At 40.9% G+C, this 144,179-nt stretch overlaps 1 protein-coding gene and 1 long non-coding RNA gene across 4 annotated transcripts; one reads left to right on the top strand and one right to left on the bottom strand.

The window, feature by feature from the left end:
- Positions 1 to 18,187: 18,187 nt before the first annotated feature.
- RASEF (RAS and EF-hand domain containing) lies at positions 18,188 to 100,336 on the bottom strand. 3 transcript variants are annotated; one of them, XR_006195992.1, is made up of 19 exons: positions 99,906 to 100,336; positions 66,700 to 66,846; positions 63,430 to 63,520; positions 58,061 to 58,156; positions 54,536 to 54,613; positions 51,851 to 51,966; positions 49,722 to 49,790; positions 47,797 to 47,881; positions 46,311 to 46,399; positions 42,814 to 43,048; positions 42,374 to 42,511; positions 42,121 to 42,268; positions 40,754 to 40,835; positions 38,985 to 39,099; positions 34,073 to 34,192; positions 31,399 to 31,475; positions 24,717 to 24,894; positions 19,727 to 19,799; positions 18,188 to 18,724 (listed from the first exon to the last, which is right to left on the bottom strand). XR_006195992.1 is itself a non-coding variant. In XM_042913558.1 (17 exons), the coding sequence occupies exons 1-17, from the start codon at positions 100,334 to 100,336 to the stop codon at positions 24,789 to 24,791; spliced, it is 2,223 nt and encodes a 740-aa protein (XP_042769492.1). In that variant the 3' UTR covers positions 23,081 to 24,788. The 3 variants fall into 3 exon arrangements, 1 of the variants encoding a protein (XP_042769492.1); XR_006195991.1 differs by having other exon boundaries at positions 18,188 to 18,777; XM_042913558.1 differs by lacking the exons at positions 18,188 to 18,724; positions 19,727 to 19,799 and having other exon boundaries at positions 23,081 to 24,894.
- An 8,348-nt stretch (positions 100,337 to 108,684) lies between these two features.
- Positions 108,685 to 115,141, top strand: LOC122204902. The gene is made up of 3 exons (XR_006195830.1): positions 108,685 to 108,751; positions 110,000 to 110,112; positions 115,101 to 115,141. It is a non-coding gene; the product is annotated as an uncharacterized LOC122204902 (long non-coding RNA).
- The last annotated feature ends 29,038 nt before the right edge of the window (positions 115,142 to 144,179 follow it).

Here is a 144,179-nt window from a genome sequence, read left to right on the forward strand (position 1 = left end):
TATTACTAATGTGGTAGGCAATACTAGCCAAAAGGCATATGAGTACTCTAAATGGTTCTGGCTAACTTCTTTCAGAATCACTTTTTCAGGAACAGACATCAAGTGAGTTTTACAATCTGTCTGAGTTTACCTTTCTGGAGTAATTATCCCACACTGTCCACTATCTTTCAAGTCACAAGCTCTGTCATACTATAGCTATACACTTTCCATTTTGGTTAATGCTCATCCTTCTACTTAGAACCCTTCTCCATCACAGGCCCAGATGACAGGTCTTTGGTAGGTACCCTCCCCATGACCCTGGCACCCAACATAATCCCTGAATATGCTTCCTATGTCTAAATTCCACCTACTCCCCCAAATCTTTCTCAGCTTCTCCAACAGTATGCTATTTCAGCCTTCCTCACAGTGTCAGCTGCCCTTCCTCAAGACACACCAAACTGGCCCCACCTTGCTATTAAAGACTAGCCCATTCCAAGACCTCTATACCCGACTGCCTTTGGCTTCAGCTGGTACCAATGGAGGCTCCTTAAGAGTCAGTATGGAAGGAAGAGGTTCTCCTTGAAAGAAAGGGTGTGATTAACCCCATTCACCTCTTTCTACCAGCATTACTGCTGTCCTTCTGAGGAACCCAGAGGCAAACACAGATGGTCTCTAACATGAGTCATCACCTTTTGGAAGTCACCTGGCCTGGTGTCTCTGAAGACCCTGTTCTCCACCCACACTCAACCTAGAAAGCAACTCAAAGGAGTTGCTTAGGAGCCCAAGCCAAACTTAATCCAACACCCAGATAATTCCCTTGGCCCCATTATTCTGAAAGTACACTTGCTGCTGTCCTGAGTCAGTTTTTATATGACAAAAATTCGTATTAACTCCTGGAGACAATCTAAGATACTGATTGGTGCAAAGTTCACGCCACCTCTCTGATCGCCAAGTCTCCGTCCTGGTAGAGGGGATGGGAACTTCAGTTCATTCCAACGAAGAAAAATTGTGTTAGTGTGTGTGTTTCATAAGAAAGTACATGACTCAAATCACTTGCACTGATAAACAAAGTCTCCCCAAAGACTTAAAGTGGAAAAAAAAAAAAAAAAACCTGTGAATTTTCACAAGTGCACACTTACTTGATGAATTGAGAGCCCCAATAGGTTCAGCAACGGTGTGAGTGTCTCAGGAGAGTCTGGCTAATGTGATTCACCTTATCTGACTCTTTCCCATTGAATTAATGGAGGATTTAATTTAGATTTCGAAAAAACATAATTGAAATATTCTTATGCACAGAATGGTCCAATAAAAACAAATTCCTTGCTATATCACACAGGTCTGAGATAGGCAAATCTAAAACATTTCTATGGGCCCTGTGGACATTTTTATAGAAACAAAGCAGACAAAAAGAGCATTTCTGTATCTTTCTCATGGAATGGAAACAGATGGTTTATACACAGGCATTTGATAAGTACTACATTCTTCACAGATATGCAAATTTAGGCTCAATGGCAAGGGGTTGATTTATCCTGTTAATATCCCTGTTATATATCTATTTTTCTCACTTTTTGTCTCTTTTCCCCTCCTACAAAAATTGAATCTTTGGCATTCCAAAATGCCAAAATCTGTAAGTTGACAATAAGTCTCCTGGATTTTCAGAAGCCATTTTTAATGCAAAAGGATAGAAGGAATCGGAGATAAAACCCTCCAACCCAGGCTTTACTGTTAACAACTTTGCCACTGACCCAGCTTGTGACCCAGGGCACATCACTTACCCTTTTGGTGCCGTGTTTCTTCGTCTGGAAAATGAAGGTACCATAATAAGGGCTTGCTGCTTCACAGGGCTGTGAGGCAAAAGTCATGATTAATTCATTTCCCACACTCAACACCAGAATTGTACAGCACAATAAAATATAAGCAATGAAGACACAGGTGTTTTAGGATTCTTGAGTTAATGAGCTAAAGTATTACTTAGCTTTCAAATGCAATGGCAGACATATTTCAAAACTTGAGAATTATCAACCTTAAAGTGGAAAGAAAATTCTCATTGGAACCTCACATGTATGACCATCTCATCATGCACTGGCTGCCTGAGCTCAGAAAAGACACTAACCTTGCCAATCTTTCATTTTCCCCATCTTCAAAATGATGTGTTGGATTTGCTGTTGCTATGTTTCCTGCCATGCTGGAAGTTCAAGGATTTCTATCATTGTGAAGCATCTAGTCCTTCCGTCTATACACGTCCATAGAAATTGCTTCATTTTACCTTAGAGCTCACTTTTTGGTGGTCAGATTTCCAATGGTACACCAGAATTATCTCTACATATACTAAGCTGGGATCCTTTTTGAAGAATCCATTTACTCTGGGGTTTTTTACTGTAAATTCCACAATAAAATTATATGAAAATAAATTTAAAGAGATAGTACCTTAGTATCTTCTCATGTGAAAGCAATTTGGTGCAGTTTCCTCTACAGTTTTATGTATTATTTATACTATTAATATTTTCATAAGAATGGGTTTATGCTATGTATTCATTACAAAATTGTCTTTGTTTTTAGAAATCCTTCCTGGTCAGCAGGTATAGATCAATCTCATTCTTTCTTAGTAACTGTATTAGATTCCTCTATGAGTCTGGACATCCTTTTGATAATTTTTTTGTCTAATTTTCCCTAATCAAAAACCTCCTGTTCAGCATACCCCTCTACATATTATATCTTTGTATAAGTAAATGACTATTGCAGAATAATTAACCCACAATGGGATTTCAGGATGTGTTTGGTTTACTAATAAACCAATATGTCAATATCCACCCTTTAATCAAATATGGCACAACATACCATCCTATAAGGCCAATGAAGGATATACAGAACGTAAGTTATTATATATGATAAAACTTAATTAGTCATTTGCCTCAAAATGATTATATATTTTTTAAAATGTCTACCTCCTTTGTTTGCTATAAATATTCATTTAGATACATAAAATATACTCAGCAGCATTTTGTCTGCATCCCATCAAGCAAATTCATTGAGGCGTGAGGGCTATGTAAGCAGTGGAGCAGAAGACCATGCTATTACATGGATAAATGCTCCGGAGTTACTGAAGCAAGACAAAAACAATCATGGGAACATGGATTTCAGAATATGCTGAAGCAACCATGTTTGGGGGACTGGGGGAAAGGAAGGGGATTGCTCAGAAATAGGAAAAACACAGATCCCATGATATTCCATAGAACTGAGTGTATTTAGTCTGATTCAGATAAATTGTTACTGTTATGCTATCTGCCCCTCAGATATTTTAAATTCATCAAGAAGCCATGGTCAGTTAACAGATGTATATAATGGAACGTTTTATAGGATGATTTTCTTTTAATCACCCAAAGGTCTAATAGGGTGGTTGGCCTGCTTCCCTAATAAAATTTAAATAGCTTTGCCTCAGGTCAAAGTGAAGTCGGCCATCCTACGAGGAGTTCATCTGTGACATCCATAATAGCTGCCCAGTCTCAAGAGACTATTTGAGATTACTGCTTCTGTCAGAAAATAAATAAATAATCACACACACACACACACACACACACACACACACAGAGAGAGAGAGAGAGAGAGAGAGAGAGAGAGAGAGAGAGAAGCATTGCAAGCAGCAGCTTCCTGACCAAACAAATTTCAGTCTGTAGTCTGGGCCTTTACCTTATTAAGGCCTGAAAGAACAACACGATCCCTTTCTATGTCCTCCTGGCTTGGCATATCTCATGATTCCTTCCTCACCCAGTGCAGACGCCAGACTCTGCCCATGGAAGAGATCACAGCCAGACTTCAGCAGGCTCCATTCTTGTCCCTTGTCTTGTGGCCTTGAATCTCTAGTGTGGTCCTGTCTGTTCCTTTTCCTACCTCTCTGCTTCATCCATGCTTCTGTTGTATTTTATGCTTGGTTTTCAGTGGTGGCTTCAACCTTGAATTCTCATGGATTAAGCCCTCAGGCTCATTCTCCGATGCTGAGCCCAGATCCTGGGGCTAAACAATTGGTAAGTCTTTAATTGGTCAATCACACATGTGTAAGGGCACATACACACACACAATGTACCTAACCATGTATGGGTGAGTCTGCCATGTTACTTTTACAAGTAAAGCTCAGAAGACTTCCCCAGCCTTAGGTTTCTCTCCCTGTCTTAGATCTATTTTCTCTCTGTGGATACCTTACTACGCTCATGGTGATAAATTAAGATGGTCATGATACCTCTAGTCCTTCAAGTTCAAGGCCAGCAGGAAAATGTCTCTGACTCTATCCCTGAGTTCTCAGAAACACATTTAATTCTATTTTACTGGCTGTCAATATGTCTCAAGACACTCCCTGAACCAACTGTTGTGGCCAGAAAATTTTAAATACCGATGCCTCCCAAATTCACAGAGATTGAAGCAGAGACTGATGACTGGAGAAAATCTCCAGGGAAACTCTAGATTTATCGCTGCAAGAGAATAAATATTGAGGTGAATGTACATGAAGATAACCAGATCAATTACTTCATATTTTTGTGCCAATTATGTAAATTAAGAAGTTCTTTCAAGACCTTCTAATGACTTGTAGAATCATATAGTACACAGCCTTAGCACTTAGCAATCATCTAGCTCTTGGCTATTCAAAATGTGCTTCACAGACCAGCAACAACAGCATCCCCAGTAAGCTTGTTAGAATTGCGGAATCTCCGGCCCCCTGGACCTATTGCATCAGGATCTGTACTTGAACAAGATCTCCGGTATGCAGAGTAAAGTTGAAAATTAATAGTTCAAACTTGACTCTCAATTGACAGATACGGGAACTGGGACAAGGCAAATGAAGAGCCTAATCCAAAGTCATACAACCAGTAAGTGTAGAACTGGTGTGGGAAATGGAATCCAGGTCTCTTGTCATGTGTGGGAGGATTTACTCCAAGTTCACACCACTTTGCACGGTGAACTTTTAAATCAATCATAATTATGTTTTTAATTATGTTTTTGTTATTAAAACATACAAAGCAGCATATAAGTCACTACAGCATAATGCTTCAAAAGTACAACTCTGCAATCAAAGAGGCTTTGATTCAAATCTCAGCTCTAGCATTTTCTACCTCATAAATTTGGGGAAGGTTATTTGACTACTATAAAAATGCAGTTTGTTCATGTACCTACCTTATAGAATTGTTATAGGAATTGAAAGAGATGAGGCACCTATGCATATTATATATGCTTAAAACTTAATATAGAACTCAAAAATATTATTTTTATCATTTTTCATAGAATTAACTTTTTTTCTACATTTATTCTTTTTATCTATATCTTTTCAGACATCAGCAATACAAGGATGGATAAAAATGAGTGCCTGCCATCAGGGAGACTATATTCTATCAGAGGAGACAGAATAGCAACAAATTAGACTGTGACAAATGCAAACCCATCAGCATGAACAAAGTGCCATCAAGGCACAGAGTAGAAGCAGTTAATTTTGCCTAGAAAAGAAGAAAAAAGTCCTCAGAAAAAAATTACATAGCCTTTACCTAGATGGGGGCTTGGGAGATCAAGGTATTCAATTAAATTCAGGTTTTGAGGAATTAACATGCACTTGGTATTGATGGTCAAGGGCATTAAAATATAAATAAGATAGATCCCGACAGAATTATAGAATCAGAAAATACACAGTGATGTAATAGGCTGGAGGCTATGATGCTTACCCAATATTTCCCCCACTCCTTGCTGTTGAGCATAGCCACATAACTAGTTGCGAGCAATGAACCAAGGCAGAAGTGATGTGTATCCAGAACAGAGCAGAGAAAGTCTAAGAGCACATATCCAGTGGTGCAGTTACAAGATGGTAGAACTTCTGTGACAGTGTGGAGCAGGGTTCCTGCCAACCAAATTGGACAAGTTGTATGAGTGGGGAACACATTCGGCTGGTGGTAAATCACTCAGACTTGGGGTTGCTTGTTACCATACTATAACCCCAAAACATCCTGACGCACACATTCTGATGATAATGTTCATCAAGAGTGACTCTTCATTTTAACATGGAAGAAACCATGGTGCCAGAAGAAGGTTTGAGGGAAGGGATTGGCCTCAGACAAAGTGGGGGGTGGAGATGTAGCCAAACCTACCCAAATGTTTTACTAAGCTGCACTTTCTAATATTTTCCCTGTTCACACGTCAGTATTTTTCAGAATTTAATCTTGAGATCCTACTAAGGACATGCACCCTCATTTTGGCCAACAAAACTGCAATATGTCATTGGGTCATAGTGCATTTCAAGGTCACAAAAACAGTTATGAATTGCCTTAAGGAAAACAAATCCATCTGTGTGTCTTTGTGTGCTACTTCAAAGCCACTCGACCATCTGAAATCACACTTCTTAGGATTAAATAGGCTACCAGGTTGAGACCTAGAGAATGTCACTTTTCACCTCTAGCCAATTTTCACAGCCAAGTGGCAAACTCCTCCCAAACGACATTTCTAACGGGAGGCCAACAGACCTCTAACCAAAGCAGTTCCAATGTGCCACTGTAATAACCTACTTCTTTTGATTGCATTTATTTTTAATGATTATTTTCCCTGCATGCCAATCCAACCTGTGCTGGCAACCAGGAATGAGGGGGAGGGGAGAAAGCAAACGACCAGGCACGTTGTCTTGGGCTGCAGTGCCACCTAGAGGTACCGTTCAAGAACTGATGCATTGCTTTTAAAGGGGGGCCTTTCAACACTGCACCTGGCTGGCTCAAAGAACTGAAATGATTCCCTCAATTCACTGAAACACAATATATTATGCAAAAAGCATGACCATGGGTGTTTTCAGTGAAAAATTATTGGCCTTAAAGAGGGAGGCCCTTTAAGTTATAGTTGCAACTGGCACTTGGAAAATGCTTTTCTCTGAAGTTATTTTCATCACAATCGTTAGATTTGACCTGTAACTTGAACTGAATTGACAGAAAGTCATTTAGCAGTGGATTGTTACAAAAGTCTGAATATGTCCATATGGTCAGAACTACAATTCAATCGCAAAAATGAAATGTATTCAAAAGTTATTTAGGCTTTACTCGGAAGCCAGGAAGTATATTGTGAGGAGAGAAAGAAGGATGAGGCCAATGATGGTTTGGTGAGAGTTTAAGTTCTACAAATGAGAGGGTTTGATGAGCATATTCTTAATTGTCACTATTTCAAGGGCAAATTCAAAATTCTTTTGTTATGGATGGCAAGGTGTTGTAACTTCTCCTCAGGCAATGCCAACTTGTACACAATGCAAACCATTCTGAATAAACATGAAGGACCCTTGTTTCATGAGGAAGTTATTTTCAAATGGTGACCACAATGAACACATGGGGTCAAGGAAAAGATAATTCAGGCAGGCTTTGGGAAAGAAAATGATTTAGTCAAATTATTAATGATACTTTCAATACAAGAGGAGCAGAAATCTGAGAGCTCAGATTCAAGAGCTCAGGGGTTTTCAGCTGCAACCTCTTGGGGACATTTTAAGCCAATGACGATGGGCTCCTCTTCGAATTTAAGGAGCATATGTACATTCAGTAACACACTCTGGGGACTACAGACCACATGCTACCTTCATTTGCATCATTTGAGATTTAAAAAAAAAAGGATGTGAAAAGCCCAACAAAGACAAGTGACAAAAAGGGGGAAAATGTATTTTGCAGCACAAAAATCTTATTACCCTTACAAAAACAAAATTCAAAACTAGGCAAATTAGTAATTCTACTTGTTGGAAGACATGGTCATTTTCAGAAGGCTACAATTAAAATAACTCTTTCCATTTTTGAATACTTGCTAGGATTCCTTTACTATCTTAGTAATTTACTCAGTTAGTCCTCAGACAACCCTAATGTGCTGGGTACTATCATATCCCCATTTTATAGATGAAGACAGTGAGGTCTAGAGAGGTTAAGCAAACTTACAGGGAGAGCCTGAATCCAAACCCAGGTAATTAGTCTGCCTTCAGATGCTGTACTCTTAAATACCATGCTATTAAACTATCTCATTAAAGAACACTTTCTAGTGGACAGGCAACTCAAGAAACCTGCTTTTTTGCTGTGGGGTTGTTCAAGATGGTGCCTCCTGAGGACCATTCCTGCTGCCACTCTGTAGATGTCCTTTACTGCTTGGATGACCATTCAGGTCAGAACGCCTCGCTGATCACAGGAGCTATAAGCCCTATCAGTATTCTAGAACCTAATGACTTTTTCTCCTGGATCCTTCTCTGGTTGGAGCTGAGCCAGCCCATTCTTCAGTCACCCCACAAAGAATTTCCCTTTCCTGCCCAGTGTTCATGCAAGCCTTCCCCTTCCCAGGCCTTGGGCGAAGGTGACTTTTCTGAAGTCAATCAGTATACCCTGTCTGAGGTAGATGTTCAATAAATATTTGAATAGAATCAATGGAGGTATTTCCGAGGCTTAATCAAGCCAGAGGCATTTTCAATATTGATGGAGTTCCTGGCAGCATTTCTAACCTCACTCAAGATCCCTGGTGGCTGAAGATGGAAAATGGTCAATTGCCTGCAGGCATTCATTGTTCTCCTTAAGATGCCCTCTGGGAGAATTGGAACACTAAAAAGACTCAATAATAAGAATTTTACTGGTTAAAAAAAAAAGAAATAAATAAAAAAAATCAGCCAAGGGAAATAAGGCTCATCTGCAAATGTCATTAAACTAAATGCCTCTTTGTTGTACCTTTTAGATCCTTTCTGGTGAGGGGGAAAGAGAGGTCATTTGATTGTGATTCCCAGAAGCTGCCACTCTGCGTACAACATGTTCAGTTGGTTTAATTATTAAATCTCATGCTATCAGGACATAATAAAATCTAAATTATCCATGGGGTTGGGGAAAAGGAAAGTAGAGGGCTATGAAATCTCCTGGCACACCCCTCATATTATCTACCTGGTTCAGAAGTACTGAATAAACAAAAGAATGAACAAAAGAACACACAAATCAGCCAATGGAGAAAGAAGTTAATGAAGGAACCAAAATATTCTGGGCCAACTAAAGGTGGAATGCCATTAGAGGCAGCCCCACTACTTCCTATATACAATGGACACCCATGTAGGCCATTCTCTTTTTGTACCTAAGCAGTGTCTGCAGCCAGGTGCATGCTGTCTAGTGACCTGGCTAGCCTGGCCAGGAGTTGGCGGGCTCCAGCACATTGAGCTGCAAAGAGCAGGAGAGCATCCATGGCATCATGCCCAAGAGAAGAGCCAGAGATGGAAGCCAGAGGAGCCTGTCTAAAGTGGGTTGTCAGAACAAAGGAGGCTGGTGGTGACTATTGGGAGTCAAGAGAGAGCCAAGGTGAGGATCCAAAAGGCCAGCAAGCCAGAGAAGGTGAGCCAAGCAGATTGGAATAGATGGGCAGAAAGGCCATTTTTGCCAGCATCGAGACCACAAGCATTTTGCTTGGCTGGGTTTTCTTCTGCTTTGTGATTTTGTTTAATGGGTAATACATGTACATGAAGCAAACCTCAAAGTGTTCCAAAGGGTATACTGAGTGGTAACCTCATTCTCATCCTTGTCTCCTACTTCCCCAGTTTTCTTCCCCTGATTATCTCAGATAATCTCAGAGGGGATACTCTCAGAGGTAGCCTGGACCTGATAGATACATAAGCATATACAGATCTACAACCTTTACAACCTTTATGTCACAAGCCATATCATATTATATGTATCAGTCTGTATCTTTCTTTTTCACTTAAGAATATGTTTTAGAAATGATTCCATATCAATATATATACAGCTGGGTCATTCTTCTTGATGGCTACATAATATTCCATTGTACAGAAACACCATAATTTATTTAACCCATGTTTAAATGATATTTAATTCCCACTCCAAACTTCGCTATATCAGATAATGTTGTGATGGTATGCATTTTAGATGTGTGTGAATATATCTATAAAAGGGAAACTTCTGGGTGAAAGGATATGTGTATGTAGGTCTTTGAGAGCTAATGGTCTCTGTACCATATTTTCCCCTCGAATCCTGGATAGAAGCATTTCAGTCAGAACTTTCCTATCTTCTCCTGTTTTATTTATTCAGCTCTATCCGTCTTTGCTAAGGACCCTAAACAATCCAAAACAGAACCCTAAATATTACCATTGTTCTTTTAACAATTTAAAATTTTTGGCTTTCAGTTCTCTGAAGCCAACCTAAATTATTGCCTGGCTCTGAAGACTTATTCACATTTCCTCTCCTTACAGTTTTGCCTATGATCAATCTCCTTCATTGAAAGTATAACACAGAGATGTCACCATAGATGTCACCTATCCTTGACTGCCATTAAAAGTGGATATGCCTGTGGGTGGGATGGGGGAAATCACTAAGGTTTCTAACATAACTGCTAGACTGTGAGTTCCTAGAGGGTAAAAAATTGTATCATAATCACCTGTTAGGTTCTCTCCTCCCCACCTCATCCCCTACTCAATGCTCCTGGCTACAGCAGGAATTCTGAAATGTTTGGTGACTACATTATTTTCCTAGGGCAACTGTAACAAATTACCATGAAGTAGGTGACTTTAAACAACATGGATTTATTCTTTCACAATTCTGGAGTCCTACAAATCAAGGAATTGTAGGGGCATGTTGCCTCTAAAGGCTTAAGAGGGGAATTTGTCCCAGACTTTCTCTTAGCTTCTGATGCTGCTGGCAATCCTTAGAGTTCCTTGGCTTGTAGACACATCTCTCTAATCTCAGACTCCATCATTACATGAAGTTCTTCCTGCGTGTCTGTCTTCTCTTCTTATAAGGACACCAGTCACAATGGATTAAGGACCATCCTAGCCAAGTATGACCTCATCTTAATCTGAGAACATCTGCAAAGACCTATTTCCAAGTAAGGTCACATTCACTGATGTCAATGTTTATGATTTCAACATATACATTAGGGAGATACAACTCAATCCACAATGGTGACTTAATGGGAAAAAATAAGCAATTAACTAAGTGCATACTTCACAGGAAGAAGAAAAGAAGGACGGAAATTAAAAAGGAAGGAAGGAGGGAAGGAAAAAACTGTATTTTTCATAAAACTTGAAGTATCATATCAGGAGAAAAAAGCCATGTCAAGTAGGTTTTCTGAATTGATGTTCTGGTGAGTTACTCTGCAATTTGTATTCTTTCATATAACTGGCTCAGATGAAGTTCTTTCCCCCTAAGACAAGGGGTTTATTTCCTAAGTCTTTGCCTATTCAAGGCTTTTTTTTTTTTTTTAAATTATCTGATGGTAAGTACTTTGCATTAAATACCCAGAGTATAGTAGGTTAGGATCCTGTTTACTTGTTTGCTTGCTTTTGAGGAAAAGAATTTTTTACTTCTATGCCAACAAGGGTGTCACCAGTGACCAGACCACATGCCTCTAGTTGTCATTCTCTCCCACCCCTCGTGCCCTCACCTCCGTACGCAACAGAGGAAGGAAGGAAGGAAGGAAGGAAGGAAGGAAGGAAGGAAGGAAGGAAGGAAGGAATTCTCAGGTTCCATTCCTAAAAAGCAGGAACAAGTGTGGCATCTTGAGCTGTTGGCCTGAAGACGGGAGACCTGGACTCTGGGTCCAGCTCTGAAACCACACAGATAATCACAGGCTGTCCCTGAACACCAGTTACCTCACCAATTAAAAACAAAGTGTCACCAGCTAGACCCCAGGACCCAACCTTTACTGCTCACCTGCTTGTATTCACTGACCTTCTTCCCACATTTTTCCTTAAGCTCTTCTTTCCAGCTTATCTCTTAACTAAGGCAAGTGGAAAATGAAACCATTGCTTGCCATAGCAACTGCCCTGACAAGACCTCCAGCCGGCCCAGACCTGCGCAGGTGGACCATGGAGTGACCTCTAGAAGGACCCTACAACTACCTATAAGTCATTATAATACTGAAATCTCCACCCAAAGAGGAGCACAAGCCTCATTTACATAACATACAATGTGTGTATAGGCTTTGTTTCCCTAAGGCACATGCACCACCTATGCCCGCCTGTACATACAAGGACAAGGCTTCTCTATCTAAATATTCATCATAACTCTAAATAAAAGGAAACCATCCACCCTTGCTTGGGGAATCATGGCTTTGGAAGTCATTCCCCTTTCCCCGTAATCTCCTTACTTGCTGCAAATAAAGTTTTCTTTGTGTGACAGCTCAACTTGGTGCAGTTTCTGACTCACCAAGGAGGGAACTCACATTGGTTTGGTTACAAAAGTGCATAGAATGGATATTCTTTAAACATCTGCTCAGCACTGACATTAATTCTATCCTGGATGTCCACTCACTGGATTAGGTCCACAGAAGGATAGTGTTTATTTTTCTCAGTATCCAGTTGGGAAATCAAGAAACAGTTCTTAGGAGAACTTGAAAGCTTCCAATGCTTGAGACTGAGGGAGAAAAACCCATTACAAACCATCCCCATTCTAAAACAAGAACCCTAAGAGTCCTGGCCTGCCACAGGGAAAAAGCCATTCAATTGGCTTCTTGGATTTGAATTAGAACATTAGCCACAGTACAATGTTATCTAGTCATGGGCACTTCAACTCAGTGAGTCAAGACAATAGAAAGAAAAGATGTTTCCTGTTCTTTCTTTCTTTCTTTCTTTTCTTTCTTTCTTGTGAGATTTTTTTTTCTCCAAGATTTTTTAGACTCAATAAATTTGGGTAACCTTTAAGACTTACACTATCTGAGATAGGGAGCCATACTGGACTCAAACAGACCTGGGTTGGAATCCCAGCTCTGCCACTTAGGCCCTGAACCTATTTCCTCATCTGTTAAAATAGGAGTTACTGCAAGGATAACATGAGAAAACATGAGAAAGCTTGTAGGACACAATAAACACTTAGAAAATATGAGTTTTCCTATTGACAATAAGGAATATACATTCTCTCTGTAACTTGCCCAAATCTGAGCTGACCACGGGTCTGGTTGATGCTCCATTGGTACCCTCAGGTAGATATCTAGCACTCTTTAGGACAGACCATCTGTACAACGTCAGTTATACATGCTATGATGTATGTTTTTAGTAATTCATCTGTGTACTTGTTCACTGTTCCCACTGAAATTCCATCAAGTCTACAATCTCAGGAGTTATAAACTCCTCAAAGGGCCATATCTGTTTACACCCATTTGAACAGCCTCTCAAATGGTAACAGGGACATAGTACACATCAACCCAGTGGCTGGTGGAGAAACCCACAGGAATGCACATTCTGCCTTTCTACACAGCTGGAATTTTTCAATGGTTCCCTTTTCTCTAGTTGGTGATGAAATGGCCTCTTTTGTGATCTTGTCAACTAAATTATATGTTCTTCAGGAAGAGGGACTGTACCTTTGTTTTGTTTTTCTTCTGCCAAGGCTTCCAGAGAGTACTCCCCCTAACAGGTGCTGTATCAATGTTTAATTAGCCAACTCTATGTCAAGTTGTGGCCATTTAGACAAACTTAATGTTCGAAGTGATAAATGCTCATTTCCTGTTTTCAAAGAGCAGTTAGGAATCTTTTTTTAAATTGCCAACACACATCATGTTTTTTAAAAAGTGAAAATTTGGGGTTGTGTACTTATTTAGGTTTTCAAAATTAAAAGGTTAAAGGGCAAACTATTCAAGAGTAAAGCATTCTTTTTAAAAATCTACGTCACGTAATAACTTGCAGACTGTGAAAAGAAAAAGATAATAGGACAAAATTATTGTGGATGTTGCAATAGACAGAATAATAGCCTATCAAAGCACTAATTCACAGAACCTGTAAATATGTCACCTTATTGACAAAAGGGTCTTTGTAGATGTGATAAGCGATCTTGAGATGGAGAGAGTATCCTGGATTATTCAAGTCATCTCAGTGTAATCACAGGGTTCTTATAAGAGAAAGAGCAGGGGAGGACAGTCAGAAACCAGAGAAAAGAAAAAGCTAAAATGATGTCATTGCTGGAGGGGATGGGGGAATGATGTCATTCCATTAGCCAAGGAATGCAAGCAGCCTGTAGGACCTGGAAAAGACAAGGAGTGGATCCTCCCCTACAGCCTCTTGAGGGAATGACATCCCGTGCACACCTTGATTTTTGCCCATAAAACCCAGTTTTGTAATTCTGGCTTCCAGAGCTATAAAATAAGTTAGTATTCTTTTAAGTCATAAAGTTAATGGTAATTTGTCAGGTCAAGTAGAGAAAAACCAGACATAATACATATAACAAACTAACTATGTTGGAGTTTGAAATCAAAATTAAGAGATGTCATATGTAAGCAAACCAGAAAGATCGATGGATTAATTGCATTTTACATTTTTTTTTATTTTTGAACCTTAGCACAAAATGATGTTATCCAAAGGCTATGGGAAACACAGAATTAAGAAGGCACAAGAACCCAGTGTGGGTTATAGATGATAAGCAGAAACCAAGGGAAGCTAGGCCCTGGGAAGTACAGCCATGTCCCAAAGGGTCTGGGGTCCATCACTGTGGTTTCTTAACTGCCTTCAGGTCTGTGTCATTCCTTTACAGCACAGTGATGGGTGGGAAGGCAGGGATAAGGTAAGTCTATATTATATACCTACACCCTAGGTTTTAGGGGATGGTGGGAGGGAATATTTGTTCCTTTCAGCTTCTCTCAGGATCCACAAAGTTTTGCTTCTCACTAACATTCACACGGTATAGGATAAAGAAGGGTGTTCAGATGGCTGGTAGGAAAGAAAATGACAAATGTCTACCACTGGTTCTGATCATCTGAATTATCCAGCACAGCATTTAATCAAGAAATTTAAGATACTGTCATGAAGACCCATTCATCTGTAGTTATAAAAAACATAAATAATTTAATCTCAAGTAAATTAGAGAATGTTTGCAAATTCTGTTCCATGTAAAGTGTTCCACTTTCCTCTTTTTGTCCCTCCTTCCCTCTTACCTTCTCTTCCCTGCTTCTGGGTATATCATTTGAAAATCTGGCACGTTAGTCTCTGGAAACAGTATTTACCCAAAATTGGCAATCTGGGAGGATCTAGTGTGAGCTGGGTACTGGATGTCTGCAGCAATATAGGCAGGGAGAGTGTGCAGCTTTCTTCCTCTCTCTTCCTCTCTCTCCCTCTCTCTCTCCCCCTCTCCCCCCTCCCTTTTCTTTTCTAGTTCCCCATGGCCTCCCACCACCTCCACGGAAAGGTAAAAAACAGAATACTCCTATGGGGTAGAATGAGCAGCTAATCCAAGCAGCAGGGCACGAAGGAGCAAGCAGAAACTTCACCAGCACAGGGCAAGGACAGGAGAGCATAGATGTGGATCAGGGCCAGGCTTACCCTGCCATTCTGTCCTCAGATAAAAAGATGATTCACCACTTTGTGGTGAATGGCACTTTGTGGTGACAGCTCTCTTAAGTCACACTGTTCTAATATGGACCAGTATCCTCTGCAACAGGTAAAGTCTCTCGGCCTGGGCTCTTCCTTCACTGTCTGTTGCCCTGGGATTGGACATTCCTGTGCTGAATGTCTTACTTTCTGTATTCCATGTCACTTACTCCTCCTTTGTTGTAGCAAGTCCTCCTCAAGCTTCTTTAGAAAGGGTATATAGTGTATGAGAGATAAGGTTTTGAGACCCTGACTGTCTTGAAATGTCATTATTATTGACATTTTATCAATGGTTTAGTTAGGTATAGAATTACAGGTTGAAAATAATTTTCCTTTGGAAATTTAAAGGCATTGCTTGTCATTTTGCTTCTGGTATTTCTGTTGAAAGATGCGTAGCCATTCTAATTCCTGTTTCTTAATTTCTTTTTTCCTCTCTGCAAACTTGGAGAATTTTTTCACTGGGCAATGGGCCCAAATGACAATATGCGTTATTTCCATTCATTCTTCTGAATTTGTTAATGCTTATTTATTTTTGAGAGAGAGAGTATGAGCGGGGGGGGGGGGTTGCAAAAGAGAGGGGGACAGAGGATCAGAAGCAGGCTCTGTGCTGACAGCAGAGAGCCCAATGCCAGGCTCAAACCCATGACCTGAGCTGAAGCTGGGTGCTTAACTGACTGAACCACCCAAGCTTCTGGGTTTTAGATAAGCTTTTTCAATCTAGCAACTCATGCCTTTCAGTTCTAGAAATTTGTCTTGATTTATTTGGCTATGTAGTCCTGTTTTCTCTGATGTCTCCTTGTGGAATAGCTATTTTTGGATGTTGGACTTCCTTCTGATTTCTCTTTATGTGTTCCTGAAAGACTCCTTGAATTTGTCTTCCAAACTCTATGTTGTTTACTTTTTTTATACTTCTCCCATGTTTTTAATTTCTAAGAGCTTACTTTTGCTCTTTAAATGCTCCTTATTGACAGTAACTTGTTCTTGTTTCATGGCTGCAATAGTTTTGTCTATCTCTCTAAATATATTCATGATAATTTTTTTTCTTTTCTCTGCATGAGCTCTATCTCCCCCAACTTGATATTTTTGTTTTAGTTGGTCTCCATCTTCCATGCTAGAGACTTTCCACAAATATCCAGTGATCCTTGGGTTATTCAGAGGAGCTAAAATCCTGATGGAAAGTGTGGGGCGTGACTTGCCAACTTTGAACTTTACTGTAGGATGATGGTATGGAGGTTATATTTGTTGGGAAGATGTCTGATGTTAGTGTCTTAAGGTCTTCCATCTTGGCTGGTCATACTCCAGGGAAAAGTCTTTGAATCTCAGAAAGATAAAGGTGTCAGTGTCCTGTAAGCTGAATGAGGAATATTGGCTTTTAGCACCAAGCACCCAGAATGTATATTGTCACTTAATTCCATTTGTTGTTGTTGTTGTTTTTTTTTGAATAGTACCAACACTCAACTATGCCTGGCACCCATCCCCCAATTTAGCAGCCCTCTGTTTTATTCCAGAAAATACATCTCCAGATGTTGGTCTGGGTAGTAGTGGCATAGCATTGAAGAGCAATACTTTAGGATAGAACTGCTTCTCAAACTTTCATCCCACCTTTCATTGAAACACCAGTTACAGAGGTATCTGCTTCCCTAGTTCCTCAGCTTTTTGGGAAATTCACAGTGTAAATCTAGATTATTCTCAGCTTTCTCCCACTACTGGTTTGGGATTCAACTTCCTAGGGTGCCTAGGTGGCTCAGTCAGTTAAGCGTCCAACTCTTGATTTCAGCTCAGGTCATGATTTCATGGTTTGTGGGTTCTAGCCCTGCATCAGGCTCTGAGCTGACAGTGTGGAGCCTGCTTGGGATTCTCTGTCTCCCTCTCTCTCTGCCCTCCCCTGCTCACTCTCTATCCCTATCAAAAATAAATAAACATTAAAAAAAAAAAAAGGATTCAGCTTCCTTAGGTTGTTCATTCAGTTCCCAATTTTCCATCTACTTTGCAGCTTCACAATTTTGTTGTAACTGTCTTCTGTCCTTGTGGGTCTAACTATCTTTAAAAGAAAATCTATATGACTCTAGTTTTAACGGGATTTTAGAGGAGATAATTTATATGCTCTCTCACCCCTGAAAACATTCAGTATTTCTGATTCCTAACCGAGTCTTATCCTCAGTCATGTGCCAACTTGTGGAGGTTTTGCTGTCAATTTGCTTTATTTTTGCTTTTATTTTGAGGGCGTTAGGCCTTCCTTACTTCTTAGCCAGCATTCATGGCTATAAGAGGAATCATGAAAGCAGGCTAGTTTCACAGCTGCAGTTATGAGGCAGAAGGTGGGCTCCAACACACTTCTGCAAGGGGCATATTTTATCCTTCAGTGTCAGCACACTGGATGGTCAGGAACGGCAGGCCACGTGCCTTCTTTTTCTTTCATGAGATCTATCTTGCTAACATGTGAAGCAGTATCCATGTTGTAAGCACCATGCTTCCCTTCCCTGGACCTTACGGGGAGTGATTCTGTAGTGAGTAGTACATCAGGGATGCGGAACAGACAAGGGCGACGGAGCCCCTTCCCATGTCAGGCTTCAGGCTGAAGCAAGCCTGAGCTGGAACAGAGAGAAAACTAACACCACTAAGGCGAACTTGGAGTTCTGATCATGTTAAGGGAATACTCATCTGGATATACCTTCTCATCAAGGGCCTGAGCTTCCTACTTGGAGCAATGGATCCATTGCCTCCACAGATAGAAACCCATCTAACTTGAATGGGACAAAAATTACATGTTTATTTTCACTAAACTCTAACTGAAATTTAGCATGTCAGTTCATATAAAATGCTGGCAATGAAATGCAGTAGTATTACTGGTACCTGTGACCACCCTGTCCACAAAATCAGATATTCATAATTTACTCTAGATTAATGCAGATGTCTCAACACACAGTTTACTTTCATGACTACATCACAAGTATCGGGACTCGGACCCATCACCAGATCTTGCACTAGATCTTGTGCCAATAAAACAGCATAAACACCATATTATCACATTGTTTAAGTATCTTGGGAATAGTCTTTCAATAGCATTGGTTTCCTTTACAATCCTCTGTATTTTGTTTTATTCATTTAAAAACATTATTCCTAGGGGTTCCTGGGCTTCAAAGGAGTCCATGGCATAAGAAAGTTGAGACACTGATCCAGAAGAGCCATGAACCTGCTGAAATGTACATTCAGGGTGGAGGAAGCTTACTTCCACTCAGTCACGTGTAAAGGGCTGCAGGAGGTAGAAATCATCCAGCGTGCCAGGTGCACAAGTCAGCTGATCATGGCAACCAATGACGAAGGGCTGCGATGGGCACTGCAGGGAGACATCACGGAGAGGAGGCTCTGGCTCAGACCTGAGTGTCAGGCATAGCTGCCAGGAGGAACTGAGACGAGCAGTGCGGACAGGAACTGGGTAGGGCAAGTGGACACGAGCACATGGTTCTCCAGGCAGAAAGCAGAGCCTGAGTAAAGGGTGGGGGTGTGAGGGCTGGCATATCTGAGAACAGATGTTTCTGTGCCCAAAGGTAGACTTTGGAGTAGAGAGAGGTGAGGAAGAAGCAGAACGTGGATCTTCTTTATTTGTCTGCACGTTTCATCAAGCCCCACCAGAATGTAATCTGCTTGGGAGTCTATTTTATTCACCCTGTATCTCCAGTGTCTAGAATCGTAGCAAATGTACAGGTAGGAGTCAGATCACAGAGAGCCGCAGAGATCATGTAAAGTTTTTAGATTTTATCGAAGAGGTAAAAACATCTGTTTCTGGAATGACTGATCAAGAAAAGAAGATAGGTGTGGTGAATTAAAAAAACTCCTGAGGCACCTGAGTGGCTCAGACGGTTAAGTGTCCAATTCGTGATACCACACTTGTGGTCATAAGATCAAGCCTTGCATCAGGCTCCATGCTGAGCATGAGCCTGTTTGGGATTCTCTCTCTCCGTCTCTCTCTGCCCCTCCTCCATTCACACAGGCTCTGTAAAAAACAAAAAAACAAAACAAAAAAACAAAAAAAAACAAAACAAAAAAACAGAAAACCCCACAAAACTCCTAAACCCACACTGGAATTATTCATAAGATATGCCCTGAAGGGATCTTTGTCCAGCTCTTGAGTTCTGCCTTGCTGCACAGCAATGGGAAGATATGCCAGAAAACCTGCATGGAAAAATTTCCAGAAAGCCAAAATCCTAAGGACAGTGAGAAACTCCACTAAAGTATATGTCAAATGCTATGAAATGTGGTTTGTGAACTGCCAGCCTGAAAGGCCACAAGTTAAAGGACCTTGCACCTAAATCCCCATTCTACAGAAATTTAAGAAATATAAATTCACAAATAAACCTGATATGCAGATACAGAAAAAAATAAAGGAAACTGGGTAACTATTTCTAGGATTTTTCATTTGAAAATTTGCCTTACCCTGCAATTTTAAGTTGAAGCATTTTTGCCTGTTTTCCATTTTCAGCTATGAAAACGAAGCTAACATCTAGATCTGGAAAGAAAAGATGTTATTTTTACTTTAAAGCTTGTAAAACAATATGCTTTCCTAAGGATTAATTCCCATCTTGTGGACATTTGCATATATCCATCAGAGATCCTTCTCAACAGGCTACCTATCATGGTATAAACATAAAGGTTACTCTCTAATTAGTTTGAGAACATCATTACCCACCACCATTGTCTACTGTCATTTAGATTCACACTCTCAATCACAGCTCTGGTGTTTTCTCCATCCCTTTAACTATTTGATACAATTAGACTTTAATAAATGGAGGTTCCACACCTGTAAGGACTCCATTCACAATTTTCCATTTTAATTTTCAGACCTTCGTTTTTCTCTCCATGATTTCCCCCTCTTTTAATTCATCTACACAATAGCCTATCCCCTGTGATACCCAACTTCATGTCCATCGAAATACCAAGAACATATATTGGAAGTAATCAATAAACTTATGTCAAAGTGAGTCCTCTACAATGCCCTATCCCCCAAGTAATCTGGTAAATTTTTTTAAGGTTTAATTTTGAAAGAGAGTGAGAGAAAGGAGAGAAAACACTAGTGGGGGAGGGGCAGAGAGAGGAGATAGAAAATCTCAAACAGTGCGCAGAGCCTGACACGGGGCTCCACCTCATGAACCTGTGAGATCCTGACCTAAGCCGAAATGGAGAGTCAGACACTTAACCGACTATGCCACCAAGGCGCCCCTCAAAACTTTCAAAGTGAGGGTGATAAAAGTGCCAGGTAGTATTCCAAGCCCTTTAAATACACTAACTCATTTAGTCTTCATAAACTTTCCGTGAGAATAGTACTTTTATCACTATTTTATCAAAGAAACAGCTGGGGTCCACAGAGTTAGTTAAGCCCCTTGTTCACAGTTACCCCACTAGTAGGTATATGAGGCTGGGTTCATCCTCAAGCAGGCTGGCTGCAGAGCTCAGACCTATGGCCACTAACATATGTTGTCTTGGGGCTCCTAGGCGGCTCAGTAGGATGAGCATATGACTCTTGATTTCGGCTCAGGTCATGATGCCAGGGTCGTGGGATGGAGCCCTGCATCCGGCTCCATGCTGAGCATGGAGCCTGCTTAATATTCTCCCTCTCTCCCTCTGCCCCTCTAGCCAGTTCGTGCTCTTTCTCGAAATAAATAAAAAATAAAATATGCTGCCTCTTGATTACACGGTCCATGACTATTGTGTACGTGCATCTGTGTATGTCTGCAGAAACCCTTTGCAAAGCCTGCCTTATTTAAAGTTAATTATTTGCTCCCCTATTTAAGCACTGCATGCAGCAGAAGGGAGGCAGCAGCAAAGGGCTCAGGGCATGTGTCTAGTTAAACAAATATAAGGGCAACAAGGATGCCAATCAGTTCCAACGGATGCTACACAAGTGAGGGCAGGAAGCCTCATCCTATTTTAGGGGGTTGAGAGGGAAGACTCCTGAAGAAAGTGACGTTTCTGCTAAAACCCAAGGACAAGCAGGAGTTGGCTAGGCAGTGTGGGGAACGGAAGGAGCAGAATGAGTGTCGGAGAAAGGCACTAACCCCTGAGGTCATGAGGATGGCCAGAACGTGCCCTGAAATTTTCCTGCAAAGCCTCCCAATTCCTGGCTGTCACATCCCAAGCTGGTTGACGTGCTGCCCCACTGGCCAAGGTGACATGGCTGTACCGTAGCACCAAATAAACCATGTGTTCATTCGTTTCTCTAGCCAGCTGCTGTCCAGGCCAGATAAGGCAAGTGTTTTAGAGGCATGATTTCATGTAGGCACATCCTAGAATTAAAGTTATTTAGGGATGCCTGCAGGAAAGCTGAAGGAAACACCCCAAAGGCCAACAGAAGCATGCTTTACTGAATTTACAATGCAGAAAATATTTGTAGTTCCTTAGACATTTGCATTGCTATAAAAATTACACTTTATGGTATAATTATTAATGGTTTGAAGAGAAATAAACAGTATAAACGAAATATGGCCAATACTATGAAAATGTAAACCATATAAATCAAAATCATGAAACAATTATTCAATACCCAGAGGCCTACTTAATATATACATACGAAATTTCTTACACACATATACAATAAAAGCCCACAAAAGCCTTCATCTGAAGCCGATCACTGTACAAATATGAAAATAAATCTTTATCTTTTAACCTCAACTTTATCTTCAGCAAGAGGGTTGTATGACTTGGGTTTATGCAAATCACACTTGGTATTAAATAATCAAATGTCACATATGTCATATAAAGCAGCAAGTGGAAAAAATAAATTATGAAAATGCATGAGGCTAAAAGTTAACAGTGAAAAATGTCTCCTTATCCAACATTCTTTTCCATGATGAAATTAAAATATTATCCAATGTGTCAGGATGCATAAAAAAAGGAGCATAATAGAATTGTGATTTTAAAAGCTCTCAAAGGAAAAATTGAGTCAAGATGAGTTAGCTGCACAGGACTATGCCAATGTGTCACAATAAGTCTAAGTTAAAAACATTATTTTTTTCTTACCAAAAATACACTGTAACTTTGAGAACACCTTCATGAAATCAAATGTGAGTAATAATTATGATTTTCCACCAATGCAGCTGAAAGAACTTTCAAGTAGCTTTTCTTTAAACAAGATTGCTAACCAAAGCTGTAAGTCTCTAATTTGGATTTTATTGCCAAAATATTTATCTAGGTTCAAATAAAGATGATTGCTTTGTCTATTAAAGGTGCCTTTATAATCTCCGAATCTATGGGTGTACTAACCATACAATCCAGAGGCAAAAGCGAAGATAATACTTCTGTATCAAAGGTATACTCTACGTACAGACTGTCATACAAACACAGAGAGACACTTTGGGGGAAAATAAATAAAGGCAATACAACATGTATATTAACACAGTTTTGTGCAACTGCACCAAACACCTGAACATGTGTCCCCTATGTCAACACAGAAGATCCTTTCTAACCTGGGCTCCAAAAGATGCCACAGAGACAAACAGAAGTGGCCAAATCTGCATCTCACCATAGTCCCAAAATAACCACCTCCCTGCCCTGTTCCATTTGACAAGCAAGGCATTCTTTTCAGTCAAAAATATAAACTTCTTTTTCTGCAACCAAAACCACACAACAGAAATGCATGGTAGAGTTGCTGAGGATAGATCAAACTTTCCAGTGGGGGGAGGGGGGGGGGGCTAGATGTCAATAGAGAAAAGGCAAGCTTTTCAAAGCTAAAGGATGCTGTGGTTACTTATAACCTGTGTGTGTAACATATCTGGTCAGTTTTCATTTAAAAAAAAATGAAGGTAGGGAATTTAAGGTTTGATCATAAAAATCATAAACAGGAGAAAACTGCTACATGGGATTCTTTTAATTCAACAAAAAGGAACGTTATTAGCTCACATAATACCACAAATAACCACTATTCTTTAAGTTTTTTCAGCAGACTGCTTGGAACCTGGACCTATATGAACCAAGGTAAGTTCAAACGTCTGGTTGGAAATAACTTAATTGGTTCAAGACCACTGAAAGCCAAACACCAGAAACCAGGCTTCTCTCTAGGGTCAGGTGTCGACTCTCTCAGCTGCTAGCGACATTTTGGTGGAGAAATCTGGGAGGCACCGCAGGTTCTAGAAGAGCAAGGCCAACCAAGCTGTTGGTGAGCAGGAGTCACTAGTCACATTCAACAAAGGACTTGGACTTCCCATTCCTAAGGACAATTCCTCTTTTGAAGAGTTGGGTTTCCAAAACCACACATTTCTATCACTGTTCATTATTTCAGGAAGCAAATGCTGGCAACTAGGGAGTTGAGGGATTTGCACTGTATTGGAGATTATGTTTGTAAACCATGGGAAGGTAGGAGTCAAGCATGCACATTTTCATTTGGCAAAATGTTAAATTGTTTCTACTGGTAGTGTTTTTTTTTTTAATGAGGTATAATTCACATACCATAAACTTCAGCCATTTTAAAGTATATAATTCAGTGTTATTTTGTATATTCACAGTTGTACAACCATTATCACAATGTAATTCCAGAAAATTCTCATCCCCTAAAGAAACCACATACCCATTAGCAGTCACTCCCAGTTCCTGTGTGTCCCCAATCCATGGTCATGACTTACTGGTATATATTTTTAAGTAAAGAGTGACAACTTTCCTGGGCATTGCATTTTTAGTAGTATGTGGCCTCCTAAGTTTTCATTAGAATTTTTAACATTGACTCTAAACCATGGATTTTGTAAGTATTCTGAGATTACAGTACCATTTTTTTCCAGCTCTTTGTCACAAAAAAATGTTTTTTTCTTTATATATATAAAAAAATAGATTTTTCTGTCTCCACTGGAGCCTAACACATTACCATGTTTTTTCTCAAGTTCTGTTGTTTCAGAAATGAGAAAAGTCAATATCCCCAATATTTAAAAAGTACAACCGACCAGAGTCCTTATTAACTGTGGGCCAGCAGGGGCTCCTTCCCGCTCCATACAGCGCACAAAATCTGAGAGGTCAAGGCCCGCAAGGCCAAGATGCTTGTTTCACAGATGAGGAAACAGATCTAATGTGGGTTGCTGACAGATCTCAGGCCACAGGCTAGTTAGCAGTAAAGCTAGGATGGTAACCCCTTTTTACTAATATTCTACTATCGAATATTTGAAATAAAATTTTGTCATGGATTATCTACGAAGTCAGCTACACATGAATCTAATTATGTCAGTTTCTTCTACAGCTTTGATCTGAGCAGGTGACTTTTTTTTTTTTTTTTATCACTTTTTACACATTATCTTGGAGACTCTGCAAGGACAAGACAAGTATATTTAACCAGGGGGCCCAAATCATTCACTGAAACATAGCAAAAAGCCAGGGCTCCAGAGAGATCTAGAGCACGATTCAGACTCCCACACTGTAACTTCCCACAGGCAGTGTCTGTAGGATGTACCACTCTGCAAGAAGCAAACAGGTCATGGAAACTTAGCACTCTGGGACTTGAGAGGCCAAGGATGTGCGGGATTTAACTACTGCAACAGTTCTTCATCTGGGTTGACTTTTTGGAACTGGTCCCGCTCAGATTGGTAATGGATTTGCTGTCATCCTCATCGGTTCTTTTTTTCACTTCCCTGGGGGAAGGGGGAAAGGGAGGGAGGGAGATAGGAAGAGAGAAAGAAAGAGAGAGAGAATGAATTATCGAGGTACAAAACCGAACCACAAATGGCTTTGTAGAAATAAAAACAACACTGCTAAGCATTTGCTGTGTGCCACCCAGACCTTGTGGTAAATGCTTTATAGGTATTGACTGTCTTAATCCTCACCAGGACCATATGAATTTGTTGTGCCCCATTTGATATATGATGAAACCAAGGCAAAAAAAAAAGGTTAAGAAATTTCCCTTCGGTCAGGCAGCTGGAGGAGACACAGAGCTGTGCTCTGAGCACCAGGCTACACTCACACGTGCACAAGGCAGGCACACACACATGTGCATAGGTACACACACACACACACAGCCTACTCTCGCTCTCTCTGGTGGTTTCATATACTTTATTGTCTCCCACATGCACAGCTCACTCCTTAATACTCTGGAACCTGGCTTCCATCCCTGACTCATGCTCGCTGACCTTCATGAAAACAACGATAACTTTATAACCATTCTTTAATTATACATGATCATGGATGTCGTGATGAATGTTTAAGTTAAAATCCAGAAAAAGAAAAATCTTCCTAAATTTCTCTTAGAATTAACAGCTAGAGGCAACAATGACAAAAGATCTGTAAAATCTTGCAAAAGTCTCCTAGGGAAAGATCCTTCCACGTGTATTCCTTGGGATGCTCGTGAAACATGCAGGGACCCTGAAGTCCCACCTGAAACTACTAAGGACTGGCGTATTCCTAGTACAGCAATATATTTCAGTAGAAATAGAATATAATCCACATATGCAATTTTAAATTTATTAGAGACCACATCAAAAAATGTAAAAACAAACATGCAAATTTAATTTTATTAATATATTTGATTTAAATGAGTATAGCAAATATATTGTCATTTCAGCATTTATTATCAATAAAAACAGTAATGAAGTATTTTATAATTTTTATACTGTCTTCAAAATCCAGCATATACTTAATACCTACAGCACACTTAATTTGGGTTAGCCACACTTCTGGAATGTCCGAATTGGTCAGCACAACTCCAGAAGGTGCTCATTTGTGCTAATAACTTTTGAAAACCACTATACTGTGAATTGGAAAGAAGATGCCTCAGCGGAAGAAAAAAAGAGAGAGAAATTAATTCTTGCTGAAGGCCAGCTAATAAATGCTAGGCTTTACGTTTTTACATTTTTCTTATTTAATGCACATTCACATGCACACAACATAAACACACATGCAACCCTGACAGGTTGACAGGTGAGTACTATTATCCTCTCTCCACAGGTAAGGAAACAAAGACTCAGGATAAGAAGGAAGAAACACGAGCCAACCTAGAACAGCCCATGAGACTCATTTCAGACTTCTGACCACCAGAAGCAGAACATGATAAATTTGTACTGCTTAAGGGACTACGTTCGTGGGGGTTCATTACAGCAACAACAGGAAAGTGATACAACTTCCAACTGCATCATCTCAGACATTTGGTCATTCAACAAACTCTGGGACCCTCTCTGTGAGTTTTGAGGGGGAGAAAGTCTAAACAAATCATTACAAGGCCCTGAGAGAGCTGCTAATGCCCATACACAGTGTGATGTGGGAATACAAAGGGTATACCACAGTCGTGCTGGCCTGCAGGAAAGGAAGGCTTTATGGAGACAGCTTCATGGAGACTTTGACAATGGAGGGATCTCTTAAAAGGACAGGGATTGAAGGGTTCCTGGGTGGCTCAGTTGGTTAAGTGTCTGACTTCGGCTCAGGTCACGATCTCAGTTTGTGAGTTTGAGCCCCATGTCGGGCTCTGTACTGACAGCTTGGAGCCTGGAGCCTGCTTCGGATTCTGTGTCTCCTCTCTCTGTGCCTCCCCGACCTGTGCTCTGTCTCTCTCTCAAAAATAAATAAATGTAAAAAAATTTTTTTTTAATTAAAAAAAAAAAAAAGGACAGGGATTGGCCTTCAGTTAATGAGGAAAGGAGAGTCCAGGTGCAGGGAACAGCACGCATAAAGGCAAGGAAACATAAAAGAGCCTGGCCACAACTAGAAATAAAGTTTGACTGTGTCCACAGATTATCACTCCTTTGGGAAGCAAGATAAGAGATGCCACCAGAAAGGTAGGTGAGGCCAGGCTGTGAGGGTTTAGACATGTTGGATACAGTCATGCCTTCAGAATTTCTACTTGTTGATGGGTTGGGGATGTGGTTATGAAATTTTAAAAAGAAGTGGAGGTTAAAAATACAGAAAGTGGAAGTCACCAGCTAGAGACAGTTCTAGAAACACTGGGGACAGAAGGCATTAGGTGGAGAGAGAGTAAAGAAGAGAATGTGGAATGCAATCCTGAGACTGCCAACACTGAAGTGACAAGTCTACGCTTCAGATTCACGTGACAAGTCCCAATGATGCCACTTAGTAGCTGTGTCACTTTGAGCAAGTTGATCAAGCACTCTAGTTCTCCATTTTTTGATCTGTAGAATGGGTATAATAATCATAGCACCTTCACAAGACAACTCATGTCTCTCCTTCTGGGGGTTCCAATGGCCTCTATCAGCTACAATCATCTGGCTGCCTGGTCATATGTTTCTTCTTTTCCTCTCATGTTATTATTTTTTTGTTTTCAGAGAGAGGGAGGGGGAGAGAGAGAGAGAGAGAGAGAGAGACAGTATGAGCAGGGGAGGGACAAAGAGACAGAGAGACACAGAATCTGAAGCAGGCTCTAGGCTCTGAGATGTCAGCACAGAGCCCGATGTAGGGCTTGAACTCATGAACCGCGAGATCATGACCTGAGCTGAAGTCGGACACTCAATCGACTGAGCCACCCAGGCGCCCCTCTTCCTCTCATGTTAAATTGCATGGCCTGTCTCATATTTATTTCCTCGGTATCTTTACTGAATCATGTATGGGGCCTCCATGGGCTGAGTGCTCACATAATGCAGACATTATAGAACCTGAAAACAAATATTAAGGAGGAAAAACATGTACCCACATTTTTCATCTGGCCTTCGGGTTTCTTTAATCCATCATAAATGCAGGCATGTCCCACTTTAAGGAAATCAACAGGGTTAAGGCTGGGAAAACTAGACTATCTCTCCAAAAACTACCACATGCTTAACAGCTGCATTTTAGGTGAGTCAGTCTCATGGATGGATTTACACCCACAGGCTCAGCTCCTGGGCTGAACTGATAATATCAACCTAAGCATTTTTTGTGGTTTTTTTTTTTTTTCAATTTTCAGGCCATTGATCAATTAAATGCCCCTGGAACTTGAATCTAGTGCAAAATGCTTAAAGCTTGTGGTCCTGGTATGGCAAATTCACCTGCCAAGGGATGATGATTGTGACAGATGTCCCGTCAACATTACAAGGAAATTGCATTTCTAGGAGAAACTTTTCCTGGGATTGAGAGGTTTCCAGAAAAAGCAGTATTAGTAGTTGCAGGTGTTAACCAGACATTTATGGCCTCCTTTCAAAACAGAATTCTGTTTCAGACAGTGCAAATTCATAAACTCTTATAGTACACATTTTAAGATGTAACACAGTGTGAAAGGGGCCACGACAGGAATTATCTTGTGAGATCCAAATCGAGAATGTGACATGCTTTGGATGATACATAGCTTTCTGAAGGATGAAAAACTTTTAAAAATGGTAATTTCACCTGTGGTGACTCTGCCATTTCAAGACATAGGTACTTTGACAAGCAAATCTGAAGGCAGGATAGAAAGCAAATTCAAGCATTTACATGTTTGCCCTACTTGTAATTTTCACATTTAACACATCGCTAACATAACTAAACCAGAGGCCTTGCACCAGGCTACAATGCAATAACAACAATAAAAGAACTCCTTGATAAGTGATTCACGAGAAGTGACCTCGTTATCAAAATGCCTCTGCACACAGGTGTTCTAAGGAAAGAAGCACATGGCTGTGTGGAAGCTGCATGGTAAACAGGCGCCGGGCGGGAGCAGATGGGGAAAAGGCACAGGAGGCTCACAGCCTCTCCCATCTTTACAATACAATAAAGGGAATCGATTCTGTGCTCTGGGTGTGACTGTGGCAATTTGGAGTCATTTAACTTTAATATGACCCTGTGAAGACAATTCAGCATTAAACAGTGATTATGGGATTCAGTGGACTACTGGCTATTATACACAGAACCATGGACTGTCAGAACGGGAAGGAACTTGGGGGTCGTTTCCTCCAGGCTTCTTCCTCGTTTCACAGATTAGAGAGGCTGAGAGGAGACTCCATGGCTGTGCGAGAGCAGATTTAAGATTGGACTTTGAGCCTCCTGACACTACAGTCTTCCAATAAGCTAGGCAGCAAACGACAGGCTCACAGGGGGCCTGACATACAGCATCCTTTTCTCCCCACTGCCAAAGCTAAGGCTCCCTCCACCTCCCCTGGGGTTCCAGGTCAGCCTCGGGCCCTGCAATGTTCTGCAGACCTGCAGGCAGGCCCTTCCCACACCCATCGAGCCCAGCAAGCGCATCACCTCCACCCTGGAATCCCCGGGTATGCTGCAGTGAAACACCATATGACCACCTGGAAAAGTGTAAACACCTAATAGTTCAGCAATGAATCCATCTTTAGTGCATTTCGCTGAATCTCTCACCACCTCTACTGAGTGAGCCTTCCTTGGTCAAAATGGCTGGAGGCCCCTATGCACACAGAGGTGCACGAAGTCACTTATTTCACCCAACTTACAAAGGTTTTACTTGGGTTCTTGTTTGACAAATATAATACTAGCCCATGATTCTCCCTGCGAATCACAGGCAGAAAACCAAGTAATTCCCCTGAATCTACAAATGTTTAATGTTTACCTTTTTTCTCCCTGTTCTAGGTCACACTCAAAGTTAGCACTGCTTTTGCTTTAAACAAAGATGATTTCCAGTGTGGTGGGGAAAGGTGGTTCTCTATCTTGGACTGATAGCAAAGGAGATAATTTTTAAAGACAGGCCATTTAAAGTCCTGGGCTAATTTCCTGGGGCAGCTGAGTGGCTCAGTCAGTTAAGCATCTGACCCTTGATTTTTGGTTCAGGTCATGATCTCATGGTTCATGAGATCGAGCTCCACCAGGCTCTATGCTAACAGTGTGGCACCTGTTTGGAATTCTCTCTCTCTCTCTGTCTCTCTGTCTCTCTCTGTCTCTCTCTCCTTTCTCTGCCTCTCCCCACCCCCAACCTCACCCCATGTGTGTGCCTGCGCACTCTCTCTCAAAATAAATAAATAGTCTTTAAAAAAAAGTCCTGGGGCCCATTTCCGGATTCTCTCAAGTGAGGGCAAGGATCTTGCCCAAGGCCCCAGTCGAAGAAGCTAATAAGCACTAGAAACACCAAGTCATCAATATAAAAGCAGCACTTAAAACACTGCAAGGTATTTTACTTGTCAATGTATATTAGCAAGCCAACTATCCTTCTAAAATTAAGATTCTTGTAGGGGTGCCTGGGTGGCTCAACTGGTTGGGCATCCGACTTCAGCTCAGGTTATGATTTCACAGTCCGTAGGTTTGAGCCCCACGTCAGGCTCTGAGCTGACAGCTCAGAGCCTGAAGCCTCCTTCAGATTTTGTGTCTCCCTCTCTCTTTGCCCCTCCCCGGCTTGTGCTCTGTCTCTGTCTCTCAAAATTAATAAATAAAAACATTTAAAAAATTTTAAAAAAAGATTCTTGTAAAACCTCACAAATGACCAGGAAAAAAAACCTACACAAATTACACTAAAATTATGGCTTTGTCAGTAATTAAAGATCACTGGCCTGAATCTTGTTAATGTATACTTTCTTTTCTTTTTTTCTTTCCTTTCCTTCCTATTTTCTTTTGGATATTTAATTCCTTTAGGCCAGTAAAGAATCAACTTTTCATTTGTGGCAGAAAACTAGGCAAAAAAGAGAGATCTAACAGATAATATTGTTATTTCCTAAAAATTAAATTTACTCCAAGGATTAAAACACTCACATTTATATTCAAGTTCCTCAATGATATAATTTTCATTCTAATCTATATCCCAAAGTGTTATTTATTATTAACACCATTACCTTAGCTTAGTAATTATCTGACTAATAATTTTAACAAGGTGCTTCCAACTGGCATGATATACAATTTGCTTTGTTGAGGTTTTTTTTTCCCCTTTACCCAGGAAAATGTCATAATAGATAATTTCATAATAGTCTCTTGTGTTTAAAATCTGGTTCCTGGAAATGATTCATACAAGTCAACCATTAGCTTTGCAGTGACATTTTGCAGAAATGTCAACGACACCTCAGATGCACCTGTTTTGTTTGGCAGTAAAGGTACTTTGCCAACATTCACAGTGCAGAGGCAGCATTACCAGTTTTTATAAAATCTGTGCTCAATTGTTTCGCTCACCACTACTAAATACAAGACTGTGTTTTCGAATGTATATTCATGTTATGGTCAAGAAATTTGATATATGCACCAACTACACGAAAATTCAATCCTACTTCCAGTTTTCCAAATATGAGGCCACACTTTACCGAGCGAGATGGAGAACAGCTTCCACTACATTCGAGCCATCTTTGGCGCTGGTTTCACAGAATAATGCCCCATAGGTCTGTAGAAAAGAAATACACACAATTAAATGAAGAATTCTCTCTCTCTCTCTCTCTCTCAGGTCTCTTTCTTAGGTCTCCTGGAATTTTAGCTTTTAAAACCATCAAATAAAATAAAAATACTCTTCTGTTGAGGATGCTAATAGCCAAGAAACTGGATTCAGAGTTTCAATGCTTTAAGAAAGAGTGAATCTGAATCTAGTTATGCCAGAAACAGTTTCTAGTCAGAGGAATTTTATTTTGCCTTAAAAGTAAGCACTGTACACAATTTCATGTTTTAAGGTTCTTCCCACAGTCCTATCGCAGTTGCTACAAACGTTCTCTAAAAGATCATCTGAGAGAAGTAAAAATGATAGCTTAAGGTAACCACTCACGAATTAAACGTCCATCAAAAGTATGTGTCCTTTGGGCCAGCAGCTAACACACATCCCTTCACACTATCATCTTTTCCTATCAAGGTTCAGCAACCTCCATGTTGCTAAAACCAATGGACATCTTCTAGGCCTCTATTATTCAACCTCCCAGCAGTTATGTATATGATCACTGATCATATTCTCCTGCTTCAAACCTTTCAATGCTTCTCATTCCTCCTCAAGTAACGCTCAAGTGCTTCACCACGGCTGACAATGCAGTCCCAGCCCACCCCCCAGCTTTACCTGCCATCATCTCCCCTCACTCACAATGCTCCAATTACCCTGACCTTCCCTCCGTTTCTCCAATGTTCTAAATTCCCTCCTACCTCGGGACCTGTGCACCTGCTGTTTCCCTTACCTGGGTTATGCCCTTCCCCCATCAAACCCCTTCTGCAGGCTGACTCCTACCACCCTTTGGGGTTTTCAGGTAATCCTCCCCGGAGGTTAAGATTCAGTGTTCTCTCACCCTGACAAGTTGCTGCACAGCCCTCTGTGGTTTTCCTGCATTGCACTTGCCACAAGTGTAATGGATGAAGTTACTTTTGTGTCTTTGCCTGGAGACAATTTCCCTCAGGAAAGGCCTGGGTGTGGGCAACACTGTCCATGTGGGACAAGGGGAGGATGTAATGGCTGCTCTGGAGCATGGAGAGAGAGAACGACACAATGGGGAAAGATTCCACTCCACAGTGGGACCTTCACCCATGAGCCCCTGTGGATTCCACAGAAAATGCATAAAAATCACAAAATTCTAGTGGAAATGGGTAGCGCTGCTGCTGAGTTCTAGAGCTAGGATGTCAGGGGGTGAAACAGAGATTGCCTCCACAGATGCACAGGGGTAGGGGTCACAAGACACACAGGTAAACAAACCTTGGGAACTCAGAAATCCTGAGATGGGAATAAACCTGGCATATGGCCAGGAATGATGTGCTCTCAAGGGGGTGTGTGGGACAATGTGGCATGCGGATTATGTAAGTTTTACATAGATCTCCCCAGAAATAAACTACATGAAGACAAGGACTGTCTGCTTTGTGCTCTAGTCTCTGCTCAGCACACAATGAAGTGGATACAATGAAGCGTGTGTTGAATGAATCCCCTCTGTATTTCACTGCCTGGTTCTGATGTTTAGCATGTTAGGCTCACAATTCCAAGATTTAAATCAAGAAAGATTTTCCAACTGAAAATAGTGACACTGTAACTCATTGTTCAAGCCTGCATGTCCATGCTACAGGGCAGCCCTTCCATGGTGCTGATGACAGACAACAATGACCACAGTATCAGATCAGACTGTTAGGGCATGAATTTATCCGACCCAAGTACCTCTGATTCCTTGTTGGGGAAGGACAGGTCGTGAGAGGGCCCTGGAGCATTCTCACACACTGGTAATAATGGCAGAATAAACACTTCCCATGGTAACAGGCTGGATAGACATGGGCTTCATCCTCTATTCAAGTGCATAACCAAATTTAGACTATTCAACTAAGCACAAATCTTAGAGAGAGAGAGAAAAAAAAACCAACAAGTTTCCCAATGCTCTTCTACCCAAGTGACACACTGCCCTTTGGCACAGTAAACTTCTGGAACTCAACCATGTTTTCTAAACAGGAAACCCTTCTTTTTCCTTGACATTGATTCCAGAACTACAGGAGTCCAGGAACTGGTAGAGAGTGGGGAGGAAGGCAGGATAATTCTGGCTACTCTTTGTCAATGTTCTCCACTGGAGGATGACCAAGTGGTCATTTTACTTCCATGAGAGGTTTAAATCCTTGGTACAACTACATCCATTAAAGGGAGGTGAGCGGAGTTCTGCCTGGACAAGGACAGGAGACCCATCAAAAAGGATGGAGGTTGGGGGTGCCTGGGGGGCTCAGTTGGTTAAGCATCTGACTTTGGCTCAGGTCATGATCTCACCATTCATGGGTTCGAGCTCCACATCGGGCTCCGTGCTGACAGCTCAGAGCCTGGAGCCTGCTTCAGAGTCTGTGTTTCCCTCTCTCTACCCGTCCCCCAGTCCCACTCTGTATCTCTCTCTCTCAAAAATAAATAAACGTTTAAAAAAAAGTTTTAAAAAAGGATGGAGGTTTGCCAAAATACCTCTTAAAGTGAATGTAGACAAAAGTGAAGGGCCATAAACTACAAAGCTCATGAACTGCTAAGGTCTATCCCAATAGACCCACTTTTACCCTTACCATGGCTAGCTTTTCTCCAAAGTATCCTGGGACACACTTTTGTCCCTCTGCTGCAGCAGCATCACGAAGATCAGCCTTGTTTCCCACCAACATGATAGGAATGCTCTCCTGGGTTGCATCCTGCCATAAAGAATAAAATTGTGTGTTCATCAAACACCGAACAAGTTCCACTGACAAGAGCAGCAATACCAACCGCAGCTTCCATTCTCCAAATGCCTCTCGGGTGCCAAGTGACATAGAGGGACGATCTTTAAGCCTCAAAATATCTCTAAAAAGAGTCAGACTTGTTCCTATTGCCAAGTGAGAACACTGAAATTCAGAGAGGCCAAATAAGAACTTGTAAAGGCCCAGGCCACGGTCCAAATGCACTCCATCCCCCCTGCCACCGTACAAACCAATATAAACTCAAGAGGCATGACCACAGAATTATATTTGGCTGTGGCGCCCACAGCATTTTCTGCAGCTTTCACTCCAAAGAGCGGTGATGACCAGTCAACTTCGTTATCTCAGGTACAAAACACACAGGAAATCCCTCAGCCATAATGGGATAAAAACAGAGCCTGAGGGCTCCACATGCACTGCTGTCTGGTTTACAACAAAAGCAAAATATGAAGGTTCTAAAAGGTTCATTTTTCTTACAAGAGTTAATTACCAATCATTCAAAGGAATCAATTGTAAGGATAATGCTCCTAAATCAACTTACACAAACTGTACCACCATCTGGGACCACACGAGCTGGCAGAGCGTGAAATGAGAGAAGCACAGCTGAGTTTGAGGCCCCCCGCTCCCACCACCGGGCTGCCGGTGTGGGTGTGTGAAATCAGGCAAATCTCTTCATGTTTCTGCCTCAGTTTCCCCACTTATAAAATGAAGGAGTTAGTAAGAGCACAAGTGACCTCAAAAGGTGCTGATGAGAACAGAGGAAGATGACCTGACCAGCACAGAAAAACAGGGTTCTGGTTCCTAAGCACAAGAAGCAGGAGCCCCGACTAAGGCACATGGGACGTGCCCTTTGCGGTGTCTAAGATACAAGTTGTTCTTTCAGTTTGGTGCCCTACCTGTCACGAGATCAAGAAATAAGCATTAAAAATGATGACATTATACCTGACTTCCTTTCTCTTCAGACCATTTTCCTTGAACCAGAGTGCGATAACAGCAAAGGGGGAAAGGAAATAAAAGGCCCTCCCAGAAACTAGGCACCCCATCCACTAACGTGTTAATTAATTGTGCTTCTTGGGCAAACTGCTCAGGTTCCAAGGGGGCACCATTTGGGAGCCATTAAACAAATATTCACTTAAGTAAGCCAAGAACCCAAGCATCCAAATGACTTCCCAAAGTCATTCCAGTAAAGACTGGCAGTTCCTTTAGGTCTTGACTCAAACTTCACCTTCCAGGGAGGCCATGCTGACCACACCACCTGCGGTCCAGTGCCTCATCATCAGGCCCCTTCCCCTGCCCTCTTCTTGTTGCTACAAGATTTGTTATTTTCTATCATTCTATTTATTTTACATATTTATTGCTGGTTATGTTTCCCCTACTAGAGTGCAAGCTCCGTAAGGATAGGGCTTTCCGTTTATTAATGGATACGCTGCAGGCTCTAGAATAGTATGTGCACAAAGGAGGCACTCCCAAAATGCTCTTGAACGTGTAAAAGTCAGGAAGAGATCCCACATCTCAAGTGTCTCCTCCCTTCAACTTTCACCCAATTATTCAATCAATACATTATTCATGACAGGTAAGTAAATGGCCAAAATTTAACTTTATCCCTAATTTTGTTGCACGATTTTGTAACCCAGTGGTTTTTATCAAAGTATATTCATTAATAATTCAGAGGGTCTGTTCACTGCTGAAGTTCTACAACCCTCTGGCTTACCCCAACAATCATAATCTGAGTTTCTACCCATATTTATAGTGGCCATATAAACTGTCCCTACAGGGGATGCCTGGGTGGCTCAGTCAGTTAAGTGGCCAACTTCAGCTTAGGTCATGATCTCATGGTTCCTGAGTTCGAGCCCCACATCAGACACTCTGCTATCAGTGCAGAGGCTGCTTCCTATCCACTTTGGATCCTCTGTCTCTCTCTGCCCCTCCCCGCTCTTGCTTGCTCTCTCTCTCTCCCTCTCAAAAATAAACATTTAAATAAATAAATAAATAAATTGTCCCTGTAGAATTTCCTCAAATTAGAGTGAGCCATGGCAAAGGTTTATCATGCTTTGTTTTTTTCTGAAGGTGAAAGTCTAATGCCAACTGGTATCTAATTTTTCCCGATTGCAAATTCAATCATTCATCTTCAATACAGTTTTCATCCTTTTCAGACCCTGTGAAAGGTGATCCAAAGAGCGAAAAAGGTCACTTATCATGTGTTGGTGATTAGCAAATCATGGCAAATTATGAGGTCCTGGTACATGCTGTGGCTGGTCACTAAGGGCCGTTTCAACATGGGCTGACCTTGCCTTTAGGCCTCCTTTCCTTGAGCATAAATCCAAAGACTTAAAACAAAGACTAAGTCTAAAAACAACAACAACAATTAAAAAACCAAACAAACAAAAAACAAAGACTAAGTCTGATAGTTTTAACAACAAAAAGTTTTGCTATAGATTTTGAATTTCTGTGGGGTATGAGTTTGCTGGGATTATGTCATTCTGGACTCATCGCTCTGTCCCAGGGAGGTCTGTCTGTTCCCTTGAGCAGCTGCTTTTCCTCTGTTGACTGATGGTACCTTGGAATTCCTTTCTGGACCTCAAAAGCTTTTCTCAACCCACTGCTTACTCTGGCACTTTATCCCAGTAGCAACCAGGGTTGAATCAGGAGAGCCAATTCCCCATTCAACCCCTAACCTCTAAATAACCACAAGCCATTGTCCTATTCTTTCTCTACCTCAAGTTTCACATAAAAAAGTGAGAAAAACATTACACTTTTTACTTCTTTTCTCAGATACATTACAGAGATGAATATAACATGTGGAAAGTTTTGTGAAATAAAAATCCTACATAAATGTCAACACACTTTCATCGTTATTTATAACAAATTTAAGTCATGATATTTCAGTAGAACAAAATGCACATTTCTTTGTCATTTCTCACATCACTTCTTTAGTTAGAAAGAGATCATTAATTCTATTTTTGATAGGGTATTAAATAGGCCCAACTGAAGAATCTAGAGGCTAACCTGGTATCATACAGCAATCAGTTCTGTGTTTAGTCACCACTGTACTATTTCATGCCTGTTAAAAATTATAGATAATGGATTTAATTGAAAAATTATATCAGCCACTATTTTTTTTAATTTTATTTTTTCTAAAAGAGTATATTGAGTGGTGCCTGGGTGGCTCAGTTGATTGGGCGACTGACTTCGGCTCAGGTCATGATCTCTCGGTTTGTGAGTTCGAGCCCCGTGTCGGGCTCTGTGCTGACAGCTCAGAGCTTGGAGCCTACTTATGATTCTGTGTTTCCCCCTCTCTCTGCCCCTCCCCTGCTCACGCTCTGTGTCTGTCTCTCAATAATAAATAAATGTTAAAAAAAAATTAAAAGAGTATATTGAACCATAGCTTGTAGTTTTATGTTGATTAATAACTGCTGGGGGCTCCTGGGTGGCTCAGTCAGTTAAGCGACTGACTTTGGCTCAGGTCATGATCTCATGGTTCATGAGTTTGAGCCCCACGCTGGGCTCTGTGCTGACAGCTCAGAGCCTGGAGCCTGCTTTGGATTCTGTGTCTCCCTCTCCCTCTCTGCCCTTTCCCCATTCATGCTCTGTCTCTCAAAAATAATAAATAAACATTAAGAAAAATTAAAAAAAAAAATAAACGCTGACAGCAAGACACCTGGGTGGCTCAGTGGGTTAAGCATTTGACTTTTGATTTTGTTTCAGGTCATGATCTCGTCATGGTTCTGGGATCGAGCCCCACATCAAGCTCTGTACTGACAGCACGGAGCCTGCTTAGGATTCTCTCTCTCTCAAAATAAATAAACACTTAAAAAAATAAATAAAACTTAAAAAAATAACCTCTGGCAGCACACTAACTATGGTCAAAATCATTTCCTACTTTCAGAAATTATTCACCATGAAACCAAAGAAAGGTCCTCAGAGGAAAGACATCATCTCATTTAACCAAAAAAAAAAAAAAAAAGAGCACAGATGTTACCACGTATGTTTAAAATACCAACTGGAGGGGCACCCAGGTGGCTCAGTCAGTTGAGCGTCCGACTTCGGCTCAGGTCATGATCTCACAGCTCGTGAGTTCGAGCCCCATATCAGGCTCTGTGCTGACAGCTCGGAGCCCTGGAGCCTGCTTCAGATTCTGTGCCTCCCTCTCTCTTTGCCCCAACCCACTTGCATTCTGTCTCTATCTCTCTCAAAAATAAATAAACATTAAAAAAATGTTTTTAAATCAACAAATAAATAAATAAAATACCAACTGGTATTTCAGTGATACCCAAATTACTGCCACCACAAGGCTGAGAACGCAGGTGCCACAGAACTGGGCCGTGCACATGCTCACATCCATGATGCGGCACCCACACATCCGGCATGCATGGAAGGCCCTGTGCAACACCCAGTCATTCTACACACTACCCCATGTGTAAAAGCAGCTTCTTCTCAGGCTGCCTACATGTGCATTTACTTCCAAAAGGGTTCTGATTTCATCTGTAAGAACACCCCCAAGTTTCATTCCCAGAAGCTCCCTTCAGTGGTATCCGTGGTTCTGTGGAAACCTACCCAGCTACTGAGGAAGAGACCAATACTGCCAAGTGTCACTGGAAACTCCCTCTAACACCCAGTCCTTCCTGTGACAGCCTGGACCAATGGTCTCTACCGGTGTGCACTTCAACCAAGAAAAGAAATCGCACGTTCCAAGACGGCCTATGACTCTCTTGTGTAATTTTTGGTTTGCTTTTCTGTGTTGAGGTCTTACCTCAATCATATCTACCCACTCTCGTACATTAAGAAAGGATTTCTCGCACGTCACATCATACAGCAGCAGAACGCCATCTGCTCTCCTGAAGTAAGACTTGGCAATACTTCTGAATCTGGCAAAGAGAAAAGCATGTTAAGTAACGGTTCTAATCCGTCCATTGGGCAGGAGCTGCCCCTTCATCTCTTTTATGCTTTTTTTCTCATCTTCTAGAATAAGCCTCCCCCGAGAAGACTCTAACGGCAGCCGTCACTGTGAAACAGCCACCTCCAAGGACTGGGATGTCTCAGCGGAAGATAACTGGACAACAATCTGGGGTGCTAATCTACAAGAGCCAATCAATTTCTCCATCAAACTACCCCAAGAATGTCTGCAAACCGCAAAACATAACCAGGACAAGGTTGAAGCATAATTTCTTAAAAATTTCAGCCTTGGCAACAAGCTCCTGAACCTACACGTGGGACACAGAAGAGGGAGGGAGATGCACAAGAGAGAAAATCTCTGTTTTGGTGGGGGGGGGGGGTCACACGAAAGAAGAACAATGGCTGCAACAGGCCAGAAACTGTACACACAAGGTGAGGGGCAGCTCGTGAGGGGAAGAGCATATACCTCAACGTGTATGTCCCAACTCTAAGCCAACTGCCCTATTTTATATTATCTTCAGTAAGGCCACATCAACCGTGAATGTTTTTTATTCCTTTTTTTAAAAAATATTTTTTAAATGTTTTTTAACATTTAGAGGGCAGGGGCAGAGAGATGGGGACAGAGGATCTGAAGCAGGCTCCATGCCGACAGCAGAGAGCCCGATGCGGGGCTTGAACTCACAAACTGTGAGATCATGACCTGAGTTGAAGTCGGTCGCCCAACCAACTGAGCCACCCAGGCATCCCAACCACAAATATTTTTTTGTTTTTTTAATTAATTTTTTAATGTTTATTTATATTTGAGAGAGAGAAAGAGAGAGAGAGAGAAAGAGAGAGAGAGAGTGCGTGAGTAGGAGGGATACAGAGAGACAAAAACAGAGAAACTGAAGCAGGCTCCAGGTTCTGAGCTGCCAGCACAGAGCCTGACGTGGGGTTCGAACCCACGAACTGCGAGATCATGACCTGAGCCAAAGTCGGGTGCTTAACTGACTGAGCCACCCAGGCGCCCCATGAATGTTTTTTCAACGTTGAAACTCAGCCTGCTCCAGAATATGAGCTCCGGGTGAACAGCTTTTACATATCTGTGTCTGTTCCCTGCTGAATCTTAGCAGCCTGAGTAGTGCCTGGTACACAGGCAGGCAGCACCCAAACTTAGTTGAACAACTGGAGAGATTCTATTTCCAAAGAGTTAGACAAGATTAAAACCTGTGCTTAATACTTATGGTCATTGGCAATGAATGCAAGATAAGGCAATGCCACCCAACATGAGTCTTCCATTTAGTTTGTGCCTCTGCCCTTGAACTGAAGGAAGCGGACAGATTCTCTTTTCCATCACTTACTGTACCCGACTAAGTACCTGCCCCCACTGACACTGCATTTGGACTGCTGGGTCACCTAAATTCCCTTCTTCTCTTTTTCCCAAGTCAACACAGGCTCAGAGGAAGCCTAAAGATCGCCAAGGACAACTGACAGGTAAGTGAAGGAGGGAAGAATGTAGCAAAAAGTGTGCATTCCTGAAATTGTAATATAATTACATGATCACGAGCAGAAAAAAACACCAAGCACCTTAGGAGGCTTGTCTAGGCAAACCTAAGCAGAGCCCGAAGCACCAAACAAAGCACTTGCCTCTCCTGACCGGCTGTATCCCAGAGCTGCAGGACCGTTCGCTCTCCATCCACAATGAGAGTTTTCATTTGAAAATCAACTCCTAAGAAGGAATTATAAGAGAACATGAGGGAACATGATGTAAATAATTCTATTGTTCTTTTACTCTCAAGCACTACTGGGATAAGACAAAAGCCAATAAGCCCAAGCTCAGTGAGGTAAACAGGAATGAATGTGGCCTTCAAGGAGACTGACCTTCAGATACTAATTACAAGTCAGACCACACGTGTGCACACACGTGCAGATGTACCATCTGCAGGTTGGCTGACTTGGGGAAGGATTTAATCTATGGACAAAAGGAAAATCTATGTTCTATTTGCTTGGGTAATCAGACGAACTCAGTTATGTCTCTGTGTTTGTGTGTGTACATGTGTATGTGCTTGTGTGCACATAAACATGTGCATATGTGTATGTATGTGCATGTGTATGAGTGTGTATACGGGTAAGACACACATACGTGCCATGCTCTTTAGCAACTGAACAAAACACTGCAGTCTTTTTATGAATCAAATTACAGTGAACTTTCAGCTTTGTTATCTTGAAGGGTATGTAACAAAGGACCATAAATTTACAAAGACACCCACTGTGAAGAGGGTAATCAATCTGTTCTAATATTTCCAGTTATCAAAATAAGAACTCTTAGATGAAGAACAAAAGTGAATGATAATTTGCGTATCTTCAACCCTATTTACTGATTATTATGCAAATCTGGGAAATCAGGACACTTCTTTTCTTGTTCTCAGAAGTATTTACTCATGTATTCCATTGTAAAGGAGGGGAGGGATCATACACCTGCCTATGATTTTGACCATGACAAACTGGCCATTAATAATGTCACTTTATCAACAAGTGACATCTTATCAGAAAAGCTTTCCCTGGCCACCCTGTGTGAGATTTCGCCTCTCTCCAAACCTCATATTTTTTTATTTGTTTTTCACCGACTCCCGTCCTTTGGGATGTAGCTTCCTTCGAGGCTAGGTTTTAGTTGACTGTTCATTGTGTGCCCTCAGCACCTACAACTGCATTTGGCTCATAGCAGAACCCAGGAAATGTTTGCTGAACAAATGAATCTCTAGCTCTGAACTTGGTTCAGTTTTTCTGACCGGCTAAGTAGATTATCTTTGTCCTTTGCCAGTCTTCTTTTCCTAAAGTTGGGCCTTCACTAAAACAGAAGAGGACCATTCTACAGACAAGGAGACACACACACACACACACGCATGTACGTATACAGAGAGAGATCTGTATATCTGTGTATCTAATCTCTAAAGAAAATAAACTCAAGCTAAACAAGGTCATCTCCCCATTATCAACTGAAGAAGGAACCATACCCAAAGTGGCACTTGTATTTCCTCGAAATTCATTCTTGCAAAGTCTCATGAGGAAACTAGACTTCCCCACTGCAGCATCTCCAGCAAGCACAATCTTGTAAGCCTTCTGTGAGCTGGAAGATTTATGGTTACCATCCACCATGTCTGTCTAGGGGACAAAAGCCACAGTGGGTGATAAAGGTCATGCCAGTTTTCTTCCTGAAAAGTTATATGACACAGTGTTCATGAATAAAATACCTCAGCAACTACCTACCGGTGGTGACAGTGCCGAGATGGGCTTTCTCGAAGAACTGACAATGCTGCCTTCACTAGAGGGCCCCTGGGGCTTCCAGTCCAAGATGGAAGCCACGCCTTCTGCACCAAACGTCTCTTCATCTCTTATATCAGGAACCTAATTTTTTTTTTAAGGCAGCGATTAAAAAACAAAGTCTCTCATTACACATATACATCATGGATTAGAGAGAAGAAAAATAAGTAGCTGAATCTATAGTCAGTGCTGTTAGGGAACAGAGTAGCCCCGAATGGCAATCTGTGAGAATATCTTCCCAACTTGGTGGAGGGAAAAACCATTCGGCTGACTATGTTTCATATTTATAACCGTTAAGTTGTATTCCCATGACGGATACAAGTCAAACGGGGTGACAGATTTCTATCAAAGGTAAGGCCCAGGAGACCATGATTTCTGGGGCTTACGTCTGTGTCTGAAGCATCGCCCGCAAAGCTCTCCTGCATGCCGTGTGACCTCTGAAGTCCCCTCTGGTGCTTGTACTCCACCTCTGAGTCGTACTCATTGGAGTCTCTCAGGGTAGACAAGCCGCTGTCGAAGCAGCTCTCAGGCAGGCTGTCAACCTCACAATTCATTCTCTGCATTGGATCACAGAGGGCCAACGAGTCACAGTCCTCATCCACATAGGAAGAGCGGGATGACCTGGTGACAAAGGGGAAGAGAGATTTACCGGAGAGCTCACAAAGCTCAGGACCACACAGCAGTGGACTCCAGAAGATCAACACTCTAGCTTTGGCCAAGAACCACAGTGTATTCCATGATTATGCATCAGGGGAAACAAAATGTTCAAAGCAATATCAGTTCATTCCATGCAACAATCAGTTAACATAAAGATATTCAAATCAAACATTTAACAAAAATGAAGCTGTTTTTAAAATCACTTTATTTCCTGATACAAAAGGAATTACAGTGTCCAGGGCATAAATGCAATCTCGAGTTAAGAAAAATGTATGCAGAACATGTGAACCTTTTTACTCTGATGTGTTCGGAACATATTCCAAACAGCTTGTCCATTTCTGGATAACTCTCTACTTAAAAGAGATGCTGAGAACCTGGACAGCGAAGGCATCTATGGTGACATGAGACTCAGATACAAGAAATAGTTCCGTGAACTCAGCTTAAGTCTCGTGAACTCAGCTTAAGTCTTAACAGTTTCTCTCCTCAAATACTCAAAGAGCTGACACATAATGAAGAAGAATACATTCTCTCAAGTTGCACAAGACAAAATAAGGGCCAACTGATAAACTTTTCCAGGAGTCATACTTCTAAACAACATGGTGAAAAATGACAGGCAATTAGAAAGGTATGGTACTGTAATATGACCTGGGAGCTTTCTGCCAGTAGGTGTTGATACAGAGTCTAGAAAGACTCCTATAGGAAAGGTACTTGGATAAAGGCTAGATCCCCTGACTTCTATGGATGTTTCCATTTATCAAACTCTCTAACATCTTATAAGTGAGGCAGAAATTAACATCAAACAGGAGAATCAAAAGAAACCACATTATTTCCCTAAATACTTTTGCTTTTCCATTTGATTTTCACAAAAACCTAAGTTTATGTTGAAATAAAAGCAAGGGCTATAACTCATTTAGTCACCACTATACTCTGGGGACCATTCTGGCCACTTGGAATAGACCATCTCATCAGAATGGAGAAATGGGCAGGGTATATAAGTGTACAGAGATAAAAATATTAAGAGATTAATATGCTTAGAAAACAGAAGGTGATCTCAAATATAAGTAAATATAAGCCATATAAATCTGAGAACTCAAAAATATTTTGGTGCCATTAGCAAATGTGTCAAATTAATTAAAAAGGTAATAACTTAAACCACCAAACTCTCCCTAAATATGTTGCTCATATCCTGGGGCATGTATTCACACCATATCTGTAGCTAGCTATCTGTGTGTGTGTGTGTGTGTGTGTGTGTGTGTGTGTGTGTGTGTGTACATTTTCTTGTTGTTTTATAATTTATGAAACTCTCCTTCTAAAACTGATTTAGGTAACACTATAAGGAAACTAAGAAAACCATACTCATAATATAGTACAAACTACTTCAGCTCCATGTAATTATTGATCAGAACTTTTTTTAAAAACTTATTCAGATTTTTGATAAGGAATGAAGAAGTGAAATCCTGAATTGAGAAATCACTTCCATGAATATCTAGACTCCAAATTAAAAATATAGGTACAGATCAGACTTTCTCAAAATCAAGTTCCAGACATACTCTTTTAAAAGTAAACTATTCTTATTTCCCCAAAGAATATTTTCATCATAATTAAATATGTACAAATATAGAACAAGTCATATTTTTGTTACAGATCTTAGAGAAAACACAAAACTAAAACAAATAGACAAGTTAAAACCCAGTAAGGCCACAAAAGCAATAAAATTCACAATGTGCTTTTGAGTTTTTATATTAGCATCAAAAAGTAAATTTAAATGTTGATTTCTTACATCAAATTAATGACCCTCCAAAGGGGACATCAGTCCAGACCCTACTGGCCCACTGGTTCCTATTCAGGGTGATGAGCACCTGAGTGCTATGCTCTTATCTCTCTGAGCCACAGGCGTGTGATGACTTTGTCCCTTAGAACCTACTGTTGAGGAGTTCTTAGTCCAGTACTATTCAGTCTTACCCATAGTGTGTAATCTTTTCCAGAAAGAACTATGGTAAAATTTCTGAAATAGTTTTCAGTTATGTATCTTTTCCCTTATGTGCTTAGAATTGATCTTAAATATCAGTCCAGAAAAAGCACATTGCACCCACACATTGTTAAAAAGAAGGAGCCTGGGTGGCTCAGTTGGTTAAGCTGTGCTGGCAGCTCACAGCCTGGAGCCTGCTTCAGATTCTCCCTCTCTCTGCCCCTCCCTTGCTCTCTCTCTCTCTCTCTCTCTCAAAAAATGAACATTTAAAAAAAAATTTAAATAAAGATAAAAAATGTCTACTGCTTAGTAACAGAGCAACCAAGTTGCCTACAAGTCTATAAACCATCCACATTTATTATTTCACAAATCAGTGAGCAACAAAACTTCTGATACCTGGATAGAATTTTCCTAAAAGTGACCACCAATAAGCCTTGGTAACAAACCTTTCTGAAAGGGGACCTGACCATCTTGCTATCTCCGGGATAGTAAGTACATTATTCTTGAGAACAAAAGTTCTCAAATGCAAAGGGAATGAACATGAATTGGAGGGTTGCACTGGAAATGGAGAGCTGGAAACCTAGAGTTTATGTGCTCACTTCTATTCACAAACTTTGATACACTCCAAAGTTAACTTTTTAAGTAAAACAAAGAACATATGTGTTTGTACACACATGTATACATACATGTAACCTTTCAGTCCTTATCACTAGATCTCAAGCTAGGACCAATACTTCACTTCATATGATTCAGAATAGAGGTAAATTCTCACTTCAGCTTCAATACAATAGCTCACCAACACCTACTAGTCATATTTCTATTTGTTTTTAAAGTTTCCCTGCCCTTGAACACAGCTTACATATTATGCTGAGCTATTAAACATTTACAGATCACGCCAAGAGTCTCAAAATCATATACCACACATACATCAACATCTTACACTGTAATTCCATTTATTTCCCTGAAACAGCACTCAGAGTCCATTTCTAAGGAACACGACCTGATGAGGGATGAGGTAATGGGGAGCACATGTAAAATCAAGTCATGATAACATCTTAAGGAAACTACTTTGCCCTCTCTGGGACATTTTTACTTGGAATTTTTACAGGTTTCAGAAATTTAAAATAACATAGCAGAAAATAGAAATTTGTGCCCAAAGTAGATTCTACTATTTTATTAATTCACCTTTAAGGAAACTGACTTTCCTTTTAACTTTGATCCAGAATTCAAACAAAAAGTAAGTAGGTGTTAACATACCTGTCATAGCCCAGAGGTTGAGGGGAATGACCATTAAATTTGGGACTGCTTCTAGAAATTGTATTCCCTGGTGATATATTATTTATGCGCTGCAATACAAAAATATATAAGCAATTTTTTGTTATGCCAGGTACATATAGTACATATACATATACACATATATACAACACACTAGTTACCTTCCACTGTAATTCAAATCTTGGTGTCCTACATGAGTAAGTATTGAGTACGGACGCTGAGATAAAAACTTCCAACAAGGCACCTGCACACAGTACCCTTGCCTCATTGTGTCTTCGGTCCAAGCCTTACTGCATAAGCGATAAAGGGGTATCCCGGTTCCCCACATCTGCCAGGACCCTGCAATACCAACTTCTTTGGATTTCTTTCTTCTCAAACCATAATTTGGCCGAGTGACTGACCTGTCCATATGTAAAGCTACTGCATAGGAACCCCAAACTGGAAGCTGACCTCCAAAAGTGGGAGAGGAGGATTTCTGGCATGTGCCCTCTGGGGAAGTTCCCCAAATTTCCAAGAAGGGCTTAGCTTGTTTCCACAGCAGGGTTTTAAAACTAATACCTCCACTCTGATAATCTTACCACCATAGAAAATACTTACTGTGTCTAAATGCATGCCTCAGTCAGAAGTGCGTTCTCCCTCCTCAGAAATGAGCAGTATTTTCTTTGTACTTCTATAAGATTTCCCACTTTTTCTTATATTATTGCCATCCATGCACATCTTAACTCCCCACTACATTATAAACTCTTCCGGGACCCAGGTCACACTTTATACATCTTTCTCTGGTTTCCCTGAACATCTAACAGAGAGTCAGTTAACATCTAGGTATTTATGTCTACAGAGGGGTGGCATATTTTTTAATTTGGGAAAATGTTGCTTCTTCTCATTAAATGGAATAGTTTCTCATTATTGTAAGTTCCCCTTTAAGAAAATACATGATTTGTGGGGTGCCTGGGCAGCTAAGTCCATTAAGCAAGTCTGACTCTTGGTCTTGGCTCAGGTCATGGCCTCACTGTTCATGAGTCCAAGCCCCACATCGGGTTCTGTCCTGCCAGTGGGGTCCTGCTTGAGATTTTCTCTCTTCCTCTCTCTCTACCCCTCCCTGTTCATGCTTGCTCTCTTTCTCTCAAAACAAATAAACAAACAAAATACTTTAAAAAGAAAATACATTATTTTCATCAAAATATCCCACTACAAGAAGGAACAAAATGTATTCTAAAATTCTACTTGCGGGGCTCCTGGGTGGCTCAGTCAGTTAAGCATCTGACTTCAGCTCTGGTCATGATCTTACGGTTCGTGAGTTCAAGCCCCACATCAGGCTCTGTGCTGACAGCCCCGAGTCTGGGGCCTGCTTCAGATTCTGTGTCTCCCTCTCTCTCTGCCCCTCCCCCACTCACACTCTCTCTCTGTCTCTCAAAGATAAATAAATGTTAAAATTTAAAAAAAATAAAATAAAATTCTACTTGCATACCAAAGATCTGTTGAACTTGCTGTAACTGTTTTCAAGGGCACTCCTCAGGCCGTCATTACTGTCATGCAGTTTCCGGTTAGCTGTTCTACAAAGCAGATAAATTAGATAGATAGATAAGGAAAGTGGGGGTGAAAATCACTGCCTTTGCAGGCTCTCATGTTCATTCTATGGAATTACTTACCACCTCTTGCAACTCTGTACCACTCCCCTTCAAACCTCATCAACTGAGATCATAATTCATTACTACAACTACAACTTGGTGAATCACTTCTTTTAAAGGTTTGGAGGCATTTAAGGAAGGAATTAGCTATGCTGTGGAATCCCCTCCCTCAGGTAGGTTCACAGTGTGATTAGGTTTCCTGCAGGTCTCTGTTCCCTAAGTGCCTGGACCCAGCTGGCCCCCTGCGCGTGTCCCAGCCAGGTGTGGATGCGATGTGTTTTATCACACTTCTTTCTCCTCCTGGCTATTCCCACATCCTACTCATGGCCTGCCACTGCCCAGGTACCAGTTAAGGTTCCAATGTTGACTGTGGATTCAAATCCCAACGCAGGCATGTACTTTCCATATAATTTATGGGAGTCATTTAAGCCGTCAAAGCCTCGGCAATCTCTTCTAAAAAATGAGGACAATAACAGAGCCCCTGCCTGAGAGCAGCCAATCTTTTCCTACTGAAGGCTTATCTACCCTTCAGATCTCAGCTCAACTGCTGCACCTGCCAGAACACTTTCTGGACCTTCCTGGTTAGGAGGAAGCTCTGTCCTGTATGCCCCTAGGGGACACGTCCCTTCCCCCTGTCCCACCTCCTCTCCAGCATTTTATGTTTATTTCTATAATTATTGATCAGTTTCCATTCTCTTTCCCTAGATGAGCCCCATATCTAGAGAGACTTTTTTTTTTCTTTTTTTTTTACTTGTACTCCATCCTCAGCTCCTGGAACACCTGACCCATAAAAGGTAATGAATGTAAATCTGCTGAATGAATGAATAAATGAATGAACAGAGTTACTATGTCAACCCTGTACCTGCTACAGGTGAGAATTAATAAGCATTGTAAATGGTGAAAAAAAACAAAACAAAACAACAGGGGCTCCTGGGTGGCTCAGTGAGTTAGGCATCCGACATCGGCTCAGGTCATGATCTCAACGTTCGTGAGTTTGAGCCCTGCATTGGGCTCTGTGCTGACAGCTCAGAGCCTGGAGCCCGCTTCAGATTCTGTATCTCCCTCTCTTTCTGCCCCTCCCTCACTCACACCCTCTCTCTCACTCTCAAAAATAAACATTAAAAAAATTTAAAAACAAACAAACAACAACAACAACAACAACAACAACAAAACTTGGCAAGCCTGACCTTACTTCCTTTGGGAAGACAAACCAGAAGAAAATACCTGGATAGAAAAGAGAGCAGGGTGGAGGAGGGGAAGGTTTTGTGGAGAAGGCCCTCACAGGCTAGAATTATAGTAACTCAGGAGCGAAGATGACAGGGTGGGTATAATATTTCCAGTAGGGTTAAAAAAAAAAAAAACCTAAGAAAAATAGCTGTGTCATCAAGAACAATACACTGGGAAAGAATGATCCTTTGTACCTGGTGCTGTGGCATGAGCTAACAGGACTCCTGACCACCTCTGCTGGGCTGCAGAGGAAACCTCTGAGGTCACAGCCCTTAGTCTTTACAGAGGTATTATAACATACCACCTGACTTGCGAGGGATTTTAGAAAATTATACTCTAGCCTCTGGATTTGAATAGTTTACTTAGGATTAAAAGCATGAGAAAACCAAGTGGATGTGCTGGAGGCAGCATGGCGAGAAGAAACGAGCATATATCCGCAAACCCAGTATATGGCAACTTGTGTCAGATGTGGCACGGCTCTTATTAACAAAACATTAGGAAAATGTAGATGTAATGAGCATTTTATATGAGAACTTACTGGAGTATTTCAATTTGCCTCTCAAGACTATTTCGATCTTCTGTGTACTCTTGGATTATTTGCAGATCCCTGTAAAATCATATTTTATGTTTGAACAAGAATTAGGTATTCAGTCCTGCCTCACCTGTACCTATCTTCCCAGACCCCCTTTCTCAAAGATGTGTCCCTGGCCCTGGTTTTCTAGCTCCCTGCGCTTCCCGCGCTCCTGCTCGGTTCCTCTGTGTCGTCAGCACATCCCCTCTGCTTCCTGTGCAAGTTTCTGGCTGTGTTCCTCCCAGAACATCATGACCCCTCCCCTTCTGCTAAGTCCACTCTCCCCAGGCACTCATCACCAGTCCCTTCAATCCAGCCTGCTCTCTCACCTCTGACCCTTCCCTGCTTATTCCCTGCCTTACACAATCCCAACCCAGCTACCTTCTCCTGCCTTGTGATTCCTTCTCCTCTCCTTGCCTGGGCCTCCCCTCCTCACCCTGGACCGCAGAGGAGTCCACAGGACCAGGCTTTCTCCATCTGCTATAAACCTATGCTCAGAGATTCCTGTTGCTTTATTACAAAGCCCTGGCTGCCTCCCCATAACGTCCACTGAAAACAGCCACTCACCACCAGCCCATATTCTACCCCCATTCCTAAGTGGACAAATCCCTAAGCTTCCAAAGACTCTGAGGCTCTCAACTTTTGTTCACAATAACCTGTCTGCTCACTCTCTTGATGATAAAGCTCAAAGTTTCCCAATGGACTATAGGAATTTAAGTTCCTTAGTCAACAATTCTGGGCCCTTACATCATAGCCTTAAATTAGCTTTTAAAATTTTTAATTTTGTTTAACTTTTATCTTTCCATTCAAAATATCTTTTTCTGTCCAAACGTCTGAGCACTGTTCCCCAAACAGTCTTATCTGTCCCTATGTTTGTGCCTCTGCCTTGGTTACTGCCTCACCTGGAACATCTCTGAGACTCTCTTTTTCCATCTGTGAAATAGGAATACTAAAAGTCCCTATGTCATAGGATATTCTATGGACTGAAAGAGTTAATACTAGTAAAGTACTAAGTACGGGCCGGCAGACGGTAATGCTACTTTTGTTACTTGCTGATGTTGCCCCTTCAGCCAACACAAACCAACTCCTTTCAACCTCAATGTCTCCTCTTTAATAAAGTTTTCACTTCTTCTGAATAAAAAGTACATTTTGCCTACCATCACATGGCAGTGAAGCCCACCTGTAACACTGCTGCTGGTATTGTTCCTGACACTGCTTAGCTCTCACATTAACTCTGTCATCTTTTGGCTTTGAATCTTTCTCAACAACATTTGATGTTCTCACAGAGCAGAGACCACATCTTTGCTTTTTTATGTATTCTACACTCATAACTCCTTATTTAGTTTAGGAGCCTGTGTACAGTAAGTACTTGCTTCGCTGCTTTTCATTACAGGACTTTAATTCTGATTAAAGTTTACAAGCAAATAAAACAAAAAGCAAGATAGTTTTCCCAAGTGTACGTGTTTTATATATATGAGTGTGCATATGAATGTATGTGTATGTGTATACACATACATACATGTATGTATTCTGTGCATATATCCATATATGCATTCACATGCAAGGGTGTGTATACAAATACATGCATTATACATTTGCACACCTTTACCTATATAAATATACAAATATATATAAATGCATGTGTTTGTGTGTGTGTGTGTGTTAGGTCTTGTGTTAATAACACCACACTAATAAGACTAAAGCATATCAAAAGGAAATGACTTACTAATAAGATGCTACTTTTTCCCCTTTCATATGTTGAAGGGCCAGGATTCCCACCTTCGAAGCACCTTAATTAGCACTGACTCCTGACACTTCATATTCTTCTGGTCTCAATAATTTAAGTATTTATTAAGTCCTGCACTGTCCTAAACACTCAATAACTAAACTAATATGTTTGTTAAAAAAATTAAAACACAAAAATCACCAGGAAACATGACACTGAAAGTGAAAGCTTTAGAAAGAACACATCAGCAAAAGTTAATAAATAACTCTTTATTTATTTCAGTTATTACACAGCTCAGCTTCATTCACATGAATGGTCATCAAAACAAACATTCCACTCAAACTAAAGAATAAAATGGAGAGTTTCATACCTTTCTGAATTCAGACTCTGATCAGCATAATCACTTTTCAAAGCATCTAATTCACTCTGAAGAAAGGCTATGTTTGTCTGTGCTTCTAAAAGATCTTTCTTAACTTTCTGATTTTCCTGGAGAAGAGGAACAGCACGGGCAGTTAGATTCAGAAGTGTCTTCCACCTGAGAGAGTCAAGTGCAGGGGAGCCTCGCGCACCAACCTTACCCCTCCACCGTTCTTCCAATCTTGGTATTCCAACAAACTATCAATTCAAGGTGATTTAAAATTATTATAAAGTATTAAAATCTCAAAGAACTAAATCCTTGAAGCTGTTCTTTTTTTTTTAATGCTTGACATTTGGTGCCAAACAATAGTCAAGACCTGATCATGAGGTCCTTTAACATGTTATTGGCAAATAAACTCCAATCAAATACTTAAACATCTGTTTTATTCAATGAGAGCTACAAAAATGCTGACAAATATTCTGTGAAATTACTAGTACCTGTTACCAAGTAGACTGCCTAGTTTTTATAATAAATCCTATCACCTAATGTTTGTAAGTTTTGCACTTAAAAATAAACTAGTGTGGTTTAAAAAATGTCCATATTTTTCAAAAAAAAAAAAAAAAACCATTGGGGCCTTCTGGTTCAAAATGATGGACTGAGCACTATTCTTTCCCTTTTGAGACCCCATTAACATGAAATACCAAATAACATGAAATAAACCAATACAAGTTAAAAGAACGGAGGAGGGGTCCCTCAACCATTCAGTGAATTAAATACATTTTTGGAAAATGGAAACTGGATGGAAATATGCTAAAGGGAAGAGAACAGGAGCAAAGGAGGTACAGAAGAGGCAGAGTTGAAGGTTCTGCTATAGAACAAAGGAGGAGGCAAAGGAGAAGACAGTTGGAAATGGGGCTAAAAACAGAGATTAAATTTTTATATTAAGGCACACCCCCGCCCCCAAGGCCATCCCCTTTATACTAAGCAAATAATAGCAGATAGTTGATTCCCAAGGCAGTAATACAGGGCACGTCTTTTAAAAAATAACTGGAAGACCCTGATACTGTTAGCTACAGCTTCTTGATTATCCATACCCCACTCATTCCGGTAATCAGGGGTCCCACAGTCTGACAGTCAGCTTCACACACAGAGCTCCTAGGAAGACTCTCTTTCAGGGAAGAGGCCTTGAGGTAAACAGATCTATTTACCTAGCTGCACAGGAATCCTACACCAGCGACCTTTTAAAATGCTCAGAAATTACAGGATGACATAAGGGGAGCAAGTTTGAAAAACAATCATTCCAATAAGAACTAAAACTTTGTGTACTCCAAAATTAATATTTTCAAGGAGAAAAACAAACTCCATGCATTGGGAACAATAAATAAGAATCTGTAAGGCATCAGTGGATGATATCGTGAAGATGCCAGAGTTGGGGTTTTTTTTGTTTGTTTGTTTGTTTTACAAGAAACCAAAAACTCAACCAGAAAATCCAAGAAAAACAAGCAATTCCACAAGAAAGTCATGATCCAAGTACAAAGCCAACTAAGATGTGGCAAAATTTGGAACTGCTGGTGCATTCCACTTTGACCATAAAGCTGGGAGCTTCCCTTCTGAACGGTACGGAGTAATGACTACAGAGAAAGAAAGGCACTTCTGCACAGCCAGCTCACTTCTGGCTCTGCAATGAGAATATTTAGACTCATAATAAAGGAAATGCTCACTACTGGCTTTCAAGAGTCCACCTAAAAACAAAATAAAGACAATTTTAAGGATGGTAACAAAACAGATGCAAATGCTGTCAACTACGGCAACAGAAAGAGCAAAGGTATGGTCAGCAAAAGATGAGAAAGGGACAAAAAGAGGAACGCTGGAGGAAGAGAAGGGCAATAACAGTCATCCTACAAAGCCAGGGACACAGACGGAGCTGAAGTTGTAAGAATACAGGGTTAACAATTTCAAGTTCAAGGGCGATGCCATTACTGCTTTGAATGAAAAAATAAGTAAAAGCATTCACAATAGGGGGCACCTGGGTGGCTCAGTCACTTAAGCGTCTGACTTCCACTCAGGTCATGATCTCACAGGTTCGATTTGTGAGTTCCATTCAGAGTTCGAGCCTGGGGCCATGTGGGGCTCTGCACTGACAGCTCAGAGCCTGCTGCCCCTCCCCCACTCTGGTGCACACGTGTGCACATACTCTCTTTCTCTCTCAAAATTAAATAAAAAATATTTTTTAAAAATCCAGAGGAATGGGGGTGCATGGGGGGCTCAGTCAGTTAAGTGTCTGACTTTGGCTCAGGTCATGATATCATGGTTCATGAGTTTGAGCCCCACATCAGGCTCTGTGCTGACAGCCCAGAGCCTGGAGCCTGCTTCAGATTCTGTATCTCCCTCTCTCTCTGCCCCTCCCCTGCTCGTGCTCTGTCTCTCAAAAATTTTAAATGTTAATAAAATTTTTTTTAAAGTCCAAGGCAATGCTTTATACTTAAAAAAAAAACATTCACAATAGTTGGGGTATCACTGAGGATAAAAGCCTGAGTAACACCCTTGGTCAAAGGTATGTCAAAGACTTTCTCTAACTGCGGTATTAATTTCTCTCTATGCTTCCATCCCTGGAACACTGAAATAACAGCATGATTATGTCTAAGAAACAGTTATCTAAGAGAAAATGTATTTCTGTAAGTGAAAGTTGATTCTTACCATTGATAAATCATAAATTTGCTTTTTTAATGCAGCCACATCTTCCTTTTGACTTATGTGTTTTGACTGTTCTTCTAGCTGAAAAAGCAAATAAAAGTTGTGCATTTTGCAAACTCGCTTTGAATTGCTTCAGTTAAGTTTCTGAATATCCGTAAGTGTAGATACAGGAATTCTGAAAGTCTTCAATTTTCAACTTTATCAGTCATTAAACTACATATAACTCATGAGGATTTGAAAATCTGCTTTAAATAATTTAAATAATTTCAAGTTCCTGAACTTGAAAAAGGGGTTTTATCGTTTAATGAACTTCCTTCGAAACAACTGAAAAGTCCTTTTGGGAAACCTTTCAAATATTCAGCAACCTACCTTCGCTTTTTCAGTTATGCTACATAGGAGTCTGGACCTTTATATTCCCCAAGAACTTTTATCTGTACTTTTTATCTATCCTCTATTATAATTATTTATGAAGGCCTTAATTCTACCAGAGTCTAAGATTTTTAAAAGAGGGTTAGTGTCAGATTCAACTGTTTTCTTCACAGCGATTTCAGTAAATGCTTATTAAAATAACTGAAATCAATAAAATGTAAGTATGACATAAGGCTAATGAATACATACTTGAGCTCTGCTTTCTGGCTGACTTATTAGTATATGAATACATACACAAACTATATGAATACATACACAAGCTTTGCTTTCTTGTTGACTTGTATTACCAGACTAAACTGGCTCAGGAGCATCTCTAACATGGACAACAAAAAATATCTTCCCTACAAACAGCTTACTTACCCGGAACCTTAGGGATTTGTGGGTTTCCATTAATTGAATAGTTAGGTACTGATCTAAAGGAATGCTGTATTTCATCAAGTCTAAGTCAAAGGCTAAGTAATCTGATGCTGGACTTTCTTCATCTTGCCAGACATCATCAACTAAAGATTTTCACACAACTATGCCGTGACTGCCGCATGGCAGACCACACGACTGTAACTAAGAAGAGCTCTTGATTTTATAAGAGGGATGTCAACTTCAGAGAAGAAAAACTGTGTGTGTGTGGTGGGGGGGGGGGGGATCTAGCTCCTCAGCATCAATGGCATAAGGTAATGGCAACTGTAACCAATTTGTAAACGTTTCCATAGTTCTTTAAACCCTTTAATGTTCTTACCCTACGACCCAGCAATGACACTACTAGGTATTTATCCAAGGGATATAGGAGTGCCGTTTTGAAGGGACACATGCACCCCAATGTTTATGGCAGCACTATCGACAACAAAGTATGGAAAGAGCCCAAATGTCCATCAACAGATGAATGGATAAAGAAGACGTGGTATGTATCTGTATGTATGTGTGTGTGTACACACACACACACACACACACACACACACACACACACAATGGAGTATTACTCGGCAATCAAAAAGAATGAAATCTTGCCATTTGCAACTACGTGGATGGAACTAGAGGGTATTATGTTAAGTGAAATTAGTCAGTCAGAGAAAGACAAATATCATATGACTTCACTCATAGGAGAAATTTAAGATACAAAACAGATGAACATAAGGGAAGGGAAGCAAAAATAATATAAGCGAGGAGGGGGACAAAACATAAGACACTCTTAAATATAGACAACAAACTGAGGGTTGTTGGAGAGGTTGTGGATGGGGGGGATGGGCTAAATGGGCAAGGGGCATTAGGAGAACACTTGGGATGAGCACTGGGTGTCATATGTAGGGGATGAATCACTGCAATCTACTCCTGAAATCATCATAGCACTATATGCTTAGATGTAAATTAGAAAATAAAAAAAAATAACAATAAAAATAAATAAATCCTTTAATGTTCCCTCACATAAATCATTGCTTGCTCTCTTGCAGAACAACCCTCAAGCAGGCAAGAAGTCTGGTGTGAGAAAGCACAAACTGTGTACCAAGACCACTCCCTTGCTTATTGGCTCTGTGACTCTGGACAAGTTACTTCACTTCACAAGGAACTCAGCATCCTTACCTGTGAAAGTGGGAGATTTACCTATCCTCAGAGAAAGTTTGAGAATTAGATTTAAAAATTATGAAAAGGAGCTTAGTAAATCATGCAGTCAAAAAAGTATTGGTTATTACGGTTAAGCAAGACGGCCAATGATTAACCCCATTTTACGGATGAGAAACTAAAGATAAGATAAAGAAGCCAACTGTCCCAGGTGTTACAGGCAGAAAGTGGCATAGTCTCGATAAGAACTCAGGTCCCAGGCTTCTGACTCATGCTCTTCGCTGACTATTTGGTCCTCATCATATGCCTTATCATGGTAAGAAATTTTGTGTCTTTCTTGTGTAACTTTCTCTTAACCTAAAGATTTGGGAAGGCATGAGGATAACTGAGGACAGGGGCTAGGAGAATCTGTGATTTTGGCATAAACAAAGGATTGGTCCATTCAAATTCTGTAATGCAAGCATTATGTATGGTCTAACGACCTTTGGAAATCAGAGAAAAAGGCTGACATCAATAATAATTTCCCAAGAAGGCTATTGGGGAAAATTTTTAATAATTCCAGAGGTTTGAACTGCAATAGCCCACAAAATACAGTTAACTGTCCCTTAATCTCATGAATATAAACATTGGAAAGAGCTTGAAAGGTTATCGTATCAACAACCAGAGAAGCAAAGTGATGTGCCAGAATCCACGATACTACTTTCAGGGATGATTATTTTTTAAGTATCCATTTGCCTTTTAGCCAAGATATTTCCACTAGTTATGGAGACAATCCACATGCGAGAAGCGGATCCCGTACCATGCTGCAGACAACCCGTACCCACAGGTGAGAGCCTGTTTTAAGCATCTCTTGCAAACTCTGCACTCAGTGATTTGAAACTATTCATGGTGGGAGTATTCACAGCATAGAAATTGGCAAATGTTGCAGATTCCTCCCTTTCCCCCTTCTGCCTCCAGAACCAGTTGTTAAGTATCTACCAGCACACGACTCGGTGACACTTAACCTACTCATTAGAAACCAAACACAGCAAAGGCCAAAACCAGTCACACCTTTGCTCACATTTCAACAAATTCTCTCCCACCTCCTACTGATCTGAGGCCCCCTAGATCTGGAACTTTCTACGTAGAAGAAAGTATTTACTTCATTTAATGTTCACTGAATACTGACTGTGTACCTTGCAGTAAGCTGGGGATAGGCATACAGGAATACGTGACGAGTAAAGACAGTACCCCTCCTGTCATGAGCACAGTCCACTGAACGTGTGAGAATTGAGGGCACCTGAGGAAGGAAAACTGGGGCTTGATGGACAACTGTTCAAGGGATCAGAAATATTTATTAGATCTGTGTGCAGAAGATAGGTTCCCCTTGGAAACAGAAAAGGAAATCAGGGATCTTCAAAAAAAACATCTTTCCAGAGAGTGCAGTTTGACTCTGAAATCTGATTCCAACTGCTGCTTTAATATGATTCCAAATGTTTTTAGTTGCCAATAATTAAACACACCGATATACTGAGACTATTCCTAGAAGCCTCACTGCCACAAACCTACCTTTCTGAGTTTCTTTATTGTCACCTGTAGATCCCCTACTTCTGTTTCATACTGACGTCTGAGGTCACTGAGGGCTTCCTCAGCTTTACGTTTTTCCTAAAAAAAAAAAAAATTATTGATTAAAAAAATTTTTTTTAACATTTATTCATTTTTCAGAGACAGAGACAAAGTGTGAGCGGGTGAAGAGCAGACAGAGAGGGAGACACAGAATCCGAAGCAGGCTCCAGGCTCTGAGCTGACAGCACAGAGCCCAACGCGGGGCTCAAACTCATGAACCACGAGATTACAACCTGAGTGAAGTCAGATGCTTAACTGACTGAGCCATCCAGGTGCACAAAAATTATTGATTTAAATAGGTTCTTCAACACCTCATAAAGCAGGAAATGTTTTGTGTCAAACTAAGGCTGACCCCAAGTCTCCCACACAGGGAGTATGAGAAGGGATGGAAGAAATAAATAAAATGACTCTTCTGGAACTAGAACCTGCAGGAGTGAAAGAAGAGTGGAATACTAGAGCCTACGTGCACACATCAGCTGAAGAGACACCTCTATGACTATTACCCACATTGTGATGGAAGGCCATAGCACATCAATTAACTAGCTAAATTAATTGTTGCTGTTATTAATTAAAAGATATGGCAACAGCCACGGGTCCAAGTGCTTGCCTGAACCCTAGCATGTCATCAGGGCCTAGGAAGGTTTGGTGGGTTTGTCCTTTTTCCAAGAGCTCACACATTACCTGAATTCAAATCACATCACCTACACATTGCTATGCTAAGTGCTTCCACATGGGCTCATACTTCCCAAATGTGTCCTATCTGCGTCAGAGAATGGCAAGGGGCACCCCAGGAGGTCAGCTCCTCCCAAGAGCCCAGGTATCTTCAGATTTCCTTTTTCTCTTAACAAAGTATGTAACTTTATATCCTATGTTTAGTATTCAAATCAAGTTTTATGTTAATAACCAGTGAAATTGAGTGTACAAATATCCACTGAGAGCCTACTATACACCAACAGTCCTGGGCACAGAGGAACAAAGCAGGAGCAATGCAGACAAACATGCATCCTGGTGGGGGAAGCCAGGAAACAAAGATGACCTCTGGAAGTACTGCTAAGGAGAAGCTAACGATGAGATGTGACAGGAAGTGAGTTAGATGGGGGTAAGGTAGGGCACTCTCTGCATAGGAGACCTGACCCCATGTCTAAACACCTGCCTGAGATCCAGGGTCTTGCTGCCCACTTACTGGCTGTCTAGCTGGGACAACTTACTTGGTGCCTTACTGGATTAAGGGGAGGACTGTATTAATTATCCAAGTAAATTAAATAACCCATATAAATCAAAGAACCCACATAAATTAAATATTCTATGCTTAGGAGAAAATATATAGGAGAAGAGCAACATTTTCACTCATCATAACCTTTGCCTGAGTAAGCCTCCCGACTTTATCCAGCTTTACAGGTGAGGCAGCCAGTGTCGCCACTTCACGGGTGGGATGAAGATGTGCAGACTCCCAGTGAGGCACCACCTTGGACAGCCTTCCTGCCATCAAAATGGACCCAGATGTCACTAGGCAAGTCTCCTCACTAAATCCAGGGCCACGACCCCAAACATAACAAGTTTTACAGTTTAAAAATATTTCATCCAGAGCTCAATACAGGAAATTATCACTGTGTAGCTCTCTCCATTCCCAACCTGTCACAGGTAGATGTCAAGAGATCAGATAGGAGGTCATCGCATCAACCTACGTGAGACGTGGCAGTGGTTTGGACCAACTCATCACAAACTTCCAGGAAACTGAAGGGGAGGGAAGCCTTCCCAACTCATTCTATGAGACCACCATTAGACACATCAAACACATCAAAAGAAACTATAAACCAGTATCTTTTATGAGCATGGATGCAAATATTATAAAGAAAATTTAGCAAAATGAATTCAACAAGATATGAAAACAAAAATACATCATAACTGAGGTTTATCCCCAGAGTGCAAGTGTGTTTTAATACTTGAAAATCAATGTGATTCACCACACTGATATTCTAGAAATGAGAAAAACCATGGTCATTTCAATAGAGACAGAAAAAGCATCTGCCGAAATCCAACCTTCCATTCCTGATTGGCACAACAACTCTTAGCCACCCAGGAACCTGCTCAATTCGGTAAAGGGCATCTATGAACAACATGGACAAGGATGGCTGTCTCACCACTTTTCTTCTTCTAACCACTGCAAGTAAGGAGAGAAAAATCAATAAAGTGATTGTTCACATCAGAAGTAAAGAGAAGTGAAACTGTCTTTATTCATAGATTACATAACCAGCTACCTAGAAATTCTGATGGAATCTACCAAACAAGCTACTGAGTGTGAACAAGGTAAACAAAGGCTCCAGGGTACAAGATCTACATGGAAAACTCAAATGTGCTTCTGTAGATTCACAATCAGAAATGGAATCTTCAACAACACTGTGTAGAGTAGCATTAAAATATCAAATACATAGGAATAAATCTGAGGAAAGATTTATAAGATCTTTATACTGAATACTACAAAACATTGTTAAGAGAAATTAAAGACGACCTAAGTAAATGGATAACGCATCAGGCTTATGGACCAAATTATTCATTATTGTTTAGATTCCATTTCTCCCCAAATTGATCTATGGATGCAATGAAGTCCAACCAAACCCCCAGCAGGTTTTTGTTTTGTTTTTTAGAAATTGACAAGCTGATTCTATGGAAATTAAAGGATCTAAAATAGCCAAGACAAGACAACTTTGAAAAACTAACATTACCTGACTTTGAGACTTATTATAAAGTAATACTGTAATATTGGCCTAAAGCAATCAATGGGGCAAATCAGCAGGCCCAGAAATAAACCCACACAAATACAGTAAACCAATTTTGGACAAAGTGCAAAGGCAATTCAGTGGAAAACAAATAATCTTTTCAACAAATGATACAGGAACAACTGGATATCTACCTGCAAAAAAAACCCATGAACTTTGATCCACACCTTGCAAAATGGATCCTAAATGTAGAACATAAAACATAAAAAAAAAAAAAAGTACAGAAGAAAACATAGCAGAAAATCTTTGTGACCTTGGGGTAGGTGAAGATTTCTTAGATGCTAAAAGCATGATCCATTAAAGAGAAACTGACAAATTGGACTTCATCAAAATGAAAATTTTCGACTCTTCAAAATACACTGTTAGGAGAGTGAAAAGACAAGTCCCAGTGTGGGAGAGAATGTTAAAATCAGAATATATAAGAACTCTCAAAGCTTCATAACAAGGAAACAACCTAATTTTAAAAGTGAGAAAAAGACTTTAACAGCTATTTCACCAAAGAAGATACACAGCAGTGGCCTGGCAAGGAGGGCAGAGGAGGGAGGAAGGGGTGTGAGGAAACCCACAAGATGGATGGATACACCCCATTATCTTGACTGTGGTGATGGTTTCAGAGTATACAGATATACCCACTATTATTGTATTCTATGCTTTAAATACGTGCAGCTTCTTGTATATCAATTATACTGCAAGAAAGCCATTACACTAAAAAAATTTAACTGAAGCAATGAATAACACTATACATACAACAGGAGCTGAGGTCAGGAAGAGTGGAATACAGGCCAGAGGACTGGGAGAGAGCATCAAGAAGAAGAGGAGACTTTCCCTGAACTTTGCCAAGTTCAGGAAAGGGCGAAGGAGTGGGGCAACAGTTACCCAGGCAAAGAAAAGAGCTGGAGCAAAGCCGGACCAGAGCTGTGTGGTGAAGAATCACAGGGAGCTGAGCTGAGCCAGATGTTATAATTAACCAAACCTGATGCTGTAAGGGGTGGGGGCCATGGTAAGGTCTCCAATACCAACAACAAATCTGTCTGTTCCATACTTAGCTGGAAGAAGCAGGGAGACTGGCGGCAGAATAGCTTATGTGCTCAATAAGTGTGCGATGCAGGAGTGAGCACACAGATTAACGGATGGAGGGAAAAAAGGAAAAGAATTTACGATTTTTCTGTTTCTAGACTACAACAAATGAAGTGCTAACAGAAGAATGGGATCCCCACTGCACTGAAGCTGGGCCTGTGGATTCTGAGCCATTCACTCAGTTGACTATGACTTCCCAGTAGTTATTAAATATGTCATTAAGAAATAAGACAACAAAGAGACCTGAAGTCATGCATGTGAGAGAGCAGTTTTAGGCAAAGAATGTGAAAAAAGGCAAAGTACGCAAAGCAACAGGAAAGAGCGGGTAGGCCCCAGGTGCGATGTACCCACCATACCTCAGGCACGGTGCTAGGCACATAGCCAGATCATCAGGCTTAACCTCCACAAAGCAGGTAGGTGACATTACCCCATTCCAAGATGGAACCACAACCGTCAGAGGGCAGGTTATTTTCCCAGGGCTACCTACCCCAGGCAGGAAGCACACTAAGGCCTGTCAAATGCCAATGCTCAGGCCTTCTTACTCCCCACTGCTGCCTCTCAGTGGTAACAGAGCAAACGAGTGGAAAAGAAAATAGAATGTTCAACTGAACGTTAGCCTCAAAGATATATCATACCTATTTTCTGTTTTCAGTAAACATTAATCACCTAACTATATTACATAAGGAAAAAAGACAATTACTGTGTCTCCGGGAATCACTGAAGGTGTAGTAACTTTCAACCACAAGAGTGCCTATGATGAATAAAAAGCACATCCCATTAGGGGTGGCCTGGGTGGCTCAGTCAGTTGAACGTCCGACTCTTGATTTCAGCTCAGGTTATGATCCCAGGGTTGTGGGATCGAGCCCCACGCCGGGCTCCATACTGAGCATGGAGCCTGCTTAAGATTCTCCCTCTTTCCCTCTGCCCCCTCCCCTACTCACACACTCTCTCTCTCGCTCTCTAAGAAAATAAATAAATAATACATAAATAAAATTTTTTAAAAAGTATATTCGATTATAAAACACTGAAGTTTGCAGAGAGAATTTTAATTTCCCCACAACCTAGATTTAAAGTTGGCAGTGGACATGGTCAGTGACAATGGTATAAAAGCTGAGCCACCTTCCTCTACCAAAGAGGGTTCTGCCTTCGTCCTCAGGCCTCAGCTCTCACATCGCCTCTACAAAGAGGCTGCTGGCCTCCCCGCCTCCTTTCCCCATCGCGGTCTACCACACTTGCTTTTCACTGCACTTGTTGTGCTTGAAATTATCTGCCTTATTTGATTACTTATTATCTCTCTCTCTCTCCTTACTCTCCCCACAAAGCCACCACCACCAAAAATTGCCCTCACTGAGAGCCCCCCGGAACCTGGACTTGCTGCACCACCTTGCCTGGCGCCCAGTCTACAAAAGGTGCTCCCTCAAGATTCGTGGAAAGAAGGGGCCGATCCCACACACTCACATCTTTCCGCGTCTTGTGCTCTGCCGCCTGAATCCTCTGGTCCATTTCCTCCTCCAGCTCACTCAACTGCATGGCTGCCTTGTCCTGGGCTCTGAAATTCAAGAGGATGCACGCCTTGTCACCGCAACATGCAGAGAAAACTTCAACCTCCGCTATTCCAACCCCTATTTTTACAGAGGAGGAGAAACCCGCCGTTTGAAGTAATATTCCCTGTTCCTTCCACATAATAAAACGAGATTGGCAATTTGACCATTTGGGTGTAAAATGACATTAAAACTAGACATTAAATAAATGGTATAAATTAGACAGAACAGTATTAAACTAGATTGTGGCAAAGTACAGATAAAGATACCAAATCACTGGGAAGCTGTCAATAAATTCTGAAAATCCTTTTTACTGCCATGACTGAGTGACAACTCTGGACAAAAAAAGAACCCCATGGCAAACAGATGGTTAGATATAATTTTGAGATTTTATTCTATGAAACACACAGTACTACAGTTAGAAGGGGAAAAAAAAGGAATCTCAACAACTATTTCTAATCAGTTCCCAAAGTTCTAGAATACAGATATATGGTCTTTACCTTGTAGAAAAATTCTGTTTCTTTTATTAATGTCATCACTAAATCACCTCTCTCTAGAGGCAGAGCACACGGATTTGCCAAAAAGTCAGAAATGGGAACATTTCATTGAAAAGAGTTCTGGGATAGTTTTCTTGAGCAACTGTCTAGTATGGAGACATCTGCCACTTTACAATGGTTGAGGCTTCAGATTAAGCCCCAGAAAAAGTATCATTTGTTCTCTCTCTGCTGCAGGTCTGATTATCTAAATTTTATCCTGCATGAGCCTTGCCTACTCAACTAGATTACAAGAGACTTGAAAGCAGCCGCGTGAGATTTAGACGCTCAATGACATGCTGTTAATAAAAAGTAGAGACCAGGACCTAAATATAAGACCTCCCATCTTCCAGTTTGAAGGCTTCTGCCATACCGTCCTACCCGCTTTCCACTTACTTACTCCTTGTTAACAGTTTGTTCATGCTATAGTTTAATTTCTATATCAAGTTCCAAATGAACACTGAGGAGTTGGGAGAAGGGCCCAGAATAAAATTTTTTATGATTTCCTACTACTTCCTGCTTGTGTTTTCTTCATCCTTACCTTACAGCTTGTCCAAAGGTATGTTAACCTGGTTTAGAAAGTCAGCTATTTCTGGTTCGTTTATAAATACTTACTGTCTGAAATCTAGGAATTACATATCTCCAGAGCAACTTTGGTTTGATTTGGTCAACTCTGGGAATGTAAACAGCCAAGCCACATATCCCTTCTCCCTCTATGACCATTCTTCCAACTGCCCCTTCTAGATATCCAGATGCTCCTTCTAAACATCTGGGCATCTGAGACTGCTCCTGAATGTGTTCTTTCTGCCTCCTCATTTCTGAGCAACTTTTTTTTTTGGTAAATTGGGGTACTCTATAATGACACAGTGTTTGCCCCCAGCAATTCCTAACTCCTAGTGAAATGTCTAATGAGATGAAGACTGTCCACTCTAACCTAGTCCAGGGCTCCCACCCAGACACTAGGACCATTCTTCAGGTCCAAGTGCAGGGCGAAAAGATGGAGACCCTCCCCCAACCAAAAAGCCCAGGTGAGGACGGATGGCCCTCAGGTAAGAACATAAGATAACTGCACAGTTGTCATGTAAGCCCTTCAGCGACGTCTCAGACAGCTAGGGCGGAGCCTGACTTTGGATTCCACCCAGACAACACAGAAGCAGGAAGGAGAGAAGCACTAACACAGCTCAACACACATGACACACTCACTCCACAGGAGCAGAGCAGCCTGGCTGCTGATGAGAACATTAAGAATCCCATTCTTTTTTCCCCGATGGGTTTACATGGTAACATCCTTAAAGGTCACATGTAAATGTGTGTGTGTGTGTGTGTGTGTGTGTGTGTGTGTGTCTGTGTGTTCCACATGGTTTTGTGTGAGTCTGTGTGTATATATGTGTGTGTGTGTGTACAGGGAAGTTAGTCTGTTTTAAGACGTATTCACTGGACACTCTAAAATCTCAACATGTGTGTCTGTGAATCACCGCCAGCTCCATAATGCTCTACAGAATTTGGAATGCAGAGGACCACCCTCCTATCCTACTGAAAGCCCCTAGCAGGCAAACTTGAGGGAGAAGTTCAGGGTCAGGAACTGAAAATTTTCTAAGAAACCCCCTGTGAATGGTACAACTCTTGCGTGACCCCAGCACTATACAAAGTCCTACTTAGCATCAATGTTTTAAAACATTACTCTTCTATACGTTAATTCCCTTCACTTACTGCAGAGAGTCAACTAGATAGTTTGATCATCATTTTGAAGGAAAGAATAAAGAGACAGAGGAATAGCCCTCTCCTGCCTCCATGCACATGGGGCACATCCTATCAAAGAGGCTGTCACAAGTTCTGGCAGAGACCAGCAGGACGTGCTGCACGCTCGGAGATGTCGGTAAAACAGATGGCAGCAACGAGCATCTGTGGGGCAGAACACCCAGGAATTACGGCAAACAACATGCCTTCTTTCCCACTACTGCCAAAGGACTGTGATCCTTCCGGGGGGCAAAAAGGCTGATGTTTGGATTGTAACATATCTAAGCTCTTTCTCTGCACTGGGCTGCTGGTAAAACCAATAAGATGAATGGCTTACACAAACTGTCTGCATGACAGTACGCGATTAAAGCTTTTTGGCTTTCAGTTCAGGCTGGGTGGGGAGGGCCGGAGAGAGGAAGAGTCCCACCACTAAGCCTGCGCCAGGGGCTCCAGCCATGACATCATCGATTGCATCTCAACATCCTGAGAAGGTGAATATTTATCGTTTCATTCTGCAGATGCAGAAACCTGCCTGTCACACACCTGTCAGTGACGAGGCCAGGCTTCAAATGGGAGTCCTGTCTGCCTCTCTGGATGAAAAGTTTCCCGTACGTTTCAAGTGGCTGGATAGAAGATAACAAATCTCTCTGAACTGGTCTGTATGGAATCATTGGCCTTGAAAAGTTTATATGACAGGGTCACAGCGACCTACTGATGGGCTGCTGGCCGCCCCTACAAAGTACTGCCCGACGCAGCTGCCCTCATAGCTGGCTGAGTTTAGGCAGCTCCAGATTCCTGAGGCTCAGGAAGCCCACCCACAACATGATGCGACAGTGCAGTTCAGTCCACGTGCCACCTGGTCAGAGAGCCAGTTAAAGGACCCCCGCGTGCCACAGAGAAAGGAAAGGTTCTAATACCTCTTCACTGCAATGGCCAGGCTTTCCATTTCTGTGCTCTGCAGTTTGATCTCACGGATGAAGTTCCTTATAACGTGTTCGTATGGCTGAATTAGTCTTGGCTCCACAAGGTTGATGTTTAGATACAAGGTACTGACTTGCTCTTTTCTGCCAAAAGAAAAAAAAAAAAATTTAATTAAAATTAAAAACTAAACTAAACCAAGTAAAAAATAAAAAGGCAAATTTTCACAATACTTTGAGGAATAAGATACGTAAGAACCAAGGAAGAAAAAAGCAACAATAGAAGGACCGGAAGAGAGGGAAGAGATGCCATTGCCTTATTCTCCGTATTATTTTTTAAGTGGAACAGCAAGCTCATTTTTTCCTGGATTTATTGAGGGATGACTGGATAAATAAAAACTGTATATATTTAGTTTTATAAGGTCATGATTTAGTGTTAGAAGATGTAGACCAGTGCATAGGGAGGGAATGATAGGGAGTTACTGCTGTTTTTCTTTTTTTCCCTTTAACAGAAAGGTAAAAAATAGATGTACAGAAAAAAAGTGAGGTAACCATTAAACCGATTAATAACGTGTTCCACCAATCTCTAATAAGACATATTTCAGCATTTATGATCAGAAGAGTGAGTATACCTGTTATTTGATAGTCCATTAAAAATTACTTCATATAAATTCATATATACTTATATGTGACAATTCTATTTGTCATTAACTTTTATTAAAAGACAAATACTCCAGAGTCATTTCAAAAGAAAAACTGATGCGCCATGGCAGCCTGCCTGCCAGAGGATAAAGGAGTGAGTCAGGGGGGCTCGCAGTGCCCCTGACTCAAGTTCAGGACCTGGTGCGCAAAGGAAGGAAGGAAGACCCTGTGAAGACACAGAAAGGTGACCATCTAAAAGCCCAGGAGACAGGCCTCAGAAAGAACTAACCCTGCTAACGCCGTGATCTGGGACTTCTAGCCTCCAAAAATGTGAGAAATCTTGGTTGTTGAAGCCACCCAGTCTGGTATTTGTTACTAGAGATACCTAGGCAACCAGAGCCAACGATAAAAAGTCCCTGAGTGACTGCGTGACAGAGCTGGGATGCCACCCCAGTCTGAGGCTGAAGACCACATGATCCACCATAACACTATTTTGCTTCCCAATTGTGTTAGACATCTGAACCTTGCAGAAGAAACGGGATTCAAAATTAATCCACTGAACTATGAAACAGTGAAAAATCTGAGGTATATATTAACCTAGAAGCTTAGTTAAGCATGGCCTCAAGGGGTGCCCATGTGGCTATAAAATCCCCTAGGTCTTAAATAAACTGTTCAATCTGTGTAGATGCCAATTATGATTCAAAAGAACTGCTCAAGTGAAATGTTATTAATAAACCTGCAGGATTAAGTCACTTTATTTGATATAAGACAGAAAGCAGTCATCACCGTTCCCATCAGAGCGGAGTACAAATGCTAGTTGCAATAGTGAGCTGTACTTACTAGAGCAGGAAACAAAACAAAAAATACTCTTATATTGTCCCATGCAACCTCAGTGCATAACTGGATCATTAACTTCTTTGCCTTTTGTCATTTACGGATCACCAGCAGAATACAAAACATAAAAACTTTCTCCTTAATAGGGACCTGCCTGTCAGAGACGGCCATTAAGATACTGTCACCTAGAGTCCTAGTTTAGTGGCTAACAGCAAAATAAAATGTTCAGAAGCAGAGATCAGATTTCCTGACTTTCTGCAAATTTCAAAAATAAGAAAGACACATAATGATTTCTAAATCTTCTCAAGTCCTTTGCTGGTCTTGACATTATAAAGAAGTTATGGTTTACGGATGGTTTACAGTGAAGTATACAAACAGATCGATTCTAGAAAATATCTGCCATCATCAGAAGATAGGTTCTATAGTTAACCATCATGCTACAGACTACTGGAATGCTCATCTGTCCTGCTTCTTCTTACCCGGCACACAGGGAGAAGCTACTTCCCAGAACCGCAGGCAAGTACACCAGAGCCATGTGACTAGTTCTGATCAATGGAGTGGGAAGAGAAATGGTGTGTTTGCCACTTCATGGCTTATTCCCTAAAATCCTTCATAAAATCCTCAGCTTATACTCATTTTTGTCTGTCTGTCTCTCTCTCTCTCTGTGTCTCTCCTTCCACCCCCTTTCCCTCTCCCTCTCTTCCCACTCCTCTACCTATTTCCATCTCTCTTCCTCATCCTCATAGTTTAAGTGGAGAAGTCTAATATGGCAAAGACACAGGATAGAGTGCGCTGGGATTCTGGAGTCCCCACACTGAGGTCACCTGCCCTGCAGGGCTGACTGACCACTTTAATCTGAATGACACGCGAGAAAGAAATAAGTTTGTATTTTGTAAGTTTGTTCCAAGCCACTATGACTTGGAACTTGTTATAGTCAGTTTGAACTTAAAAAGTTGGCATTATAGTTTCCTATGTTGTTTTTTTAATCATCCTCTTCCAGATTAAATTACTTCCTCATCCTCTTCCGTGCTAGCTTTGTATTTACTACGTAAAAGCTTCTATGACCAGGGTTAAGTCTTTACCACCACCACCCCCTCTCTTTCAAGGAAACAAAAGACTCTTCTGAAGCATTCATATACTGAAGCAGATACTTACTAAGCACCTTCCATATGTAGTCCAGGCAGTGATTTAGCATTTATTATGTACTAGTCACTCAACCCTCCTGGCAACCCTATAAAGAAGTTACCACTAGTATCCTGTTTACCGAAGAGGAAACTGAGACAGAGACAGGTAAGCACTGTCCTGATAGCAAAGCCAGGATTCCATCTCAGCCCCTCTGGCTCGAGTCCAGCTCCCCATGGAGAAACTAGCTCTTCGTGCCAAGAGTAGATGTTGAGCTGGTCTTCAGGGGTCCCAAGGGCATGAAGAAGATTTAACATACCAAGATTTTTAAAAACCTACTTTGCAGGAGGATGTATATTATCGCTGCAGGGATTGTCCACATCACAAAGAGACTCCTTTAAAGAAGGAAGGCATGACTAAGATTAAAATGAGATAATCTCATAAAATTTGGTTTGCCTAAAGCTATTTGGGGAAAGCACGTTAGGAGACAATAAGGCACATTCCGACCTTCCCCTGCCCCCCATATTCCTGTGTGCCTCATTTGGTCTCTATCTGTGAAACCAGAGAACCACCTGGATTATGCTGAGACAGCCACCAGAAAGTACCTGGCAATTCTGACACCTCATGGAAAAAAACAAAGACAAAAAATGTTTTATTGTAACAAGAGATGATACCTGGTCCCTCTATGCAAGCTTTCAATGCTGTGCCCCGCGCACAGGCAGCTAAACACATGTGGGTTCTTCAGCTCAGCAGACTTGGTGCCACTATTTGGTGCCAAGACGATCTTTATTCTGCTAAGAGTGCCGCAGTCACCGGCCTCCCCTGTGTCCTTGCTCCTGCCATCAAAGGTTAAACAAGCAGAGGATGCACAATGCCACACACACAGATCTGGTTTTTTCTAGCCCAACCCAGGGTGGCACAGGTGGGTGCTGAGTGTGGTGCCCGGTGGTGACAAGCCTGAAGCTCTTTTAATTTGTTAAGTCCAGGGACTCATCTCAGGCAATTACGTTTGGATTCACAAGTACCACGTACACCTGTTTATAGGTGTGCTTGACAAATACTCGGTACCAACAGAGGGTCGAATCATATGCTTTAGTTAGCCAAGACAAAACACGCTCTCTGCACTTCAGTGCTGGGAGAGCCCCTAACACTAAAAGTAATCTAATTTATGTCCGAAGGAAAGAGATCAAATGAAAGGCTGAGAAAGACATCAGATCAGAGAACAACACACACTGAATTATCAAACAGCTTTAAATGTTTAAAACTTGAGCCTACTCATCTTCTTGTCTGATAAACTACAAGATCATTTGTTTAAAAAAAAAAAAAAAAAGGACAGCGGTGATGGCTAATTACTGACGAAAAATTTACAACTTAGAATTTTAAAATTGTCCCTGGGAAAATAAAAAATAAAAACCAAAATAAAATTATCTTGGGAAATATGCATTTTAAATCACAAATATTCCCACTGAAGCTGAAAGGGCTATTACATGAACTTGGAAGAAAAACAGGTATGCTTAAGATGTGCAAAAATTTTTAAAGGGTCACATATTTTCACAGGATTAACACTTTACTTAGAAGAGCACGTCTATATCTACCTTTATGTGTATGTAATGTAGCAGAGCTGGTATTTAGAATGCCTGCACACCTCTGGTCTAAGGACACCTCTGGGGGCCACCTGGGCGGCTCAGGTGGTTGCCGGCTCAGGTCACAGTCTCAGTTTGTGAGTTCAAGCCACTTGTGGGGCTCTGTGCTGACAGCTTAGAGCCTGAAGCCTGCTTCAGATTCTGTTTCCCTCTCCCAATCTCTCTCTCTCCCTCTCCCAATCTCTCTCTCTCCCTCTCCCCTGCTTGTGTGCTCACTCACTCTCTCTGTCTCAAAAATAAATAAACATTAAAAAAAATAATAATAAGGGCACCTCTGGGAACAGCCAAGCACAGACAACACCACTCCGCACTAAGGAACACAGTGATCCAATAAGGTTGTTAGGAAAAGACTCCATTAGATTCCAAGTCTTGCTCCCTTAAGCATTAAAATAGGGAGCTAACCTATTCATTCAAACTATAAGTTAAACAGATCTAAAGCCCAAACAGTTTGCTATGAACAAAAGCTAACAGCATTAAGTACCAATGTCTGCATCATTGTACACTAGCGACTGCCATAAGAAAACTGACATTATGACACTAATATATGAGCGTGGGAAATTAAAACATCCATGCCATGCAAGGGGCACCATGCTACATCCTAAAAGTAAAATGCTAAAAAACAGACTGAGTTCCTTCCCTCATTTGAAGGTTAAGTACAAGATGCTCTGGCAGCATAGACAGGTGAACATGACCAGCCTTTAGGGGATTACTTGAGGGATGAGTAGATGTCAATTAGGCAGAAAGTAGGAAAGAAGTGAGGGAATGGTGGCCTGTCCCAGGCACCTGTAACCATAAGCTGAAGAGGTGGGGGCAGGGAGCAGGTAACTGGAAGAAGCTGGTGGGGCTGGACAGCTCAGAGTGGGGGAGGGACAGCAGCAGCATCAGATGTGGATGTGGCCTGAGAAGTTAGCAGGAGCCAGAGGACCTCACAGGGCCTGAAAGCACAGCAGAGACACGGTGGGGGTGCAGGGCAGTTACTGAGAGAGTAGGAATCCAGCGGAAGTGTTAAAATGAAGTGATAACTTAATCAAACATGCATCTTTCCTATTCCCATCTTCACAACGTTTTGGCTGAAGCAGGTAATTAAGCAAAGGACTTTGAAACAAGTTTGTAGAGATAAAGGTAAATCTAAGTCCACTGTCATTGAATCCAGAAATGTACAACTTCAGAAGTTTTCATGAACTTCTACTTTCCTTTGCCATAGAATGTGTAAAATTATAGACAAGTAAAATCTGATCAGATAGACCAACAGATCACAAGAACAGAACAGAGAGCCCATAAAGAGACCCAGATGAATATAGTCAATGGATATTTGACAAAAGAGCAAAGGTAATATACAATGGAGCGAAGACAGTCTTTGCAACAAACGGTGCTAGAACTGGGCTTCCTCTTACAAAAGAACCAACAGAGACACAGAATTTATACCCTTCGCCAAAATGAAGTCAAAATGGATCACAGACCTAAATGTAAAATGCCAAACTATAAAGCTTCTAGAAGATAAGAAAGGAGAAAACCTAGATGACCGTGGGTATGGCGACAAAGTTTTAGATACAACACCAAAGGCATAATCCATTAAAGAAAGAACTGAGAAGCTGGACTCCACTAAAATTAAAAACTGCTTTGTGAAAGTGCCAAGAAAATGAGAAGATAAGCCGCAGACTGGAGAAAATATCTGCAAAAGGTACATCTGATAATGTAGTGTCATCCAAAATATACCCCTCAAAAACCCTTAAAACTCAGTAAGAAAACAAACAACCTGACTTAAAAAACGAGTCAAAGACCTTAACAGACACCTCACCAAGGAAGATATACAGATGATAAATAAACATATGAAGAACTGCTCCACATCATTTGGCATCAGGGAAATGCAAATGAAAACAAAAGATACGACAACACCTATTAGAATGGCCAAAATCCAGAACACTGACAACATCAAATCCTGGTGAGGATGTGGATCAACAGGAACTCTCATTCATTGCTGGCAGGAATGCAAAATGGTATTCACTTGGGAAGACAGTTTGACAGTTACTTAGAAAACTAAATGTACTCTTAACCATACAATCTAGCAATTTACCTAAAGGAGTTGAAAACTTATGTCCACACAAAACCCTGCATATGAATCCATATAGCCACTTCAGTCATAATTACCAAAACTGGGAAGCAACCTAGATAGATGTTCTCGGGTAGGTGAGTGGATAAACTCTGGTGCATCCAGACAACAAAATAGTGCCCAACACTAAAAAACTGACCTGTGAAGCCATGAGAAGAATTGAGGAACTTTAGATGCATATTACTACATGAAACAAACCAATCTGAAGAGATTACATATTAATTCCAATTCTATGACATTCTGGAAAAGGTAAAACCTGGAGACAGTATTTCATTAGGGCAATGAAAATACTCTGTACCATAATAATGGGTATATGTCACAGTACCTTTGCCCACATAATGTACACAAGTGAACCCTAATGTAAAACAAGGAATCTGGGTGACTATGATGTATAAATGTAGGTTCATCAATTGTAACAAATGTATCATTCTGATGGGAGTTCTGGAAAATGGAGGAAGTTGGCAAGTGTGTGGCCAGGGGGTATATGGGAGATCTCTGCACATTCCTCTTAATTTTTCCATGGACCTAAAATCGCTCTAAAAACTAAATCTTTTTTAAAAAAATCTGATAGTTTCAGGGTGCCTGTGTGGCTCAGTCAGTTGAGCATCTGACTCTTGATTTCGGCTCAGGTCATGATCCCAGGGTCATGGGATCGAGCCCCATGTCAGGCTCCACACTGGGCATGGTGCCTGCTTGAGATTCTCTGCCTCTGCCCCTCTATCCCACTTGCTCTCTCTCCTTCTCTAAAATAAAAAATAAATAAAAATTAATTTAAAAATCAGATAGTTTTATTTTTCTTTGGGGGTAATAAAAATGGGTATATTCCTATTCAGGTGACACCAGCTGATCTCTCTGGATGCCCTGAACCACCCATACTGTCATTTGGTCAGTAAGTGGAAAGGCTTATCCTTTTACCCCCACACAAGTTAGGTAAAAGGTACTGACTTCAAAATGTACTCTTATTACATAGTACATCATATTTCAGAGTAAACCCCAAATGACTAGAAAATAAATTCCAACAGCCAAATCCAGCTCTGGCCCTAAGGCAGCATTAGCTCTCTCTGTGAAGTTCGTGTCTCTCTCTCCAGACAAGGGTGTGCCTCTCGGCCCACTAACCGCCTGAAGCCGGCCGCCTCTGACTGGAAGTGATTCCCGCTGGTGTTCTCACAAAAGGTGAGAACATTAACTCAGTTACAAAATTATTTCCGGCTCTCCCTTCCAGAGGGAAAAAAAAAAATAATGATCTCTTCAACTCGGTCCCACCATCCCACAGACAGAAAGAGAAGCCAGTCCACTGGCCTGCCCTTTCCTTGGCTCTGCTTTGCTACTGCTCAGGCAGAGGATGATCTAGTCTGGGTGTTCAACCACCAGTGCCTCATCCAGGCCCCCTCCCAAATACATCTCCCACGGATAAAATTCCTTCAGGATTCCCATCACCCTGACGAGTATTTTACTTCCCTAAGCACTTATATGGGTAACATTCCAGCAAAGATTTTAAAATGGAAACTTCCTGGGAGATGATTCAAAGTCTAGAAACATTTCAAATTGTAAATTGCTTCCTATTTGAAATCACTGACATTTAGTTACTGGGAGTTTACCAATGGAGGGAGAAAGACAGAAACAGCAAGAGGCACTGTGCTAAAGTTTTAGGGAGGGCACGCTCCCAACAGCTGAGGCCTGCCTCAGTCGTGAATGAATAGTGCGTGGGGGAAGTGTAATGGCCTGGCTAAATCAAATGCTTCCTCACCACATCTGGCTTCGTGACCCAGGGCAAAACGCTTAACCTCCTGAGCTTCAGTTTCCTCAGACATAGAGCGAGGACAGTAATGGAACCTACCACATAATGCGACCATTAACTCCTACTGAAGCACACACAACTGTACCAGGCACACTGCAGGGAATCCATAAATGTTGGCCATTATTATGGTCTGTTATTGCTCTTGACCCCTCTACCCCAATGCATTAGAAAGAACTAGGGGTTATCTCCTGTGTGCTTCTGGGTTGTGTTTTGGGAAGGGGCCAAAAGGGAAAAAGTGGTGTGATGTGGACCACATCAGATCACAGACAGAACTGCTGTCTTATGGGTGCCAGTGCCGAAGAAACTAAAAAATGAGAACTGGGTCATGCCCGAGGTCAGTCTGCAAAGCTTATGGTCCAGGCGTGTGATGTAATGATTCATAAGAAATATATATTTGGTCACTCGGGTGACCAAAATACATTTCTTAGATAGATTTGGTATTCATCCACAGTTCCTGAAAAGCTGCAGAGCCATAAAGGTGAAATGGGAGTCTTTTTATCACCGAAGGTGACTTTTGGATCCCATCCTAGGGGAGTGATTGGTTGCCAGGAAGACCAACCATAGGATTAAAGAGTTGAAACTTTCAGCCCCACCCACCCCACGCCATGACCTCCAGGGAGAGGAGACGTGCCAATGGCCAACAATTGAGCCAGTCACGACTGTGTAATGAACCCTCCATAAAAACCCAAGAGAACATCTTTTTGCTCCTTTTCAGAGAGTTTCCATGTTTGGGGAAAGCCAGAACACTTCCATGTGCCACCAGGGTGGGCCCCAAGCTCCATAAGGACAGAATCTCCTTTGCTTAGGACCTCATCCTAGGTATCTCTTCACGTGGCTGATACATATTATGTCATAGCCTTTAATAAACTGGTAAATGTTAAGTAGGTGTCTCCCGAGTTCTGTGAGCCTCTCTAGTGAATTAATTGAAACCCAACCAGTCAGAAGCACAGGTAACAGCCTGGGGCTTGTGACTGGCATCTGCAGTGGGGATAGGGGATGAACCCTTAACCTGTGGCATCTGATGTTATCTCCAACTGTCAGAATTGAGTTGAATTCTTGAACACCCTGCTGGTGTTCAAGGATTGCTTGGTTTTGGTGGGGGAGGGGGTGCAGAGGTCAGCCCCCACCCATGCTGGAATTGGGTCCAAGTGCTCCAAAAGAGTCAGTAAAAGTCTTCTGTAAAGCACCAGTCAGAAAACATTTACGATTTCTATTGCAAATACTCAACCTTGCCATTGTAGCATGAAAACAGGCATAGACAAACCATAAATGAATGAGCTTGGCTATGCTCCAATAAAACCTTGTTTACACAAACAGGCCGAGGGCCAATGGACCTTCCTTTGATGCCTGTTATAAGTCTATTAACAGAAGGCCCTGAGCACAGTAATGAGCATGGGGCAATGCAGGCCTAGCTTTCTATACACAAGGGAACGGGCGGGCCTTCGTTCACATCTTGCCCCTAGGTGCAGAACAATTTTTTTTATATACGGATATCACATTGTCAGCGTGCTCTATATGTGTGCAGGTGTATGTGAGAATACATACCTCTTTACTTAAGAGTACTGACCTTGCACATTCATACCCCCAGTATTTCTCTTCTATCAATTTACCTGGCATCAAGTTAAATGTAGGCATAATCTAGTAATGTTAGTGCAAACTGGTGTATTTTCACTGAAAATCTCTTTGTTTTGGTAAGAAAGATGGGAGTTAGCGAGAAAATAAAAGAGTGCCACATCAGTTCCTATTCAAAATTTTCCTGTAGAAGACATCTGTCACCTTCCCAGGTTTGCCTGGGACAATCTCAGTTTATCCTGTTGTCCTGTATTCTGTCTTGACTTAAAAAAAAGGAAAATTCTGGATAAATGCTAATCAAAAAGCTACATTAACAGTAGGTAACTATTATTAAACTATGTACTAACTATGCACCGAAGTTATTAACAGCTGCATTACAATAAGCCAGGGTGAGCTGTGGATCTGTACCCTTTTACCTCTTGCTGTCACCTAGTGGTGTGTGACATACCCCACCCGTGCAGTGGAGAAACTTCTCACCAACAGGTGGCTAAATCCGAAGACAATCAGTGATAAGCCCATCTCTCCTTTCCTGATCCTTTTCAGACACAGTGTAACTAAGCCTTTTCTTTCAGGACTAAGGAACAGAATGCTCGCTGATAAGACACATTAGGCTCAGACAAGAGAAGCTGTAGACAGGTAACTCTTGTGGATCTCAGATGGTGGTGGAGAAAGGCTGGGGACGGCTGCCCTGCTGGCCATCCGGGCAACCAGCCTATTGTGCCACTATCTGCAAGATGCACAGGGCAGCCAGGCGGCTGTGTGGCCAAATCAATGGGAAATTAGGAAATTAAAGGCACAGTGTACATGAAATTGGTACAGAAAACAGAAGTCGGACCACCCTGCCCCACAGCAACAGAAAGTAACTAGAATGCTCTTGCTATTGTAACTGAACCATTTTAGTAAAACTTACATGTATAACTTATTTTATTGAATGGTAATGCCTTTACATTTTGCAATACACCCTTCTAGCAGCAATGCCTTCAAAGAACAAACAAAGGTTCATGCTTTAAAAAGGTAAGTACCAAATCTCCTTTCTACAAAAATGATGGTGATAAATGTGTAACTTGATCATCATGTTCGCCAACTGTCACAGCCAAGAGGAACCGATGCAGATATAACAACTAAACGGAATGTGGTCCTGGATGGGATGCTGGAACACAAAAGTCCACTGGGGAGAAACTGAGGAAATATTAATAAAGTATGGACTTAAGTTAATAAGGATGTACCAGGATCAGTTCACTAATTGTTAACAAGTGTACTACACCAACACAAGATGTTAATCCTGGGGGAAAGTGGGTACAAGTTATAAGGAAACTCTGTACTGTCTTCACAACTTTTCTGTAAATCTAAAAACATTCTAAACAAAAGAAGTTTTTGTAAAAAAAAAAAAAGTTTGTCAACATTTAGCCTCCACCATGGTGGACCAGACTGATACCATTAACCGCAAGAAATCCAGAAGATAATAAATAACAAATCTCCTAAAAGCATCTACGTCTTTTTTTAAAAAAATTTTTAATGTTTATTTGTTTTTGAGAAAGACAGAGAGACAGAGCATGAGTAGGGGGAGGGGCAGACAGAGAGGGAGACACAGATTTTGAAACAGACTCCAGGCTCTGAGCTGTCAGCATAGAGCCAGATGCGGGGCTCAAACTCACAAACCGTGAGATATGACCTGAGCCGAAGTCTGACGCTTAACCGACTGAGCCACCTAGGCGCCCCGCATTTACATCTTTTAAGAAAACTGTTCAGGGTCTACAATTCATTCATGCAGCTGCAGAATGAAAGCATGCAAAGCATGACCCTTCCCTTAGATCAAAAGACTATCTTTCTAAATTGATTCTGTGTATTTTCACTTCCAAGTTTTCTTGTACAAATGCACATGGTGACGCAACAAGTGTTTATGTGTCTCTGGTTAGCAGAAAAGGAACTCTGCAGAGATAAATGAGGCCAGTTTTATATCAGTGTCATCAATGCTTCTAAAAGAAAATCAGTGGAGTTAATTCCAATAATGGTTTGATTTTGTTTTTTTCCATCCACTTCATGCAGAGTAAAGCTTTTGGAACTTCATTTTGTTGAAGGTAAAACATCCAAACTCATTACAAATGTGACTATAAATTCAGTGCAATATAAAACGAAAGCACTTTTAGTAAAAATCTTTTAGTTAAAAATTAAATTTTTACTAAATTAAGAAATGTATGGAGTAGAAATACATGTGGAACTGTCAGTGGTGCATATGACTGCACCCAAACAGGCTTTGATATTCTTACCAACTGAAAGAGAAGCTGTAGCTATCAGAATTTCAAATATATTCACACATATCATTACAGCATCTAAACATTTTTGTGGAGATTACTTTTTTTCGTGGCTTATCATCATTCAAGTTTTGGAAGCATTTGAACCTTTCGAGAACTACTTAACAAATCATCCTATGGTTTTTTTGTAAACCTGTCCCCTAAGTTGGCATTACATTTTGTTCAAAAGCTGCTGGAAAACTTTTATCAAATTAGTTAACAATGGGAGCTATAAAAACTACCTTCAGGGGCGCCTGGGTGGCGCAGTCGGTTAAGCGTCCGACTTCAGCCAGGTCACGATCTCGCTGTCCGTGAGTTCGAGCCCCGCGTCAGGCTCTGGGCTGATGGCTCGGAGCCTGGAGCCTGTTTCCGATTCTGTGTCTCCCTCTCTCTCTGCCCCTCCCCCATTCATGCTCTGTCTCTCTCTGTCCCAAAAATCAATAAAAAACGTTGAAAAAAAAAAATTAAAAAAAAAAAAAAAAACTACCTTCAGCTTCTGTAGCTGTTAGAGGTTGGAATTCACTGAAAAATAAGCCTGAAAACAGGAAGGCACTGATGAACTAAACAGATTAAGAGCTCAAATGTTGCACAAATTAAATTCTAAAATTCCATAATTCTGATTTGGAATATCTCCACCTCCTATTTTTACTTGATTAAATTTATACTCTGTACCAAAATAAAATGAAATTGAAAAGGCCTACAATTCTGGAGCATCTCAGTACTGAAAAACATTCTTAAGAATCATAGTAGGAGACAACTCATCTGACAAGTCTTATCTTGTAAAACTTAAGAAATCTGTCAAAGTATTTGCCAAAGAAAGTACTTTGAAAGTACTTTGAAGACAGAAAGCATAGAACTTGTGACCATCAAGGGTGGAAATATTTACATATGTCAATATTTACACTTCCCCATACTAAAACTAAATACAATTGAGAATATCTGCCATTTATCAGAATTTGCTCTAAGCTTATGGCAGAATTTTCTCTATGACTGTACCTCAGCGCTTAGAGAATGTTTTCTCAATTAAAAACATGATGACCTTCAAAGAAGCCTCAATGCTGATGTCAATAATTTCAAATTTAATAATCATAAAATGGAACTCTAAAGAAGATCACAAACAATTTTATGGTGCAGAAAAAGCATAAAAGACCACAATGAAGAAAGATATATTCTTCGTGGAAATATAAGAAGTAGAGATGAATAAGTAACTGATTAAAGTGCTAAAGTATTTTCCAAAACTAACTATTCCACTTACACAATTTTTTTTTTTTTTTAATTTTTTTTTTCAACGTTTTTTATTTATTTTTGGGACAGAGAGAGACAGAGCATGAACGGGGGAGGGGCAGAGAGAGAGGGAGACACAGAATCGGAAACAGGCTCCAGGCTCCGAGCCATCAGCCCAGAGCCTGACGCGGGGCTCGAACTCACAGACCGCGAGATCGTGACCTGGCTGAAGTCGGACGCTTAACCGACTGCGCCACCCAGGCGCCCCATCCACTTACACAATTTTTTAACAGTCACAAGATTGATCAAAAGATTTTCTTTGCCTTAATGTATATATAATGTGTATATGTTTTAGAAATAACCTTATTTTTAAAACTTTTTGAGTAGAACTATTTCAAGGACCACATATATAATAAAAGCAATTTGTCAGACAATAAAATACAATTCCAAGAAAGTTAGATAATCTCAAGCATATTAGTTTCTCTCATTTTATTCACAGGAAAATTCTGGGTTTGAGGATCAATTCTCTGACCACTCTACTTCCTACCTCATTTCCTTCAACCTGCTCATATTCTAAGCACTCTTAGGTGCTTACTGTCCTCAAATATTTTTGACAGTGCTCAACATGTAATACACAAATTTTCAACAAAGGAGACAATGTTCAGATCAAATATGTCACTTTGGTCGATTTCACATCATCCCATTCCTTAACCATTTTTTTCAAATTTTAAGACTGAAAAAGGGTTTGGAAACACATGCATCCCTTCCTGGTCAAAGTGTACTTTGATATTGCTCTCTGATCAAATCAAAACCCTTTGTATTTCCTATCTAGAAAGTAAACCCTGGGGCACCTGGGTAGCTCAGCTGGTTGAATGTCCAACTCTTGGTTTCGGCTCAGGTCATGATCTCACAGTTCACGGGAACGAGCCCCACACTGGGCTCTTTGCTGATGGCATGAAGCCTGCTTGGGATTCCTCTCTCTCCCTCTCTCTCTCTGCTGCTCCTCTGCTTGCGTGCTCGCTCTCTCTCTCTCTCTCTCTCAAAAAAATAAATTTCAAAACAAACAAATAAATAAAAAGCTCTTTCAGAAAGTGAACCCTGCATATCAGTCAAGGCTCTCCCAAAAGTTGCCTCCTCCACGAAGCCTGCCCTGTCTCAACCACAAGAAATCTTCCCCTTCAGATCCCCTGCCACACTTCACCTGAAGCTCTGTGGACTGTTTTCTGTGAATGTTTACCTTCCCTGTTACCCTATCAGCCTCCATATCCCTTGCAGCACCAGAGAGCTGACCTGACACAGATCTTGCATCAACGAATAAAGGAGGCCAGAGCCTAGAGAAGGAGGACTCAGTGGGAGCTGAAGAGGAGAAGAGAATATGGACTTCTGTGCTGGATCTGAGGTTGGCTGAGGAAGTCCATGCTGAGGAGGGAGCAGATGAACCTTGCTGGTCACAGAGTCAGAGATGAGACTAACTAAGGGAAATCCAACTGCCAGGGAAGAAGGGCCAATCCCCTCCTGAACGCTGTGAGAAAGCAGGGCTTTCCAGAAAGCACATCTCAACCCTACAGGCAAGAGCGTACACTGTTACTCTAAACCCACTGCTGCCCTTCATTTATTTTTCCCTTTTCTCATTTTGCATTGTTTCTAAGGGGAAGTGCCCAATATTTACCATATAATACTAGGAAAGAGTCCAAAATTGTCTACTCCAGAAACTGTCTGTCCTGCAGAGGTTTGTCACTAATATGTCTAATAGGCACAGGTGCCTTCGTTGTCCATCCACCTCAGATCCGCCTTTCTGTGTTCTGAGGTTGCTGAAATCAGAACTCCAGCTGAATGGCTGAACTGATGTTGTGAATCCTGACTATATTTTCTCATTAATAAACAAGGATGCATTTGTAACAAACGAACATGTACATTTTGGTTTCAGAATCATGAGTACCACTAAAGAGCACATTTTTTCTCTCCTAAAATTAGCATATTCTGGGATATAAGTGCATCCTACCTGTTCACTCAGCAGCAAACATATTTCTTGAATTTGTATTTAGTATATGTTAAAAACCTACTACTGATTATTCATATAATGCTAAATTATTATTGACATCATGGAAAGATAACTGGTGCCAAAGCTATAGTCACGTTTTCTTGAACAGTTAAATCTTGACCTTATGCCGGTGTATGGATGATATGGGCAAGAAATTTTGTTGTACATCATATACAACCCGCTCTGGCCTTCTTAAAAACCTCTCTCGAGGGTTACTACAGTTTTCTCTGGAAGATCATGTAATTAAATAAGAAAGCTTTTTCTACGGCATCCTTGAACTACCTTAAAACTATTTGTATACATGGCAATGTTTGTTTAGTTACTGTATGAAAAGCATAGCAAAGAATTTTTTAATCTACTTCTTTTAAAGTATCATTGATTTTTACCTACATACCTTCTTACCTAACCATCAAACACAAAGATAAGTCAATAATGGCTTTCCAGTCTCTGTTTTACGCAAAGAGGTGGATCCAAAATATTAAACTAAAGTTAAATTCGCTGTAGAGGTTTCCTCATAATGTTTTTGAACACATTTCCCTTTTAAAGTCAAATGCTGCTGATAGCATTAATCTGACATTTCAACAGCTAAGACCTTTTGAGAGACCGCTGGTCTCATTCAGTGGTGCCTGGGGCGTGTTTTCCACAAGGGAGAAGCTTCCCAAGATACACTCCACTGCTCATCAACTGTCCATTTCAATGCTTTCCCAGCATCCTGCAGGAAAGTTTAATTACTTTTTCATTTGATTTTCTCAACACCCAAAGGGTGATTTTCTGGAATGTGATTTAAAAAAAAAAAAAGAAAGCAGCCAAAAATCCTATCAAAATCTGACTTTTTCACATTATACCAGGATCAGTTGTCCTGAAAACAAATCCACTTAGGAGTTTCCAGAGCCGCAGCCCACTAGCAAACAACCTTCAGATTTGCAAACACGATCTACAGAAGGAATCTGACCTCAGCCCCTCAGGAGAGCCAAGAAAAGAACAACCGGCCTCTTAATTGAGTCATCATCTTAACTCACTGGTTCATCAGATTTAAAAAAAAAAGAAGGCAATCTCAGTGAGCTGTGTATTTACATTTATCTCAGTTTATATTTTTCATCCCAAACCTTTACTCCTCCCTGGTTTGTAGTTCTGGTTCCCTGTGGTATGAGCTGCCCTCTGCTCTCATGTGCGTGGAAAACATCCCCTCTGGGCAATACAATTGGCCCAAACGCTACTAAATAAAATGGAAATAGATGTTGAATGGTTGCTTTCAATCCAAGTACTAAAGAAGGGAATTGCTTATTGACATAAGCAATAAAATTATTATAAAAATTCGTATGAGTGGATAAGGAGAATGCACAAAGCTGTAGTATGTGTTTACCTCCATGGATAGTTTTTGTAGCATTTCCCCAAGACTCATAAAAAAGAGCATTAAAGGGGTGACTGGGTGGCTCAGTCAGTTGAGCGTCTGACTCTTGATTTTGGATCAGATCATGATTTCACAGTTCTTGAGATCAAGCCCTACACCTGACTCTGTGCTAACAGCACGGAGCCTGCTTGGGATTTTCTCTCTCCCCTCTCAGCCTGTCTCTCTCTCAAAATAAATAAATAAACTTCAAAAAAACAGAGCATGAAAAATAATTTCAGTGACCAGCTATTGGCCTGGAGGCCCATGACACAGGTGAAAGCCCCCACACCTGGCCAGACTCCCATGGGCTCATCCAAGCATATGCCCACTCCTACTCTTGACTAGACACTATTTCTCACATGTATTCATAATAATAAAATTGAATGTTTGTGCTTATCCAAGTATCATCATTTCTACAAAGATACTTTAGAACTATCAGGTCTACTTTGCAGAACTTTCAAAATGAACATGGGAAAAGGAGCTAACTGGAATAAAAATTAAGACTGCAAATAATAATAATAATAATAATAATAATAATAATAATAATAATAATTTCAAAATGACAACAGCGCTCCAGCCACCTAAAATTCAGGGATCTGGCACCAAGAAGAATCCAAAGAAGGTTGAAAGCCAAGAAAGAATAAAAAACAGCCTCTACGACACCCCTGCTCAGTACAGGAATAACCTGCATTCAAACAGAGGTTTGAAAACACAATTCTAATCATTTGCTTTGTGAATCCTCAGCAGATGGAGGTACCCAGGAAGGAAGAACTGACAGTCATGAAGTGTCACCAGGTAGCCTGACAGCTAGAAGAGAAAATGTATATAGGAACTCAGAAAGCCACGCTGAACTACCATCTCCACAAATCCTGGGGATATCACTATACTACAGCCCAGGATGAAACCAGACTTCATGATGATGTCCTTGAGTTAGCAAGGAAATCTTAAATCATTTTGCAGTTATTAAGAGCAATGCATTGTATGTGTCCATGTGTTTACCAAAGACATGTGACAGACTGCTCATTGTACAGTAACAGCCACAAAGTAGAAATTTCCCAAATGGATAAGTAAATCCATTTATTTATGGGATACTCTATACACAGGGATACTCTATAGCAATGGAAATGACAGATGAACAACTCCAAGCTCATGAACGCAATGTAGAGCACAGGAAGGAAGATACGCTGTTTGGGGCCCTGTATGTAAATTAAAACAAAAAACAAAAAACAAAAAAACCCTGGCAGGGGTGCCTGGGTGGCTCAGTCGGTTGGGCGTCCGACTTCAGCTCAGGTCATGATTTCACGGTTTGTGGGTTCAAGCCCCATGTCGGGCTCTGTGCTGACAGCTCAGAGCCTGGAGCCTGCTTCGGATTCTGTGTCTCTTTCTCTCTCTGCCCCTCCCCCGCTTGTGCTCTGTCCCTCTCTGTCTCTCAAAAATAAATAGATGTTAAAAAAAAAAAGGCAAAGGATAATGACTGTTCTGGGGCTGAGGACAACAGGGATTGAAAGGGACCACTGGGGACTTTGGAAAAATTGGTAAAATGTTCAGGTTCTTGATCTGGATGCCGATTACGTGAGCATTCCATCTGGGAAGATCAAGGAAGATTAAGCTCTGTGAACTGTTCTGTATGCGTATGTCTTTGAAGAATACATTCACAAAATACACAATATATTCAGTGAAGTATCAATTACTTATCTTCATGGTAAATTCTGTCAGGAACACTTCACAATTCAGATTTCAGACAACCAGGGGCAACACAAGGCATAATTCTGGCATACGTCAAGTTCTTATTTTCTACCTAAGTTCAACATTCTCTTTCTGGGTCTTCTCTACCTCTTTATAAGCAACTCCCAAGCAAAAGTGGCTAAATCCCATACTCTCATTTCTCATTTTACTGGCAGGGTTAAAACAACTTTTAAATATTTATTTATTTTGGAGAGAGAGAGAAGGGAGAGGGGAGCGGACAAGTGGGGGAGGAGCAGAAAGAGAGGTACACACAGAATCCGATGCAGGCTCCAGGCTTTGAGCTGTCAGCACAGAGCCTATCTCGGGTCCAGAACTCACGAACTGTGAGATCATGACCTGAGCCCAAGTCGGACGCTTAACGGACTGAGCCACCCAGGTGCTCCTCCCTAACAGAGTTTAAAATGTGCACAAATCACCCAGGGACCCTCTTAAAATGCAAGTGCTTCAGCAGGTTCATGGTGGGGCTTCAGAGTCTGCGGTTCTAGAACCACTACCAGGTGCTGCCAGTGCTGCTGGTCTGCACTGCTGAGTAGCAGTGCCTGAGAAAAGGTGTGATTTAAAAGAAGCATCTGCTGGGGTGCCTGGGTGGCTCAGATGGTTAAGCGACTGACTCTTGATTTTCGGCTCAGGGCACAATCTCACAATTTGTGGGTTCAAGCCCCAAATCACGCTCCATGCCAGCAGCCTGCTTGGGATATTCTCTCTCTCTCAAAATAAATAAACTTTAAAAAAGTAAAAAAAAAAATAATAACAAAAGCAGTGTCTGTTGAGCTCCTGGGAACTGAAAAATGAGCATGCAACTAGCAGCTTTCTTATGGCTGAATTTTAGGACTTTTATCTGGTGGCACACTTCTGGGATTCCCTATGCCTCTCAAATTGCATCCTTGTTAGGAGCTACCAATTCAGGGACTAAAACTAGTAGTTGGGGACAGTAGAGGAAGAACCTTCCCTACTCTAAGGAACTTCATAATATTTCCCATTATCTTTGGGCTTCTTGGCATAATGACTTTTCCACAGCATCTGCAAGAGGGAAGGAGGGAAAGAAGGCGAAGGAGGAGAAGGAAGACATAAGCAAGCAAGCAGATGGTTTGCCCGGGAAAGGGCAACAGTGTGGAATGCTGGCATGGCTTGATGTGGCCAAGGCTGCTTCAATCCAAAATGCCTCTTCTCTCTGGTGCTTGGTTCAGACTCACGGATACTGTGATGAAGAGTGGGACTGCAGGGTAAGGATGGAGCGGTAGAGAGGAAGCCCATTTCCCCCCCGGGGGCATCTCAGAGCCAAAAACACATGCAGGGCAAGCCTTTTCTTGGCAGATAGAAAAATAACAGGAACCACAAAAAGCTGTCACAGAAATTTGGTATGTTGTTTTGGACTGTTTAGGCATTTGGAAGGGGTGCGGGAGGCATATAACATATGTACCGGGGTTTTTTCCAGATTCAAGTAAATATCCACAAGTTTTCTGGTATATATTTTATAACCTAGAAGCATTTTTAAAATGGTCTCTGATCTTTTCAAAACTGATTCCCAAGACATCGGGAATCTCAGAAACTGGGAACATCTGAAAAAGTTTCTTAGTGGCTGTGGTTAATTTTATGTGTCAACTTGGTGAGGCTACTGTACTCAAACACTTGGTCATACACGTCTGGATGTTGCTGTGAAGGCATTTTGTAAATGACACTAACATTTAAATCAGTAGGCTCTGAGTAAAGCACATTCCCCTCCATGATGCAGGCAGGCCTCATCCGATTAGCTGAAGACCTTAAGATTAAAGACTGACCTCCCTGGAGGAAGAAGGCATTCTGCCCTTCCCTCTGCCTACAATGACTCTTCCCGGGGTCTCCAGCCTCCTGGTCTACCTCCGCAGACTCTGGACTTGCCAGCCTACACAATCTAAGAACCAATTCCTTAAAATAAATTCCTTTCTCTCTCTTAATACACACACACACACACACACACACACACACACACACACACACACACTTTATAGTTTCTGTTTCTCTAGGGAACCCTAAATAATATGGTAGTTTAAATCATTGCACTTTGGAGCTAATCACACATAAACAAACATATATCAGCTTCATAGCATATACAAGCTAGCACTGCCTAAAAGAGCTGAATAAGATTATTCAACTTACTCAGTTGAATAAATTGAATTCAGTAAGAACTGAATTATTTTTCAGTTGGCAAATACGAACTTTAAGTGTCATTCGATGGAGTAGGTCACTTTTTAAGGGCTCCAAATGCTCAGCTATATTGTAACATTTTAATTGTCACAGGGCTCATTAGGATTGTAATAACCTGTCTGAAAAAGCTGCAGACTTTTGGGGACTGATGGATTTTTATTGGCCTAAAGACAGCTTATTCACTATAATCTATTAGCAGCAAGGCAATGCATTATCCCCTTAGACCAGTACAAAGCCTCTGAATCTGTACACACAGAACCAACCTCCCACTCAGCGCTGGCTTTGTGCCTGGCCCTGCCCCCTCATGAATTTGTACTGAAGACCAGGACTGCTCCACCACAATGCGTGTTCCTATAGCACCAACCAGCTTGTTTCCTAGGTCAACAGGTGAGTGAAGCTGAAGTGGAAGCTGTGTTTCCCAGCATATTAAGGCTCTGTGCCCCCAAGTAACAGCCACCAAATGCAAGTCCATTCCCCAAGCTGCAGCGGCAGCTGAGGTAAATACAGGGCCGACACAATGCCCACTCGGCCAGGGGCCTTCCTCTTGGCACAGATGGTCCACATGCTTTGTCCTGGTTCTCTCAGAGCTTTGTGCATTTTGTCCTTGTCCCTATAACTCAGCAGCCACAACCAAATACCTCCTCCATCAAGCTACCTTAATCTTCAAAAAAAAAATTAAACTGTAATATCCTATATTTTTGTTTTTTAAAACATGTGCAGATATTCCTGGGCTGTTGTATTTCCATGTCTATGTCTCTAACATGACTGAGGCTCCTGGGTGGCTCAGTCAGTTAAGCGTCTGACTTCGGCTCAGGTCATGATCTCATGGTTCATGAGTTCAAGCCCCACATTGGGCTCTGTGCTGACAGCTAGGAGCCGGGAGCCTGCTTCAGATTCTGTGTCTCCCTTTCTCTCTGCCCCTCCCCTGCTCACACTCTGTCTATCTCTCTCTCAAAAACAAATAAACATTAAAACTTTTTTTAATCTAACATGGCTTTCTTTTTTTATTGTGCTGGTATCTTATTAGAGTTGTTACTGGTTTTTTTTTCCAGTGTTCTGGTTACAAAGGTGTACAATATTGAGTGGTTGGCCCCATCCTATCCTTCTTCATATGTCCTATGTGTTTGCAGAATATTATGTCTTTCTGGAATGCATACACCATGGTAGAGCTGAATGCCGGTACTGTAATTCATTCATTAACATCCCCAAGCTAACCATTTCTGCCAGACTGTGAAGTACATGCTGTGCCAGGGATCCCCAAGGAAGGAAAGAAAAAATATTTTGCATCACAAACACCAACACTGGTTTATAGCATTTCAGTCAGAAAACATGACATATGAACATCCTAAAACATGGATTTTCTAAGCAAATGTCGATGGACTCTCCCAGAATTCTTCCACCCCAGCCCAGAGCAGACTATAACTCTGTTCTACGGAAGCAAGAATTACGAAGTGATCGTGTCACGTCAAGGGATGAAATGGCACAGCCGCCATGCCCCGTAGATGAGCCACAAGTCAGTGGATGTGCCACTAGCTCCCGTGAGCCCTTCCACCTCTGCCAGCAGGTGATACTCTCACCACTGCATTCGGATTTCAAAATGAATAACTCATTTGCACATGTTTGCTTTATATCCAGACATTTAAAAAATATTCCTGGTCAAAAATATTATGACAAAATGGCCACCTGAACATGCTCCATAATTTTATAATTATAAATAATCACAATGGGGTATCGTGGTTGAACATTCTCATAAAATGTCCCAAAACTAATTTAAAAAAAAATTGAAATTGAATAGTGACTGCCCTTGGTGTATGTGTGTGGTGAGAGAGTGCTCTTAGAATGTGTCATTACCTCAAGTGTTTCTGCCTGCTTGCCTAAAAACAGCCAGTATGAGTACATTCAAGGGGCAAAGCTTCACAGACCCTGTATTTGGGATGGCTCAGAAACAAATGACACAAACAGAAATCAAGGCACAGAGCTTTGATAACTCTTCAAATTTCTTATCTGTCTGAAAAAAATTCATATTTCTTTAACTTTTTTTTTATCATGGTAAGAAACATACATGAAATCTACCTTCTTAACAAAATTTTAAGTGGACAGTCCTGTACTGCACATTATTGTAGAGCAAATCTCCAGAATGATTTCATCTTGAATGACTGACAGGCTATACCCATCAAACAGCAACTCTCCATTGTCACCTCCCCCCGCCCCTACAACCACCTTCTACTTTCTCCTTCCAAGAGTCTGACTACTGAAGATACTTAAGATATAAGTGGAATCATGCAGTCTTTGTCCTTCTGTGACTAGCTTGTTTCACTTAGTGTAATTCCTCAAGGTTCATGTACTGTGTCCCACATTGTGGGAATTCCTTATTTTTTTAAAGCTAAATGATATTCCATTGTATTATATATTCTTCATCCATTCGTCTGTCAGTGGACACTTAGATTATTTCCACCTCTTGGCTATTGTGAATAATGCTACAATAATCGTGAGAGTGCAGATATCTCTTTAAGATCCTCATTTTAATCAATTCTCTTATATACATACCCAGAAGTGGGACTGCTGGATCATATGCTAGTTCTGGGTTTTTTTTTTTATGTTTATTTATTTATTTTGAGAGAGAGGATGAGTGTGCATGCGTGTTGGGGAGGGACAGAAAGGGGGGGAGGGAGGGAGGGAGAGAGAGAGAGAGAGAGAGAGAGAGAGAGAGAGAGAAAGAAAGAGAGAGAATCCCAGTGCCGTCAGCACAGAGCCCAACATGGGGCTTGATCTCATAACCATGAGATCATGACCTGAGTGGAAATCAAGAGTTGGACATTTAACTAACTGGGCCAACCAGGCACCCCATATGGTAGTTCTATTTTTAATTTTTTGAGAAACCTCCATGTTATTTTCCATAGTGGCTACACCATTTTATATTCCCACCAACAGGGTACCAGGGTTCCATTTCTCCACATCCTCACTAGGATTTGTTATTCTGGTTTTTTGATAATAGCCATCCTAACAGCTGTGAGACAGTATCGCATTGTGGTTTTGATTTGCATTTCCCTGATGATTAGTGATGTTGAGCATCTTTTCATCTGTGAAAAATTTTCTGTCTGAAGGACAAAGTATTCCAACAGTAAAAGATAATACCACTGCAGTACCTCTTATACCCAAATTCCTTTATTTTTAATCAGAAGTCATTCCATTCTGATTGACTTTGTTACAAGTCTTAAAAATTATATGCTTAAAAACTGTGACATGCCTTAAATGTTGTTCTAGCTTCAAATGAAGAGAAAGACATTAGGGTAAAAGGGGTTCTGGACATCCCAATGCATTCAGAACTCAGCCCTCCTCCCCCAAGGATGCACCTATCAGGGCAGCAAAACCTGGAGGCAGAAAATATCGTACAAGCAACATCTGTTAAGCCTGAACAAGGTGACTCCGAAAAGTACAACAATATCCAGGAGAAAAAAAAAAAACAGTGGTAGAGAGAGACTATCTTTGGGTCAAAAAATACTGCCCACAAACTTGGGAAGTGGAAGCAGCAGCCCAAGTCCTAATTTAGGGTACCGTGCAATCACATGCTCACATCAACATGGATCCTCAAAGCAAAACTATGCCTGACACTTGAATTTACCAGGGTACCTTCTCAGGTAGGAAACAGAGGATGCGCAAACTAGAAATGGTAGCTTTCCCAACTCTATGCTTTGACCTTCAGAGTCTGAAAAATTGGAATTTCCACTTCAAATCTGAATTTTTCACCATCTTTTATAAGCTGGCATCATTCACAGCACTGAGCCTACATCCAGCATGACAGTTCAGAGAGGCTGGTTTTGGGCCCGGACTCTTCTCCACCAGCTCAGTGTTACTCATCTGGCCCCAGACCCCTGAGTTTGTGACCCCCACCTCCATGACATCAGTCACAACCCACAGGATGGTAAGAGAAGGGAACCTGGAGGTCATCTGACAGGTGCCTAGAGTCCCTCAATGGAACTGTAACACCATCATAGGAGCTAGAAGGATACGACTTCTGTATCGAAGACAGGAAGAAACTCTGAATTTTAGTTTACCTGTTTGATTTCTGACCACCAGTAAGAGCTGAACTCAGACCATCCACCCATGATTCTTCCCATTCTATAACCTCACTGATGCTATCACCTCTGGATAGAGACAAACTGGCCAAGAAACTCTGATTTCTAACAGGATACTATTTAAACAAATTTTTTTAATGTTTATTTATTTTTGAGAGAGACAGAGACAGAGCTTGAGCAGGGGAGGGGCAGAGAGAGAGGGAGACACAGAATCGGAACCAGACTGCAGGCTCTGAGCTGTCAACACAGAGCCTGACGTGGGGCTCGAACCCACAGACCGTGAGATCATGACCTGAGCCAAAGTTGGACGCCCAACCAACTGAGCCACCCAGGCGCCCCTGACAGGGTACTATTTTAAAACACCCAGTATCTAGCCCAGTCCCAGGCACATGTGGATATAAAAACATGTTATAGGAAGAAAGGAAGGAAGGATGGGTGGAAGGAAGGAAGGAAGGAAGGAAGGAAGGAAGGAAGGAAGGAAGGAAGGAAGGAGAAGGAAGGGAGGAAGAGAGGGAGGAAGGATGGACAGACATAGAAAAAGGTAAGTTTCTTCTGTTGGATAAATGACAAGATTGGGAACCATTCAAGATGAACTTCTTCAACAGTATTATGCCCTCAAGTTAGAAGATGGACAAGACTGGGGTGCCTGGGTGGCTTAGTCAGTTAAGCATCTGACAGGCTCAGGTCATGATCTCACAGTTTGTGAGTTCAAGCCCCACGTCGGGCTCTTTGCTGACAGCTCAGAGCCTGGAGCCTGCTTCGGATTCTGTGTCTCCCTCTCTCTCTGCCCCTCCCCCACTTGCAGTCTCTCTCTCTCTCTCTCTCTCTCTCTCTCTCTCTCTCTCTCTCAAAAATAAACATTTAAAAAAATTAAAAAGAGACAGACAAGATTGATAAGCAATGATAAATAAACATTTCCAATCCTACATTGTTCTTGAGAATTTCAAGTCTTTTTTAGAACAGTGTATCTCACACTTGATTAACATGCAGACCTTACTTAAAAATATCTCCTATGAGTTCCAGGGTTGACATAAATATTGTTTATACCATGTTGCTTAACCAGGAACAAACATAAACCATATATAAACTTCCTATACTTATAGCTCCAAAACACTTAGAAGACAAACATGCATTTACAGAATCAATGAAGTCAGAATTAATAACATTCATCTAATCTGACAGGGGATACACTTCCGTCTGAAACTAAATCACCATAGCCAGCATCAATATGGTAGCACAGCTTGCACGTGGCTCTTTGGAACACACTGATACAACCAAAACCCTACTCTCCCATCACTTTCTACTGAGACCACAGACAATCCAACAGTTTGGACAGTTCATGAGTGAACTGTCATGCTGGATGTAGGCTCAGTGCTGTGAGTGATGCCAGCTTATAAAAGATGGTGAAAAATTCAGATTTGAAGTGGAAATTCCAATTTTTCAGACTCTGAAGGTCAAAGCACAGAGTTGGGAAAGCTACCATTTCTAGTTTGCGCATCCTCTGTTTCCTACCTGAGAAGGTACCCTGGTAAATTCAAGTGTCAGGCATAGGTTTGCTTTGTGTTGTCAGCCACTTGACATGAACATGTCACCATGCACTGTTCTGCCTATGAATGCAGTGCTGGGGATGCCACACAATCTTAACCACAAAGGCAGGCTTTGAAACAGAGCGGCCAAATCTCTGACGTAGGAGTCATCCAGGTGATTCCAAACGTGTGCAAATCAGTTTGTGTTATATTTCATCCAAATGAAAACAAAAACCTTTAGGATTCTAAGACTCCCAGGTACACATGGAAAGACCTCAAAGGGTCCGATTTCAGAAACACTCTTGACATGAAACGTCCACAGCGTAGGGTATGTGCCAAGAGGTATTTTTTCAGATTATACCTCATCCCAGGTCCTTCAGGTATCAGAAACTCCTATGTATTTAAGGTGGGACAATAAGCTCTTTGAAGGTCAGGGTCAAGCCTACAAAGTCTCTCTAGTGTGCCTAGGACACTGGCAGGCACACTGAGTGAATGAGAGAAAGAATTACAGAAACATGTTTGAGTTACTGCATCTGTCTATCTTTTTATAAGACGTACAAACTAAATCCTTAAAGGTCACAATTCACTATTCTCCTTTTATAACTGCTCTGACAAAAGCAATTATAATTTGGAAAATCCTGGATATTTACAAGTTGAAGCAATGGAATTTTTTGAGGAACTAACTCCAAGAAAATCATGTGTCATACATATATTCCCCCATTACAACTTCCCTGTAGAAAGCAGTGTTTACTTTCCATTTTACAACCTGATAGAAGACTAATGTCATCAAACAGAAGCAGCCTGAATGCCCACGATAAAGAATCTCTTCCTGCTTCTTCCTTCCAACTACACACTGCAGTCAGGAGCTGCCTCAGCTTTAACAAGTTACACATGAACCAAGAATGTGTACTGCATACACCATCTTAGGAGGAAAAAACCCAGGCATTTGAATGCCCATGGCGCTCCGATCTCTCCCATACCTACAGGGTCCCGTTTCTGCTGTCAGCCTCCAAACCTCCAATGGAGGCAGGTCAGTGCAATGGCGCTACTTCCATTTTTCAAATGAAATAATTGTGTAACCCGGGTGGAAATGAAGAAACAGGTAAAGATTTATTTTTTTTTCTTTTTTCTTTATTTTTGAGAGAGAGAGAGAGAGAGAGAGAGAGAGAGAGAGAGAGAGAGAAAGTGCATGCAGGGGAGGGGCAAAGTGGAGGTGACAGAGGATGTGAAGTGGGCTCCACACGAACTGCAGAGCCCAATGCAGGGATCCAACTCACAAACCGTGAGATCACGACCTAAGCCAAAGTCGGAAACTTAACTGACTGAGCCACCCAGGTGCCCCCAGAGACAGGTAAAGATATCTATATGTACAGTGATAGGAGTAGTATGACCCTGAATCTGAACAGTGATTTGGGAGAGGAGTAAATCAAAATTTCAGGTTAAAAGACAAGCTAAGAGAACAGTCTATGGTTCTTGGAGTGCAGTCTTCCCAAGGACACCCCATTTTAAGCCTTTTTCTTTATGCCCACTTCATAAGGGCGGGATAAATCATCTCTTATCAAAACCTGAGAATAAAGACCTGAACAATCAGTGATATCTCACAATCTGAGCAGGCCACTTAACCACATGGCCAGAACAGATAGTCTTCCAAGGACAGGAAGGCCAGAATACATTTCTGGGGCCAGGAGACCTAAATGAAATTATCACCTTGAGATGAAATTCAAATATCAAAACCAGAAGGGACCATCATCAAGTAGAGTCCATAAAAGCCAAGCCACCAGCAGACCCCTACAAAGCCCAGGAGCAAGTCTCGGAAGGTTCGAGGCTGAGCTGCGGTTTTCTTAACAGACACATTTCTCCCGCTCAGCAGCAGGGAAATGACACACTGAATTACAACAGAAGATGTACTAAAGAGGAGAAAACAAAAAGCAAAAGACCAGCAACAGTTAGAAAATAAATATACATATAAACACCCCACTTCTGAACCCAGAAAAGGCAGAGAATTCTGGAAAGCCCGTGGCTACTACACTGATAGATCCCAAAGCCAGCCCCAGAAGTAAATATCAGACACAGGCAAAATCACCCTTAATCCTTTTCCAGGACTGGGATCCAACCCACTGTCATGTCTCAAGGCTAGAACAAATCTTTATCTCCCCGGATGAGCACCAGATATATTCCTGGCCACATGAGTAGAAAACATATACTTATCTACAAACACACAGTCCAAAGCACCAAGATACCCACATTTTGGAGATACTCAAGAGTTAAAATTAGATTGAGCAAAGCTGATTTGCCTCTCCCGTCTCAAGGTGGCTCATGGCCTCTTCAGTGGAAAGAGAGGGGAAACTGAGGCACTATCCAATCTGTCCATCTATCTATTGATCTCTGTCTTTCTTCTCCCCTCACCTGTACCCTCTCTTGCTCCAAGTCTCCAGCCCTCTGTGTTTTTCTTTCTCTGCCTTTATCTCTCTTCTGCCTCCCCATCTTGTGATCTTGTACCAGACCATGGAAAGGAAGGGGCTGCATGAAACAACCATGCTATTTTAAAAGAAGACAACCACGGAGAGCCTGGGTGGCTCAGTCCATTAGGCATCTGACTTCAGCTCAGGTCATGATCTCACGGTTTATGAGTTTGAGCCCTGTATCAGGCTCTGTGCTGACAGCTTAGAGCCTGGAGCCTGCCTCAGGTTCTGTATCTCCCTCTCTCGGCCCCTCCCCAGCTGTGCGTGCATGCTCTCTCTCTCTCTCTCTCAAAAAAAAAAAAAAAAAAAAATATATATATATATATATATATGCAACCAGACTGGAAAGGGCTAACATGGAACCCAAGAAGGGGAAATGTAAAAGAAACCCTGAGCAGTAGGGAAACTATACTTCAGCCTACTTGTAGCTACATGTTTTAAAAATGTCCTGCTTAAATGGGATTGGTGTTCAGCCATGGATCTTTCTCTCAATTTCCATAATCATCCCTACAGTTATATGGAGATGCTAAAGTACACTGTTTTTTTTTTTTTAACGTTTATTTATTTTTGAGACAGAGAGAGACAGAGCATGAATGGGGGAGGGTCAGAGAGAGAGGGAGACACAGAATCCGAAACAGGCTCCAGGCTCTAGGCTCTGAGCAGTCAGCACAGAGCCCGATGCGGGGCTTGAACTCACATACCGCGAGATCGTGACCTGAGCCGAAGTCGGACGCTTAACCGACTGAGCCACCCAGAGGCCCCTAAAGTACACTGTTTTTGACACCCCATACACAACTCACAGGTCAGTAGTTTCAGTTCTTCTCAATTAAATTTATTCTTTCTAAATTGTCAATATAAAAGTCTCCCCTTCAACACCGTGTGTGTAGAAAGGTCACAAACCATAAGAAACCACACAGGACTGATTTGGGTGCCTGAACAAATGGCATCCTTGTCCTGCCTAGTGGGTCACCAATCACACTAACACCTGTTACCTTACAAGCACCACCTTGGGTCTGTCCCTGATCTGGCCATTGTAGTACCTGTGCCCATGCACAAATCCATTGTGGTTTTGGTGGCAGCTGGATCCTCATGTTTCTGTTTGTGAAAACATGGGGCTCTAAACTGATTTATCAATGTGAAATCAAATCACAACACAATTCGCAGCAAATGGAGTTAAGGAAGCTCTGAAAAGCTTCAGCTCCAACTAGAGGAAAGAGTTCTGCCATCCCCCCACCCCTGGTCAAATGCTCAATGCACCCACAGGCACATGCATGTAGACAGACACACACACACACACACACACACACACACACACACACACCCTATTTCTTTCTTTCTTTGCTGATCTTAGAACACCATAAACAACTCACACCAGAGTATTAAAAAAAAAGGAAGGAATCAACAAAACAAATGAAGAAAGTGCACATAACATGAACTAACTGCATTCTCAATATATGAACCAAGGAATCAAAGAACAGAGGTTTATTCCATTCGTTTTTGCAAACATTTAGTGAGCACATTTATTACGTACTAGGTACAAAACTCTCTTTCATAACACACCTGGCACAAGAAATTGGCCAGGCTAGGTTATTACAAGCCTGTTCTCTATCTCTCACCCAACCTTCTCTTCCCACTTCGTGGAGTTTTCTTGGCCCTGTACAATCTTCCCTTCCTGAATTCTCTTATATAACCACATGGCCATGCCCATTCTGGTTTCACCTGCTGGCTGACCTAATTCCAGTTCTCTAGGAAGTGGTGATGGCCATCCTGACCCTGAAGACCATTTACAGCTGCCCAGTTCAGGTTAACAGGTCACTTGACTACTCTGGACAGTCCCCTTTAATCTGCTAAGTAAAAACCAATTTGTGAGTGTGCTGACACACATCCCAGAGACCATTTTCATCCTTTCAGACAGTGCAACATTATTTCTTCTCTAAGATCACAATTACTGACGACTGGGGAGTTTAACCCAAACTTGCTTAATATTTTACACCAGGAGCTTAAATGGTCTTACAAATGGGAAACTCTGTCAACACTACCACATTGTGCCTTTAAAGGAGCCCAACATTCTTACATCTATATGTGTTCTTCTCAAACTAGGCATGAAAACCCCTTGGATAAGCATGGGATAAAGCCACCAGGCAAAATGGCACATCCTCCTACAAAAACAATGTTCCCACTGGAGGAAAATATAGTATTTTATATTAAAATAAGCCCTAATGTATTATGGGGGAAAATGAACAAATACATGACCTTTTTTATTGTTTCTTTATTTTTGAGAGAGAAAGAGAAAGCACGTGCAGGCACTAACTGGGGACAGGGACAGAGAGGGGGAGAGACAGAAACAATCTTAAGCAAGCTCCACACTCAGTGCAGAGCCCAATGACGGGCTTGATCCCATGATCCTGGGACCATGACCTGAGCCAAAATCAAGAGTCAGATGCTCTGACCACCCAGGCACCACCCAGGCACCCCCATGACCTTTTTAAATATAAAAACTCAAGACTTCAAAGAAAGTTCCTGGTTATAGTAGTCCGCTGGACTGTCCTCTATGTATGGAATTTCTTGCAAAAAAACCCTCTCACCTTTAAATGTTATTTCATGAATTTTTTGAGAAATGTTTCACCTGCACTATAAATTTCCTGAAGTCATGAACTACACTACATACTTCTCTTTGTCCCCAGGGACCTAGAACAGTACCTAAAACAGTGCCTGGCACAAAATAAGCACTCAATAATGTTTGCAGAATTAATTTGGCTGAAATAATGCTGATGGCATTATCAATAACAAAAGAGTGTTATCACATTTGGATGAGAGGAACGGAAGGTGAACAGCTGTATGAGGAAAGTGGAATGGAAGCAATTCAATTTACCAAAAACAGTTAATGGCTACCATGGTAACAATCAGATGCAGCAGCTCAGTTTAGTTCTTTTCCACTTGAACAAGTACAGGAAGACAAATATTGTACTTGTTAATCTCCAATCAGAAGGGGGTGGGGCTTAAAACAAGTCTACTGGTGACACTGGTGCCCATAAAATTTAATAACCTTTGAAGAGTTTGGAAATGATAATAACAATATCACCAATATTAAATCCTGGTTTGTATACTGACTCTAAGAAGATCAATCTAAATCACTTAATGGTTAAGTGTCATACATTTGCTGCTGAGAGTTCACAACTGTGAAAAGTAGATCCGCGTGTGGATATAAAGCATGGCATGGGTTCACCTTTCCTTATTCCTAAAATTGTTACTTTTCATTAGGCAGACCTAAACCAAGTTACAGATAAGAGATAACGCAAAGAATACTGTTTATAGCAATGTTTACATTTTTCTACTTTCCTGGTAGAGCCATTGCATTTTAACTCATTTGTAAATAACAGAAAAATGGGTATCACACCCACTTTCTCTACACATCTGTCTCATACTGCACTGAGTCACTCTCCATGCCTCACTTTCCAAACTGGAGGGAGGAAGTGGAACCCAGGTCTCCAGGTCTGCAGGTGCACGCTGTGAATGAGTGAGCCAGACCACTGTCCCCTCCCAGGGCTACTTGCTTCTCTGAGTCTTAAGTCTAAGATATGTGAATTGCCAGTCAGAATGACACCTTTCAGTTATTAATAATGACACAGCTCCATAAGCTTTCAACCAAAAATCCAAACAGAGAGCAGAAATACACTTTTTACAGCATTCACGTGTTTGTAGTGCCAGAGGAAGAAGTGAAACTGGCAGCTCAAGACATACCATGGCAGGAAAGCAGGGACACATGCAAATTACTCTTGCATAAAACCTGAGTATCTTTCTTTCCCTGCCCTGCCCCTGCAGGCATTCCCTTAACCCCTAAGAAGTAAGTTAGTAACTTGATATTATTTCTGTCGGAGCCATAGGAGTAGAGAATTAATTGTATGATTTTATCATTTGATTCCATTGTATAAAACCAGTTTTTCAGTTCAACAATATCTGGGATCAAATCCCTGCTCTTTTATTAACTAGTCAAGTCCCTTAATGTCTTACAGGTCTAAATTTGAGTCTTTAAGTTTCTCCAACAATCAGAAATAAGAAAACCCACTTCCCAGGGTTGTTGCAACAATTAAATGAACGAACTCTGTAAAATGCCTAGAACATAGTACGCATCAATGGATATGCGAATCCAGGAATATAAATGCCCAACATGTTTGATCTTCTATGTAGTTGTAAGAAAACAACAAATACAAAAACTACTTGTAGAGTATGCGGATCGCAGCGACGCTCCGGGGTGCAGCCTGGAGGCCTTGGTAAAAAGTGCGATTAAATGTAGAGAGCGCTCCCAAACCCTTGCCTGGGAAGAAACTCTGGACCCTGCGGAATTCACTGTGACCCAGGTAATTAACAAAGTGCCCTGTGCAGGGCTCAGAAATGAGCAAGCAAAACTTTCTCCCCAAACCCGAACTCTGAACGCACTCCCGTTCTTCAACTCTAGGGGGTCTCGACTTGAAAAAGTTAGAGTCCGTGGACCCGGAATACAGGAAACACCATCCTCACCTTCGGCCCTCCAACCCACACACGCACCTGGGGATGAACTTGGCCTCTTCCCCGAGTCGCGCCTGGAAGTCCTGCCAAGCCTGGACCGGGCTCGCGCGACCCCAGGGTGCCGCCAGCGTCTCCGCAGCGTCCTCGTCGCCCTCGTCCTCCTCGCCGTCCTCGCGGTCGGGCTCCACCTGGCCCGCGGTGGACGCGGGCTCCCGAGGCCCCCAGCCCCGGTGCCGCCCCCCGCGGCGGGCCCCGCGGAAGCCGCGCGCGAATTCCTGGAAGGTGATGGCGCCGTCCCGGTCGGCGTCTAGACGCTGGAACACGGCCTCGGCGTCTGCCGGCCGCACTCGCAGCTCCGCGCACAGCGCGCCGAACTCCTCGCGCTCTAGGCGCCCCGAGCGGTTCGCGTCGCAGGCAGCGAAGACGGAGCGCAAGCGGGCCAGCTCCTCCTGGTCCCCGTCCGCTTCCATCCCGCCCGGCGGGGACAGCCCAGACAGCTCCGGGGCGCGACGGGGCGCGCTGCCCGCCGGGGCTGAGGTGACGGCAGGAACTCCGGGGCCACCTGCTGCCGCCGGGAACCGCGGAGAGTCGGGCTCGTCCGGCTGGTTCGGCCACTTGCAGGAATGTCCGGACGGGGCGAGGCTCCTGGGCGGGCTGGGGGCGGCGCGCTTCGACGCTGGTCCCACGCGCTGCCCCTACCGGCCCAGGAGCAGTGTTAAGTGCGCCCCCCCAACTCCGCGCACCGCGCAGCCCCGCCCGCAACTGAGCGCCGGGGAGCGGCGGCCCTCACTTTCCGGGCCGGCCGGCTCCGCCCAGCCAGGTAGGAGGAGCGCACGGCTCCGGTTCCCACGCCTCCGGAACCCGCTCTGCTTTCCGCGCCAAGCTCCAGTCGGCGGAACCTGGGTTGGGGGGCTCTTTGGTTTAGGGGCCCGGCCGGAACCCTGGCACTAGAGTCCCCAGGCCCTTCCGCGTAAACACTGCTCAGTAAAGCCAAGAGCTGGCAGAGGTGTGCAAAGCTAACCGGACAAAAAGAGAAAAGGAAGATAGGTGTAGGATTCCAAGTTGGTGAACGTTATGTGTATTTTTATTCTCTTGTAATTCCGGAAAATTGGTAAACTTCTGCATATACAAGTTTTTTGACAAAGTAAACTAGACGATTTACAGAAGACCCCGTTCTCTGATTTTACCAGCTTTCCTTAACCCAGGTCCTTCCAACATTAAGGTACAACTGGTTAATACACACTAGAAATCACATAGATCTTCCAGATACCCACATCCAAATAATTTTTTCTCAGTCCTTGTTTCCTCAACCTGAGAAAAAAGTAAAAACCGGGGCGTCTAGATGGCTCAGTCGGTTATGCATCCAACTTCTGCTCAGGTCCTTATCTCACCCTCAGTGACTTCAAGCCTGTGTGGGGCTCAGTGCTGATAGCTCAGAGCCTGGAGCCTGCTTCAGATCCTGTGACCCCCCCCCCCCCTCTGTCCCTCCCCTGCTAATGCTCTCTTTCTCTCTCTCTCAAAAAAAAAAAAAAAAAAAAAAAAAGATTTAATAACCCAAATACTTTGGCAGGCAGCAACATTTAAACAAAGACTGGAGTTGCTTTTTTCCTTTTTTTAAACAAATCTTGTGGAAATTCTATATCCAAATGCATGTTACCCTTTGATCTTAAACACTTATTTCAACAATACTATTGTTTCTTTAATACTGACTGTTTAATGGGTACAAGATCTTTAAAATTCTGTCATTTTGATTTTTTTTTTTTAAATCTTGTCCTGTTTCCAAAAGACCCTCACCGTCTTATATGATTTATGCATATGTTCCCTTTGGTGATTCTAATAGCCTGTGAAAATGCATTTTGGTTATTCCTACTTTACTTACTTTGTCCATTCCCTCCATGCTTTACACGTTCTTTTATTTACTGCCAGTTCTTTTAGTTATGAGTCTGTATTTCCATTTTATCTCATTATGGATTTTCTTTATTGCTTATTACTTTGATTTTTTTTATATGATTAAAATAAAGTAGGGGATTTGACTGACATTCCCTCAGGCTGGTGTTCTTAAACATAAAGCTAAGCGCTAACCCTCTGAGAAACTGTTAATTCCTGAATAGTACAATAAACAGGGTCAACACTCAGCATCTATCAAGCCGTAAATACCACTGATAATCGCCATCTGTAAATCCAACTGGTAAATTATGAGAGGCATTCTATTAGAGGCCCCGGTCTTAGCAATCTAATTGCTAAGTGAATAGAGTTCCATACAAGTGGACAGCTAATACATTGAAATGAATTTTATCATCAGTGCAATATAAATTGTTATTGATTTTGAGTTTATGTTCTTTCCTGTTTAGTCTAAAGATTGATTTTTCCATATAAAGTAAAAAGTGGCTAGCTTGGTAATGCTTTTAAAGCTTTAGAAATATATGTATTAAACTGAATCTTTGAAGTATTATTATGATTATACTGTTAGCAATTACTAAATAGCTGTAGTTTTCAAAACAGATGAGTTAATATTCATAACTGCTTAGATAGAAGTGCTTTCTTGAAAACTCTTCATGCAACTTCATTCCTGAATTCCCTTGACCTTTGCACTCGGTTTATAAACACATATTTTTTGACCTACTCTGCCCTTTCACTGAGTCTCTTCACTGAAGAATCATCAAGAAATACGGATTCTTCCAAATGCCTTGTGTACACATATTTTCATTTCCAGTGATAGTGATCTACTCCAGACCTACTGCAAGTTATCTATCACTGCATAACAACACAACAGACACTTAGTGATTTAAAACAGCTACCATTTCATTTGTTCATAATTTCATTGTCATCAGCTTGGTCAGGGCTCAGGTAAATACTTTTTCTGCTGGCTTTCCTGGGATCATGTAGTCATGGTGGCTTCACTGTGGCTGCGTGGTGTTAGAAAGCCTCACTCCTGTCTGGCTGGAAGTTGGTGCTGGCTCTTAGCTGGACCATGTGTCTTCAGGAGGCTAGCATGGGCTTTGTTACATGGTGGCAGTGTTCTGAGAGAATAAGTCCCCATGCACAAATGCCTTTCCAGTCTCGGTTTGTGTCATGGTTGCTGATGTTACCTTGATCAAGGCAAGTCACATGGCAAGCCCTACATCAGTGTGGGAGGGGACTATGCAAGGGCACGGATACAGGGAGATGTGCTTTATTAGAGGCCCTTTACTATTACAATATACCATAGCTAGGGGGCTGGGACAGCATTAATACATTTTCTCAGGTTCTTGTCCTGCTGTCCTTCTGTCCATTCTACATAACCACAACTGGATAGTCCTTTTAAAATGCCAATTATTCTGTCATTCTAGAGCTCAGTTGTTCTCAAACTATGATAATTTTGTTGCCCAGGAGACATTGGGCAATGTCTGGAGACATTTTTTGGTTGTCACAATTGTAAAGGGGGAGATGATACTCGCATCTAGTAGGTAGAGGCCACAGACACTGCTAAGCATCCTGTGATCCACAGGGCTAGTTTCCCATGATGAAGAATTATCTGGCCGAAAATATCAATACGGATAAGAAAGTCTGCACACCCCCTCCAAAAAAAAGAAACCTAGCTCATACACTCCCAGAGGTTCCCCAGTAAAAAGAGAACCAAGGGTAAATTCTTCATCTGGTCACTCATAGTCCTCTATCTACCTTTAATCTCTCACCAGGACTCCTACAATCCCCAAATATGCCACCCTTGATTACATAACTTATGTTAATAGTGTCTTATTGTCATCACAAAATGTAAATATCAAACACCCTTTAGCTTTCCTCTCTTTGGTCTACCAAACCATTTCCCAGACTGAGTGGAAGAGTTGAATCTTGCTTTTCCTACCAAAGTTTCCACAATTTCACTGTGACCTGTCACTTACAAGGACATTGCTTAGTTTGTATTATGTCAGCTCAAATATGGTTTTATTTTTCAAGTTAAAATTGTAATCCATCTGGAATTCAATTTGGGTCAGGTGTGAGTGATTTGTAGATTTAACTTCACTATTGTTCTGGATTTCTACCTAGTGTCTCAACTCTCACTATCTCTTCCCCATGGATTGAAATGTCACTTTTAGCATATACTTAATTCTTCTATTTGGGTTTCTTTCTGGACTTTCTAGTCTGTTCTATCAAGAATCACTCACATTTCGGGGCGCCTGGGTGGCTCAGTCGGTTAAGCGTCTGACTTCAGCTCAGGTCACGATCTCACGTTCCGTGAGTTCGAGCCCCGCGTTGGGCTCTGGGCTGATGGCTCAGAGCCTGGAGCCTGCTTCCGGTTCTGTGTCTCCCTCTCTCTCTGCCCCTCCCCCGTTCATGCTCTGTCTCTCTCTGTCTCAAAATAAATAAACATTAAAAAAAAAAATTAAAAAAAAAAAGAATCACTCACATTTTGAAAGGACTCTTCGGCTTACAAAAATATTCCTAAAGTTCCTATTGGATCATCTTTTGTATTTTTAAGTGTTTGTTTATATATCAGTAAGTACATGGCAGAGAAGATCATGGAAAAGAGAAGGAGGCAGTGAAGCTTAGGACTAATCTGTGAGGCACAAGCACAAATTGATAATACATCTGAAACTGTCATGTAAATCAGTGAGAAAAAAAGTTGATGTATGGAAAGAGTAAGGAACCTCCTATGTATCTAAAATGTGAGATGCCTCTGCAAAGCCACTCAACAAGTTACTGAGGAATGCTTTTGAATATACCAGCAATATACTCAGGGGAAGGCCAGGGTTATATAATCTGTCTCTAATTTTTCAAGAAAGAGAGGGAAGAAAGAAATAGGAAGCATTTCTTTTCTATTTTAGTATCCAGAAACAGCTAGTGAGAAATTGGAGATAACAGAGCAACCTTTGAGAGCCAGTGAATCAGTAGGTAAAGAGAGCTTGCCTGTATTTATCAGCATGACTTTGAGATAGATCGGCTTGCTCGGTGTCTGCTCAAGGATTTTAAAAATCAGAGATAATCTTGTTAGAGTGTGTTTCTCAAAACAGTGAAAAGATATTATTGTGAGCAAATACAGTTCTAAAATACACACCAAAAAAATTGGAAAAGAATCCTATATCTGTTCTTGGATGAGATAAAGAAAGCTGTTTATACTTGTTTAATCTAAAATTTCCTAAATGTATTTGACTATGGAAATAAGGTTTTTGGTTTTGTTTTGGTTCTGTTTCAATTTCTGAGGGCTCTCCACCAAGTTATCGATCTTGAGAACATACTTTGGGAAACCTCTCGATAGACAATGACCAGGGTGATGAATCATGAGAAATTCTCCCTTGCCACAGTATCAAAATTGGCCCAATTTCCTATAATGGGGAATGAGCCCCACCCCTTAACCTCCTCTTCACCCAGTAAATGGGAGAGGTTTTTAATGAAAGCCTGTTGTTATCTATCCTATAGGATTTCCTTCAGGTACAAGAGCGTTCCTCAAAGTCACTTAACACTGCAGTTACTCTCAGAAAGATCCAGTAAGCCTGTTAAGATGGAACTAGATATCCAAGTAATGGCATACCACTGAGGGACCAATTAGTAGGTTCAGACAGTCTCTCAAACATATGCACCCTGCGAGACCTTGAGTCTGCGTTCTCTCATGAATACTTGCCATGGCTTGCTGTTCCAAAGGAAGTTACAGGAAATTTTTGAAGATTTTACAAAAAAGAATGTGTCAGCAAATTTACATCGTGGTGACTTAATTAATCGTTATGTAAACTTGAAAAAAAGAAAAGAATAATGTAACACCCATATACCAAGAAATTGCAAATGTGAACATTTTATCAGATCTATTTTTTTTTTTAGAAAATATAGCATTACAGAACCAGTTGAACGTCTTCTTTGATTGTATGTTGTTTCTGTAATCAGTATACAGCATTGTTGTGTGTGTGTATGTGGCAGTTAACAGGCTTTGGTAGGTCTTTCATTATAAAAAAATTAAATATCTCTATAATGCTCTAAACAGTATAAAAATATTTCACAAACCAGAGCAAGGTAGACCATTCGGTACTAGAATTGGGTGAGAAGTGTCGAGTTTCAAACTTCTGATCCCATTTTTTGATGACCAAGCAAAGCTCATATGTCATTTTCCCACATTTAAAAAAAACTGTCTCATACGTACATCTTGTTTCACTCAGTCGAGACAAAAGTTTGCATTTTATATTATACATGCAGGTAATGGAAAGAGAAATTCAGTGCAGTGAAAATACATCCATCTCAGTTCAAATTTTGGACAGTAAAAAAAAAAAAGGCCAACTGTGATAAACAGAACTGTCCAACAGCCCCCAAATTCCCATTCACTGCTGTATATGTTCCATATAATCCCTTCTTTTTCACAGTGAGCAGATCTTATGAATATGATAGGATAATCACCCTTGTGATTACATTATGTTATATAAGACTGGGCAGTCTGGAGTGAGATTCTCCTGCTCATCTTGAAGAAGTAGCCACCATGTCGTGACAGGACTCCATGGCTAGGACCTCAGAGATTAGATTTAAGGTGATTAGTCTTTTCTAGAGTTTCATGTAAATAGAATCATTCAGCATGTACTCTAACATGCCTGGCTTCTTTTGCTCAGCATAATTATTTTAGGTTGGTCCATATTGTTTCATATTTCAGTAATTCATTCCTTTCTGGTAATGCATAGAATTGCATTATACAAATACACCACATTGTGTTTTATCCATTATTTTGATGATTGATATTTGGTATAGTTCCAGATTTTGACTATTATGAATAAAGCTGCTGTAACTATCCCTGTACAAATCTTTGTAAGAAGAAACATAGGTGTCCATTTCCCTTGGGTAAATTCCTGGGAGTGAGATTTCTGGATCACATGGTAGGTTTATGTTGAACTTTACAAGCAACTGACTAAGTGTTTTCCAAAGTGATTGGAATTTTACATTCCCACCAGCAGTATAAGAGAGTTCTAGTTGCTCCATATTCTTGCCAACCCTTAATGCTATCAGTCTTTTCAAATTTAGCCGTTCTATGGGATGTGTACTGGTATCCCATTGTGCTTTTAATTTGGATTTCTCGGGGCACCTGGTTGGCTCAGTCAGTTAAGCGGCTGACTTCAGCTCAGGTCATGAGCTCACAGCTTGTGGGTTCAAGCCCCATGTCGGGCTCTGTGCTGACAGCTCGGAGCCTGGAGCCTGCTTTGGCTTCTGTGTCTCCCTCTCTCTCTCTGCTCCTCTCCCACTCACACTCTGTCTCTCTCTCTCAAAAATAAACGTTGAAAAAGCATTTTTTAAATTTGCATTTCTCTGATGACTGTGATATTGCATAACTTTTCATATGCTTATCACCCATTCTTGTATCTTCTTTAATGAAATGTCTGTTCAGATCATGTGCCCATTTTTTATTAGGTTGCCATCTTACTGAGTTGTACATGTTCTTTCTGTGTTCTGGAAACAAGTCCTCTGTCATTTAAATGTACTTTGAAAATCTTCTCCCATTCTGTGCTTTGCCTTTTCGTTTTCTTGATGGTGTCTTTTGAAGGGCAGATGGTTTTAGTTTTGATAAAATCCAATGTATCAATATTGTATTTTGTATTTATATTTTTGTGACCCATCCAACAAACCTCTATCTACCTAGAGTTGCAAAGATATTTATGTTTCCTTCTAGAAATACAGATTTCTCATTTACTGTTGCATCTATGATCCATTTCAAGTTAATTTTGTGTACGGGATGAGTTTAAAGTTGAAGTTTATTTCTTCCTATATGGACATCCAGGTCTTCCAGCACTACTTTTTGAAAAAAGTAATCCTCTCCCCATTGAATCACCTTTGTCAGAAATCAAATGACCATACATGTATGGGTCTATTTCTGGACTTTTTATCCTATCCTATTGGTTTGTACATTTACCCTTTCACCAATACCATATGGTCTTGATCACATTGCAAGTCTCAAAATCAAGTAGTATAAGTCCTCTGGCTTTGTTATTCTTTTTCAAATTTGTTTTGGATATTCCTGGTCTTAGGGATTTCTATATAAATTTTAAGATCAGTTTTTCAATTTATACATATATATCTGGCATTGTGATTGTGTTTGAATCTTGTAAGTCAATTTTAGGATAACTGATATCTGAATATTAAGTCTGCCTATCAGAGAATATGATATATCTCTTGTTTATTTGTTGCCAGCATATAAAATGCAATTGATTTTGGAATTATCACAAACTTGTATTCTGAGACCTTGCTAAATTCACTAATTAGTTCTGGTCACTGTTTGGTAGAATTCTTAGCATTTTCTCCATATGCTATGCTTCTTCTATGGGAATAAGAGGATAGTTTTACTTCTTCATTTCCAATTTGTATGTGGTTTTTTTTCCTTACTTTATTGCACTGGTTTGTACTTCTAGTACAATGTAGAATTACAGTAGTAAGAACAGATCTCGTTGCTTTGTACCTAATCACAGGGGGGAATCATTCACTCTTCCACTGTTAATTATAATGTTAACTGTAGGGTTTTGTTTTTTTTTTTTGTAGATGTTCTTTATAGGGCTTAGGAATTTTTCCTCTATTTCTACATTGCTGAAAATATTTATCATGGGTGGATTTTACATTTTGTTAGATGCATCCAGCATCTACTTAGATGATAGTGGTTTTTTGTTCTCCTTTATCTTGTTAATGTGATGTCTTATATTGATGAATTTTCCAATTCTAACCCTACTTTTACTTTCATAGGGTTTCAGGGACTCTTCACATGGTCTCTCCCTCAAGATAGTTGGACTTCTTACATGGTACCTCAGGACTCCCAGGAATGAGCATTCAAAGAGTCTTGGGCCAAAGCTGCAAGCCTTCTTTCATCTAGCCTTAGAAGTCTTAGAATATTAGTTCAGCCACCTTCTATTCACCAAGCTAATCACTAAGGCCAACCCAGACTCAAAGGAAAGGTAAGTAGTCCTCATCTCGCAATAAGAGTCCTCACCATGCAATCATATTTCATCCTTTACATATCCTTCACGAGGTCAGACTTCCAAATTTTAGAGACAAGAAAATTAAATCTCAGACAAAGTGATCACAGGACTAAAATCACACAGCTACTAAAACTAGCATTCAAACCCAGATCATCTTATTCAAGTTTGCTGCATGTTTCCCCCCATAGTGCAAGTAGCAAATGCTATCTTGCTCTGCCCCATCCCCTTAGATTCCCCTGGGCATGTTCACAGCCAGCCCCTGTGTCACATGTTGGAGGACTGCCCTCAGGCTGCTAGAGTTTGCTTGGCTTGTGTGTCTAGAGAGCTGTAGGTGCCTGGGAAATTTGTATCTTCTCTGAAAGTAGTGGTGTTCAAGGCCCCTCACTCTCTATGTAGAACAGCTCCGAGTTGACCTGCACAACCTTCAGCATTGGGACGGAGACAAAGTCCCCCACTGGGTGACACTGCTTGGTGTCAGTGTTGCACCGTTGCTTATCCTCCTTCCCTTCACAGTTCTACCCACCCCACTCCCCTCGCCTTCCACATGCACATGAATCCTCATCCCAGTGTCCAGGTAACCCAGCCAAAGCCATGCACAACTACTTCCCTGGCATGAAATACTCTCTATAGAGACTCAAGTCAAAGGGCATGGCCTCGTCTGGAGTTTGTGAAAGGATCCCGTGGGATACATGGGCCCCTCGGAAGCCACCACAACGCCCTGACACAAGTCCTAAAGAAATCAACACATTTGGCATTGCTGTATTACATATAAAACAATGGTGCATACAATTAAATATGTATGAGATATGAAAGAGAAAATATCCCTCCCAGAAGGTTGGGATTGCAATTAATTAAATACATCATAAATTATAATTATACATTATAAATGAATAATACAAGCAAGAAAAATACCAATATTTAAAATTTTGTACTTTTTTACTTTATTATTACGGGGGGTATAATTGTGTGGCATACAAAAGTGTATTATTTTTGATGAGATGCCAACACTTCACATGGAATTATTCCTTGATTATCTATCTCCACCTTAGCTCAAAAATAATTTATATCTCACTTTAAGCGGGAGAATTTTCTGGGCATATTTTACTTCAAATATTTTCATTGACTATTGCTAGAAATTCTATTTTCCTGAAAACATTAGCATGTAAGGGCAGAAGTGTCATGAAATACTTTGACTCTTTTGTAAGCCTCTTTTATTTTACACAGGTCAGAAGCGATGGCGCAGCCATAAAGATGGAGAATTTTCAACCTAAAAAAAAGGAAAAGACAAGACCCCAGATTATGTGGAGTGAATAAGTGGAGCCTATATCCTAAGCATGGTAAGCACATGAAAAGTCTTTAAAATAACCTTGACTGGTACTTTATGTTTCTCAAGGGGAAAGATAGCATCAAATTTGAGAATAACAAGTACATTTTAAAAATCTGTCACATTAGTGAGGAATAGTAAGAATATCTGAAGTTGAAGACCAGCTGCATTCTGAAGGAAAGGGTGTGTTCAGTTCTACTGGGATACTTACTGTCCATAAATAAAGTTTTATTGGAACACAGTCATGCCTGTTCACTTTCATGCTTCAAGGGCACAGCTGAGGAGTTGCAACAAACACATATGACCTGCAAAGCCCAAAATATTTATTCTCTTGCCCTTTACAGAAAAATGTTTCCAACCCCGCTCTACATGAAGAAGTGAGAGAAGGACATGTTTCACGTATTCTCATAGCACAAGTTAACATAATGCCCTGGCAAAGAAGCTCCTTCTTGTCAAACTACTCCCCTACCTTTATGCCTCTAAAAATTCCTCAGATCCAATAAAAACATAATATTTCAACAGACAGGAAAAGAAGTGTAGTCATCACAAGGGAACAGTGGTAGCATGAAGGAAGAATGGAAATTCTATTGATGGTGACTTATTTAAAATTTTTTATTAAAATTTTTTAATGTTTATTTTTGAGAGAGAGAGAGACAGAGACAGAGCACAAGCAGGAAGGGGCAGAGAGAGAGGCAGACACAGAATCCAAAGGAGGCTTCAGGCTCGGAGCTGTCATCACAGAGCCAACAGAGGGCTTGAACCCATGAATCATGAGATCATGACCTGAGCTGAAGTTGGATGCTTAACTGACTGAGCCACCCAGGTGCCCCTACATTGTTTTTTATTAGAGAGAATGAGAAAGAGAACACAAGCAGGAGAGAGGGGCAGAAGGAGAGAGAGAGAGACAGAGAGAGAGAAAGAGAGAATCCCAAGCAGGGTCAGTGCTCAGCACAGAGCCCGACACAAGGCTCAATCCCATGACCGTAGGATCATGACCTGAGCCAAAATGGAGTCTTACACTCAACTGACTGAGCCACCCAGGTGCCCCTAACATTTTTTTAACATTTTTTAAAATAAAGGAACACGGACCAACCAGAATCTTGTGCCATTGTCTGGTTTGTCTCATTGTTAAGGTTTTCAGTTTCTCAGTATTTTAGAAGAATCCTATGATAAATTCTTCTCAGAATTACCAGGCATCATTTTAGAAGGCAAAAGGGCCATATTTTATGGTGCTTTCCATTTTTCCTTCCCTGCCAGAAATTCCAGCTTAACATTTAGTGTTAAACTGTGGCACTCACCTTAACCTCAGTTCCATTTCTCCTTTTTCTCCACCTGGTTTCTGATCATTTTTAAATATAATTTTGAATTGTTGAGAGGTGTGCTTGTGTGTGCACATGTGTGTGTGTATGTGTGCACTTGGCTATAAAAAAGTCTCAAAGCCTTTTGGAAAGTAGGCAGGACTTAAAATTATGAATAATTAGGAATAATTATAAACACCTATTAGGCAGTTGTGTGCATTTTAATGTTGGCAATATTGGAATGATAATCATGTCAATATTTCCTTTAATTTACCACTTGTTTTAGAGCTGCTTAGGACAGGCTTAACTTTTCCCCAAACTTGTATTCTAACAAAAGACAGATCATGTCCTAAGACCACAATGGATTTCTTCCTAAGAAAGCCTATGAATTTGATCTCAAATGCTCAAAAATTACTTTTAGCTCCAGGGAATGCAATGTGTGCATTGTTATATCAGAGATACATTTACATTCATCCAAAATAATGGAGAAATGTACATTTCTATGTGATATGAAAGTAGTTCCCGATTTTATAATGCAAGATGTTAAAATATTAATCTTTTTTTAGACTAAGAAAGATTAAAGCTCCTGTTCCCAAAAGTACAAAGTGAGACAAACTAGATCAGTCAGATAGAGATCTATAAAATTCTAAAACCATTCCTATTCCTTTGGAAAGCATTATGTAATTCAGTATTCAAATGATGAGATACTCAAATAAGGCTCTTTTCACCAATACCCTGGAGTCTCGGCTTAGCAGTGAACTAGGACACTAATTTTTTTACTAATGTAGTAATTGGAAATACAGAATCAGGATTTGTAACGTTGTTACATGTATTCTTTAATTTGAAAATCTTTAATATTAAAGAAGATGGGTGAATAAAGTAAAAAGTAAGAGGTCACATTTGCAGTGAGATAGTGGAAGAAAACAGAATTCTTTGCCAACCAACATATTTGTTGAGAATACCATTTCTTTAGAGATGATTTATTAAAATAATGTAGATTCCATTATATCTTTTAAGGTCCCAACTCATATTTCCTAGTAATAAATTAGTTAATATTTTATAAGATATTACAATCCGCACACCAGATTTCCTCAGGCTGTCCCATTATTTTGTTTGTTTCAAAACCTGAAAAGTTCCAGGGCTCCATACAGAAATATTTGTTCTAGGGATTCCCCCATTTGTTCTATGGATTCCTCTATTTCCCGAAAGATTAATTCCTTACAAAAAGATCTTAGATTTCATTCAAAAAGCTCAGATTTCATGGACTAGACTATGATTAACCAAATAGTTCTTGAAATATGGGACATATGAAATGGTAATTTCAACTCTGATAACTCCTCGAATATTTTTCTTTCCCTGGCTTGTATATCGTTCTGGTAAATGGTGTTCCAAGGACAGAGGCCAACATAACTGAAAGGTATCTAAGTTTTTCTAAGTATTTTTTCCTGAGCTTTTTAATGACTACTAAAGTACAAAGGAACTAATATAATTTTTGCAATAAGAGAGGTCATGAAAACTTGGTTTAGTCTTAAATAAAGTTACCAGAAGCTATTTTCTGGGAAATATTTAATGATTGCTAGAACTCTGTGTCAATAAAATGATAACAACCCTGGGGATTTATAAATAAGCATAAACCAGTGCACAGCTCATATCAAGTTTCCTCTTTATTTTATGATGACATTTAAGACTGAAAGAGACACAGTGGGCAAAAATCAATATTCTCTTACCGTCTACAGTTTTTGCAAAGTTTTTTAACCACATCCAGGGTGACATTCTTGCAGAAACTGAGTTTCACACATTCCAAACTAATGTGACAATAATTAGCCAATGAACAAACTCTGGAAAGGAAAAAGAGAATAAAAAGTTATTAGAATAGATAGTTAAATGCACTTTTTACAAAGTTTTCAAAAATTCAGCCCTCAAATTTACCTTGGCCCTGCAAGTCCACTAACCCTACCCTATCCCTCCTCACCTCCTGGTCCTGCCCTCCCAACCAGGCTGAGACTCCAAAAAGAACTCCCTGAAAAAAGTACACACAATGAACACACCTAATAAAATTTCCAGACCAAAACCAAACAAAATCAGTAAAGATGACAGGAACAAAGATCCAAAGATGTAGATTTTACTTTGAGATTCTTAGAGAAATGGTAATAGTAGATAAGTCCAGAGAGTGTTATCATTTTGATGTGTATTTAATAATAATGAAGTAAAAGTAATTATTATGTTAACATCTGACACCAGAATTACTCCCAGAAGGGAACCATCTTTGGGATAATGTTAGACTTGTAGAGGAAAGAATCTGCAGGACAGCACATGATAGTTCTGCCACTTTTCAGGGACAGGGATGGGCTTTTCTTCCCCCTGATATGTGGGTAAAGAAGACCATTGAGGGGAGAGAGATAGAAGGTAGAAAAACAGAGAGAAGGGTTGTTGCTGAGACCCTTGAGGATTAGTGAAAGTGATGTAGGCCCTTCTTAGGGTTCCCTGAAACATTTCTCCTGACTTTTGCTCACAGATGAGCTCAAAGAAGAGGCTGAGTTACTGCTGTCCATGTGAGAGGGAGCAGGACCCCAAAAGGCAAGACAAGAGGGAACGTGAGGGTATAAGTCTCCCCCAGAATTTGTCAAAATCATGGGCATAGAATTTTGACAACCTCAAGATGTTTACCTAGATCTTGGAAGTAAAAAGGCCTCTTCTAGGACAAGGGATCCCTGTATACCATAAATCACTAGTTCTCAAAGGATGGCTCCTAGACCAGCAGCATCAGCAGCAGCAAGGTGCCTGGGTGGCTCAGTCAGTTGAGCGTCTGACTTCGGCTTAGGTCATGACCTCATGGTTCATGGGTTTGAGCCCCACATGGGGCTCTGTGCTAACAGCTCAGATCCTGGAGACTGCTTGGGATTCTGTGTCTCCCTCTCTCTCTCTGCCACTCCCCTGTTTGCACTCTGTCTCTCTCTCAAAAATAAATAAACATTTAAAAAATAAAAAATAAAAGAAATTCGGGTGGGGAGAGGCACAAGGGCTTCACTCCTGACCCACTGAGTCAGAAACTATAGGGATGGGGCTCCCAGTCTGTGTTTTAACAAGTCTTCCCGGTGATCCTGATGCACATAAACATTGAGAATCACTGACCTTCGTTGAACAATGGTTCACAGCCTTGGCCACATATCAGATGCATCTTTGACATGATTAGCAAATGCTGATGCCAGGGAATCATTCTCAGTGATTCTACCAACCTAAACAAATTATACTTCTAAGATACAAACTGTTGAGAATAAGTCTATAAAGTCAAAAATCTCTGGTAAGCAGCACTTTTAATTGACCTTATCGCCGGGTTTCCTAAAAATAGTAATTCTGATTTAATAGAATCCATGTTCAGTATTTATGGCCTCCAAAAGCATTAATTCTTCTTTCCATTTCAACCTTTCCTGTTAGTCCAGTTACCAGGTTTTCATAGAAAAATTGGGTGGGGGGGGGCAGCTGTAGGAAGGCAGGTAAGAGCAGAGAATAGCAAGAAGGAAGGCAAGTTAGGGCAAGTAGGTTGTAGCAAACATATTTCCACTTACCCAGAACTATTGCACAAATGGGACAATCATCAATGTCAGAAACAGAAGATGGTCTCGTATAGATATGGCCATGCCAACATTAAAGACAAAGTAAATTTCAAACTTAAATCCTAAGTGTTATCATCTTTGCTCTCCAGATATAGACCCGGATGGTATGTGTGGCCTATATGCACTATCAAAGATGACGTGGGTTGGAGATTGTGAGTGTTTCACATAGCACACCATGGAGAGTGCTCCTGATGTTAACAAGGGCAAGGAAAAGCTGCTGTAGACTGTCCTTGAAATATTTCTCCAGGTTTCATAATGGTGAGAGCAATATATATATAAAACCTCTAATTTCTGTCCTTGCATTTAAAATGGACTTTTTCTCTAGTTTCCAATTAATAACAAAAATTGGAGGACTTTAAATGTCATGATGATATCCATAAATACTGAAATTCTGATATCTCTTTGGATTCCACCGAGTGATTAGGCCAGTGCTATCGAAGAACTAAGTCTCCCCTATAATAATTATGAAAATTCAAAATTCTTCATAGTGGGTTTATTCAAATTGAGTAATGATAATTTTTGCCTTCTTTTTAATAATACACTATTGAGAGAAAAAATAAACACCCAAAATAAGGAACATGATTTTAGGTCTAGTGAATAATACTTATTATTTGAATAAAGAAAAATTTAATGGTATTTATAAACAAATAATAATGCCTAACACAGAGTGCTTTTCATGTGCCAGGCCCCTAAATCTTTTCCTGTGTTAACTCACTTAATCCCCACAAGGCTCCTGAGACAGGAGCCATTATTTTTATCTTCATGTTACTGATGAGGAAACTGAGGCACAAAGAGGTTTAAGTGTCGTACCCAGCCAATAAAAGAGCTGGGGTTTAGGCCAGAGAATTGGGCTCCAAAGTCCATGCTATATCAATCTTACCTCTGCAATGAAAGAAAAGATTCAGACTACTTTCACAAGAATTAAATGGGTGTTTTCCTGAACACTTTGGTGAAAAATCTTATTGCTTCACAGGAAAAAAGTAATCTGCCTCTCATTCTTGATAGTCTATTTGTGAATGAGTGGGCAAGACTCTGTTTGATAATTGTTCCTGATCGTTTCTGGCCCAAACCTTGAGGATAATATAAAAACCCCATGATTGCACCCCAGGATACAGACACAGGTTTCTGTTGAGTGTTTTCATGAGCACAAGAATGGTGTCCCACATCTTCTTCTAAGAAAACAAATTCACTTATGTGAGGAAGGCAATGAATGGACAGGTTTTATATTGCTGGAAATGTTTCTTTCTCAAATTCTTCAACCACCATTGGAAGTACCCATCGCTTTTAGAGTAGATCATTCTTTTCTCTTATAATTGAATAAATCCTGCTAAAATAGGCTCTACTGTAGAGGTACCCATGCTCTAAGAGTTGCAGTAAAACAATAAGACACAGAGTGTCTAGGTGCCTATCATATATTTACCTACTTGGTCACTTCTCTATAAATTAAGCTACTGAAGTACTGGCTTGGGTGCAACAAAGAATGCAATGTAACTGGTTTTGAATTCACATTTGAATTAATTGAATGTTTTATTTAAGATGTGGAAGTAAAATATAAAAGGAACGTACTGAGGAGGCATGAAACAGATAATCCTATAAGAGTGCCAGGAGAGCCAACAAAAATGGGGATGTTGCCATAGTTACCAAGAAACACACACACACACACACACACACACACACACACAGCCTACAATCTCCATGTCAGTAAGATATTGAAAATAAGCAAAATAAGCTCTTAGGTCTGGGGTCATTCTCTCCTCTGTACTTTAATTAGTACAATCTTGGCCTTTGGAGACATGCCAGAATGAAAAAAATGTCTTCAATTCTGCCTGTTAGTAAGTTTCATCCTTATGAAACTCACTCTGAAGCCTCTGTTGCATATTAGTGTAATTAGAGACATAGTATCCTTCTAAAATGAAGATAGTCTCCTAATTAGGGCATTGACCAGAGCTGTCTATCATTCATGTAGGCCCACCACCAGAGGTAAGACAGGCGAGACTATGGTTCTAGCTGAATCACCCTTTTGTTAGTTCCACATCACAAAGGAGCTACTTTTGTCTCATAAACAAAAATCAGTAGAAGTGTGACAGTGGCTTATCATTAGCTCCACCATACCATATATTCACTTTTTTCTTCATTATGTCTCAGTCAGACATTTGTAAGTGAAATTCAAACATGTACAGTAAGCTGATCAATGGGATGATGAGCCCAGTCTTTATCCAGGTATTTCTAGGTGAAAGACAAATGAAAGAAAGGCAGAGAGAGAGAGGCAATTTCCATCTGTAACTTGGCTTAATCATAAATAACAAATGGGGCCTAAAGGAAAAGTAGGCTTCAAGGCTATAATGAAGTAAATTCATGATGTCTTCCTTTCTATTTGCTTTGACTGATTTTTCTCATAGAAAAATCTGTAGGACTCTGACAAGTGTCCTCTGTCGACCAACTGCTGCAAAGTATGAAGTAGATCATGGATAGAAGTGTAATTAGAAAGAGGGATAATATTCATGAAGTTGCAAAGAGGAGAGGAAGCATGTCAGTGCTGTAAATCTTTTCTTTTTTTAAGTGCTTATTTAAATTTTAGTTAACCTACAGTGCAGGAGTAGAATTGGTTTCAGTAGAATTTAGTGATTCCTCACTTACATACAACACCCAGTGCTCATCACAACAAGTGCCTTCCTTAGTATCCATCACCCATCTAGCCCATCCCCCCCACCTCCCTCCATCAACCCTCAGTTTGTTCTTATTAAGAGTCTCTTGGGGGCACCTGGGTGGCTCAGTCAGTTGAGTGTCTGACTTCGGCTCAGGTCATGATCTCACGGTCCATGAGTTCGAGCCCCGCTTCAGGCTCTGTGCTGACAGCTCAGAACCTGGAGCCTGCTTCAGATTCTGTGTCCCCTCTCTCTCTGACCCTCCCCCATTCATGCTCTGTCTCTCTCTCTCTCTCAAAAATAAATAAACCTTAAAAATTTTTTTTTAAAAAAGAGTCTCTTATGGTTTGCTTCCCTCTCTCTTTTTCTCCCCCTTCCCCTACATTCGTCTATTTTGTTTCTTAAATTCCATGTATGAGTGAAATCATATGGTATTTGTCTTTCTCTGGCTGACTAAATCACTTAGAAGTTCTGTAAATTTAATGGAAGTGCGTGGGCCCAGTGATCTGCAAGTAAACAGACATATATCTGTATGTACTACAGATAATACATCTGTAGTAAATGAATGAAAAATTCCTGGGTAGTTTGAATTCTGTCTATTCCATATGACCCTATTTTTTCCATTCAGACCCATTTATGTGTGTGTGTGTGTGTGTGTGTGTGTGTGTATGCAGGTTCACAGGAAGAAACCAAGTATAATCTTTATATTTTTTCTAGAACATCAATGGGCCACACCCTAAAACACCACCTTAGAACAAGTGAGTTCCATAAAAAGGGCTTTGTGTGACTTTCCCAGATTGATACATGATTGTTTCATATATTATCTTTAATCAGAGATTTTGAAGTTTAACAGATGTTGGGGGCACCTGGGTGGCTTAGTCGGTTAAGTGTCCGACTTCGGCTCAGGTCATGGTCTCACGATTCATGAGTTCAAGCCCCACATGGGCTCTGTGATGATAGCTCAGAGCCTGGAGGCTGCTTCAGATTCTGTGTCTTCTCTCTCTCTGCTCCTCCCTCACTCACATTCTCTCTCTCTCTCTCTCTCTCTGTCTCTCTCTCAAAAATAAATATACGCTAAAAATAAAAATAAAGTAAAAATAAAAATAAAATTTAAAAAACAAATTTTGACCAGACTTATTGTGGAGATAATTTTGCAATATATACAAATATTGAATCATTATGCTGTATGCCTGAAACTAATATACTGTTATTTATCAATGATATCTCAATAAAAAAATTTAATAAGAGTGCCTGAGGTGGCTCAATCAGTTGAGCATCCAACTTCAGCTTGGGTCATGATCTTGCAGTTTGTGGGTTCGAGCCCTGCATCAGGCTCTGTGCTGACAGCTCAGAGCCTGGAGCCTGTTTCAGATTCTGTGTCTCCCTCTCTCTCTCTGACCCTCTCCTGCTTATGCTCTGTGTTTCTCTCTCTCAAAAATAAATAAACATTTTTTTTATTTTAAAAATTAATAATAAATACCTCAAGCAGTTTAGCTCTAGAAAAATAGAACTGTATGTGTTTATTATTGTAACATACTGTAAAGTATGTATATTTTGTACATATTCATGTATTCTACTTTAAAATGTATGCAATATATCAGGAAAACCTAAGAGAATCAACTGGAAAGCTTTTCATAAAATGGTATACTTGGACAAATCCCCACAAAATTTTTTAAAAACCAAGCATTAATACCATAATATCTATAAAGATTTATTATACATCTATGAAGCAAGATATATGTTTCAATAGTAAAGAGGGGCAAAAAAAAAAAAAAACCCACACATACACACACACAAAAATAAAACATAGATCAAGAAATGCAAAATGCCATTATGAATATTAATAAAAACTTAATGTCAAGAATCAGCAGCAAAACAAATCAAAATAAGATACGCCCTCCATAATTTGGCTATGTATGTGACGGAGCACTGAGGTTTCCAGTGGTGCTGCAAAACAGGCACTTCTATATGCTGCTATTGGAAGAATATACTGTACGGTGTTTTGGAGAGCAATTCAGAATATTCACTAGAAAGCCTTAAAAATGTTAATTTCATAACTTTTTGAACTAGCAATTCTATTTTTAGGGCTTATACCAATGAAATAATCAAAGATGCAAATATTTGGGTATAACAATATTTTTTACTGTGTTATTTTTCATAAGTAAAATTAGAAGCAATCTATATGCCCAATAATAAGATAATATTTAAATTAATTAGATCACATTTATGTAAGGGGATATCAAGCAAACATCAGAATAGTGTTTTTGGAAAGATGATGGTTAATTAGAAGATGGCATAACTTTACATGGAAATGCAACAGACACAAAACTGTATTTATGAGATGATTCATATTTAAGTGTATTGTAAGTGACATATCTTGATTTTACTATGATAAACTAAAAATGTTTTATTTTGAAGATCCTAAGACAGCGGTTAGAATACTTTCTCTTAAGGGCCAGATAGTAAATATTTGAGGTTTTGCAGGTTTTAATTTGTATTTAATCACAGGCTAACAAGTAAAATCAAAGATATCATGTAGGCTTTTTATATAAGCATTTAAAATATAACTATTTAAAGTTGTAAAAAAAAACATTTTTAGCTTGCAGGTCATTAAAAAAAAAAACAACAACAGGCAGCTGGCTACAATTTTTCAAGCCCCCTCTTATATTAACAAACTTGCAAAGTTCTTCTTAAGTTCTTTCTGGCTTACTATGTCATATTCAGCAAGTGGAACTATTAACAACACCTGCCCTAAGCACATTACTGGATTGTGGTATCTGATTTGTAGGGAAGCTTTTGGCAAATATAACCTGTTTTTTTTTAAAAATCACAATATGGAAGAACTTGTTCTCTCCTGGACTTCCTTTTCCTCCCTTCTGCCCACCTAAATCCTCCCAATGCTTCAAGGATTATCTGAAGTATTATTTTCCAGAAGTCACCCCACTCTTAAGGCTACAGAAATCTCTTCTTCAAAGGATGTGTATGCCATTTATTTTTTCTCAAAATTAGGTGAGAAGTACCTTGGAGGAGATACTTGTCTTGGATACTGTTTGCTATCCCTCACTGCAAACAGCTCACCTATTTTGAATTTATTATATGTTTAAAATGATCCATTAAACTAAATGACAGGAACTGCATTGTTGCATCTATTCCAGGAATATTCAGCTTTGTGATTCTAGGGAATGAAGACTTAACCACAAAGCAATCTTTGACTTGAAAAATTTTAAAGATATGTACCAGTAATGGCAAATAGGTACAAGAACATTATCTGATTTTACTAGGAAAGTAAAATTGCTTCCAGTAAAGGCACAGCCATCACTATGCCCTCCTGCTTCACTACAAACTAAGAATAGTAATAGTCATAACAGTCATATCACGCTGGAGAATCCATTGACTTCTTATAATCATTAGGAAGTTGATTCTCTATAAGTTTGCTTATTCTGAACTGTTATTATTTTATAGATATAAAATGTCAGTTTTCATGATATTAAATAATTTAAGCATCATTTAAAATGTTGCAGAACTTCCAACAGTAATTATTGATGTGCATGTGACCCTTCACATTGCGTACATTCCAAACCAATACCCCCTTTATGTTTATTTCAACATTTTTATTTTTTAAAATATTTTCAGGTATCTTTGGCAAAGAAGATGCTTTAAGCAACCAAGTGGGTAGAGCTTACCCACTAATGACCTTGTGGCATACTAAATGTACTAAGTGTTATGAGGGATGTAAAGAAGTAGAATCAATCTCTTAAAATCATATTTTTACAAGATGACCATTCAGAGCTCAAGAACATCTTTGTTAAAATATACATCCACAAAAGTGACCAGACGTGATGTGTGGGCTTGGGCAGCAACTGTCCAGAGGTCGTCAGTGTCCTACTTAGTAAGTGGAAATAATAATACCAGCCGTGAACACTTACCATGTGTGTTAGTTGTATGATGCATCATAAATTACACCCAAACTTAGAAGCTTAAAATAATAACCATGTATTATCTCTGTTTCTCTGGGCCAGGAATCCAAGTGCAGCTTAGCTGAGTGGTTCTGGCTTTAGGTGCCTCATGAGATTGTAGTCAAGCTGTTGGGAGGGCTATAGTCTCATCTAAAGGCTTGGCTGAGGGAACATTTGCTTCCAAGCTCATTCACATTGGTTGTTGGCACATTGCTGTTGTTCTCTTCTGGCTATTGGCCAGAGAATTTAGTTCTTCACCATGTGGACTTCTCCCTAGATTGCCTGAGTGTCCTTATGATATGACAGCTGGCTTTCCGCACAAGAAATAATAAGAGAGGGAAAGAGACAGAAAACCAGAGAGAAAGCTGCCCCAGATAGAAGTCTCAGTCTTTTATCACCTATTCTCAGATGTGAGATGCTATCACCTCTGCTGTGTTCTGTTGATCTTGCAGACCAATGCTAATACAGTGTTGGAAGGGACTACTTAGGGCATGAATTCCAGGAGCTGGGAATCATTGGGGGCTACCTTGGGAGCTGGCTACTACAATGGTACAATATGATCTATCTAATATTAACTGTGATCAAATATTAAGTGTCACTAATACAGGTATTTTGTTACATCCCTTGACTTGTTTGGGGCCCAGAAATGCAATAAGAAACAGTAGATATATCTGACCAATAAGGGGCAGGCATTGCAGTAGAAGCAAAATTACAGAGAGAAACATTGAAGACAAAAATGAAAAGAAGGCACCCTACTATGGACTGAATCATAACCGCCCACCCAATTGATATACTGAATCACTACTCCCAATGAGATGGTACTTAGAGACGGGGCCTTTGGGAGGTAAATAGGTTCAGATTAGGTCATGAGGATGAGGCCTTCATGATAGGATTAGTGCTCTTATAAGAAGAGACTCCAGAGAGCTTGCTTGCTCTCCCCCCACCTCATCATATGAGAATACAGCACAAAGGCAGGCATCTGCAAGCCAGGAAGAGAGAATTCTCAGCAGAACCCAATTCTGCTACACTGATCTTGAACTTTCCAGCCTCTAAGACTGTGAGAAATAAAATTAGGTTGTTCAAGCCACCCAATCTATGGTATTTTGTTATGGTAGCCCAAGCAAACTATGCACACCCTAAGTTAGCAGTAGGTTAGCCTATGCTAAGCTATACTATAAGGCCAGAGTGTCATAAGGGAGTAGTGGTTCTGAATATACGATTTATATATGTGCATGTGTGCATGTGTGTAGATAGATAGATACATAATATATTACATATATTACATATGTTGTACATTGACTTTATTCAACATTAGTGAAGGTAACCCCACACCATGGCATAAGTGAGACTCTCCCTCAGGTTGGTAAATGTTGGGACCCTTGGAATATAGCCTCCATTGGAAGACTGGTCTGTGAGTTCCAATATTCTGGGGAAGGGTAATTATGATTCAAGAGTTTAAGAGGAAATGCTGACTGGGGAGAAAAGAAAGGTGGCAATTCAGGAACTATGAGTTGACGGGTGTCAGGACCAGTTGTAATCAGTAAAATGATTCCCTGGGAGGTAGCTGTGCAAAGGAATTGAAGGAACTAAACACCAACAGGAAAATACTGAGATGTCAGTCTTGGGGCACACTGCTTAGAAATGAGGTATTGAGATCATTCTCCATCAAAGATTACTCAGTTGGCCTCAGCAGTGGGGATCTGGAATCATAAGCATCACTGCAGTAGAGGACACTGGAATCCACTGAACCATCTTCAGCATTATCCCTTGTGGCAGCAGGAGGCAATGGCCATAGTGGGCTCATTGGCTTCTGGTCTCTTCACCTGCGTGAAGCTGGATAAACTCCCTCCTCTTTTGATTATATAAGCCTTCAGGGTTCCAGGATAATTAGTGAGGAGGCCAACCAAAGAAGAAGAAAATATATTTCTTATCAATGAGGCAGGGATTGCTTAAACAAGAAATTAATTACAATGGGGGCACCTGGGTGGCTCAGTTGGTTAAGCGACCTACACTTGGTTTTGGCTCAGGTCATGATCTCACAGTTGTGAGATCAAGCCCCGCGTGGGCTTGTGTGGAGTTGAGTGTGGAACCTGCTTAGGGTTCTCTCTCCTTCTCTCTCTGCCCCTATCCCACTCACATGCTCGTGCTCTCTCTCTCTCTCTCAAAATAAATAAACTTTAAAATGTTTAAAAAGAAATGTAAATAATTACCACCATATTTTTAATTCGAAGTTTGTGAAGTAGTTCATACCAGACTATACATATCGTTTGTATATATCCCTCTTGGGAAACAACTCTTCTGTCAGTTGATTGGATAAATCTCTTCTATTCATATTTTCATTTATCATGGATTTTCTCTTACAAGAATCTATAGAGATTCCTTTTGGCCTAGCATATCATAGTCTACATTGTAGACTCACAGGTACCCTTAAAATGATGAACTGAAATGGACAATTAATTCATGATTCATTTTCTTAAAGCAACGGGATAAAAAAAGAATCTGCAAATTCCCTACCCTCTTTTGCTTATTCCTGTAGAGCTCAGGTCTAGATATTTGAGCTGGTGGCAGCCTCTTGCCAATGCATGGATTCCTGCATTGGTTATCTGCCGGCATCCACTCACATCAAGATACCTGTAGAGTTTAAATAAAAAGGATTTAGTAGGGGCTTTTCATAAATTGGCACCCTCAGTTTCCCCTCTCCTAACTAGCAGGTTAAGAGTTGGTGTTTCTATATGGAGAAATATTAGCTTCGTATTTATGTAGCTGAGAGAAGACACTTCAATGGAATTTGTTGTTTTATAAAGACAACACATAACAAAGCAATTTAAATCACATTGTTCTTTACCCAAGTCTTACTTTCCTAGAGATAGAACTGTGTCTACTATGCCCCCCATATCTACTCGGTTAAGTACCATGAGCTCTAAGTATCTAAACAAGTTAAGTCTTACCTAGAATTTCATAGACTGTTCTGATCATGAGAGTTATTTTAAGAGGCATTAAAGATAATATAAACAGTTTCCAGGACCAGAGTTCAAATAAAGATGAGATGTCTTTGCTGCTTTCATTTAAGCGTTTTTAAGTATCAAAATCAAGAAAAAGAATAGTTTTCTAAATGAAAAACTATTTGAGAAATCATTGTCGAATTTTTGCAAGAGCAAAAACAGCTTCAGCTTTCATAATAGAGAAGGGCTTGTAATAGAAATGTCTACACAGATATAATAACAACTATATTTTAACTTATTATTTACATTATTTGTATTCTATGTTATTAATCTCTTAATTTAATCTCTAAGTCACCTTGGAGAGTCAGTTTATAACTCTTCAAGCCTATGAGACAAAAATCACCCCCAAGGTCTTCTTTTCTAGAGTCTTTCCAGAAACCACCATATGGTACCTGCCTTGCTTCTCCAAGGAAGCAAATAAACAATTCTGAATGTCTCTGCCGGGCTTGCCTGGAAGCCATCAGTAGGAGCCTATAACAAGGGGTGCATTTATGGCAGCAGGAATGGCATTGCTTGCCTTTTCTCCCCTTTTCCTTCTTCTAAAGGAAAGCAGACATTCTTAAGAAATGGAAAACCCACTAGACGGATTCAGGTGCTGGAGTAAAAAATGCTGGTTTCATGCCCTTGTCCTCTGATGCATTCGTTTGTCCTTACAAGGCAAACTTCCATCAAATTAGGGTACCCCTATCTATTTATGTTGCATATTAAAGATTAAAACAGTTCTCCTTCTGGGGAAAATATAGCACAGATGTACAGCCAGATGACTTGGTGTGGAGGCCTACATTGCCATTTAATGATTAGGCAAATGTGGACAAGTTACTCAATTCCTTTGAGCCCCAGTTCCCCTTGGGGGAAAAATGGGACTAATTTTATCATTTAGAGTTATTATGGTGGTTAAATATATGTGTCTGTGAAAGTGCCCATCAGATAGAAGGCAATATTATTATTTTTTTAATGTTTATTTATTTTTGAGAGAGGCAGTGTGTGTGAGCCGGGAGAGGCAGAGAGAGGGAGATAAAGGATCTGAAGCAGGCTCTGAGCTGTCAGCACAGAGCCCAAAGCGGGGCTCAAACTCACGAACCACAGGATCATGACCCAAGCCAAAGTTGAATGCTTAATCAACTGAGCCATCTAGGCACCCCTAGAAGGCAATATTGTTAAAGAGGTGGCATATTGATGGATTTCCCAACTGTTACTCTGTCCCCCATGTTTTCACTAGTGGTGGCAGTCACTATTTTGTGAAACCTTTGATGCTGCTGCTGGTGTCATTTGTCATTCCAAAGTTCTCTTCTGTCAGAGAGAGTTGTTTGTAGTGAGTGTTGCTCAGTTGCTAATACTCATTCAGTCTGATAGAGCACTTGTTGGTCAGATCCCCTGGGATCTGATCCCAGCCCTACCAGTGACCAGCTGTGTGAACTTGGACAAGTCACAGCACCTCTCTGGACCTTGATGATACCCTTGTTATATAAACAAGTGTTTGGATTAGGGGATCTTTAAGGTTTTCTTCAGTCCAAAAATTCTAAGTCTATATATAATTAATTTAGAAGTTATATGACAAGGTATTGGTATTTCTTTAGGTTCCTCAACTATAGAATGGGCAGTGGCCATTTTTTTAATAGCCATAAAATTTTTCTGACATTTGTCCACTGAGAGGCGAGATCTATGTGCCCTCTCCTATAGAACGGGGCACACCTGTTAACTGCTTCAGTCAATAGAGTACAGAGGAAATGATACGATATGAATTCCAAGACTAGTTCATACAAAGTGATGCAGCTTCCTCCTCATTTCCCGGGACACTCATGCTAGAGCCCTGAGCTGCTGTGGAGGACGTTTCATTGTCCTGTGGCTGCCACTCTATGGGGAAGCCCACACCATAGGGAAGGCCACGTGTAAGTTCTTCAGTTGACACCATCAGCTGAGTACAGAGCTCAAGTCATCCCTGTCCAGATGCCAAACATGTGAGTAAGAGAGCCTCCAGATGATTCTAGACCCTTTCAGTCTTCCCCGCTGAGGCCCCAGACACTGTAGAAGAGAGATAAACTGTTATTCCTATGCACTGTCCAGATTCACAAACCACAGAATCTGTTAATCTGATAAAATGGTCATTTTACGTGACTCAATTCCAGGGTGGTTTGTTATACAGCAAACTGGAACAGAGGCCAACAATGCCAGAGTATTAAAGACATGAGGTTATCCTCCATGTATTTCACAGCTCTGTAATTCTGAGTTCAAAGAAAGTAGAGAAAATGGTAAGGAGCACATTAAGTAAATGGTCCTGTGGCTCAGACCCTTTAGAACATCACCTCTCAGGCCATGCCTTTTTCTGGTGAATACTTGTGGGTCAGTGGGCTTCTGTCATGGAGGGCATCTTCTCTATGCCTGCTCTGCCTTCCCCTTACCTCTTCTTACCATCCCCACTCTTGCTTACATTTGATGGGGAAGGATGAAGACGTTAAAGCCATTTACTGGTATTGTAAGGCAGGCCCGTTAGGAATATAGAATGGTCGCTGTGCTGAAATATTATCCTGAATTTGCCCTTCAAAAAAACCTTTGGTCAGACAAAATCTCACACATCCCCAAACCATGCATCTGTTCCTTTCTGTTTCATCCTATTCCAGTCAGTGTTGATGGGTCAGGTCACTTCACAGAATAATGTTGGCTGTTCTACCAAGACACAAAAATGTATCAGGCAGAAGCCTGGCTTCTAATTCATCCATCCACAAGAATGTATGGTTATTTCAGTGATTTTTTTAAAAAAGAAAAACACACAGATCAAAGTCAGATTTCTAAAGAACAATGGGACCACTTTGCTGGGGTCTGGTTATGATGCTTACAGAGGGGAGATTACCTGAGGGTTCACAGATAGGTGCTGATTTCCACCAAGCTCACATCTGTTACCTGAGAGCAAGAGCTGATGACCAAACTGTCCAGTTTAGGACACTGTGTCACAATGCAATGGACAATCCGATCCTTCAGCTACAAGAGGAAACAAACCAGAATTATTTTCAAGCACAGGGCTCTCTGCACAGAAAAGACAGGACGATGAATCGTGTGTGTTAACGATAAAAATGTGCATTTTTTCCCAGATGCATTATCATTATTATCATCATCATCATATTAGTAATTCTCTTTTGAGGAGTGCTTAAGGTGTGTCAGATCTTGAGCTAGTCACTTCATATACACCAGCTCTAATCCTTGCAATGGTCCTACAAAATAGACCTCAATACCCCCACTTTACAAGAAGGAAATTGTGCACCTGGGAGTTAAATTGCTGAGGCTGCCCCTGAGTAAATGGAAAGCATACAGTCAAATCTAGAACTGACGGTCCCAAAGCCAGTATTTTTCCAAGGTACTTTCAGTGAAGAACTAAACTAGTAAGAGTCAGTCATCTGATGCAAGCACTGAGGCTCATTATTAATATAATTGGTAACTAAGAGAGACCTTGATAAATTAATGATATAAAATGGAATTAGTTGTAAGATTCTAAAATGAATGTCAAATGTAGGCTTAGTAAGTTCTGTTTTAGGTTATTATTAGAATAAAATGAGTTATGAAACACTAAGAAACTGAGGTGTTATGAAGGATCAGAATGCACCAGACAAGAAAATCAGATCTAACTTGTGATTAACTGCATTGTTTTCTGATTTTTCTGCTTATTTTAATCACTGTTCACTATGTTTTTTTTTCACCATAATGTTAATAGCTACTGAGCACTATCTTAGTAGGAAGATTTTATTCATCTACCTAAAATTATTATCGTAAAAAGTAACTAATAATCACCTAATTGCTACTAGGATGGTGCTAGGCACTGAATGAACACAGACTCAGATTTTCCTTCTCATAATTTATAATAGGACAGGATCTTAGAAGCCCTGTCCCTTTATATACATATAGGTGTAGGCACCTATAGAGAAGGGGAAATCAACTCCTCAAGCCCTCATCCACCCTTACATCTTTATCTGTCCATCTCTATGTCTTTACATAGATTTATATCTATCCATGTTCTGTCATCCATCCATTTATTTTTTATGTTTTATAATTATGCTATAAGAATTATTGCCTTTACCCCATATAGTCTGGTTTAAGTGCACATTTACATTTATGCTCTCTTACATGAGTGAGTCCGAGCCCACTTTTCAAACCTTGAGCTCTATCTGGACCACAAAGCCTATGGTTTCAAGAGCAAAGAGACCTGTCCTTCTTCCATAGTGACTCTCAAGTTCTTGCTGAAAAGCTTGGCATTTAGAGATCATAAAGGGTCTTTGACTTTCTGGGACATAAGAAGATGGAAAATCACAAGAGAGATCCTGTCTAGGATATCATGCTGTGCTAAGTGATTTTCTCATACACTCAGGTGACCCACACTTTAAGAAAACCTTAAGTAAGAGAAAGTCAAACTTAAACAGTAGGCAAATTAGGCAGTACCTATTCATTTAAAAATAATTCCAGACAAAGTTCTTAAATAGAACAAGCCTTCCCTATGCATTCAAAATGAGACCTGACTCACAATATTTCAATCAACACATAATTTACTGTGATATAGCCTTCACAGCCTGGTCTCAGCCCAATCATTAAGTTAACACAAATTTACGTAGCACTGACTGTATTACAGCAACTGTGCCTTGTTCGTGATCAACACTCAGGGCCCCAAGACCTTTTGGGGCTGGGCTCCAAATCTGTGATCTTATATGGCTGTTTTAGTGCCAGAATCTATAGAATTCCCATTTGGTTATATAAATCAGAATGTCATAGAGGTGCTTTGTCCCATATTGTACTTAGATTAACTAAGGAGCCTCAAATACTATAGTGATACAGCATTTCTTAAACTGGGCTCACAATTTAAGTAATGGGCTCTGCCTATCTCATTCAGGATATCAAGTAATCCAACATGGCATACATAATGCTAATTTGGGAGCTCTTCATATGTTAGAAGCGAATGCCAAACATGAAGTAAGATTAAGCTATTGTTACTGTGTGAGTTTGCTGTTTTGAGTAAAAGGAGACGAAGAATTTTGAGTTTGTGAAAAGACTTTCCCAAACATATCTAAATACATCATCAAGCAAGCTAAGAGCAGACTGTCAACTTTTCAGTGGAGAATGCTTTTCAAGGACATGACATTTTGATTAAAAGAAAAAGAAATGCAGTATTGTTCTTCTCTCATTACTTCATTCAGAGTGGTGTTCAAGGCAAGAACACTTCAGAGCTCAAGATGAGACTATAAAAGAGAAAACTGAGCACAAAAAAAAATTTTAATTCAACTGCTTACAGCAGCTGACCCTTTCACTGGCTTCCAGTCAACCAGTACCAAAAAACACGAGGATGTTCTGAGCCAGAAGTACCATCCACTCAAAGTTCACAGAATTGCAGTTCATATTCAGTTTGTGAAGATCAGCCTGCCCCATGGTCATGTCACCTTTTGGCTCATCTGGTGTGGAGGGAAAAGTCAGCCTGCCTTGTCCTTCCGCATACCGGTGGAAACCGGTGGATATGGGGTGGGGGGTGGGGGGGGACAGCACACCTGGGTCCAGGCTTACTAGCTTTGTGACCTGAACCATATCTCTTTCAACCCTCAGAACTTCAATGACTCCATCTGATAATTGGGGAGAATGTTGCCTCTCCCACAGGGAGGATGGGATGCAAATGAAATAATACGTGTAACAAGTGCCTTGTACAGTTCCTGGAATATGGGAGGGGCTCAATAAATGATAGCTATTATCATTATCTCTTATTTGTTCAATAGTTTTATTGAATTACGGTAAATATTAGTTCAGTTGCAAAAGTGGTAAAAGATCCAGTTAATGGGTCGACTTTTAAATCTATCACCTGATCCATAACTATATAGCATTGTTTCCTTAGGGAGATCGTATTTGCTCCTCTAGTTTAAAGTATTTTGAGTGGAAAAAATAATCCAATGTCCAAACCCTTTCTATCCAGGTACTGTGGGATTCTTTGCCTTCTGTAAATGCACATTACTTCATGATGAGGCTGGAAAGCCACAGAAACATTATTAGTTTTGTGTTCTGGAAACATAGGAATGTGGAGACCTCGTTAAAAGTCTGCAGACCAGGAAGTCTCACCATTTTGAGGCCAGCGACATTAAGTGCAGTTACTTCTCCTAAGTTCTCCAGGCTCCTGACCAGGCAGGCCTCAGAAACCTTGGGGACTCTCCCGATGTTCAGGGTCCGCAGGTGTGGACATTGCACGGCCAGGGAACCTACACTCTTGGCAGTGAGAGCAAGGCAGCCAAATACTTCTATTTTGTGGAGACTAAGGAAGGAAAAAAAAAATTAGCAAAATATACGGTGCTTCCTGATCCACTGCACATGAGAAGATCCCTAAAGTCACCTGAGTGACATTTTTACTTTTTCATGGTGGAAGGCCTGCATTTTAATGTCATACTTGAGGCATAAACATATAGTGCTGATAACATGAAATGAGTTGGTAAATTTCATCAACAGACGAATAAAATTCACTAAGTGTGGTATTCTCAGCAAAGACAAGTCTTGATTCTCCTTATTCCTGATAGCTGTGTTCTATAAAGCTGCTGCAAATACTGGATGAGTGAATATGTAACCATTGTTTCTAAGGGAAATACAAGGTTAGGTTCCCACAAGCCTCTGGTCTTAACATTTTTGTCAACTCATCGATACATAACCTTGTTTTATGTGTGTTCTTGCTTAAAGACACTTATTTTAATATATGTTATTGATTCATTAGCATTGAACATGGCCAACACTGTAACTCCTGCCTAAATAAATTGAGCTGACACATGTAGACACTTTACAACCTTCTTGCCCTTAGGAATACTACACAGCACTTCAGTACAATGCTTGGGGGCCATTTTAATCAGCAAAATCGCCAACAAAAAAGCACAAAAATGTGAAAAACACAGCATTCAATAGACTGCATAAAAAATACTTTACACAATGAGAACTGAAACAAGAAGACAGAGCCTCGCCCTGTTGGATCTCAGCTGAGAATACGCACTTTGGGCAACTCAAATTTGTTACCACTCTATGCATGTCCACAAATGGCCAGGAAAGCTCCTCGAGTGTTGATTTGGGGGTTACAGATAAATTTTAGTAAGTAGGCAAGTTCACAAATATGGAATCCACAAATAATGCGCATCTTCAATATCAGTACACTAAATTCAGCAATAGTATATACGATTAAAGGCAGCTTCTGAGAGGAAGAACAACCTTAGCTTATATTAGCGGCACCTGAATTACAGGGTAGCTGTGCTCACTGGCAGTGCAGGTTTATCAAAAATATTTTCACATTTCTTACAAATTGATATTACACAGGAAGATGGAACCATCCCTCACCTCAAACTAATTACAGGACTTGTAAAACCTGTCTGCTTTAAAGCACTAATAAGGCTTGCAAATCTGAAGTATCCTTTTTTTTAAACTATTTTAATTTATTTATTGAGAGAGAAAGAGCGGGAGAGGGGCAGAGGAAGAGAGAGAGAGAATCCCAAGCAGGCTCCACTCTCAGCACAGAGCCTGACACAGGGCTTGATCCCACAACCGTGGGATCATGACCTGAGCCAAAATCAAAAGTTGGACGCCAGACCGACTGAGCCACCCAGGTGTCCCTGAGGTACCTATTCTTGTAGCTGGTGCCGTGGTGTATTTTTCACACATATTTGCCTGATCTGGGTTACTTCTTGCTGTGTTTTAGGAGCCTCCTCTTAGAGAATCTCCATTCAGAGTAGAAGCATGGGGAAGGATTAACGGTGTCTCCGTGGTATGAGGCTACAAGTTCAAGAGTCAGCTCTGAAGGAATCAGGAAGTTCCCACCAGCTCCTCCTGGTAGCAGCTCTCCAAATGTGCTTCCTGAACCAGTAGAACCTTGTTAGAAATGCAGATGGCTGGGGCCTCCCCAGATCTATGGTATCAGAAGCTCTGAGAGTGGAGCCCAGCAATCTGTGGCTGAGCCGGCCTCGGGAATTTTCTTCATCCTATCCAGGTCACTTTAGTACTTAGCACAGGCACGTGGGTCCTGGATCCATGTTTACATCTCGGATATGTAAGTTCACTAGTGCATAATGAAGCTTTAATTATTTCCCAGAACCAGTACAAAATAATAAGCTACCTTAAGTGATAGCCTGCTTTTAGGGCATGATTTCAAAATCAATCCATATGATAATGAGTTATTGTGAAGTATTTTAACAGATAGCCTGTTAATTTATTGCCCCATCCATCTAGACAGGTTAATTTGAGTCAAGGAATTTCTTTAAAAGAGCAAAAGGAGAGTGAGTTTTCAGGTGTGGGGGTGTTTATGTTGTGTGTTAGTGGATGTTTGTGAGTATTTGTGCATACATAAGCAACAGAAAGAAAAATCTGGCATATTACAATAACAGAATTATAATGAAATATGACATAAATTGTTATTAGAACATTTTTTCACAAGAAAGTAATTTCCTGGGGTGCCTGTGTGGCTCAGTCAGTTGGGTTTCCGACTCTTGGTTTCAGTTCAGGTCATGATCTCACGGTTTGTGGGGTTGAGCCCCACTTTCATTGCGGAGGCTGCTTCGGATTCTCTCTCTCCCTCTATCCTTCCCCTGCTTGCTTGTGTGTGCGTGCCCACATGTGCGTGTACTCTCTCTCTCTCTATCAATAACAAACTTAAAAAAAAAGAAGGTCATTTCCCAGTTATCTAAATAAATATTTATTATACTGATTGTGCTACGGCCAACTCTAGTAGTCCACTAGAACTTGTTACTGTGAAACATGATCTATATTGAATAAAAGTCAGATTTTACTGAAAATTATCAGTGTAGTAAGAGAATATGTCCTTTAGTGTCAAAGACCTCTGCCTTTTTTGCAGCCTGTGTTCTTAGGACCAGTCCTTTACCTCTCTGAGGCTCGGTTTCCTCATCTGTAAAATGAGAATATTAGATTTAGAGAAGTCTATGGTGCCTGATCTGAGATTCTACCTAAGGTGGACACTGAGCTGGATATGCAAGCATTAGCTTGAGAACTAGAGTCTCAGAACTAGAGACTAGAGTCTCAGAACTAGACTCTCAGAACTAGAGTCTAGTCTCAGAACTAGAGTCTCAGAAGAGGAAACACTTGAGGTAGAGTCAGGTACTGAAAGCCTCAGTTTCAGTCCTTCTCTGTTGACTATTATAAGATTGCATGGGATATGCAGCACCAACAGGAATGGTAGCCTGAGGGAAGAAATACTGGGGAGGCATCAACATCAAGTGCAAGGGAATGCTGCTTCCTAGTCCTCAGGGAATGTATCTGAGACGACATTCATACCTAAGAAAAACTATAATTGCCCCTGGAATTCAACCCACCTCGGGAAGCCAGCAAGGTAATGATTGCCTATTGCCACTCAATTATGATGTTGTTCACGTGCTATTTACCTCATTGCCTTTGTCCCCATTGCTCTTCTTTTATAGAGTTTGATCTCCAACCTGATTACCTGACCCTGGACCCTCAACCAGCTTCCAACTAAGCTTGTCTGACCTTAGAAAGGCCTTGATATTAGTCTCAAGAGATTTTACTCAGCTTTTACCATCTTGTTTTATTGTTTAATTTTTTTAATGTTTATTCATTTTTGAGAGAGACAGAGCATGAGCGGGGGGAGGGTCAGAGAGAGAGAGGAAGACACAGAATCCGAAGCAGGCTCCAGGCTCTGAGCCGTCAGCACAGGGCCTGACACGAGGCTCGAACCCACAAACTGTGAGATCATGACCGGAGCCGAAGTCAGACACTTAACTGACCAAGCCACCCAGGTGCCCCACCATCTTGCTTTTAAATGTAGGTTTTATTATTATCCAAGTATAGTGAGATCAACAGATCAACAGTTCCTAAGAGAAGGGGCATACAACACAACAGTGTGCCACATGGGGAAGCAACAGAGGGAAATGAAGGGAAAATACGGCCAAGAGTCTTTATTGTGCTTTCCATGGGAAGGAATGAGTGAGGCAGGGAAAGCAGGTTTAGGATTAGTTGGTTTGAATAATTTTGATGGGCTTTAGGGCACAGGGGCTGTCACTGGTTGTCTGGTACCTGGCCCTGTGGTGATTAGGACAGATAGTGGCCTGGGGTATAACACGTAGGTAAAGAAGGTGGTTAGGGGATATGGGCTTTGGATTGGTTGGCTTGCATATGAAAACCATACTTGCAAGTGAGTCCTTTACTCTTTCTAGGAACTGGAGCCCTGGGAACAGCAGTGTCTCCAACGTCAGCAAGGCCCCAGATGTCAAAACATCAGAATAAAAATGCTTAATACACATCTCCAATGACCAGTTTCCTCTGGCCACCCTCAGCATCCTTTAGTTCATTCTCAGGTATCACAAGACTGAAAGAAGGGAGCCTCTGCACAAAACAGATGAAGTCAAATACTCAAAGAATATCCTTTTATTTGATATGGTCATATATACTGCAAGTGCAAAACTTAGCTAAGTATTTGTAGGGGACCCAAGTTCAAAACCCACTGTCACTATTCAGTAGCCCCTGAAAATGTCATTAACAATCAAAACCTCTGGGTTTGTTTTTTTTTTATATGCTAAATAGTAATAGAGTAATATATAACAAATGATTGTGATAACTTCATGAGATAAGGCACTTTAAAACTGTAAATCGCTATGTAGGTTTTAACATTTAGAATGATTTTAACATAAAATAGATTGACAGAGGCAAATACTGAAGTGTTTATGGGTAAAATAATATATCTGGGATTTGCTTTAAACACCTCCTTCCCCCCAAAACAAACAGGAGAGTGGAGGGGATTGATGACACAAGATTGACAAAATACTGGTACTTATTGAAACTGAATGATGGGTACATGGGAATTCTTCACACAATTTTGTGTATTTCTGAATATCTTCATAACAAAAATTAAAAATTTTTTTAATGTTTATTTTTTGAGAGACAGAGCGTGAGCGGGGGAGGGGCAGAGAGAGGGGGAGACACAGAATCTGAAGCAGGCTGTCAGCACAGATCTGTCAGCACAGAGCCCGAGGCGGGGCTCCAACTCTGAAAGGTGAGATCATGATCTAAGGGGAAGTCAGATGCTCAACCCACTAAGCCACCCAGGAGCCCCTCATAACAAAAATTTTAAATACAAGTTGAGAGACATAGAGAAAAGAAGCATTAGACTTTACAATCTTTGGAAGTTTGCTATTCTATAAAAACGCAAACTCTACCATACAATATTTATTTTTGTCTACATGAATCAGAGGCCCTTCCTCTTTCCTTGGACTTCTGTATTGCTAAGGCGACTGGATCTTATCAATGGTTCCAAGTACCTCTAGGCTAAAATTGATGGAGGTTAATCAAATTCTTGTTATAATCCATTTGTGTTAAGCAACGGAATTCCTAATGGTAAAACTATAATCAACATGTTATGACTGGTTTATGATGAGAGGTCCTATCCAATTAGAAAATTTCCCTAATCAAAGGCTCTTCACTCTCAAGAGAGCTTCACTGAATAGCGGTGGATGTTGCTTAATTAGTAAGGTTAAAACATCCTTCAGAAACAAGGTCAAGATGACATTTCTATCTGTGCCAAGTTGATGAAAGAATCCTCCAAAGACAGCACTGAGAAATCTTGATGTGAAAATTCCTAGAAGACTTAGCAAGAGAAGGAAATGTAAAATACATTGATATTAATAATATCAATGGACTTTTCTCTAAGCACATTCTAGGCAATGGATTTACATAAGCATTTCCTTAAGCTTTCCATAAAAGCGACCAACTTTTTGGCTTCAGAAAACTCTTTCCCCAAATGTATTATTGTTGTTTTAAAAAATAAAAATCCTTAAAATAACAATAAGCCCTCAAAGCCAGAAAACCATAAACCACAACTCTAACCCAATCAACAGAGGAAATTAAAAAAGAGGCAATTCTCAGAGTCTTTTTTTCATGATATCTATAAGGCCACTGAAAGAGATTGCAAGAATCACTGAGTCAGTCTGTGCAATAAAAGGAGAAGAATAACATAAGACTCTTTAATCAAAATGCTGTATGCAATGACAAAGAAGTTGATAATCAATGTCAACTAAACAAAAGCTCAGTGACAAATCCTGATTTTTTTTTTTCTTCATCTGACCAGACAATTCTGCTTCCCAAACAATTACATTTTTGGTAGATGGCATCAGCTTTCAAACCCTCATTTAACTCTGTGTACTTTAATATAGCCTACAATGATATTAAAATGTTATCTGCTCTCTAAAAACATTTAGCTATTCAAATTAGTAACAGGACACCCAGATAGTATAAAATAAAACAGGTCCCGTTACGTAACACTTGCTCACTATCAAGACTGGCTTGCCTCAGACAGAAGACACCCTTTCTACACTTTCAAACTTCACTTTAGTGTCAAGTGTAGACACTAGTTCAGCTAAAAGGAAGAAATGAAAGTCTCACCTTTATGGAACAGTCTACCTTGTTCCAGGTAAATGAGTTTTATAACTTTCATTGTTAATAAGAAGGAAAATGGGGTTCGGGAGCAATTATGTAGCTGACTCAAGCTTGAGCATCTGTAAAAAGGTAAGTTTCTACACTTCATGCTTGTTTTTTTTTTTTTTTTTTTTTTGCTACTTCTGAGGCCAAACTGAGCTTTACATTACCAACCAAATATTCACAGCTACTTCCCTCCCGATTGTGAAGAGTCATAAAGCTAAATGAGAGAATACAGACTCCTGCCCTGAGGACCATTATTTAAAAAGTGAAAAGGGGCGTCTGGGTGGCTCAGTCAGTTAATCCTTAATCGTCTGACTTTGGCTCAGGTCATGATCTCGCGGTTCATGAGTTTGAGCCCTGCGTCAGGCTCTGTGCCGACAGCTCAGAGCCTGCAGCCTGCTTCAGATTCTGTGTCTCCTCCTCTCTCCGCCCCTCCCATGCTCATGTTCTGTCTCTCTCTGCTCTCAATAATAAATAAATGTTAAAAAAAAAAAAAAGAGTGAAAAAGAGTGGAAGCCATCATCAAGTCTGGGGAACAACCTGAAGACTCACCTGCTAAAATTAACTTCAATTTGACCGTTCAGGGTCTCTGAAAACTGACAAGAGATATACCTCGTCTTTCACTCCTCAAGCTTATTTTTCAAATCTTAATCCCTTCAATGTGTTTTTTCATTTCCACGTGAGAAAACAATTCATTTAACTGAAATTATTAACCCAATATAAAATTTTCTTTTCTCAGCCTGAGTTTTCCCATAATTGTGGATAAGCCACAAGAGAAAAGCTTTGTGTTTATAAAAAGAAAATGCAAGGCATTATTTGGGATCATGTGCTTGAAAGTACCTTGAAAACTGGTTCCAAAGCCTGGAAATACTATGAAAGTATATGATTGCATGATTATAGATCCCAGCCAATTTATGGCAAACAAGTATGATGCCAGGATATAGCAGCTAACCTCATCATAGCCAGGAATTTTGATTACAAGACTGAATAACAGTAAAGGTTTTATACCATCTCATGCCTTAGCTGTAGGGTTGCAAGTGACTTGACCCAAGGCCAAGTGACTGCAGAAATTCCAGCTGCTGGGACCAGTATCATCTAAGAGAAATCATCTGGACATGGGCCCATTACCCATTCTCCTCAAAAAGATTAGCTGAAAACCCACTATGCATTTTCACCAGGAATACCCAAAGTATGAGGCTCTGGCCATCCATTCTCTTCTCCACCCTCACCCCCTCTGTCATACTTCTGGGCCCTTGACCCAGCCCATCCCTCCCCTACCCTATCTAAACCCTTGAGCTCAGCTCTATGGAAATACCATTCCATACACTAAAATCTTCTATGAAGTTATCGGTTTCTTTGCTTAATCCCTCTACCTTTCCTTAAGGGAGTCCCCTCCTCCTCCATGCAGTTACTTTCCCACATCCTTCACAAGTTGATACTGTTCATTCTCTCACTGTTATGTAGCTCAAAATCTGGATGGAGAGATTTTGTCCTTTGTGTTTCCCACCATCACTTGCCAGCAATTATCACCTCCTCTCACATCATGTGTGACCGACTGACCACCTCTCCCCTTCCTCTTAGCTGTCACTTACCACCCTTGTGTACACATCAACTTTCCATATCCCTCAATCACTACCATTTCTGAAAGACTTACCACGGGCACAGTCTTCCTTCCCACCCAAATCCTGCCAGTATCCTGGGCAACTTTAGTAGCCAAGTGGATGACCTGTCTGACACCTTGACCTTGGGTTCTTGGCCTCCTTATCTCTTACAGTCTTCTCCTCTGCACACCATCAGCTACCCATTCCATCAGTATGGCCTTAGACTTCATCATACTGTGAAGTTACTAACTAGGGCATCCCTTATTTAGATCTTGACTTCTTTTCCTTCCAGCTAACAACTACTTTTCAAGCTACCATGGCCATTCTTCCACTTCATCAGGGTCTCCAAATAAGTGTCCAGATGCAAGGGATTTTTCAAACATACACACTTTTCTTAAAAAGATAAAAGTAAGAAAGACTTTGTAATGGAAATGCTGTTTATGCGAGCATCTAAAAACAGAGTTCTGGAATTAGGGAGAAGGGTAGGAAGGATATCATAGGAAAAAGTACAGTACAACCTGCTGCTACTAATTTAGTCTGTGCTCGTTACAAAATATGGGGTAATCAAACCCATTGTGTAAATGAAGTCCTTAAATGAACAATATGTGTGTGTTTGGGGGCTCAGTGGAGAGAGGTAACTCATGCACGAACATAAGCTGATGTGAACAGTAGTTCCTGGAGATGATCATGAGTCAGCTGAAGCAAAAGACTAAAATCAACAAAACCATAAAACATCTGCCTGTTGTAGGAGGGTCTAAAAATGTTTCTGTAATAAAGTAAAACTTAACAAAGACAGCAGTGGAAGATGTGATGGACATGAGTCCATTTGAAGTTTATAAGCCCTAAATGTGTTAACAATCTAAAAGCATATTTATCACATAAAAGCATAAATATTGACATAACATAAAAGTTATGTCAATATTTAATACATAAAAGCAGAGATGGTCGGGTAGCCTCAAGAGAACAAATTAGGCAAATACTATGATATGGAGAAAGCAGGACTTCCTGGAGAAAAAATCCACAATAAAACCAATAGAGGAAGACAAAGCCACGTTCCCACCTTTAAAGTTTAAACATAGAAATAATGGAAAATAGATGTTGTTCCACCAGGAACCCAAATTCCTAAGTTCCTATGGCTGCAAAAGACTCAGGGTCAGAAGTAGTCCAGAGATGGACTACAATCTGGAGAGTTACCCAGAGCTAGCGCTGTTTGTCTAATTTCATAAAGTAGACCCCTGGGAATCACCCTTGGTATCTTCCATTCCTCCTGTACTATCCTAGTTTCTCAGCAACTTCTCTCCATTTTAACTTGTAAATATCCTACTTCTCTCTGAGTTTTCACTGCCATTGCCCTTGGATACCATTGTCTCTGGTCTAAACCACACCAATAATAATTACTAGAGGAGAGCCCTGCTACTCAAACATGATTCTCATGCAGGTGGCATCAGCACTATGTGGGAACTTGCCAGATAGGCAGATTCCCAGGCCATACCCCCAGAATTATAACCTGAATTATAATCTGCATTTTAACAAGACTTCCAGGTAATTCATATGCACATAAAAGTCTGAGAAGCACTGAACCAAAGGACATGAAACTTCCTCGAAATTTCATGAGCCAATGGTAGTATAACACCAATTTGGTTTCTACATGGTCTTAATATGAGCCCTCACTTGTTAAGAACACACTTACGGGTAGGAGGTAGGGAAGATGGCGGCTTAGGAGGACGCTGGGCTCACCGCGCATCATGCTGATCACTTAGATTCCACCTACACCTGCCTAACCCAGAAAACCACCAGAAGACTAGCAGAACGGAGTCTCCGGAGCCAAGCACAGACGAGAGGCCCACAGAAGAGGGTAGGAAGGGCAGCGAGGTGGTGCGCGCTCCACGGACTGGCGGGAGGGAGCCGGGGCGGAGGGGCAGCCTGCCGGCCAAGCAGAGCCCCCGAGTCTGGGTTGCAAAAGCGGAGGGGCCAGACGGAGTGTGTTCTGACAGCAAGCGGGACCTGATATCTGGAAGGTTATAAGCTAACAGCTCTGCTCAGCAAGCGGGAAGGCTGGAGGACAAAGGGAGGGAGAGTTGCTGAGCCCCGGGAGGACAGAGCTCAGTTTGGCAAGGAACAAAGGCGCTCGCCAGCGCCATCTCCCTCGCCCATTCCCCAGCCAAAATCCCAAAGGGAACCAGTCACTGCCAGGGAACTTGCTTGCTCCGCACAAACACCCAACGCTGTGCTTCTGCGGAGCCACCCCTCCGGCAGCGGGTCTGACTCCCTCCCACTGCCACATGGCCCCTCCTGAAGTGGATCACCTAAGGAGAAGCGAGCTAAGCCTGCCCCTCCTGCCCCCGTGCACCTTGCCTACCCACCCCACCTAATACGCCAGATCCCCAGCACCACAAGCCTGGCAGTGTGCAAGTAGCCCAGACGGGCCACGCCACAGCACAGTGAATCCTGCCCCTAGGAGAGGGGAAGAGAAGGCACACACCAGTCTGACTGTGGCCCCAGCGGTGGGCTGGGGGCAGACGTCAGGTCTGACTGTGACTCCGCCCACCAACTCCAGTTATACACCACAGCACAGGGGAAGTGCCCTGCAGGTCCTCACCACTCCAGGGACTATCCAAAATGACAAAACAGAAGAATTCCCCTCAGAAGAATCTCCAGGAAATAACAACAGCCAATGAACTGATCAAAAAGGATTTAAATAATATAACAGAAAGTGAATTTAGAATAATAGTCATAAAATTAATCGCTGGGCTTGAAAACAGTATAGAGGACAGCAGAGAATCTCTTGCTACAGAGATCAAGGGACTAAGGAACAGTCAGGAGGAGCTGAAAACCGCTTTAAATGAAATGCAAAATAAAATGGAAACGACGACGGCTTGGATTGAAGAGGCAGAGGAGAGAATAGGGGAACTAGAAGATAAAGTTATGGAAAAAGAGGAAGCTGAGAAAAAGAGAGATAAAAAAAATCCAGGAGTATGAGGGGAAAATTAGAGAACTAAGTGATACACTAAAAAGAAATAATATACGCATAATTGGTATCCCAGAGGAGGAAGAGAGAGGGAAACGTGCTGAAGGGGTACTTGAAGAAATAATAGCTGAGAACTTCCCTGAACTGGGGAAGGAAAAAGGCATTGAAATCCCAGAGGCACAGAGAACTCCCTTCAGACGTAACTTGAATTGATCTTCTGCACGACATATCATAGTCAAATTGGCAAAATACAAGGATAAAGAGAAAATTCTGAAAGCAGCAAGGGATAAACGTGCCCTAACTTATAAAGGGAGACCTATAAGACTCGTGACTGATCTCTCTTTTGAAATTTGGCAGGCCAGAAAGGATTGGCACGAGATCTTCAATGTATTGAACAGAAAAATATGCAGCCGAGAATCCTTTATCCAGCAAGTCTGTCATTTAGAATAGAAGGAGAGATAAAGGTCTTCCCAAACAAACAAAAACTGAAGGAATTTGTCACCACTAAACCAGCCCTACAAGAGATCCTAAGGGGGATCCTGTGAGACAAAGTACCAGAGACATCGCTACAAGCATAAAACATAAAGACATCACAATGACTCTAAACCCGTATCTTTCTATAATAACACTGAATGTAAATGGACTAAATGCGCCAAGCAAAAGACATAGGGTATCAGAATGGATTAAAAAACAAGACCCATCTATTTGCTGTCTACAAGAGACTCATTTTAGATCTGAGGACACCTTCAGATTGAGAGTGAGGGGATGGAGAACTATATATCATGCTACTGGAAGCCAAAAGAAAGCTGGAGTAGCCATACTTCTATCAGACAAACTAGACTTTAAAAAAAAATTTTTTAACGTTTATTTATTTTTCAGACAGAGAGAGACACAGCATGGATGGGGGAGGGGCAGAGAGAGAGGGAAACACAGAATCTGAAGCAGGCTCCAGGCTCTGAGCCATCAGCCCAGAGCCCGACGCAGGGCTCAAACCCGCAGACCGCGAGATCGTGACCTAAGCCGAAGTCGGACGCTTAACCGACTGAGCCACCCAGGCGCCCTGACTAGACTTTAAATTAAAGGCTGTAACAAGAGATGAAGAAGGGCATTATATAAAAATTACAGCGTCTATCCATCAGGAAGAGCTAACAATTATAAATGTCTATGCGCCAAATACCGGAGCCCCCAAATATATAAAACAATTACTCACAAACATAAGCAACCTTATTGATAAGAATGTGGTAATTGCACGGGACTTTAACACTCCACTTACAGAAATGGATAGATCATCTAGACACATGGTCAATAAAGAAACAAGGGCCTGGAATGACACATTGGGTCAGATGGACTTGACAGATATATTTAGAACTCTGCATCCCAAAGCAACAGAATATACTTTCTTCTCCAGTGCACATGGAACATTCTCCAAGATAGATCATATACTGGGTCACAAAACAGCCCTTCATAAGTTTACAAGAATTGAAATTATACCATGCATACTTTCAGACCACAATGCTATGAAGCTTGAAATCAACCACAGGAAAAAGTCTGGAAGACCTCCAAAAGCATGGAGGTTAAAGAACACCCTACTAAAGAATGAGTGGGTCAACCAGGCAATTAGAGAAGAAATTAAAAAATATATGGAAACAAACGAAAATGAAAATATAACGATCCAAACGCTTTGGGACGCAGCGAAGGCAGTCCTGAGAGGAAAATACATTGCAATCCAGGCCTATCTCAAGAAACAAGAAAAATCCCAAATACAAAATCTAACAGCACACCTAAAGGAAATAGAAGCAGAACAGCAAAGGCAGCCCAAACCCAGCAGAAGAAGAGAAATCATAAAGATCAGAGCAGAAATAAACAATATAGAATCTAAAAAAACTGTAGAGCAGATCAATGAAACCAAGAGTTGGTTTTTTGAAAAAATAAACACAATTGACAAACCTCTAGCCAGGCTTCTCAAAAAGAAAAGGGAGATGACCCAAATAGATAAAATCATGAATGAAAATGGAATGATTACAACCAATCCCTCAGAGATACAAACAATTATCAGGGAATACTATGAAAAATTATATGCCAGCAAATTGGACAACCTGGAAGAAATGGACAAATTTCTAAACACCCACACTCTTCCAAAACTCAATCAGGAGGAAATAGAAAGCTTGAACAGACCCATAACCAGCGAAGAAATTGAATCGGTTATCAAAAATCTCCCAACAAATAAGAGTCCAGGACCAGATGGCTTCCCAGGGGAGTTCTACCAGACATTTAAAGCAGAGATAATACCTATCCTTCTCAAGCTATTCCAAGAAATAGAAAGGGAAGGAAAACTTCCAGACTCATTCTATGAAGCCAGTATTACTTTGATTCCTAAACCAGACAGAGACCCAGTAAAAAAAGAGAACTACAGGCCAATATCCCTGATGAATATGGATGCAAAAATTCCCAATAAGATACTAGCAAATCGAATTCAACAGCATATAAAAAGAATTATTCACCATGATCAAGTGGGATTCATTCCTGGGATGCAGGGCTGGTTCAACATTCGCAAATCAATCAACGTGATACAT

This window comes from Panthera leo, chromosome D4 (genome assembly GCF_018350215.1).
Source record: "Panthera leo isolate Ple1 chromosome D4, P.leo_Ple1_pat1.1, whole genome shotgun sequence".
Lineage (NCBI taxonomy): Eukaryota > Metazoa > Chordata > Mammalia > Carnivora > Felidae > Panthera > Panthera leo.

Coding starts and splice junctions, on each gene's coding strand:
- RASEF (XM_042913558.1), bottom strand. CDS start 100,336: ATGGAAGCGGACGGGGACCAGGAGGAGCTGGCCCGCTTGCGCTCCGTC. Junction 54,614..58,060: donor CAATAAAGAAACTCAGAAAG/GTAGGTTTGTGG, acceptor TTGCTTTTTCAG/CTAGAAGAACAGTCAAAACA. Junction 46,400..47,796: donor GCAAGTTCAACAGATCTTTG/GTATGCAAGTAG, acceptor TTTGTATTGCAG/CGCATAAATAATATATCACC.